At 40.3% G+C, this 144179-nt stretch overlaps 7 protein-coding genes across 10 annotated transcripts in view; 3 read left to right on the top strand and 4 right to left on the bottom strand.

Annotated features, from left to right (window-relative positions):
* The window catches only part of lrrc24 (leucine rich repeat containing 24), a 17912-nt gene extending 4333 nt beyond the window's left edge, over window positions 1-13579 (top strand). Inside the window, exons 2-5 of the mRNA XM_078263818.1 lie at window positions 8890-9084; window positions 9983-10261; window positions 10546-10714; window positions 11509-13579. Coding sequence (XP_078119944.1) covers window positions 8923-9084; window positions 9983-10261; window positions 10546-10714; window positions 11509-12752 — 1854 coding nt within the window. The 5' untranslated portion in view covers window positions 8890-8922 and the 3' untranslated portion in view covers window positions 12753-13579. The remainder of the gene's footprint in view (window positions 1-8889; window positions 9085-9982; window positions 10262-10545; window positions 10715-11508) is intronic.
* An 11166-nt stretch (window positions 13580-24745) lies between these two features.
* On the bottom strand, window positions 24746-31234 carry pigr (polymeric immunoglobulin receptor). 2 transcript variants are annotated; one of them, XM_078264741.1, is made up of 8 exons: window positions 31098-31234; window positions 30109-30453; window positions 29924-30005; window positions 29486-29712; window positions 28342-28438; window positions 28089-28177; window positions 27884-27933; window positions 24746-27768 (listed from the first exon to the last, which is right to left on the bottom strand). In XM_078264741.1, exons 1-8 carry the CDS (start codon window positions 31144-31146, stop codon window positions 27694-27696), a joined length of 1014 nt encoding a protein of 337 aa, XP_078120867.1. In that variant the 5' UTR covers window positions 31147-31234; the 3' UTR covers window positions 24746-27693. The 2 variants fall into 2 exon arrangements, with proteins under 2 accessions (XP_078120867.1, XP_078120868.1); XM_078264742.1 differs by having other exon boundaries at window positions 28342-28435.
* Window positions 31235-36589: 5355 nt separating this feature from the next.
* On the bottom strand, window positions 36590-41355 carry dad1 (defender against cell death 1). The gene is made up of 3 exons (XM_078264743.1): window positions 41040-41355; window positions 38290-38465; window positions 36590-36813 (listed from the first exon to the last, which is right to left on the bottom strand). The coding sequence occupies exons 1-2, from the start codon at window positions 41248-41250 to the stop codon at window positions 38335-38337; spliced, it is 342 nt and encodes a 113-aa protein (XP_078120869.1). The 5' UTR covers window positions 41251-41355; the 3' UTR covers window positions 36590-36813; window positions 38290-38334.
* Window positions 41356-41911: 556 nt separating this feature from the next.
* On the top strand, window positions 41912-47640 carry abhd4 (abhydrolase domain containing 4, N-acyl phospholipase B). 3 transcript variants are annotated; one of them, XM_078264739.1, is made up of 9 exons: window positions 41912-42098; window positions 42652-42707; window positions 43023-43117; window positions 43797-43901; window positions 44011-44299; window positions 46063-46250; window positions 46333-46444; window positions 46563-46749; window positions 46949-47640. In XM_078264739.1, exons 3-9 carry the CDS (start codon window positions 43078-43080, stop codon window positions 47036-47038), a joined length of 1011 nt encoding a protein of 336 aa, XP_078120865.1. In that variant the 5' UTR covers window positions 41912-42098; window positions 42652-42707; window positions 43023-43077; the 3' UTR covers window positions 47039-47640. The 3 variants fall into 3 exon arrangements, with proteins under 3 accessions (XP_078120865.1, XP_078120863.1, XP_078120864.1); XM_078264737.1 differs by having other exon boundaries at window positions 42581-42707; XM_078264738.1 differs by lacking the exon at window positions 42652-42707.
* A 2326-nt stretch (window positions 47641-49966) lies between these two features.
* On the bottom strand, window positions 49967-70631 carry tgm1l1 (transglutaminase 1 like 1). The gene is given in 15 exon segments (XM_078264736.1): window positions 49967-51233; window positions 51347-51483; window positions 51617-51777; window positions 53276-53560; window positions 53849-54002; window positions 54445-54637; window positions 55238-55376; window positions 56047-56224; window positions 56674-56781; window positions 58261-58379; window positions 60748-60999; window positions 63568-63759; window positions 63927-63973; window positions 63975-64202; window positions 70454-70631. Coding segments are annotated over 14 exon segments (2337 nt in total). The 5' UTR covers window position 64202; window positions 70454-70631; the 3' UTR covers window positions 49967-51088.
* A 6441-nt stretch (window positions 70632-77072) lies between these two features.
* Window positions 77073-85732, top strand: nop9 (NOP9 nucleolar protein). Its single transcript, XM_078264733.1, has 12 exons — window positions 77073-77129; window positions 77930-78238; window positions 79867-80103; window positions 80228-80422; window positions 80862-80969; window positions 82218-82359; window positions 82452-82644; window positions 82745-82885; window positions 83075-83194; window positions 83352-83564; window positions 85280-85385; window positions 85504-85732. Exons 2-12 carry the CDS (start codon window positions 78013-78015, stop codon window positions 85656-85658), a joined length of 1836 nt encoding a protein of 611 aa, XP_078120859.1. The 5' UTR covers window positions 77073-77129; window positions 77930-78012; the 3' UTR covers window positions 85659-85732.
* A 19720-nt stretch (window positions 85733-105452) lies between these two features.
* Window positions 105453-136893, bottom strand: rem2 (RAS (RAD and GEM)-like GTP binding 2). The gene is made up of 5 exons (XM_078264732.1): window positions 136441-136893; window positions 133449-133785; window positions 130553-130626; window positions 118397-118574; window positions 105453-107101 (listed from the first exon to the last, which is right to left on the bottom strand). Exons 1-5 carry the CDS (start codon window positions 136456-136458, stop codon window positions 106779-106781), a joined length of 930 nt encoding a protein of 309 aa, XP_078120858.1. The 5' UTR covers window positions 136459-136893; the 3' UTR covers window positions 105453-106778.
* Window positions 136894-144179: the final 7286 nt, after the last annotated feature.

The raw sequence follows: 144179 nt of genomic DNA, 5'->3' as shown, positions 1-144179 counted from the left end.
CATTGCGTAATCAAGCTTAGTGAACACAGTAGCACCCTGCAAGGAGTTGAAAGCAGAGTTCATCAAGGGCAGGGGATACTTGTTCTTGACAGCGATATCATTCAAACCCCGATAATCAATACAAGGTCGAAGAGAGCCATCCTTTTTACTCACGAAAAAGAATCCAGCTCCCAGGGGTGATGACGAGGGACGAATGAGACCGGCAGCTAGAGACTCCGTTATGTAGGTCTCCATGGCTTCGCGTTCAGGTCGAGAGATACTGTATAAATGTCCCTTGGGATAGGCAGCTCCAGGGATCAGATTTATAGCACAGTCATATGGTCGGTGGGGAGGAAGTGACAGAGCCCTCTGCTTGCTGAACACTTCACCCAATTCGTGATAGGTTTCAGGAACTAGGGACAAGTCTCGGGGAAGCAGAATCAATGACATGACTGGGAACAGAATGAGAACAGGCAGTTTTAAGGCAGTTAGCATGACATTCAATACTCCAACTAGTTACCTTGCCAGTCACCCAATCGAACGTGGGATTGTGTTCCCTCAGCCAGGGGTAACCAAGAACCAGGGGGGCTCGGGGAAATGGCAGAATGAAGAAGGAGATGAGCTCTGAATGATTACCTGACAGTAGCATTTTAACAGGTTCAGTCCTCATCGTGATACATGCCAGAAGTCTGCCGTTAAGAGTGGTAGCTTCAATGGCTTCCGGTAATTGCTCCTTGGAAAGCCCCAGCTGTTCCACCAAGTCGGCATCCATAAAACAGTCATCAGCACCTGAATCGATTAAAGCGTTAATGTCCAAAATCTGATTATTGTTCATGAGGGTTGCAGGGTCTGACAGGGTTATTGGGAGACTGAAACTGGCTCGCTAAAAGCCAGGCAGTTTAACAGGCGCTGGGGACAAGCAGAGATGTAATGCCCCGGGTTACCACAGTAGAGGCAGCGGTTGGTCTCACGTTTACGTTGGCGCTCCTCCTTAGTTAACCCGTGCCGCCCCACTTGCATGGGTTCAGGACCAGAAGGCAGAAACTCTTCTCATGTGGTGAAGAATGATCAGCTCGTTCTGGTCTATTCCCCGACTTGGATGGTAACAGAGTAGATGATAGGTTGGAAGAACCCCATCGCTTCTCCCTCCTTCTCTCTCGGATTCTGTTACCCACCCGAATAGATAACGCTGTCAAACTGTCCAGGTCACTAGGCTCAGGATCAGAAATCAGTTCATCTTTAAGTTGCTCCGACAACCCCTGATAAAAAGGCGCTTGTAGTGATGCCTCATTCCACCCACTCTCCACAACCAATGTTCTGAATTCAATTACAAACTCTGCTACACTGCGAGCTCCTTGGAGAAGAGAAAACAGACGATTAGCTGCGTCCTTACCTCGGACTGGATGGTCAAACAGCTTCCTCATCTCTGCCGTGAACTCCTGGTAAGAGGACATACAGGTGTCCTGTCGTTCCCATAAGGCTGAAGCCCAATCCAGAGCTCTTCCACGCAGCAGTTCAATTACAAAGGCTATCCTGGCCTTGTCTGTGGCGTAAGAGTTGGGCTGCAGGTCAAAAACTAATCCACACTGCATGAGAAATGAACGACATCTTCCCAAATCCCCCTCGTACTTATCTGGTGTCGGAACCTTGGGCTCACGGAAGGAAACAGCTGAGTAGCGGTAGCTGCCAGAAGCATTAAGAGACTTAAATGTGGAAGCAGGAGAATCAAGGTGACGGAGCAGGCAGTGGAGGTGAGTAGGTGGGAGGGAATGAGCAGATCCAATGTTGTTTCTGAAGCAACAGATGACCAGGCAGAGGTGGAGTGAATATCCCGGGAGAGTAACTGCAGACAGAGGAAACGAAGGTAAGTTCACAACGAGCAAAAATAACAGAACAGCAAAACTAACTATTAGTAAACTGAGGCTGATACGCAGGCACAATATATTGTTCATGGCTAACGATCCGGCAGGGAATGGATGTCAGGTCAGAGCTTAAGAAGTGGAGAGGTGATGATCAGGACCAGGTGTGCAGGTAGCTGATGAGATGCAGGTGTGGGTAGTTGAGAGATCTCCCGCCTTGCTTCGTCGCCAGGCAACCGAACAGGGTGCGTTCAGGAAACTCAGGAAAACAGACTACAGGACAGAATACAGGCAACTCAGGCAGAAAACAGACTCAGACAGCGGGATTCATGACAGTACCCCCCGTCCGACGAACGCCACCGGGCGGACTACCTGGAGCACCAGGATGGAGGCGGTAGAAGTCACGAAGGAGGTCATCAAGGATTTGACGCCGAGGAATCCAACTCCTCTCCTCAGGACCATAACCCTCCCAATCCACGAGATACTGGAAACACCGACCCCGCCGTCTGGAATCCATGATGCGGCGCACCGTGTAGACAGGACCACCTCCGATCATCCGAGGAGGAAGAGGCAACAGAGGACTGAGGAGAACAGGCTTGAAGCAGGATACATGAAAGGCGGGATGTACTCTGAGCATCTTGGGCAATTTGAGTCGAACCACAGCAGGATTAATGACCTTCTCCACCACAAACAGACCAATGAACTTAGGTGCCAGTTTTCTTGACTCTGTCCGCAGAGGAAGATCCCATGTAGCCAACCAGACCTTATCTCCGACGGCATAAGCGGGAGCTGGGATGTGGTCAGTCCAGACAATAAACGGTTGCTCCGCCCCCTCAAACCAGTGTCGCCACTCCTCCAAGGCGAGTTTAACAGCGAGAAGCTCCCAGTTTCCCACATCTTGTCAATGAATGGATTGTGGTCCTGATCTTCTGCAGCCCGTTTCCAAAGGATAAACAAAAATAAATGCAGTCCAATCAGTCAAAAGGGATTTTTCATAGTTGTATCTGTATAAATACATTCCTGTGTAAATCGATATGATTTTTGTGCATAAGACTTAATAGTTGTTTTGAAGTCATACATTTTTTACACAACTTTTGCAACATTGCCTCCGTTTAGTCATGCAGATAAAGAACTAGAGGATTTTAGAGGAAAAAAAGCCCAGAATAACAAAAAAGAAGGTCATGTGGCTAAAAGAGGGTTACAGTCTCTCTTTAGGCTTTGAGCAATGATGATGTGACGTTACAATCACCCTTCTAGTGAAAGCATAAAAGTAAATCTTGTGTGGAAAATGGATATTGATTATGCAGTCATACAGTTGCCATTGTGCTTTTACTTCTCAATTATCAGTCACAAATCAGACTGCAAGAATTCCAACACAAAAAAAGTGTTGAACCTTAAAAGACAATATATGTTCATTATTAATCATTCTACTCATGGTTGGAGTAACCCTGCTGCCTGTCACTGTGTATGAAGTAGAAAGTGTGACTGGTAGCTATAGCCTGTAAAGCATCATATTGCCCCAGACAAAATCAAGTTTCTGGGTTGCTTTGAACCTTTGTGCAGTTTATATCAATAGCCTTTGAGCTTTTCAGCTGGCCAGCTTACATTACCAACAAGTCTCTGTATCGCAGACTGACCTGTCACGGCAGTTTATCATGTGAACTCTTAAAAATCAACAATTTTTCATGTTTGTCTAAGTACAGAGAGATGGAGTGAGGTTTTTAGACCAAATGCTCCACTGTGAGAGTGCTGCTGCTTCTCAAGAAGGTGATTCTTCTTGAGGTAGCCTGACAGTGAGCCATACACACGCACACACGCACACACAAGCGCACACACACACACACACACACACACACACACACACACACACGAAACATGTAATAATTAACTTTTTTTCTCTTCAATACAGACATTCACAAATGCAATCCCAAATCCCACCCCACAACATCTGTTTTCATAGTGAAAATCAATGGCTGCGGAGACCAGCTGGACAGAGCAGTAGTGGCAAAATAAAGAAATCAATGCAGGCTTATTAACAGAGCAGAGCTTCCTTTAGCGCTGACACAAAAATGTGTGTGTGTGTGTGTGTGTGTGTGTGTGTGTGTGTGTGTGTGTGTGTGTGTGTGTGTGTGTGCATGTGTGTGTGTGTGCATGCATATATGGCTGCCAGTTTGTATCTGACTATGTGTAAATTGATGACAGTGGCTGCTGGTTGTAGGCAGGATGTGCAAGTGCATAAGCATGTGTGTGTCTACCAGTCAGAATGTCCCTGAATGTTGGTGGCTAGTGTACAAGTGCTACTTTGTAGGCGTGCTCTGCATGTTTATGAGCGTGTGTATGTGTGTGTGTGTGTGTGTGTGTGTGTGTGTGTGTGTGTGTGTGTGTGTTTGTGTGCAGGGTTGAGACTATCGCTCAAAGTCAGTGTGTTACTCTTGGGTTAGTGCCACAGTGTTCTCCCCGTGCCTTGGCCTCAGTCTATTTGTAGACAAAAGGATGCTCTGAGACAAATGATTTAGCACCTGTCAGTCAGCGCAGAAGGACGAGAGATGAGAAAAGAAAGAGGTCAGAGATGGGGGAAAGGGAAATGATGGAGGCTTTCAGAGAAACCAAGAAGGAAGGAGAGATTAAAAGAGGGGAAAGGAGAAAGGAGAGGAAAAAGTTCAAACAGGAGAAAGAGAGTTGGATGAAAGGAGAATTTACGATTTAGCTCGGGGTCATCACATAGCTCAAGGTCCTGTGAGCAATTTTCCCTTTCCGGGAAATGACAGCTTCTATTTCTGTGGAGTTGTTTGCCTAACACCAGCTCACAGGAACTGTGTCTGGCCTTCGGGCCCGCGAGCAGACCTCATCACAAGAGTAACCATAACAACGGATGAGGCCGACCTGTACCATTGGCAGCACAGGGATGTGAACTTTACTTCTGCCTCTAGCTCTCTGACTGTCTGCTGCACCTCCGAAAATAAGAGAAGATCATAACAGCGCTATGCAGTGAGTCTTCTGTGCTGTTAATGTTTGGCCAGCCAGACTATGATTGTAATTTGTTTGAGATGTGAAAACAAAGCGCAATGTGAAGAAGAACACAATTGTAATTTCAGAAATGCCCAAACAAACAAACTGCTAGTTGCACTGGAGTCCAGTCCAAAATAATGTTTGCGGAGCACAGTGTGTGGATGCATGTTCGGAGGTTGATGCTGATACCGAATGCTGAACAGGCTTGTGTGGCCTGGCAGGGCTTTCCAGCTGCTCTCATTTAACACTCAGATATATGTACACAACATTACGTTCAAATCATCCTATGTACACATCTATGTACACAACAACAGTCAACAGAGATATATTGCTGACCTCGTTTTTTTACGCCAAACAAAGCAGCCCCCTTCATGAAAACGTTGACAGTGCTGAGAGCAGCTTAGCTAACAAGGATCTGATTGTGCAGATTACGCATGGTCCACACAGGATTACTGAGACTGAAATGAACAAATTGACCTCTTACCACTGAAATCCCACATCAGCATGACAAAAGATGAGAGTGAGGGCAAACTCAATCTGAATTGGAGGACTGATGGTGCAGATCCATTTTAGCGACACGAGTGTGGTGTCGAGACGTAATACATCCATGGTTGATGCTCCACACCCCTGACCAGGGACGGACTGGGGCTAAAAAACAGCCCTGGACTTTCTCCCAAATAGGCCCATCGTCCGGCCATTCGCCCCTAGCCGTGCGCGACAGACACTAGCCAGGATGTCCTTATACTATGCCACAATACTGTAGCCTATCAGACAAGTTAACACAGCAAGTAACATCTCAAAACCAATGATGATATTTGAGGTTGTGTTTATTAATGAAGCCTCAGCCTTCAAATAAACACAAAAAATGTACAATGCCATTACATCTGCATTGAAAATAAAATACAAATAATGAAATGTCACTGGCGATAGAAACCCCAAATTACACAAACTTATAATTATAAAACAGTACAGAGTATTACTAACAACACTTTCAGAGATAAAGTAGGCAACTTGCTTTACCTGAACAAAAACAAACTGCACTCTGATGGGAGACAGACAGAAAGTGCAAGCTAGGATTTTTTGGTTAAACTTTTGGTTAAATTTGGTGAATTATTTAGCCCCCTTCCCTGTCTGTTAGCACGTTTAGAGTGGTACCAATACATGCCTGAGGTTTTCACGTTTAATTCAATACCATAGTCTTCATCCTAGCAGCAAAAGTGAGCTCACTACAACCTCTCATATACAACGAAGTGAAATTTCTAACGCATTTAATGGTTAAAATTAACCTAACAGAAATTATTAAACACATTAAGTTTGACAGCACTAAATGGCACGATAATTTTCATAATCATGATGCACACCCATGTTGATAACTGACTATGCAATTCGCTAAGCTAGGGATAAAGGCAGCTTATTATAATGTTTCCTGCTCCTGGCACTTACCAGTACCTCTTGCTGATGTGAAATTAACTCTGCTGTCTGTCCCTCATCATGACCAGGCTGTGGATGCTCAGGCTCAGCTTCCACTTGGTCCTCTACACTCTGGCTAAGTGATGCAGTGCTGCTTTGGTCGTCAAGGACTAGGCCTACAACATTACTGCTGCTGCTCGCAGTTGCACTGGAACCAAAAAGCTCTGTGAGCTTTTTGCATTTTGCCGCATCAGTCGGGAGAGGCTTAGCCCTCTTTTCTTTGAATTTTTCCCATTCACCTTTCTCCTTACGTTTTCTACTAGCTATGGTCTTGTGATAGCCAGACTAGTAGGCCTACTCTTCTTCCTCAGTTTTTTTTTTTTGTTTTTACACGTAGCATATAAGTGGTCGTATTAGCGCCCCCTGCTGTTGGCTGTTAATATCGCTTTATTAGACTTTTTAGTGCCGACGGCCGTCGGTTGGACGCATCGCGTTCAACGGATTCATTTGCATAAAGATGGGCATCGGCCAGCTTTTTTTTCAGCATTTTTTCAAATGCAGCGCCGCCTTCCCGGGATGCTTTGCGTTAAAGTCGCTTGACGTCACCCATAGGAATAAAGTGGAGCGCGGCGCAACAGAAGCATCGCACAACCAGGTGGAGCTGCACTGTTATACTGTAAGACAAGTTGCAGTCAGCAGCATTATTTAAAGAAACCTCTCCCCGAATGTTTTGTATTTGTTGTCGCCTTCTTTCTGATTGCAGACCCTGATAACTCCGTAGGTGAGCCTTGTCTCTACATTTCATCAGCCTTGTCCTAACACCTAATGCGTGGCATGATTGCCGCTCAGTAACACTGCAGTGAGCAGAGAAATACATAAGCTATTTTTTCTACCTGGCAGGGTGCCATTTGGATTGATGTTGGGCTCATATTGTAACAACAAATATACGGCTGTGCATCCTGTTCTGTGTGTATTCTTAGCCGAGGGCAGGCGAGTGTCTTCCTCTTCTGTTACTTTTCAAGCAAGTCAAAGCTTTTTTTTAAAGTCATCTCACTGTGAGAAATAACAAAACCTCAATGACAGACCAAGGCCTTGTTCAAAATTAAATTTTTGTGCTCTCTCTCCCCAACAATAGAAGTGTATAATTTCTCTCCATGCTTGTTTGGAGAGCTCTGGAGAGGAAATGGCATGCTTTTGTTAATAAGTGTCTCTCTGTTTTTGCTGAAAGAAGACAACTGAACAGCTTATGTGGGTCACATTGTATTAAGCTTGCTGGCTATCCGCGTAAATGCGCTCTAAATCAAACATGCAATATTAAAATCCAGTTCATTCATTTGCTTAATAATGCAGCGTGGCTGCACTGAGAATGACTTCTCATTCACTGAAACAGTGATCCTAGTGCTTTTGCACTTAGGCAGTAAATTACTAGTCTGGATTATATCTGACAGAACATTTCAAACACCCTGCAAACTGAATATTTAACAGTCACAGTGGATTTCAGGCACAGGACCCTTTCATCACTTATCTGTAATGAGAGCTGTGTGCACTCTAATTCTAACAATTAATAAACTAAATGATCTGCGAATCATTCCGAGCGAAATGTAAATGCTATCAATTATCTGTCTGGGTGATTCTGCAATCTTAAGTAAACTAGACATTTCAAAGTCAGACAGGCTTAATGGGATACGGAAAGACGGCCGGAGTGCACATGAATGTTTAATAACAATGTGAGACTTTTGATTGGATCAATGAGATGTCTGCTCCTCTACTGGATGAAGATTCTCTAGAACGAGGCAGGCGCCTCAGCTAGCACAATAAATCTACCTACTGTCAGCCTACTGGAGCAGAATGGCACAGTGTGACATTTCAACATGTATTTTATCTCCAAGCCTGCAGTATCTTCATGCGAACTGCTGCAGATGTGCTATTATGAACACTGCTGGGCTACATTATATTGGATGTCCAACGAGAAACTGTGGAGCGGAACAATAAATCCCTTCTGGGCTGTATAGAAATTAAAAAAAAAAAGTGTACAGATCAGTTGCTCAGTGATGGGTTTATATCAAAGGAAGATATTGCTGCAAGGTGCAGCAAGCAGCCAGGGCTGATTTTTTGATCAGATGATTAGAGCTCGTTGCCACTTTCAGTTTGCTCTGAGAAAGTAAATGTGGTTTCTGAGATTATAGGGGTCAAAATGGAGCCTCTGTCTCTTTAATACACATTTGCGTGTTTGTGTTTGTTTTTAAGACAGAGAGAGAGAGAGAGAGAGAGAAATAGTGTGAGTGTGTTTGTGCATGCATTAAAAAGACAAGAGAGAGGTTCTTGAGGCAACCTGCAAATCTTATCACATCTTTAATTAATTGAAGCCCATAATAGAAGCTGCTGCAATTCCACTGAATAGACACAGTTGAAAGGAAAACAGGAGGGGATAAGGAGGTACTTTAATGTTCCCATGCTTTTTTCTTTAATCAATCCTCCCTTGCCATCTCACAACCATCTGCATATACAACATTATCTGCAGCTACTGTCAATCTTTGCTTTGTGGATGAAATACATTACCGTGAAGAATTTTTTTGTTGTAACTGAGTTTAGTGATGTATTCTCGTCTCTTCCTCCGCCCTTCTCTCTCCAGGTTTTGTCTCTGAAGGTCTAACGTAAAACCGCCATGGTCCTCTTGCGGTTCTCCAGACTCGTCCTAATCATTGTGGCCCTCATCCCTCGACCGTCTGTGGGATGCCCCTCCGGCTGTCGCTGCTACAGCCTCACAGTGGAGTGCGGATCTCTTGGGACCAAAGAAATCCCACAGGATGTCCCCTCTGTCACCGAGGTCAGTTGGGAAATCGACAATAAGTTAGGGCATTAGCTGCCAGTGCATTGCAGCTGTCCCCCCTCTCCTGCATCAGTGGTTTTGCATCAGTTGACTCCCTCTCTGATCCATTCTTATTACCCCGAAATGATTGTGCTTAATCAATTTGCTGTGACCCTCTTTGATGTAAGCCTGAGGGAGGGGCTGCGCTGTTGGCTGTGTAATTATTCATTCTTGCTCGGAAAGTGACTCTTGCACACCCTCTGATCATCTGTTGAGAAGATGTTTAACATTACACCGTCTTTTCCTCTTGGGTTCAGGCCCCCTAACATTATTACAGCTCATGAATATTAATGAAAAGCATGTCGCACGTAAATTGATTCATTAACCTTAATCAGCAGGTCGATCTCGTCGATCATACTTCACCTCATGGCCCGTGTTTGCTTCTTTGAAAACATCACCAATGAATGCACATTGGAAATCAAGACAGCCATGCATTGTGGGTTAAACACACACTCTTGTGTAGCTCCAATCACTCAAACATTCTTTGTTTGCTGACAAGGTCTATGTTCTGCAGCATTTGGCAAAATAACTGAACCACGAAGAATGCTGCACAACCCACATTATCAGTCATTATTATCACAATCCTGAACTAGCTCATTCCACATTGTTTGTATTGCCTACATTAACATATATCCAAAGCTCTGCACAGCCCCATGCAGATAGATCTAATGGAGGCCCTGCTAATGCAATCTCTCCTCATGGTTAATACATGTTTCTACTCAGTGAGCATAGCAACAGGCAATGCTCACTCTCTTGTACATAACAGAACACAAATTCAAACATCACATCCCCTCCTCTGTGTCTCTAATGTAATCAATTTATGATCACTCTACTAATTTCATTTACCCTGTATCAGACCATATTCCTGCAGGACAACGCTATAGTGCAGATTCGTCTTCAGGACCTGACTCGCCTTGGCAGCCTCCATTACCTCTACCTTCAGAATAATAGCATCTCAGCTCTGGAGCCCGGGGCGTTTCTCAACCAGGGGCAGCTGCTGGAGCTGGCCCTCAATGGCAACCTCATCCACCTGGTCACCCCAGACATGTTTCGGGGTCTGGAGCACCTCCGGATCCTGTACCTCGCCGGGAACCAGATCACTAGAGTACAGGACTACACTTTCAGGGGACTGCAGGTTGGAGAGCTGAGATAAATAGATGGATGGATGAATGGATGGATGGATGGAAGGACGGTCAGCAATGTTCAATGCTCATTTTGTTTTAAGCGTTCCAAAAACATTAACCCTAATCCTTTTTGGTAAAAGGTCTGCAACTGTAAATCCAATTCATGACAACATGTCTGACTAATTCCTGCCATTACAGTAATACCGTACAGACTGAGTCAGGTCGAATTTCTTTTCATTTCTTTTCCTCCTCCTTTAACATTTTCCTTCCTCTGATGTCTTTTTGCTGTCTGCAGCGTCTGCAGGAACTCCACCTGCAGGAAAACAGCATAGAGCTGCTAGCGGAGCAAGCTCTGTCTGGCTTGTCATCTCTGGCCCTGCTAGACCTCAGCAGAAATCACCTCCGCACCCTGGGAGTCTCGTCCCTCAAACCGCTCGTGAGCCTGCAGGTGCTCCGTGTCACAGGTAGGCAGAGCGGATACAAAATACCACATTGCGTCTCACTGTTACATTATATAATCCTTAAAAAAGATTAAATTTGTCTTCAAAATGTCTTGACAAATGCTTTCATACCACAATATTGAAGAAGTGACACTGCTCGAGAATGGACCGCTATAGCCACGACCTGCAGGCTTATGTCAATGAACATTAAGTGCACTTCAACATGTTTTGCATATCAAAGGGTTTCATCCAACTGTAAAACTAAATCTACATGAGAAAAAAACCCTCAAAGACACAATTTTAAATAATAAATCAAAGGAACACTATCTACAAAAGGGCCCTCCTATCCAGGGCAATTAGTCCTGCAATGTGCACCAGAGGAGCTCAAACTAACTTCAAATTATTACAAGCAAAATAAATGTATTTACCAAACAATATCACCTCAAGGTCAATTTAGCAGCTCTTCTGGAGCTTTCAACCTATCACATGATCTTCAGCAGTTGGAGTTTGCTCAGTTGTCATGGAATTGTAGATCGTCAAATTTCCATTTCTTCTGAGCACTCAAGAATATCTCATCCATGTTGGCTAAAACATTGGGGTTCAAAGTTAATACTTGACCTTATGAACCAATCGCAATCAGCCGATGGAGTTTGCTCAGTTTTCATGGAATTGTAGATTTGTTCTGAACACTTTAAGGGATTCTCTGCCATATTGGCTTAAAAGTTGGGCTTTTAAAGTTCGTTCTTGTTCTTGGAAACAGCAGTTGACAAAACCATACACTTTGGTTTACCTTGTGTTCTTCCATTCCTAACCTCCAGAGAACCCATGGCGCTGTGATTGTGCTCTGGGCTGGCTGAGAACCTGGATCAGTGAAGACGGACAGCGTCTGTTGAGCTCTGCCGAACAGCGTCGGCTGATGTGCTCTGAACCGCCTCGCCTCTCCCACCTCAGCCTGATGGAGGTGGCTCCCAACAGCCTGGTCTGCATCCCCCCTGTGGTTCAGCTCGAGTCCAGCCAACTGACTGTGCGACTAGGGGAGAGCCTCAGAGTCTCCTGCCAGGCTTCGGGATACCCTCAGCCTCAGGTGACCTGGAAGAAAGCCTTGCATGGCAAGGCCCAGTTATCACCTCGAGGCTTGGTTCAAGAGCTGGGACCCAATGGTGAGCTCTTCAGGCCTGGAGTTGGAGGAATGGTGACAGCCCTGCCCAGCAGTGGAGGGATCAAGGTTGGGGGTGTTGGAAGAATCCAGGGACTTGTGCGTGGGACTGAGGAGGGCGGCGAGAGGGACAGCTTTGATCCAGACATGGGCAGTGGCATGCTGTTCCTCAGCAATGTGACTGTAGCGCATGCTGGGCGCTACGAGTGTGAAGCCTGGAACCCTGGTGGTGTTGCCAGAGTTACCTTTCATCTGGCTGTCAACGTGTCTTCTTCATATTCATCCCAGTTCTGGCCTCGTTTGAACATGCACTCCTTTGTTTCCTCTTCATCTAACTCCTTCTATCAACCAGAGGTTCTGGATGTTAACCAGGAGCTGCTCTATGAACAGGACAGCATGGACTTCTATGCTCTTGGCCCTGCTACACAGACCGCCATTGCTGTTGGCATCTCCTTGCTGGCACTCACTGCCATTCTCCTCTTGATTATGATCTACACTCGTCACCAGCAGTACCGCAAAGAAGAAGGCGGCTCCTACTGTACCAGCAAGGAAGAGAGCATCCTCTATGTGAACGACTACTCAGACGGACCCACCACATTTGCGCAGCTGGAGGAGTACCGCGACGACCACGGCCGCGAGATGTATGTACTGAACAGAACCCAGCCTGTCCTGGGCTCCACTTCATCCAGGTGTCCCATGATGAGTGGGTTTGTCCAGCAGAAGGGTATGAAGGAGGCTCTCCTGGACCATGAAATGGTGCAGACACTGACCAGATCAGGGGGAATGGGGCTTCGCAGAAACCCAGCAGATGGAGGCGAGGGACCCTTAACAACAGACCCAGAGGAGCTCTTCCTCAGTCAGAGTCTCCTCTTTGGAACGCAGGTTGCCTACGAGATTCACTGCTAAGGGGTTTGAATTGTGTGCTAATACAAACACAATATGTTGATGGACTTAATTAAAGACATGGAAAGGAAATCACCTTGGTGCAATGATTTTTATTTTGTGGGACTCTAAAATAGGGGAGAGTTAGTTATGGCTGGGGGAAACCTAGATCACAATTGGCCTCTCAGAGATCCTCATCTAATTGATTGCATGACATTAAGCTGGATCAGAGGGATGAACATTAATAAATAGGGAAAGTAACAACTGAACCATACCTGTCTTCTCCAAATCAACCCTTTAAAGATAATTAGTGGCTAACTTTATCTGAAATTGTTTGTTTGAAAGTTCATCTCAATCCTCACAAAAGAGGTTTAGACTGTGCAGCACATAGTGGCAACTAACAAATATGGATTTAACCAGTGAGTCATATTTTGTACTATTCTTTAGGTTTTGTTTTGTGTGTTTTGTCAGTGTTTTGTGTAAATATAATGAAGTTAATTTTCACTGTGAAGTGCAGATGTTTTGTGGACCTGGTTGCAGATCCCATTAGAAGTAGATCTAAACCGTTCCTCTTACTGAAACTACATTGTCATTACCCATATGTGTGTGGGCGTGGGTGGGTGGTTTTGTTTAAAGAGGTCAATTTCGAATGCAACAAAGTCTGTTTGTTTTTTTACATTTCTACCATAGCATTGTATTTCTGATGTTAACGTGTTTTTTCTACTTGTTTGTTGCAAAACTAGAACAAGGAATTAACATTTCTATTGTCTGAAATGGAATCTTTGGTGGAATTAATTCTATTAACATCAGTCTGTAACAACCACTCCAATGTGAATATTGTACATTTTGTCTTCTACATAATAAAATGTATTTAAAAAAATTCAATGCTTCTTTTCTTAAAAAAAAAAAACCTTCAACCCATGACGTGGTCGGTGAAAGATGTTTTTATAGAGACTGTGGCTTACAGTAACTGTGTAGAGGTCAGTCGGTGAGAGATCCATGGTTCCCGTGGACTAAAGTAGGAGAAAGTTATTGGAAATGTGTTTTTAACGCCAGATCTGTGCTTCATACCAAGAGCCTTATTGATTCTCATTCAGAAAAATGTCAATATTCTTTAAAAATTATTGCTATTTCAGTTGATATGGTTGTATTCTAACAACTGTATTAAATGCCACAGTTATTTCACAAGAAACCCAAGAAGAAACACAACTGAAGACAATCAGAGATAAGTGATCCTTCTCCTCTCCACTTTACAAAACGTCTCTCTCGCTCTCTCTCTCGCTCTCTCTCTCGCTCTCTCTCTCGCTCTCTTTCAGCAAATGTTTGTGTGTGTGTGTGTGCCTAATCAAAGTCAAGACAGCTAAAATCACCGTGCACCTGGGTGTTTTTAAATACATTTGGTTTATTTTGTAAAGTATCTAGCTGCACTGTGGGCTTCCTGACCACTCAAGGTCAAATGCCTAACCCCAATCGAGCTGCATCGTAGGGCGACTCTTGGCATGGCCATATTGGGATTCATAATTTTGCGGCCGGCGCGGCCACTCTGCACCTGATCACAGCGTGGCAGGACGGATTGAAAGTATTTTTGAGATCCAAGCTAGCTGTGTCCCCCTGCTTTCAGTCTTTATGCTAAGCTAAGCCTTCTGGCTTCAGCTTTTTACTTAACACGCAGACATGATCAGCCAGCATCAGTCTTCTCTTCTATCTATCTATCTATCTCTTGGAAAGAAAGTGAAAAAGCGTGTTACCCAAATGGTTGAACTATTGCTTTGAATATCGGTAGGTATTAGCAACAGTTGCACATCAGAATAGAATATAATACTTGTCAACAAAGGTAGAAAATTGTATTGTACCATCTACATTCAAACATACACACACAACCCATGACAGCAACACTGACAGTACAAATACTCCATGTAATTGTCTGTGAAATAAATGACTTCTTGCATATGTTTTTTAGCCAGAGGCATCCTGTAGCGCCTACCAGAGTTTAGCTTGATGGGCCGATCACAGAGTGATGTTTTTTAATGACATTTCTTTAAAAACTCGGCAGTGAACTTCAGATGACACTGAATATATATATATATATATGTATGTATGTACAGATATATATTCACTATGTACAGATTCAACAAGAGCAGCCTCACAGCAGACAGCTGAGTTAATATCAGGGACAAAAGTAGAACATTTTTCAAACGCTGAAAAAACACACACAAAAACCAGACCTGACCAAAGCATATCATAACAGCTCTTTATCACAGCTGAAGATGTATTATGCAGCCTATCTCAAACGATGAAATGTAAAATGTTTTAGTTGTCATAGGAAGCAAATGAATTTCCTTTGTGCCTATGTGTGTAAAGTCTCAGGCTGTGTCATTTCATGTCCAACAAAGCCTTGCTTACAATGGTTGTCATGGACACAATGGCAAATGCTCAAAATATCCAATGTGATTGGCATTTTGAGGTGTGTCTGTTGTTTTGTACAACCCCCTCTATCACTGAATACACGCTGAGTGTGCTTAACTGTTGTTTAATTTTTATACAGCGTGCATCTCCTCTAATCATTGCACTTTATTTTCAAAGATCTCCCCCAGTGTACCTGCAGGGTGTGCTGTTGATTAGAGACCTCCATAATTGATTTAACAACCAGACAATTATGCAAAAATAATAGTGTGGAAAATAGTAGTGTGGAAATCAAGGTTTTAATGCACTGCTACTGCTAAGAACACCCCACTAATAGGTCTTTCATTTTCCAAAATGCACATATGTGGGATAGGTAAGGGGATTATTTCAACATGTCAGGTGAAAGAGGTCTATGGCTAAATATTTAATATTCCAGATTCTGGAAAGCTCATTTTAGAGCTGTCTCCGAATCTGAACATTTTTTTTATATGCTTTTGGGGGAGTTTACAGTTTTGGTTTTTGGTATTCAATTCATACAGCTGTCCAATGTTACAATACTTCTTTGTTTATCAAAAAAGAGATAGCACATTCTCTAACAGTTCAGTACAATCATAATACACATTCACACAGCATAGAAAATGGATGCATGCCAATCGTTATTGCTGGGATTCTGTACCAATCCCATTTTGCTTTCCCTTTTCATAGCAAAGGTTGCCTGTGATCCCATCAATCAACACTTTGAGTGAGGATGGTTTTCACACTAATCCAACTTCTTTCATGTATCTGTTTTCATCTCTCTTGGAACTTGGTTCAACATAAGGGAATGGATTTTTCAAATGAGGTCAAATATGAGATATGTGCGGCTGAAGTATTGATGTATTTCTACCTTGCCTTGACAATGGCTATTCCCAGAAGGGTTTGTATACATTTCTGTCACCAGGATGTTGTCTTGCATTTTTGTTTTGGATTAATGCAGCTTTGATGCTATGTTAAATGATGTCAAAATGATGTTAGGCACTGTGAGGTCTGCACAGTATATATATATATATATATATATATTTAACAGTTTCATTAATAGATAGATAGATAGAAATATATATCATCAAAAAGATTTAATATCTGTGTGCACATGCAAAGAACATGCACTAGCAAAAGAAGACTCAAACAGCAAGAAACCTTCTTGTGCGTTGATTTAATTTGTTAATAATATGTATACTGTTTAATTATAATTTCCAATAGTATATTTTTGCCTGGATGGTAATCTTCATTCAGGGCATGAGTGAAAAGCATGTGATTTCTCACTAAGGAATACATGATTCAGAGCCGAAAAAAATCAATTCAGGTCAAAACTATATTGTTTAAACTAAAAACAGACCTGTCAAACAGACAACATATATGAAAATCTAACAGAAAGCTGGCAGAGTCCTGTGGAGAGAAAAAACATCAATGAATCAAGCTGCACTTGAGTGTCTTGCTTGACATCTGCAGAGCAGTTTCTTCAGTTGTGCTTTCTCTTTTCAAATGGACCCTGCACCAACATCATAGTAAGTGGATACCTGTGCAGAACAGTGTTTGCATTAAAATGTATAGTATATTATGTCATAAAAACTGAAAGTATAGTATGCCATAAAAAATCTTAAAAAGTCATAGTATTGTATGTAATAAAAAGGTAATAGTACAGTATGTCATAAAAAGTCATAGTATAGTATGTTTTAAGTAGTATACATTTCATTGAAATGTTGGAATGGCAGTAGCTCACTCTGTAGGGAGTCAGGTTAGGAACCAGAGTCTGGAGTGTGGACTGGTAGCTGGAGAGGTGCCAATTCACCTTCTGGGCAAGTCATAATGTAGCATGTCAAAAGTCATATAGGTATTTTGCAAAAAGTCATAAAAAGGCCATGGTATACTATGTCGATAAAAAGCCATTAAAAAGTCATAGTATAGCATGTTGAAAAAAGTCATAGTATAGTATGTCGAAAAAAGTGATAAAAAAGTCATGAAAAAATTCATAGTATAGTTTGTTATAAGATATCATAGTATTGTATGTCATAAAATATCATAATATACTATAAAATGTATTTCCTGTAGAAAATGCTTGTGAATGCTGAAAAGCTAAATTGATAAAAAAAAATATCATCTAAAAGTCAAAGTGTAGCATGTCGAAAAGTCATAGTATAGGTATGTTGATAAAAGTCATAGTATAGCATGTTGAAAAAAGGAAAAAGTCACAGTATAGCATGTTGAAAAAAGTCATTAAAAAGTCAAAGTATAGGTATGTCAATAAAAGGCATAGAAAAGTACATAGAAAAAAGTAATAAAAAAGCCATAGTATAGTATGTCGAAAAAAGTCATAGTATAGTTTGTCCAAAAAAGTCATAGTATAGTTTGTCGAAAAAAAGTAATGAAATAGTCATAGTATAGTATGTCTAAATAAGTAATAAATAAGTCATAGTTTAATGTTGAAAATAAGTAATAAAAAAAGTCAAAGTATAGGTATGTCGATAAGTCATAGAATAGTATTTTGAAAAGAGTCACAAAAGTCATTGTATAGTATGTCGGAAAAAAGTCCTGAAAAAGTCATAGTATAGTATTTAAAAAAAATAAAATAAAAAAAAAGTCATCCTGAAAAAGTCATAGTATAGTATTTAAAAAAAAAAATTAAAAAAAAATCATCCTGAAAAAGTATGATGGAGTATGATGAAAAAAAGTTATAGTACAGTATGTCGAAAAAAGTGATAAAAAAGTGATAGTATAGGGCGCCTGGGCAGCACACTTGGTAGAGCAGGCGCCCATGTATAGAGGGTTTACTCCTCGACGCAGCAGCTGCAGGTTCGACTCCAACCTGCAGCCCTTTGCTGCATGTCATTCCCCCTTTCTCTCCCCTTTCATGTCTTCAGCTGTCCTATATAAATAAAGGCCTAAAATGCCCAAAAAATAATCTTAAAAAAAAAAAAAGTAGTATATAAAGTAATTATGAAAGTATGTCATAAAAAGTAATAAAAAGTCAAAGTAGTGGCCGGGTTAGCTCAGTTGGTAGAGCAGATGCAGATATATAGAGGTGATTTCCTGCATGTCTTCCCCCTCACTCTTCCCCTTTCATATCTAGCTACCCTATCCATTAAAGGCGGAAATGCCCAAAAAAACATTCTTTAAAAAAATGTCGTAGTATAGTATTTCGACAAAAGTAATAAAAAAGTAGTAGTATAGCATGTTGAATAAAGTAAAAAAAAGTCATAGTATAGCATGTTGAAAAAAGTCATTGTGTAGGTATGTCGATAAAAGTCGTAGTATAGTACTTAGAACAAAGTAATAAAAAAGCCACCGTATAGTATGTTGAAAAGTGTCATAAAAACGCATAGTGTAGCATGTTGAAAAAAGTGATAATATAGTTTGATGAAAAAAGTGATAAAAAAGTCATAGTATAGTATGTCAACTCATAGTATAGTATGTTGAAAAAAAGTAATAAAATAGTCATAGTATAGTATATTGAAAAAAGTCAAAAACGTCATAGTATAGCATTTTGAAAAAAGTAATAAAATAGTCATAGTATAGTATGTCGAAAAAAGTCATTAAAAAGTCATAATATAGTGTCAGAAAAATGTCAGAAAAAGTCACAGTAAAATTTGTCATAAAATGTCATAAAAAAGTCATAGTATAGAATGTTATAAAAAGTCATTGTATATTATGTCATAATACAGTCATTAAAAAGTAATAGTATAGTATGTCATAAAATGTCATAACAAATTCATAGTATAGTATGTCGTAAAAGTCATAGTATAGGTTGTCATAAATAGTATACCTGTATGTTATATTATAAAACTGGTCAGATAGTACCTTAAACGTATGCACAAGCTGACCAGCAATAACAGAATTCAATGTACACAACACTCGCAATGGTGCAGGGTAAGTTAAAATGGCGTCCGATCATCCTTCTAGTTGCTGAAAAGCATGAGGTCAATTTAGACTCACATAACTAATAGTGTTAAATGACATCAAATTCTAAACAACATATTTGGAACATGATGGGTGGTGTTGATAAAAAAAATACTTGTGTTCATCTGACAAGGCTATGTAGGTAAGTCAGACTTGGGAATCACTGTAGTATCGCACTTGGTGGTATAGAGTAAAACTGGATGCAATTCAAATATTTAGTAAATAAAGTGTAGGTAAAACCTTTAGTTGTCTTTGTGACACTGATGTAACTGATATTCCAGCACCAGGGTGTGTCCTTCATCCCTCCCCGTCACGGTGTCTGCTTCCTTCCCATCATCCCTCAGCAGGCGACTGTCACATTGTGAAATGTGAACGGCCGTGCGGGATTGCAGACCTTGAAAGCACTTCTGATAGCTGCTAAGTATCGAGCCACTAAACACTGAACACTGATCTGCCCCACTCATAACCATAATCCATATATATTAAGGGAGGTTAACAAGAAAGTCAATTGCTTTGTCATGTCAAAGCGGGTACATTTAGTCATGTACCAAGTATACTGTACTGCTATTGTTAGATAGAAAATCTGAAAAAAATGTTAGGAAATAGAACAGCCTTTTTGTTGTATCTTACACATTTTAAAATGTATCTAATTCTAATGGGTGAATAATTTGAAAAGGTTTGATAAGAGAATTGTCTCATTCTGCACAGCACCATGTAATCCTTCAATCGAGGCATTAGCATTAAAATAAACAGCGTGTCGACAGAACAAGAACAACAAATCCCTTGAATATAAATGGCAAATGTCATCATTCGTCTATATATTTAACCCTTTAACACCCACTTAACACTGATTGTTAGACCCTTGCAATGAATTTGGACATACCGATTTCAAGGATGTATTACATTGTTGGACTGCTAGACTGCTTTAAAGGTAGGAAGACTCTAATTTTAAAGCTGCACTATATCTGCATATTTTATATTAACAATGGATGAAATGACTTTGTGTAATGTTAAAGGGGTTGCTGATGGTGACAACCCCACAAGAAATTATCCTTTCAGTTTAGTCCGTTGTTCTCCAGCCACAGAAAGAAGCTGATTTCATCAAATAAGTACTGAAAACACACTTTACAATACCTGCCCAGCACCTCGTGGTAGTGGACAGAGCATTTAGCTGCTAAAGAGCCTGGTATTTCCCTCAGGAGGTGGTGGAGACAAAAACCAAGGTAAAAAGAGATTAGTGGATTCTGAACTTACACGTTAGGTGTCCAGTAAAATGATTCCAAATTAATTCTACTATTGGTCCATGTCTGCTGGATGTGTAAATAGGAAACAATGTTTCATAATTAATTGATATATAATCATACAAAATGTTTCTAAGTGTGCTATACCGTAGCTCTGTAATGAGAAAGTGAAACAAGAGCAAATAGCAAATAGATATTAACAGTACCTGAATTGTGCTTCTGATGTTTTTATGTCTCTAAATATTGCATATATTATGACTGTTGCGTACCAGTGTTTTTCACTTTTGAAAGTAATTCAGCAGTTGTCTTCCTCCACTGCAAGACGCGGCAGCTGATTAGAAAAGTTGAGCAGTTCCATTTTATGCATTGTTAAAATGAAAAATAGGCCCAAACATTTCAGAAACTATTATTTGATGTTCAGATTTGCTGATAAGCGGCAAATTATAGGATATAGATTGTGAATGTTTCAGTCTTTTTCTTCTTTTCCGGTGAAAGTAGAGCTAGTCAATGTCAAATGCAGGACAGGCTTCTGCCTACGCTCGATGCCCTTTGTTATCGCTATGCATTTTCTGCAGAGGATGAGAATACAATGCTTCTTGACCTACTTGGACCACGTTGCCGGAATGCTGCTTCACGCTGGCAATGACATTTACAATCACAATCCTCATTGTTGAAGGAGCTGCTGAACCCTTATGCAGCCCCATCAGCAAATGGTCAAAACAGTCTGTTTCCTCTCGCATTTTCCATGACTGTTTCAATAGGAAGCAGCTATTCTGCTTACATTAAATCCAGCTTAACCTCAATTAAATGTCAGGAAAATATACTCACATTTAATTCATTTTAATTTAAACCATCAATAAAGCTATACACAATCACCCCAGGATCCATGGCGTTTCCCCTGAAAAAACAACCATTTAGGAATACAGACAATTGGTGCAAAGCAGAAGAAAACACTTACTTTAGAAAATGAATCTATCTAAATAATCATGTAGGGATGAAACTAGACATTATGTAATAAGACATGTAAAACCTACAGCAACTCCAGCCATCCGCTGATGAGGTTGCACTCCACCATTTCAATCAGGAGAGACTTTGTTGCAAATGTGCAAAGTGTATTTGTACATATACATTATATGAAATGTAAATGTCCTTGGAGATTAGACTCCGTCGTTATAAAAAACATTTTTTTAAAGGGGTAGAAAAGCCGAGACATATCCCCCCGATGGAGTCTGGACACTGGTGGTGGTGGTGAAGGAGCCCGAAGACCGGACCGAAAGAGTCGATGGGAGCGGTATGCCGGAGGAAGACCCAGGGTGCCGTGGGTGATGATGACGTGAGGTGGAAGGGGAGGAGGAGGGTTGCACTCTTTGCCTGAAATGATAACTGACAGCAGCAGAGAGAATACTTTAGATTTAAAGCAGGGATGTCATGCTGTGATCGGCTCGTGAAATTCATGGCCGATTCTGGTTGGTTTAACTGAAAGGTGAACGCCTCTAAAAAGCTGTTCAGTTTAAGGAAGAGAGAGAGGTGGATAAAGTTTAGAAGTCTTCCTGAAAGAATTTACGCTGAGCTTCATTTGTTTTATTCTGTAGCATATTCAAGATATAACATTTTCTTTTTCTTAATATTTAGCTTATAGTGTTTTCAGTGTACATGTACAGTATATGGTGTTTTTGTCCTTTATAAAGCAGCTCATCTCTGTCTAAGTGGTGAAACAGAATGAAAGGCTTTACATTGGGTCCCGTTGAAGTCAAGACAAATCGGGTAAACAACTATAATACATATTTGTCCTCACTAAAACCATCCACATAAACAAAAGGGAATTTCAAAATGCATTTATTTTTTCATTCATTTTGTTAGCTGTTGTTTACAGTCCTACTGAGGTAACTTTTCTAATGTTCAAAGTGAAAATAAATAAAATGATAATTGTTTAGGAGCACAGGAAATATTTCTACACTGGGTTTATGTGAGGTCTGGTTTTGGAGATGTACCTTTAATAGTAATGTACACAGAGTACACAGATACAGGGGACCAGCCTGTGCTCTTCATTGTCAGTCTTGTCATGCTCTTTTAGTCGGTAAGAGGCACTCTGGTAAGTCTGGTAAATTTTGTTTTTAATTTACCGTTGATATAGAAACACTAAAGAAAATTATGCCTCTTTTGATATGCAGCGGTGGACCTGTGATAGCCAAGACACAGTATAAAATGTTGAAATCATGCTTAACAACCGGCTAAAAATGAATGTGAATTAAAAAAAATATAACACCTGTGAACAATACCTACAAAGGTTTTACATTGGTTTTATGGACAGCCAGCATCGCCCCTTGAAACAGTTGTATACCCTCTACCCGTAGACTAAAAGGTAGCTTATAGTCTACGTATATGAAGTTATTTTTGTCCTAGTTGAATATGAATTTTATTTTATTTGATAGGGACACTGCAATTTAACATAGTTCCAATACAGAGCAACCGTGGTGCTGCTCAGAGAGTTTATAACTATTGCTAATTTTCAACCTGTCCCTAGTTGGGCCTTTACATGTACAGAGTCTAATTTAAATACAGCTTTCAGTATCATAAAACCACAATACAATCCTTCCGTCTACTTGGGTCTGGGTGATCAATAATAGTGCAGTATTTAATGAAGACTATGCATGCTTGTGCAAAGCTTTCCCTTCATATCAATTGTCACAGAGCATAGAAGAGCCATTTACTATGCTTCATGCTGGCCCTCCATGTTTCCCACTGATGCCTTATTATGTGCAGCAGCCATGCGCAAGTGCAAATGTATTGATTGATTGATTGATTGATTGATTGATTGATTGTTGATGCCCCTCAAATGGCAAGAGTCAAGGGAACTGTTAGAAATGTAATACCTAATGCTAAGATGTTTAAATCCTGTATTTTACTGTGTAGAGCTCTGTAGTGACAAACAACAACCTTTGGCTTTTCGTCACTTTTGTCCTACAGAATGTCTGTGGTGTTTGGTCAGGAAAAAGAACCATTTTATGTGCTTGAATAGACACTCTCTCTCTCTCCCTCTCGCTCTCTCACACACACGCACACATGCACGCACACACACACACACATGCACGCACAGCAGCAATATATATAACGAAAAGAACATATTTCATACAGGGTGGACCTCCATCTAGTGGCAGAAGTGATTACACTTGAAACACATTAAGATTAATGACTGAATCCCTGTAACATTGACACAGTGGTGAAACTTGACTGGACTAAAGTGGGCTAAAGAGAGTAGATAGAATAGAACACAATAAATAAAATAGAACCGAAAAGGATAGAGTAGAATAAAATTTAAAAAAATATTTAGAACATAATATAATAGAACAGAAGAAGATAGAACAGAGCAAAATAGAATACAATAGAACATAATAAAATAGAGTAGTAGTAGTAGTAGTAGTAGTAGTAGTAGTAATAATAATAATAATAATAATAATAATAATTAATTAATTTTATTTAAAGTGCCTTTCATGACACCCAGGTCACTTCAAACAGAAAAGGACATTAAAATTATAGTCATCTCATAAAAATTAAATTAAAAATAAAAATAAAAATCAGTCAGTCAGTCAGTCCATAAGCCATCTCGGAGAGATATGTCTTAAGTCTGTTTTTAACGTCAGTAATTGAGTCACAGTGTCTGGTGGAGTCTGGCAGTGAATTCCACAGCTTGGGGGCGATGTAGCTGAAAGCCCTCTCTGACCAGGATGCTGAGGTTCACACTAGGGACATGCAGTAGGCCTGTTGAGGTTTATGTTGAGGTTTATACCCCTGCCAGCTGTTGAGCTGGCAGGGGTATAAACTTCCAGTTCTCGCAATAGAGCACTGCGAGACCACCTCCCCTCCCAGTTGAGCGGGGTTTACAGATTTAAACACACACGAGTAGAGTAGTAGAGTAGTATATATTAGCAGAATAGAATAGAATAAAATATAACCATAAGAAAAGAACATGAAACACAGAATGGAATACACTACAACATAATTGAATAGAATAGAATAGAATAGAATATAACATAATAGAGCAGAGCAGAATAGAATAGAATAAAACAGAACTGAATAGAATCCAACATAATTGAACAAAGCAGAATAGAAGAAAATACAATGGAACATAATTACTTAACATAATGATTTACTTATTATTATGCCAATCCACAATGTAGGCATTTGCCAGGTATGGTAGTTGAAATGCTTCTTACGCAAACCCCTCTTTATACACACAACCATGGTACGGCACCCCCGGAGCAGTTTGGGGTTCGGTACCTTGCCAGAGGGCTACTCAGCAGTGCCCAAGGCAAACTGGCAGCTCTCCAGCTGTCAGTCCATACTCCACACTCCACACTCCACATTCCACACTCCAATTAAAAAAATCTCCACAATGGTGCACCCTCACTCAAACTGGTAATTTATAGAGACTTTTTAAAGAACCTTTTTCAATTTCCCCTTTATTTAGCATTCTACATAATAAAACGGATTAAAAACATTACCACAACTATTTAAATTCAATAAAAAATGACAAATCTCCCAGTGAATGACTGGGAGATTATGCAATTTAATTAGGACGGGTAAAAGCCATGACATTTCAAATGCAATCATTTCCAAGTGGACAATGTAAATAGCAATTACAGCCATAACAGTTATTACATACAAAGAAATGTTTCATTATAATGGGATGATATGAAAGAAAAATCCTTATTTACATATCATGACTAATGATGTAGTTGTATCTTGTTGCTTTAATTTTAAGTTAAGTCCCATTGAAGTTTGAAAGGGAGACTGCAAGATGGCAGCATTAGGTTGTAGACAAAACCAACCAAAGTCAGGTAACAGATACTATACTATACAATACTAAAGACATGTAAAGGTATTAAAATAAAGCTAAAGTGAGCAATGAACAGAGGTAATATACAAAGGAGTAATTTAACATGGCATTTAAAAAGTAACTGAATGCAGAATTTACATATAAATTTTAAATAAAAGCTGGTGAAATTCACATTTCCTGCAGCAGCACTGACCATAAGCGATGAAAGGTCTTGAAAAGCGAGAAATGAGTCCACGAGGTGGACATGGTTGCAAGCATTCTAAGCATACATGACACCACAAAGGAATACTAAATGTCATTTTTACTTTTCCATTTTTTCTGTATCACAGACAACAAAATGGCTTTTTCTCATATGAAGGGAAGGCAAACTTATTACTAAGAGTTCCAAACTCTAGTTGGTTCCACAGCGGTTTTGCCATCTCATTAGCTTGTTCAATTTACAATTCTAACTCGTCGTTTGAGGTTCAGTATGAGAACAGACAGTTCAAGCATAAAATGTAGAGCTGTTCTCTTGCAGAGTTAATTTGTGAACTCCCTATAATGGTTTCTGTCTTCATTTGCTCACTTCTTTCTTAAAATAAGTAAGTCTCATAACAATGTAAATAGTGTCTGAATTTGCTTCTGTCAAACATACCATGTATAAATGTGTTAATTAGCCATTTCATTCTCATGTTATGCATCAACACAGCAGTCTAGTTAAAAAAAAATAGTAACCAAAACTGAAAATGTACTGTCAGTCCCATTGGGTTTCTGTGCTAAGATTTACCATCTTAGCACTTATTACTCATTAACATTGGACTTTATTTCTGTGCAAAAGCAAAAAAAACAGCAGTTTGGAACAGAGAAGATCTTGGTGCAGCATGTATGGACACAGACATACCAAAAATGGAACCAAAGGAACATTATTTTCGCTCAGCGTTATTGAGTAGGCCTTACGTCACACAGAATCAGTTATATATTCACGTCACCAGGGAGAAGGCAAAACAATGTACTATTCATTATGGGAGTCAGGAACATTTACAAGGTCCGCATCTTATCTTTACCCTCCCCACACACACACACCCAGAGCCTCTTCACATATAGTATGCCAAGTGTGAAGGATTCTGAGGCCTTTCAAAATACCAAACAATGACAATGCACAAACAAGTCCTTAAGTACGTTTCTACCACTATACTGTAGACATGTCGACTTCTGAACAGGGCTGTAGCTAGGATTTTAGATATACCGAGGTCATGAGTTCAAAAAGACCAAAAATAAGTCTCTAAAATGTCTTAAAATGTTGTACAGCTTAAGCTTTTTTATTGAATTAGCTGTTAATTTATATATTCTGCAAGTTTTATAAAATGGAGCAGTTGTTTTAAGGAAATTCCTTGTCATGTAACGTGATTAAGACCTAGAAAAAACATTAAGGGTGGGCCAGAGGGGAAGTGGATGAATCAAACAACTTTCACCCAGTAGACTGGTGTTCGTGTCCTGTTTGAAAAGAAACGTAAATGGCGAGTCATTTTAAATTTACTTAACAAACTGAACTATGTCACGTTTTACGTAACCAGAAGTCAAGTAACTTAACAAATGTAGTGATTTTAACGCAAACCACAATCTTTTTCTAAACTTAACTAAGTAGTTTAGCTGTCTAAACCTAACCAAACTGTGACCGTTTCACTACGTTAATGACCTGTTTAAAACCACGTTACGCTTAAGTATGAGGAAGGAATCATTATCGTTATCATCCATTCACATAGCAACAGTTGCCGCTGGCTTGGTCAGAACCCTATTGGCATCACTTTTTAATGCTCTGTGAATTCAAACAACACTAACGTTACTTGGTTAGGTTTAGGCAACAAAACTACGTTATATAAAAAAAGTTAACTTACATTATGCTTATTGTAAGTTATAGGCTTATTTTAAAAAAAGTCAAAGTTGACTTTTGGTTTAAAACGGGACATGAACACCAGTCTCCGGGGTAAAAATGTTGTGTTTGTGTGATCCATAAACCCCCCAAAAAACTTCCTCCTATTCGCTATTTATACTACTCCCTACCATTGTCGCTCATCATACTATGTCATCGTACAGCGCTGCGGTCGAGCAGTTGCTCTGAGCATCTAATATTGATGCGGATGGGTGATCCAGCTTACTAATAGATGATGGCGCCCTACTGAGCCAACTAGGAGGTAGTGGAAAAATAATAAATCAAATATGTAGTTATTGATTTTTTGTATTTATGAAAATAAAAATCTAATACAAACATACTGGATTCAGCAAAAAGTACATGTTTAACTGCAGAATGTAAACTCCACCAATTTCCTAAAATCCCCAAATTTCAACAAAAATACAATACACTACGATGATTACATAATATCACATATAACATAGGATCTCCAGCCTATAGGAGATGCATTATGTAAAGCAGCAAGCAGAAAACATGTGTTGTGCTGGTATGTTATATACAAAAGACACTGGAAATAATGTAAAACATGTGCTGTGTGCAGTGAACAGACACAAAATGAAATTCAGTTACAAAGAGTAAAAATAAACCTTGCACTGCTAAAGCTCAGTACATATGTACATCCTGGGAGTCCCTGTTAAGGAAAACAACAGAAGAGTTTTGCAGGTCACCCGAGTACTCCTGTCGGAGACAGAAAGAAAAATGAGTACAATAATCGCTAAAGCATACCCTTGATAATGGTGTTTATCTTTAAACAGAGTGTAATATTATGACAGATATTGTAATGAGGGCTTACATTGTGCCTTGCTTGTATCTCCTTAACTTGTCTCAGCACAGGATCCTGCTCTAGAAATGGATATTGAGGATATTTAAGCCATAAATGATAATGCAAATATCTCAGATGTATTTAATGCATATGCAATATTCCATAGACCTATAGAGGAGGTTAGTGGCAGGCTTTTGCCAGATTTAATATTCAAAGAAATAAGAAGTTGCCTTACTGTGCTGTTTCCACAATTTTCTTGCCAATATGGCCATGCCCACAAGGAGCATTATAGAAGCACACACCAGCAACGACTCCAAGATGTGGCTAAAACACAGACACAAGCACACAGAGCAGATAGTCCAGCTTCAAGAGCAGCTCAGGCATATACTCCATCTGTTCTTACATAGTCACATGATGGCCATGATGATGACAGATTTGTCATAAATAGCAGTTAAAAGCCCAAGCATAAAGTATTGCTTTACGCTTACCTGTTACTGTTCCAGGACTCCTTAGTGATGGGTTTGGGTGGAGGCAGGTCTGTAACAGACTGACTTGTCATAGGTGTGGATGTCACAGATACTGCTGCTGAAGATAAAGACATTATAGCTGAAAAATGATTTTCTATTATAAGCAGAAGAGTGTTTGTAGCAGCACCCGCAGAGTTCATGACATCAATATTCTTGATAGGTGACCCGTGATAATCGATACCTTGTACAGCTGGAGACCTAGGAGCCCCTGCCATCTGTCACAAACACATATTGATCTTCAAAGCTGCTCTTGGCTACTTCTCATTTCAGCAGCTGCAGAGTTACGTGTGGGAAAAGGGCACGCAGCCGCAGAATTGTTCCTCTTTTCATACCTACAATGCCTGTTTTAAATAGTTCTCAATAACATTCAGGAGTTTCAATTGGCAAGTCAGATCACTATCTAAACAACTCCCCATAGTACACTGATTTGCTAAACTCAACAGAGTTTTAATAGATGTTTCCCAGACTGAAATCTCATAGTGAAAACTGAGTTTGTGAAATTTAGGCTGGCTTTGCAGGACTCATGGTTTAGGATGATTGAAAGAATAGTATTTTTAAAGCTGGACTAATTAATATTTTTATATAAACGGTGAGTCAAATGAGTATGCCTACTGTGAAAGTGTTTTTTAATTACATTATTTTAGGGTCTTTCAGCTCATTGTTTTGGTTTCAAAGCCACACAACTTTCCTGTTTTGATTCACTCTTGTGGCTCTCATGAACCTCGTTTCCAGCCAAAGCTGTTTTCAGATAATGAGCTGGATGTTTTTCTCTGTTTTCTCAGAGTTGTTTGAAACCAAAATAAAGCTAAAAGGAGAGTGAATATTGGACTTCACCAAGGGGCGAGAAACACAATTTTAAATGTAATGCTAATTGCGCCGTGGAACTAAAACTAAAAATGTTGGCATTTCAACTTCATAAGATCATAATATGTAACTGTTGTGCTTGCTTGTTCTGCTTCCCTCAAGTGCCAAAAAACAACAAAGAATAGCTTAGTGCAGGAATGGATCACTGACTTGTCTAGATTCCAATTGAATGCAAGGTTTTGATATGAAAGGATTATTTGTTGTATACAATTTTCTTTTTATGATTTTTTTGTAAACCTACCGGTCGTGGGTCGGGGTGTGACCAGCACATGCACAGCTATCTGCTGCTGTCCTGCAGAACACCAGTACCAGCCGGTATCTCTCATCTGCAGCTTCTTTAAGGTTATAGTGAGAGTCCTAGTTCTGTCATCGCTGATGGCCACGGAAGTGTCTTCGTAGCTCCCGTCAGAACCTGTCAGCAGACAGGAGCTCCAGTCTCCGCTCCGACACCACTTCTTCTCGCTTTCTCTGTTGGCAAGCAGTCACAGGGGAGTCAGTAAAGGCTGACTGTCCATCAAAGTTTGGCTTGAATTGAAGATTTGGAAAAGAAATAACCATGTGTCTCAGTTTCGCTGATGCTTTAGAAATGTTGTTATAAAAGTGAGGACTCTACATGGTCTCATGGTAAATAAAACTGACACAATCGTAACATAATGAATGGGACAATAAAATAGGCTACCTGTATCTCTCACTGTAGTGGCATTCAACTGTGATACTACTCCCTTCTTCCCCAGTCAGGCGGCTGTTCACCACTGACATGCCTGCAGGAAAGGAATCAACTCATAAATACAGCCTTACATTTGTAATCTAAGCATTTGAAACGCATGAAAATCTATCATAGGTCAAAATCACTCAATTACTCACCATGAATGACCTTAATGTTAGTGTAAGCAACATCATCAGCACTCCACGCACCGCCTATCTCCACGCCACACATGTACCACCCAGAGTCCCCCTCCTTCAGGTTGCTCATGGTCACAGTGAACACCAGCTGGACCGGGTCGTCAAAGATGCTTAAATTCTCCTCAGCTGGATTGGTCGAACGGGGCTCATCTGTTCGAGCTAAACTGGTGCAGAACTCCCTCATCTTCCCCCGACACCAGTATTTTACATAGCCAGCATACTGAGGCCCATAATGACACGGGACTGTGAGAGGTTGACCCTCCATGACTGCATGCTCCCCCTCGGTGGTTACCCTGCAGAGGAAGGCTGGTGGAAGAGATGATTCAGTGTTGAACACTAGCTTGGATTTAAACTTTACGTAATGCTGCAGGCAAATCTGACTCACAGTGGACATTTCTAATCTAGGATTGATGAACGGAGAAAGTGGCCTTGAGCAATACTTGTATCACATTTATGGTTTCGGTTTCCTTTGTTACAAAACGCTATTCCCACTTAAACTTCCTTCTTAATAAGCCTGTTTCCAAAATTGGATTATCCCTCTATAGTAGAGTTACACTATGTGGGGACAAATATAACAGGCTTTTGGAGACTTGACAAAATAAACATCAAACAAAATCTTGCAAAGGGGCAAACACTACAGAAGCTTGGAGGATTAAAAAAACAAAACACATACAAAAGCCTTCTCTGGGTCCCGCTGAAAAAAAATATTAAAAACCATTCTAGTCTATCTTCAAGAAATAATATAACACAGAAAAGTAATACAATACTAAAGAGAAGTGAAGCATAACAACCATTTTACATAGTAACACCAACATTTGCCAAAAGCACACTGTTAAGTGAGGGGGCTGCATCATAGACATCAGTTATCTGCAGACTAAAAAGAAATAACAAAGGCATATTGTCCAGCTTTTGTACAAGCATATGACCTCAATAATTTCAGTAATTATTACCTGGGAACCATGGTAACAGGCTGAGGGCGATTATAAAGGGTTGCAGCATGTTTTGCCGTCAGTTTGAGGTTTACCAAGTGAACTTTCTCCCTTGTGTAAACATGGACTCCAGGTTCCGCAATGTCAATTTCCCCTTAGTCATGTGACCATAAGTTGGATCCAGATGTTCCTGATGTTAACCATGTAGGTGCCAGTTAGATTTGAATAGTAATTATATTAGAAAACGACTAACGAGCTGTGCTCACTGTGGCATTGATGTAAAATACCACACATTTTCTATGACCTTCTCAGCTTTTATCCATGATCTAAAGAGTACAGCTCATAAAACATTGTGAAGGGGTGGGGCAAAATGTGTGAAAAAATTGCACACACAAAAATGCAATACAAATTGTTGTATTTCTGTAAATTGACCCATTTGCTATGATCTAATGTAATAATAATAATAATAATAATAATAATAATAATAATGTATACTTTATTAATCCCGCAAGGGGAAATTACAATGTTTTCACTCTGTTGTTATTACACACATTACACACAGGGCTGAATTACACACACGTGCTCAGTACCTATACATGCACTAATGGAGAGATGTCAATGGAAAGGTGCACCGAGCAGTTGGGGGTTTGGTGCCTGGCACCTCTCCAGCTACCAGTCCACCACCATACTTTGGTCCGTATAGGGACTTGAACCAGCATGCGACATCCAAGAGGATTTAAAGGTCCAATGTGTAGGAATTTTTCCCATCTAGCGTTGAGATCATATATCGCAATCAACTCTCTCGCACCACGCAGTTTAAAGTACATATTACAGCTACGGTAGCCTTCACACTTTTTTCTGATGACGCCGGTCTCTTGCTCTTTTCAATATCCTTTTTCTTTTTCTGGGAGAAGAAGAATACTCCGGGGCCGGGAAGCTACGATACCCATTAGCAGCCTTAGCAGCACCTGTGAGTTTATCATGTGAAAGCGAAAACGCAAAAGGCGGAGCAGTATGTCCTGTATGTCCCTTACCGGCTAACGTGTTTCAAGATGGTGCATGAATATAGAGCGTCTACACCAGCTCATGCAAACGCAAATGTAAAATTTCAAGCCAGGAATACTTGGAATTGATGGTGGAGGTAAATATTCATGAAAAAGGACAAGTTTGTGAACGGGCAACACAGATTTTGAGAATGAACAACTAAAAACGTTACACACTGGACCTTTAAAGTATTTACCTTCTCAGACAGTCCCTGTCTGGACAAAACCTCCCAAATTCCACAATATTAAAGAAATTAAGACTTAAGGGGCATAGTTCTACATTTTAGGAAATAGGCTAAGTTGGATGAAAACATTGGTATGGTAAATTAAAGAAGAGTGGTATCAATCTTCTCATCTAACTCTGAACAAGAAAGCAACAATGCTTATTTCTGAAAATGTTGAACTATTCTTTTAACTACGGTTTTGGCCTGTAAGTTTAAACATGTCATCTTTCTTCTCATTTCCCCTGTTAATTTCAATGTTACCCATCTTTTAATAACCTATTCTTCCAAGCAACCAAATGCGGAGTGCTTTCCCTCCATGGTTGCAGAGGATTCATTTGGCAGGCTACAACGAAATGATTTGATTTTGGTGCCTGAAAACTTTGGATTTAGTCCAGTCTTCATTTGTCGGATTAGGCTTCAACCCACAGCCCCCTCAGCCACTGAATTAACAAACAATCTTAATTATTCAAAGCTTCTCAATATGCTCTGTGAAGGGTGTCAAATATAGCCCTAAAGTCTCTTGCTTTTTTCTCTTTGGCTGCAAAGCCTTATACGGTCAGCCATTTCCTAAAAAAATGTAGGGAGAATTGAAACTGATATCAGATTTGAGAATAGAAACTTTCACGAAACTAATTATTTGTATCCAGGCGTCATGCCATATCAGGGCAACCGTACATATCCCAATATCCTGATATTCCTTTCAGCTTTGTGAAAATATATACATTTAAATATATATATATATAATTTTGGTGAATTGCTTCATCAAACTAAGCAAGATTAACTACAGTAGATAGAACTGTCCCCTTGCCTCACAGAGCATGTAAATTAAAATGTCAGAGGGAAAAGGTCTTCTATTAGTCTCTCTGCCATCATTTTTTTTAGGAAAGCTGAAATGTCTTTGTCTTCACCGATAAATGGTGCCACATTATGCCTCCTTGGGTGGTAATATACATTACCTAGTGGTTTGAATGTACTCAACTTCAACACATTTTACGGTATTTTATACTTCCACTCCACTACACATCAGAGGAAAATATTTTTCTTTTTACTTCTTTACATTTACTTGAGAACTTTAGTTACTTTGCAAATTAAGATTTTAAAAACCTATAATGACAATATGATACATTTCATATACCAAACAGTCAATGGAATTGCTAGAATCAGCTCTACCTCAACCAATCATGACACTAAAATATGGCTTACATGTAAATGTAAAGTAATATTATGCAATATTATACAACATAACTTTGACTGTAACCATTTTACCTGAATAGTGGGTACTTTTAAGTATGGACTTTATTAACTTTAAGTAAATTGTTGATAATATTTAGGTACGTTTACTTAAAGGTACAGTAGGTAAGACTTATAAAACTAACTTTCTGTCATATTTGCTGAAACTGACCCTATGTTTGTGTAGAACTATATGAAGCAGGTAAAAAAAAAAATCCAGCTCCTCTGGCACCACCTACAGCCTGTAGTGTGATTTGCAAAAATCCACAGCTCCCTATTCAGATGCACCTATCAGGGCCAGGGGGGGGTGTCTAACTGCGTGCCAATCACTGCTCAGGGGGGAGGGACTGAGAAGTTGCCGATTTTTTGGCTAAGTCCTGGATCTTCACAATCCTACCTAAAGCGCCTTTAAATGTTCCATATTATGCTCATATTCAGCTTTATACCGGTATTTTGGGTTTCTACTAGAACATATTTACATTCTTTTATTTTCAAAAAACACATTATTTTTCTGTCTGAAAATACCTGTAATCACCCTCGGTCTGAAACGCTTCTTTGAATCAAATACTCCAATAATGTTATCCATTCGATATGTAGAGGTAGGTAGATAATCTACCTCTCTGTCTGCTTTTAAATCAGCATAGGAAGGGATGTAGATCTGGCCTTTACAGGAGAAACCTGGGATGCCAGCTTGACCAAGTCTGTTTTTCATCTCTTTATGCAAGACAGTTCCACATCCAGTTCAAACTGGCCCACACAGCTAAAATGTACCCTCAGGTTAGTACATTATTTGAGAACTATAAGTGGATCTGCACAGTCACAAGCAACTGAGTTGAAATGAGTTCACGTCAGTTATTCCAGAGCAAGTATTTGAAGCAAACCCTCTCATTGCTCTGGGGTGGAATGTTGTTGCTTTCCCCTTTTACATGATTGGCAGTAGACCTGCTGCTAGTCTTGCACTGCCAGACCTTCCTCCACAGCGCTGCGAAGGAGGGTCTGGCTAGTCTACACAACAATCCGGGATGGGAAAAACATGTGCTCTGGTTGATTGGCATTTCCTTAAACCAATCACAGTCGTCTTGGGCAGCGCCAAGCGCCGAACGGAGGTTCGGGAAAGAACTTGTTTTGGTGGGACGTGAACGCAGGGAAGCAAGCTCTGGAATTAAAATGACTGTCGAGTGGGTGATGAGAATTTTAAAAAAAAAAAAAAAAGATAAATATAATTTGTCTATTCTAGCTTGGAGGATATTTCCCGAATCGACCGGATGCCAACACAGAGAAAGCGGAAGGTGAGGGACATCCGGCCAAAAATGAGGGACATGCAGCAGAACATCTGGCAGCACTAGCCTCGTGAGACCGTCCTGATCTCGCGAGCTCCAGTTTTCCACTCGCAGATCAGTCTGGCATCTTGAGATAGAGAAAATTTGGAGCCGTTCGCCAAACAACCGACCAATCAGCGTTGGTTTTGAGGCGGGTTTAGGTGTGACGCAACGAGAAGCGACTGTTCAGTCTAAACAACATGGCGGCTTCCACGGATGAGATGAGCGTTGCTATCGCGCAAGTTTTATCCGAATTAGAAAGTATTCCTTCATTGAAAGAAGAGCAAAAAACGGCACCGGAGGCTTTTCTCTGAGGAAAAGATGTTTTTGCTCTTCTCCCGACTGGTTTCGGCAAGAGTTGCTATATCCATGTCCATCCTCACATCCTCCATCACCATCTGGTACGCTGCTAGCACTGCCAAGGACAAGGGCAGACTGCAGCGTGTCATTCGGTCAGCAGAGAAGGTGATTGGCTGCAATCTGCCGCCGCTCCAGGACCTGTACGCCACCAGGACTCTGAAGCGTGCTGGAAAGATTATGGCCGACCCCTCCCACCCCGGACACACCCGAACTCTTTGAGACACTCTCCTCTGGCAGGAGGCTGAGATCCATCAGGACCAAAACCTCACGTCACATGAACAGCTTTTTCCCCTCCACCACTAGCCTTATTAACAAGGCCCGGAAACCACCCTGACTCTCCACCTTCATGCCACTGTTCTCTCTCTGCTGTAATGCTCTTTGATCTTTATTTTTTATTTATATCTTTATTTTTAACTTAATACATACTGTGTAAATATACTTATATTGTTTAATATTCAATCTAAAGAATGTGTGACGTGCACCAACAACACCAAAACAAATTCCTTTTATGTGTTAAAAAACGTACTTGGCAATAAAACCCTTTCTGATTCTGATCAACTGGCTCCGCTAGTCGTGAAGAAAATTAGCCTCGTGAGACCGTCCTGATCTCGCGAGCTATCTGGCGGAGTCAGGTTAGTGATAGACAGATGGTTTATCCAATCAGCTAACCAGTATTTTCGCACCTTCCCAAAAGTTCTCCAACGGAAAGTTCCCAGATGGATATGCCGAGCAAATGCGAAGCAATCCATCTGGCGGAGTCAGGTTATGGCAGCACCGGAACAATCCCGGAAAATAAAACGTCGTCGATATAGACTAACCTGCTGCACGCGCTCACTCTTATTCTCATGAGTTCATCAACTTAAAAAAAAAAAAAGATGCAACATGTGGGGTTAAAAAAAAAAAAAAACATTCTACAAGGGATGGAGCCCTTTCCTAGCAATGTTCGCTAAGTTTTTTTTTTTTTTTATATTTGTTTCTCTGTAGCCAACTCCAAATGTAGCATGCAGCTTCTCCAAACTCTGATGTAAAAAGTCATATATTTTAAGCTGTAATAAGATTATATTGATATCTCCCTAATAACGTGGGGTTAGCAGGGTACATTGTTTCCTGTACTCTAATTCTTTAATAGAAACAATTTTGTATGTTCAAATATAAGAAGTGGGACCGTATGGCCCCGTTAACTTTTTTCATGACTTAATACATTTGTACATTACCTGTCCATACTCATTTAGAGAATATCATGCATTCAAAAGATGCATATATTTAGATTATTTAAAACAAGTCTTTTGTCAAAACTAAATGTGTTTCATTCAAGAACGGCTTCATTATTCTCCAGGTCACCATTTCAGTTGTTTTTATTTTTTCTTCTCGGTGCAGAGGGGAATGCTTTACAAATTTTTAATGTATATAAAAAAAAAAAATTTAAAAAAAAATGCAAGAAATCAATCATTATCTGTAAGAAAATCATGCAACTAATTCAGTGTTGATGGTGGGATGTGACTCAGTGGCACAAAAGTAGATGTAGCATCATGTCTTGAAGCGGATCTTCTCTTGTCCTTATCTATGAAAAAGAAAAAAGGTGGTTGGGTTAGTGACATTGAGGTTATGGGAGTAGTTATTAATTTAAAAATAAGAGAAGCAAGAGCTGTATGCCCTTACCAAGTCTAAACATCCAATAACATGGTTTTCTAGCAAAACAAAAGCAATACTATGTAATCCTATGTGCTATCATGGATCTCTCCATAGAGCACCCAAAGGATAATGATATATTTCTTGTTTTCCAAGCATAAACCAATAATAATAAAGCAGACATCTGTGTAAAAGCTCACATAAACATCATTGGAGTTAATAAAATCTAGTATTTATTGCCTGTTGAGAGACTCTACACTATGGACACTAATGTGTATCTCACACACATCAGCTTCCAGAGAGATTTTTTCAAAACGATACCAACGGTATAAAACACATAAAAAACACATTCTTTTAACTATGTGGCATTTATGACCTTGGCCAGTCCTGTTTTAAAGCATTTCAATAAACAGAATATTGCAAACAAACTCAAGGTCTAGCACCGAAACGGCTTAAGTACATTTATTTTTCCAAGTTAGCAGTGTGCGGGAGGTTATTTTCTACTCTTCCTGTGCACTCGTCTCATACAATCGAGATTTAGAGAGCAAATCATTCTTCCCTTTCCCTAAGTGGCTATGCCACTGTCAGACCGCCATTGTAAATAAGAACCGGTTCTTAATGACTTGCCTGTAAAAAATAAAAAAGGTGACATTTTTTCTTTTGGGAATAAACAGGATATACCTTTGTCCAGAATGTTCTCCAGCAGGTTCAGGCCTAATTAATTGACTAGTGGCTCCAAAACGTACTAGTTGCTACTTGATATGGGAGAACTCACTCAAACAGGGAGGTAGTCGTAATCAACAGCTGCAGAATGGTCTTACTTTGAGCAGCTTTAGGCGTTCAGCTGGAAGGAAAACTAACTACAGAATATAATAGGATGACTGATGTGGCATGTGTTGTGTCAAATATCAACAAATAAATAAAAAAACAAACGTGAATATCTCCATTTTGGTTTGAACTAGACTGTGACAAAGCAAAAATTGCATTTTGGAATCTAACTATAAAAACTCCTAATAGGGCTGTGCAATAAATCAACGATTTTGGCTGCTAATGATCACAAAAACAGAGTAATTGAGAAAAAAAAACGATTTTGCACGTTACATTTTGCATGTACACTCTTATCTAAGAGTGTACATGCAAAATGTAACGTGCAAAATAATCTTCTGAATGAAAAACAAAGTTCAAAGTTCAAGGTGTTTTCACTGTTGTTTTTTGAAATTCAGTAATTGCAACAATCTTTCCAAAAAGTCATGCGTAATCGTGTTAAATAACCGTCAAAAAGTCATGAGTAATCGTGTTAAATAACCGTGATTTCAATATTGACCAAAATAATCGTCATTATGACTTTTTTTTCATAATCGATCAGCCCTAACTCTTGAAATAAGAAATGCATGTGTGAAATATGCACCTTCTGAGAGAGGGGGGGACACTGTGAGTCAGATTCACATCTGTTTCAACCAATGAAGTTCATCACAACCAGATGGAGGACGGTGTGAGCGAATAGGAAGTCAGCGAAGGCTCTCTCTGGGGAGATGGACAGGAAGTCTCCTTTGTTCTGTGGGTTGATCTGGATACGAAGACACACTGAGAAAAAAAGCAAAAGACAGAGGATTCAGTTGGTTTTGTTTACACACTTTAGACCCATAAATAACATTATGAACAAATATTTTCATTATTGGTAAAAAAGAAAAAGGTTTTCATTTATTAATTGTTCAACTTAGAAATCTATCAACTTCAGCGCTTATATAGAAAAGTTAGATTTTTGAACTGAAAATAAAGCTCTGCCATTGTTCCTATGGTTACATTACATTACAGAGGTGGATCTGAATTCAAGATTCATGGTGTATCTGTAAGTCTGAACATGAAAAAAAACCCTGAAACAACGGAATTTGAAGGGCGCTCGGAGAGCGCAGACCTCCGTCAATACATTTTATTTAAATGGGTTCTTTCTTGGCCCATGCTACACCCTTCCACTAAGTTTCATGAAGTCGGGCCAGTAGTTTTTCCGCCACTGACAGAATCCTGCTGACACACAGACAAACAGAGCCTTGGCGGAGGTAATGGGACTTGTAATGTTGTCAGTAATGGAGTTTGATTCATTCTCCCTAGAGCTATGTAGGCGGTCAATATTAAAACTTCTTCCTCATTGGAGCCACAATTTGATTGTATAACAACATTGTGCACGTTGTGATGTTTTTTTCAAACTGATAACCACATTTTAAATACTCAAACAATTCTGAAACATTAAAAGGTGCCCTGCCACACCATTTTTACTTGTATTTTTTGAAATGTGTTAGGTCCATGTGTGTTTGTGTTATGTTGTGAATGTGAAAATGAACTGCTACCTCCTCTGTCAGCTCTAGCCACTGAAGAGAAATAAGCGGAGAAATCAGGCCAATTACAAAAGCTGGTCAGTCTGACGTGGCGTTGCCTGAGCTCATTACTATTCATGAGCTCGCCCAGTTGCGCTGGGTAAAGGATGCTGATAGCCAGGCTCTCATTGGCTGTATGTTAGCCAATCAGAGTCAAGCAACTTAGCTCGTTGAATATTAATGAGAACAGGCACAAATCGAGCTGAGTCTTCCTATACCACGCTAGAATGGCTTGAAACAAGGTAACCAAGGCATTTTTTTCCACAGAAATGGTAGAACTTCAGACATTACCACAAAGTAATGAAATACGTGTGGCAGGGCACCTTTAAGAAATATTACTAGAAAATGTAAAATTGACATAAATTGATATTACGGTGCAGTAGGGTTTAGACAACCAATCGATTTGTCAACAGACAGAAAAAGAAATCTATGAATTAATGATAATAGTTTGTTATTTATCACTAACGTATGCTAAACAATCGCTGGTTCTCTATTTTCCATCACTGTAAAGTAAACTGAATATCTTTGGGTTGTGATAGGCTATTTTTCATTATCTCTGAGATTTTAGAGACAAATGATCAATTTAAATAGATGAATCATGCAGGTCATGATCATCATATCAACCCAACTGCTCAATCTCACCCATTTTATTGTTTACTCATGTAGTTATGTCAATATGAGCTCTGAGTAACAGGGTTTTCTCTGTCCTCCACTATGGGAATACAATGGATTCTGAAAGTGCTAAGGTACACCCAGTAGCTAGGGCTGCACGATATGAGGAAAATATGCGATATTCGGTAACGTTGTTGAATATCGTGATAATGATATTTGCGATAAACGGATATTAAAGTTATCAGTTCTGCTGCTTGTTGAATTTAGAACAAATGAAAAGGAAATCCTTTCCAACATTTTATTGGACAAATTGAACACTGAATTGACTATAAAACTAAAAAAAGAATGAGGGTTACATTTTAAAGGGCAGTTTTCTACTGATATTTTTCTTTCAAATAAACAAAAAAATGCAACAGGAAAAAAAAGCGTGTCTTTGGCGATATGTTACAGCCTTTTGCCATATTGCGCCAGTTGATATCGCTATGATGATTTATAAAAAATAAAAAAAAACGATATATTGTGCCCTACCAGTAGCCAGTTTATTCTGCACACCTAGCTAAGACGGATGCGTTTTAATGCAACAAAGGGTTATAATGTGCTTCTTAAAACTGCTGTGGAGAGGTGTTCAATCAGCTGTATGGTCATTTTGGAGGCTGTATGGTTTGTGATGAGTTTGTTTTATTGCATTATGATCCATTTTATGACACTAAGATGTTTGTTATTATTTAGTCTGATGAGACTGGGTGGATAAAACACCTCTAATTATAACGTCACACAATTCAGTAAAACCACAAACTAAAACCACGAAGTTGAATCAACACCTTCCTACAAACGTTTTAACAAAACTTAATAGTATAACCTTCATGAATTGGCTTATTGCAGGGCTTTTGTAACGTTATTAGACCAGATAACTTGTAGCTAGGTGTGCCTAATATGTCAACTGAGTGTACTTTTTTTATTCTAATTGAGTAGGTGAAGATGTCCATACTTATTGTGCATGCTGTATAATTTACAACTCCAGCCATGGGATGTTAGCATGGTTAGCTAACTTGTGTCTGCACACACAGGTTCACTAATGGGCCAGAAGTCCAGTGACTGACTGAAACCCTCGAAACTGAAGCATTGTATAATTCATTGGCAAGGCATAACAACATTTAACTGAATTAGTATTTACCTCCGAGAATGAAAGCGCCCACACATGAGATGAAGCCCGACAGAAAGCTATTGAAGGGGAAGGTGCCAACGAGCAGACAGTAGAGGAACTGCAGCGCTCCTGTCAACAAGATGTACAGCAAATAGGCATCCACCACTTTCAGCTTGTTGGGCGTCGTGGTGGTGTACTCCTCTAGAAACCGAGAAATAACCGATATGACTGAATTCGACATGATTTTGCCGTCTTATCTGTACAAATGAGGTCAATGAGCGACTTTTGCAAAGGTCCACTTCCTCAAGCGAATGAGTGACGTGTCCTCGTCAACCGGAAGCGGCCTTGGTGTTACAAAGAATATATTCCGATTCCGTCGTTCGGAAAGAGAAGCAAAGGGCCCGTGTCAGTAGGAAATAATCCTTAGCGCCGCCCACCGTACGACAAAGAGGTGTAAAATTTGGAAAGATGATTTACTCTGCCAGTATTTCGAGGTGCGGCTGTGTTAACTACCTACTCGAGTCTCACCAATTTTCTTGGATCCGAATGGCCCCAGTGCCTAATGTTTGAATCACAGTCACCCGCAAGTTAAGCTTTTGCAGTTTTGAATTTCACCAATTATCAATTCACAAAAAGAACACACACACACAACAGCAATAACATTACACTACAATAATACGTGTACTTGCCCGTCCAATTGGCTAATAGTTCTCCCATTGCCAAATTCACGCAGTGCGAATATTCGTTTGTATTTGTTTTTTTACTGTGAACGGCCCGTCAGACTTTGTATTAGATGGAAGATTATTGATTAATGACTGTAAAAAAAAAAAAAAAGGAAAAAAAAGCGAGTTATGCTTATAGCTGACCGTTGACGCATCTTCACAATAGACCATCTTTGTATACGGTCAGCTGATCTATAAACGACTTATAAAACATCAGAAACTAGCCTACAGACACAGAGGTGTAAATTTCAAAGCAGATACAGAGAGCCGTGTTGTCAACCTCTTAACTTGATGTAACTGAATGTAGTTAACCAATGGAGCCTGCTACAACACACACAGCTCCGATACAGACCGATTGCGAAACAGAGTAAGTAACTCAGATAGATTAACAGTCTGGTACAACCTCCTTCAGCACACCGCTGGGCTGATTACATCACATGCTAGCTAAAATTAAACAAATTAAAAACTGAATGTGTTTATTGTGTCCTGTTCCCCTTTAAGGCATGTATTGGGATCTGTGTAGTAGCCTACGATACTTAACTAGAGTGCTATATCATTGTACCAATCTCAATTTGCATATAAAATATACATGTTCTTAAACTTATATGTGTTATATCCATATGACATTACACTTAATTACAATCTTTTCTAAATTACAACATTTTATAAATGTAATCACCTGTTTTAATATAACACAACTGCTGTTACCAGTAGCTTATCTGACATGAATAGTGAGTTAATAAAAATGTAAAATCAGTGATCACAAAGTTGTTGTCTAACACTGGCTCACTTTAACTTCCAGAATCAGTACTGTAGGAATATTATTATTATTATTTATTTTTTTATTAGTAACCAGGACCCCACACAGGAGTGGCTAGTGATTGAATGGGATGTCTTGGTCTGCCACTCATGTCAAACAGGTCTTTTTAAATTTGCATTTACCGGAGAGAAGAGCAGCTGTGAGTGACACTCCAAGGTGAGCCAGTTGACCGGGTGACTCGGCATATTTTAAATGCATGTTGACTCTACGCATGGCACAGTAAACTTCCTGAAATTTAAATTACTCTTAAAAGGTCAGAGGTAATCATGATAAATATTGACCAATACATCACTGCTGCTGTGGGTTTGATTGACAGCATGGTGGCTGTAAAATGTGACACTCCTGGGTGGGTTTGGTCTATACAAACAATGATAACACTGACTTAAACCTGTTAGTATGGTACATTCAGCATGTATCGAGTAATTCCTGTACTACCTACTATCTCTTCGTTCTTTGTTTCCCTCGTGTTAGGCCAAGTTCTGTGACTTCAGTCTGGAGCTGGTGGCCTTCCTGGCGTCCAACCTCCATGTCCCTTTTAAAAACTACAGAGTCCAAGATTCTTGCTTGTAAGAATGTTTTGACATATAGTCGCAGATTTTTAAACCACAATAAAGTAATATAAATGTAGCTAAATACTTTTAATGATGTATAAATGGCTGCTAACTCTTCATGAAATATCTATATGAGCTTCTGCAAATGTAAAATGACACTGTTATGTCACTAGCTATATAGTCTCGCATTGCCAGACCCTCCTCCACAGCGCTGCGGAGAAGGGTCTGGCTAGTCCACACAGCATTTCGGATGGGACAAGAACGTGCTTTGGTTTATTGGCATTTCTTTAAACCAATCACAGTCGTCTTGGGCAGGGCTAAGCGCCGTGCGGAGCCACGGTGCCTCTGCAAAATAGCCTCGGGAAGGAACTTGTTTTGGTGGAACGTGCTCGTTCAAAAGTTGTTTTAGTCGTGCAAAAGAAAACTCAGATTTGGCAGATAGTCTAGCTAGTTGTCTCGATTTACCCTGCAGAGATTTTAGGAGCAGTTAACCATAGTCCTCATAAATCGCTCAGAGTTTATAATGCCAACACAACGAAAGCAGAAGGTAACGGACATCCGGTGGAATTTCTGGCGGCACCGGGAGCAATCCCAGAAGTGGAACATCGTGGCTATAGACTACTAGCTATACAACTAACACAGAACCACAGTGAGGGTTTACTGATCATTTCTCCTCTATGTCTGGTTACAACAGGTATTCAGAATGACCTATGGGCTCGGTTTGTGACCCTGCCAAACCAGGATCGAATATGGACTCTGACCCTCACCAACAAGGCGGTGCGCAAACCTGCAGAACAGGGTACAACCCTCCTCTCAGTCTTAGTTTGTTTATTTGGAGACAACCGCTGTAATTCCAGAGTGCTGTATGCATTATAAGACTCATGTATGTCATGCTCTTTTTCCTCTAGCCCACAAGACTCCCCTTGTGATGGTCCACGGCTTTGGAGGAGGGGTGGGCCTGTGGATCAGGAACATGGACACGCTGAGTCGGTCACGGCCTGTTTACGCCTTTGACCTCCTGGGCTTCGGTAGGAGCTCCAGGCCTCCCTTCCCCTCAGATGCTGCCAAGGCAGAGGAACAGTTTGTTGACTCTATTGAGCAGTGGAGACAGTCTGTAGGCCTGGAGAACATGATTCTGCTGGGACACAGTCTTGGGGGGTACCTGGCTACCTCCTATGCTATCCAGTACCCTTCTAGGTAATAATACTAATGGGACATCATGTAAAGCTTCAGATGAGGGGCAGCTGCAGAACAGAATACACTACAGCTGGCAGTGATTGAGTGTTTTGTTTGAGAATAAAGGACTTCAGTAAGTCATGTATTTTGGAAAGACATTAGTGAAGGCAGAGCTTGTATTTGAATAGTGAACAATGAATATGTCATGTTGAGAATTAACCTGATTCAAATTTAGTAAAACTGAATTTCAGTCAGAAAAATCAGTAATCAAATTCAGTGTCACACTATTGTTCCAGTTGCTACAGTATTTATACCTGACAAAATATTGTTTAATACATGTATTTAAGGAATCCATTGTATTAGGGCTGCACAATAATCGCAATCCTATCGAAATCGCAATATGGACTAGTGCAATATCCAAATCGCACGGGGGAGGAGGGGCGGGGGGGTGATATTTGTTAAAGGCAAATATGTGTCAAACCATTCTAAAATAAAGTATTGTGGTGCTGCAGAGATGTCCCGGCCTACAAATCGTTTCCTACAGACTAAAGAAAAAACATCTTTGTTTGGTACAGATCCTGGCAAAAATCACACTATAATCATTTTTTAATATATATATTTCAATGAAAATGAGAATAAATGATACAAACATGATCATTCCCTCCAATATCGTGAATCATATCGCAATCGCAATATCGGTCAAAATAATCGCAATTAGATGTTTTCCTAATATCGTGCAGCCCTATATTGTATATTCATTTCAGTTGTTTGGAATGAATGTATCAAATTTAAATTCTTGCTATTCAGATATGATCTTTATTGGCACTAATAATTTTCCACAGCCTCCAGGAAAATCCACAGTAATTTATGCTGTGGTTGTTTTGCCAATTGTAGAATATGTATGGTTTAGTTCTTTTAAAGTTTGTTACTTAATACAGGTGCTAGCAACATAATAAAAACGTCATGCTCTTAAGGGAATAGTTTGCCATTTTGGGATATTATTCACCTTTTTGCCGAGAGTTAGATACCACTCTCGTGTTTGCATGGTTACTATGGAACTACCACCAGCGGCCAGTGAGCTTAGTTTAGCACAAAGGCGGGAAACAAGGGGAAACAGCTAGCCTGGATCTGGCCTGCAGGGCTATTTCTAGGCCAGGTGCTGTCACATCTAGGAGTCTCTGCTGGTTGCTTAGCAACGTCACAGTGATGACAAGACTCCAGGAAGTGACTGTGCCAAGAAATAGCCCAGAACATTAACCCTCCATAACTTGTCACTTTTACACTTCGGCTTTTGTACAGATTAAACAAACAAGATGTAAAGTGTCAATTAGTAAGAGTGCGTAGTAGGCAGATTTCATTAGCTTTGGACTGAGCCAGGCTAGCTTTTTCCTCTGTTTCCATTCTTTACGCTAAGCTAAGCTAATTGGCTGCTAGCTGTAGCTTTATTTTTCCATACAGATATACAAGAGAGTGGTATCAATCTTCTTATTTAATTCTCAGCAAGAAAGCTAATTTATTATTAGTATTATCAGGTTTGCACTTTTTCGTGTCATCATATCTCCGTGTTGTCTAGACTGTAGTTAACAGACCAAACAATCAAAAATTGTTACCTACAGCCGATGTGTGTAAAATTAGACAAGTCCTGATGTTGGCGCCTCCTAGTGGTAGTATCCAAAAAGAAAGCAATGCACACCACTGTGTGCTGTGCATAGGACGATGTCAAATAAATGCCAGTTGATACAAAGTTATTATAATATATTATGTATTCTGCTCTCCGCATGCAGAGTGTCACATCTTATCCTGGTGGACCCCTGGGGTTTCCCTGAGCGACCCGAGACACAAACCCAAGAGGGTCAAGGACAGGGGACAGAAGTGGGGAAGAGGCCACCCCTTCCACGCTGGGTAAAAGCTATTGCAGCAGTGGTTTCCCTTTTCAACCCACTGGCTGTCATTAGAGCAGCAGGCCCATGGGGTAAGATATGTTGTTGTTTATTGAATATTATGCTGTGCTACATTATAACTCTTTCCACTCATACAGTATGTCATCGATTCAGGTCCGGGCTTGGTGAACAGGTTCCGTCCTGATTTCAAAAGGAAATTTGAAGATCTGTTTGAGGATGACACTATGACGCAATACATTTACCACTGTAATGCACAAACCCCGAGGTAAGACCAAGGTAACACTTGCATCACTTCATCACATTTTTAATAACGGAGCATAATGCCTTTTAAAAAGCTGACCAGTCTCCTAACGCCTTTTTATTTCCTTTCCTCCTCCTCCCAGTGGTGAGGTGGGTTTCCGAGCCATGTCAGAGTCTCTGGGCTGGGCCAAGAGGCCCATGCTTCAGCGGGTTCACCAGCTGCCCCCCTCTATGCCCCTCACCATGTTGTATGGAGCACAATCCTGGGTGGGCAGCTCATCTGGGGACAAAGTGGCTCAGATTAGGGACCAGGCCCACACCAAAGTGCTGGTGAGTACAGATGCAGAGCAGAGTCATGAGGAAGATATTATCCAATTAGGAGTCTAAACGGTGCAGTTCAGCTTTAAATTAGTATAATTTTAATTCCATTTAAATTAGCTCCAATTAAATTAAATTTCTTCTTCACGTTGTACTGTATGATTGCTGACTGTTTGTGTTATCTTTATTTCCTGATTTTTCCACTGTGCAGCTGATAGATGATGCTTCTCACCATGTGTATGCTGATCAACCAGAGGAGTTCAACAGAGTGGTAGAAAATGTATGTAACTCTGTTAACTGATGTGTGTGTGTGTGTGTGTGTGTGTGCGTGTGTGTGTGTGTACGTGTGTGTGAAAGGGCTGTCAATTCATGGCGCTTTTAGAGCTGTAACCTTTGCCTGTGGATCATGCTGGGTGGTTTTGTGTTGGGGCATATCAAGACATCATGTTGTAGCTCAACATGAGTTTGAATGTTATTTTGTTCTAAATCCTGTTGTCATAGTAACAGGTTATTGATATTATTGTAGTAAAGTTCTCTAGTCATTTGTAAGCTGATGTTTGTTTTTTCAATTTAGGATTGTTAGTAAATGATTTATTTATAACATAATTGTATTTGTCATACAGAGTAATCATTGATCTTCTTAATGCAATGCTAAATTATGTTGCCAATTGTTATAAGTGACTAAGTGAGACACGCACACCACTCTGGATGCATTGGGTTTATGTGTTACCAAGCAGCCACATGGCTACTGATTCACACTGTTTATGTGCCTGACATGGACCATTAAGTACTGTATGAGATATTTCTTCATTGATCCCTGCATTTGTTTAAAATATTTTTCCCTGTATCAAACAGCTGTTTGTATTTTATACCTTGAAAACAATAAAAGCTTATTTGACAAACTGCTACTGTAGAGATCAACTTTGTGGCCCAACCAGTAGAGGTCAGTACCAAGTGGAAATTCTTATTAGTTTTACAGGGGCTTCACACTTCTGTCTGTCAGCAGTGGAAATGGGTAGTGTTAAGGCCTGCATTAAAAATATTGTATATGTAAAAGCACACAAATATTGCTAGTAAAATATACAATAAAAAGTTCTAGTTATGAAGGCTTTTTTATTGTTGCAACTGGTCGAGGTGTAGCTAATTTTACTATTTTACATAATGTTAGTTTATTTAGTACGCAAACTATAGCTATCGATAAACATAGTGGAGTAAGAGATAGGCACCAATATTTCTCTCTGAAAAAATGAGACGTATCATAAAAGAAAATACTCAAATAAAGAACCTTTGATTACATTCCGCCACTGCTGCCTGTGCTTAAAGTGCTCATATTATGCTTTTTGGCTTTTTCCATTTCCTTTATTGTGTTATATATCTTTTTTGTGCACATTATAGGTTTACAAAGTGAAAAAGCCCAAAGTTAACCCCAAAGGGACTTACCATCTCCAACAGAAAACACTGTTCACAAACTGCTCCAAACAGCTCTATTGTAGTCCAGCCTTTACTTCCGTGACGAACGCTCGTCAATTTGTAACACACGTTATAATGCGCATGTGTGACTCCCAACAAAGATGGTACAGAAAGATGCCTCACTGTAGCTAAAACAGAGAGCTCAACACACAGGGTGAAAAGAGGAGCTGCAGCAAGGTGTTTTCTGAAAATGAATCCACATAAACCTATTCTGGTACAACCTCTAAATACAGTTATGAACCTGAAAATGAGCATAATATGAGCACTTTAAACTGCAGGATATCATGTTCCAGTTTATTTTGTTATACTCTATCATCACCCTATCAGTGGTTGAAGAAATATTCAACAGTGGAAACCTCTTATAGTGATCACAGTTACAGTGATCAACTGCTTATATGGATCAAAAAGCTTGGGATACAATCCTTTCTATACAAATGCTGTTTAAATAATTTGCTTCTAGTAAGCAAGTAGTTCACTTACAGTTTGAGTTTTTGGGGAAAACATTTTTAACTATGGTTTATGTTAATTCTATTATATATAATTCTCTCATTTTACTGCGTTTTTATTTGTATCAGAATATTTTATGAATATGTTTTCAAACTCTGCTACCAGTTTGGCATTGATAGTCAGTTTATTTTCAGTCCTATTAAAAATTTCAGAAATACATTGTAATGTTAACATCCCAATACTGTTTTAGGCTATAATTTGAACAACAGTAAGCTATATTTTATAAACAGTACTCTATTATAATGTATTTTAACTATACACAGTACAGTAATTTGATTTGGTCATTTCAACAGCGCATGAAACAGCTGTACTGTCAAAACAGTCAATACAATTCAGTAAATCGGAAGCTGTCCGTTTCATTACTTTATAATAATGTAATACATATGCAAATGTTAGATGGTGCGCTGCATAAGAAATACAGAAAAACTATTTGGTTATAATAATTATCCACTTAAAAGTGATCAATTTGACCCGGACAGACATGATGACTACAAGAGGTTTTTAAGCAAAATTAAAAATACTAGAATAAAAAAATACCAACTACTCCAAGTACATAAATAAGCAAAAAGCAACAGTACAGAAGTGTTTTCAACAAAATTTACTTAAATCATTACAAGTAAATGTACTCATTAGGCAGCAGAATGGCCTTGTCTTATATACATTTTATTATATAACTTTGTTAGACTCCACCGCTGCCCGTCTTCCCAAGCATGTCTAGAGACTGCAGCTAGTCAGTCAAAAGAGAGACTACATCACTGCATTGTGCAACATATCTTGAATGATGAAAGGCAGCAAAGGTGCGTCCCCTGATTCATGTTACAGTTGAAACGAGTCACTATACAGCAAATCATCCCTCATGCAACACACTTTTTTCCCAAATGAAAAATGGTTGATTGCAGAAATGAAACGTTGATGGTTAAAGTGTATCGCCGTGTGTACTTCATCCAGGTCCCAAAACATCCCAGTTAGATAGTAAATGCTGTAGACATGTTCTTTGATAAATCTTTACAATCATTCCCTGAAAGAACCAAGCAGGCCTGCCTTGTTGCACGATCAACATTTTCTTCAAAACTTGCCATTTTCAGCGTGTGGCTTGCTAGCTCGAAGTTTGTTGTTGTTTCCCAAGTTTGAGAATGGCAACACACACAGAAGGTGAGGGACGTCAAGCAGTTATCCTGGAAATGTACTTGTACTTGATCCAGACTGATCCAGTAAAGACTTGTCTAATGATATACGGAGATAGGAGTCAGGCCATTATTTCAGTGTAAGGTTTATTACCATCACAACATACAATTCCACAGGTAGATATGGTAGATAAATATTGGTATGTTAAAAAAACTTTCCTTCACATTGTACTTTGAGTGTTCACATTAAAATGACGGGAACCAGGTAAAGCTAAGGCAAGTTAAGGCAAGTTGCAATATACTGTAAAACTGACTACAGTGTTATTATACACAAACATGATGGATAATCACACACAGAGCAACATCTGGTAGAATTCTTTCTAAGGAAACTTTTAGCTTTGCATTCTGAAAATAAAGAGTTTTATGAATGGTAACTTGTTCGTTTTCAAAATCAAGGAAGCATTATTTGCGTTTTATCTAGTGATTAAAATAACCTTTTAGCAATGTCCTTGTAGATTTTACTTTTTGGAAATCTACATCATTAATTAATTGGTACGGAATAAATTACTTCATCTTTTCAACAATAATTACACATTTTTCAGTCAAATGTGACCAAAACACATGGGGAATTATAATAATTTGCCCTTTGCAAAATATCAAGGCCAATTTCAACATCATTCCCTTTAAAAAACATCGCACAGTACCCTTCCTTCATGTAAGCCATGTGAGGTTCATTTTGTCTGACAACACTTTTCACATACTTTTCATCCTATGACAAGCTATAGGAATAATACACACACAATATTTACATTATCACGCAATAACCATGACCTGACATTCTGTACCTCCACATGCTTTGGTCAGTGTCTTAAAACGCACTAGTGTTAGAACAGTCTGTGTAATCTGACAGTTTTGTAACTTCAATATACATATGCTTGTTAATTACAGCACTGTATTTGCTGTTAATGTATTTAAACCCTGCTGCATATATCACCACAGTTTAGACATCTAAGAGCAAGGCAGAAGTGTGAATTTATATTATTTTAAGTTGAAAAAAAAGTAATACTGATAATGCTACAGTTGCTAATTGTCTATTCATAGTTTTAAAAATATCAAAGCATTTTTGCAGTAGTACAAAATAAACAAGATAGTTTAAGATACAGGAAGGTAACACACTTTTCATATAGTTAAAGGCTCTCAGTTCATACTTTATGAGTAAAAAGTAATAGGATAGGAAGTGATGTTGCCCCTCATTGCTCAAGAACGACAATATCAGCCACTCCGTGCACTTGCGTGAGCTGTTTACAGTCGAGAGATGCCACCAGCTTTCTGGGTCCGGGCTGGGTGGGGATGAAGTGCTCTGTCAGTGTCACTGTAGAGTGGCCGCCTACATCACTGAAAGGGAAAAAGGAGTAGTGGAGTATTAGTATAGAGAAGAAATTGTTGGGGTAATGTGTGGGTGAAAGAGATAAGGAGTCAAAAGAGAAGCAGATATTCAATGTTTTTACCCAACAACCACTTCATGGCCCTTCTGCAGACCCAGGCCCTCCACTCTGAACACCACTCCCTTTAGCATACGTGGCAGGGGGTTGGTGAAGGTAATCTTTGCTGCCATCTCCTTACCAACAAAAGCATCTCCCAAAGGCTGCCAGAGGGTAATTCAAAATGAGTCAGGAGGCGTGAACAAAACATTTGCCTATAATTTTCCTTTGTTCCAGAGTGAATAATGTTCTATACTAGAAGCAATCCTAAAAGTCTACAGAAAATCAAAAACCTACCGTGATTTTGAGGTCAGGTGTGCGGAGCCTGAAGGAGGTCTGGTTGGCTAATACTTGCTGGGTCTCACTGACTCTTCCAGACAGGGTCAGCATCAGAGCTGCCTGATCCACCAGCTGGTTTTGGTACTGTTGGTAGGGCAGCACCCACTCAATGGTCTTTTCTGTGTGGTGAAGAGGTACAGAAAAGGGTCTGGGCTCAGCATTCACCATTTTCACTATGCAAGTTTTACTGTCTTTTGTATTATTAGCTTATTAGCTTCGCATAAAGACTGGAAACGGGGAAACAGCAAGCCTGGCTCTCTCCAAAGGTAACAAAATTCCCCTACTGGCACTTTCAAAGCTCACTAATTAACATAACTTCTTTGTTAAATCCACAGTTGCTTATTAGCAAAGCTCCCCTGGCTGTTCCAGTGCATTCAATTGCATTAAAGCAAGAATACTGTATTCACTTCTGAAACAAGAGACAACACATTCTTCCCCTTACAAATGAAAAGTCATGGGCAATAAAACATAACCAAATTCAATATTGTCAGGGGTTTTGCTGCTGCAGCTGTTTTGGGTCTTGTATGATGTGTTGCTCATGGTGGCTACTGTGAGCAAACTTTAGATAGACACTGATATGTAACACCCAGTTGTGGCCACAGTGGTCGCTGTTCAACAAGATACATAAGCTTGTTTTAACCCTGAATTAACACATTTTTAGGCCACTTGGGGGCAACAGAAACAAGCAGTAAACACCACACTGAGCTACTATCGCCTTTTGCGTTGCTATGACAAAGTTAGCAAACAGTTGCTTAATAGATACGGAATAGCATTAGCATTAATCACTCTCCTTTTAGCTCTGGTTTGGTCTCCACCCACTCCTATGGAATAATAACCAGCTAGTTGTTAACTTTGTCTGTCTGCTGTTTGATTATTGACTGATATTGTACATTATTTTTTTAAAGCTTTTTTTGCTACAAAATATCAACCTGCTGCTGATGAGAGCAGTGAGAGTGAATCAAAACAGTAAAGTTGCAGGCCTTTAAACCAAAACAATGACTTGAAAGACGCTTCTGTAGAGCTGAGGGAACCTGCAAAGTTGAAGTTTGTCACCGGGAGCGACCTCTTTTACATACATGTGGCCATTTAAGTCATTGTAAGTTTATCTTATGAACCCTCTTGGACCCTCAGGTTTTCTGGCAGTGGTCTTTTATGGTCTATTGATTTATGTATTTATATGTAGTTTGTTTTAGTTAGTTAGTTGTTTTTATTCTACTTATTTATGTATCTGTATTTTATGGATTGTTTTTAACAATCTACAGTTTATGTGCCACTGTTTAGAGCTTTAATTTATTTATATATTTAAGTATCTTTTGGTTTTTAAGTGTCATGCCTCTGGTGTTTTCTCAGCTGGGTTCAGCTCGGTTCCTGTTTTTAATGAATTAAATTGTGTGTGTGTGTGTGTGTGTGTGTGTGTGTGTGTGTGTGTGTGTGTGTGTGTGTGTGTGTGTGTGTGTGTGTGTGTGTGTGTGTGTGTGTGTGTGTGTGGGGGAGGTTGTATGAAGCACTTTTATGCTACATTTACATGTACTTTGTATGAAAAGTGCTACATAAATAAAGTCTGATTGGTTTAAAAATATTGATTATAGCAGCTTTAAAGCTTAGTGGAAAGCCTACCTTCATTGGGCAAAAGCTCCACATGCATCTGCTCCTTCTTAATAGTTCCCTTCAGCACACCCGTGTAGTACATGACAGCCACCTGGCTGTGCAGAGTGGTCCTACGAGGCTGTGAGCTCAGGTTCTTCACCAGGATGCTCAGCTGGGCGTCAGCACCCATCCTGGGCCCCTCGCCCTCCATCTTTACCTCCATGCACACATCCTCTGCTATGGCCGAGGAGTAGACATCTGGCTTGCTGCCATAGCGACTGGCAGTCTCCACAGCGATGCGTTCCTCTTCCGAACCTGATACAGATGCAGGAGAATGTAAGTGCACCTCATCCTGTCTGATGTTTTAGGATTTATTGACAGATACAAGAGATATGACACGTATTTTAATATTGTGAAGCGCAGGCGAACAGTTGAGGGGTCAGATGAGGGGAAGCTACAGTGAAATGATCTATGCAGCGAGAAAGTATTGAATCATTACCTTTTAAGATTTCTCCAGGTAGTTTCAAAATAATTCTGTCTGATTCTGGAACATTAATCTGGGGTAGAAATGCAATAAGCAAAGTATAATATGCTTGCCAGTACCTTCTTGGTGTTTGTACAGGTGTGTGATGTCTGCCCGCTCGTCAGAGCCCACTGCTTTAGTACTGATGCAGTGGCCGACAGCTTTCTTCTCACTTTGGATCTGGCGGAAAGTACCGTCCAGGTTCCTCTGCCAGTAGATCTTATCACTGTTGACCTGATAGAAAAATACCAACAAGTACATGAGAAGTTTTCCTTTCATACTGATGATGAAGTTGAACCAAGGTGTGCATCAGTCTTATTTATGTTTAATCTTTGATTCGTACAAGTGGACAGGGTAGATATTCTGCCTTTGTTATTCTGCGTTGAATAACACAAGTGTGTTCTGTTTTTGATCTAGCGAGAGACAGGGATCCAAGAAAGTAGTCCCTATTCGAAAAGAATGCATGCTGCTAGAGAAGCACAAAATGATATATATTAAATCTAAAGGTTTCACAATTCATGCCTGATTATAGTTATTCCAGCTCCAAAGACCACCTTTTTAAACCCTCTATGCCTGCAATTTAGTTTGACAAGCTTGCTCTCACTTCGGTAATGCATCAAAATGAACCTCAAGAGAACTAAAGAACAACGTGCACCTGCCAATTTCTGGCACTTACCTCAGCGAAGACAAATGGCGTGTCGTGTTTGAGGTAGACCTGGCCAGAGCGGATGGCATTGACAGAGGCCGGGCCGCAGCGGAAGGTGCCCTGGCTCGTTTCCTGGGGAGTAGAGTCAACAGCCTGCCAGCCTCCAAGACCAGGGGGCAGGTCTGGTCTCGCCATCCAGCAGTCATTCCACACGTGGAAGTTCCTACATGGGATTATGTTATATTAAGGGCCTATTTAAAGTAATATTAGACATTAAACAGAGTTAGATAGCTTAGCATAAAGGCAGATGGAAATAGGGGGGAAACAGCTACCATGGCTCTGTCCACATTCCTACACACGCTTTTGTACAAGATATAAAGTGAGCTTTAGAGGTGCTGGTGGTCGGATTTTGTTACTTTTGGACAAAGCCAGGCTAGCTAAACTAAGGTAAGCTAACTGTTTCCAGGCTTAGCTTCATATCTAACAGACAAATACAAGAGTGGTATCAATCTTCTCATCTACCTCTCAGCAAGTAAACAATTATGAATATTTCCCAAAACTGAACTGAACTTGAACTATTCCGTAAAGATTACATAGCATATTCTTCATTCAAACTTTTTAGAGGGCATCTTAGTTTCAGATTTGTGTTACTATGTGTTACAATACTATGATATTAAACAGGCATGATGTCTCTGAGGTGTCAAGTTACAGGGGACTGCTTTCGGAGCAGATCTAAATATATGGCGCATTCCTAAGGTATGGATTTAGCAGCAGGCAATTTTCCTTGCATGGTGTCCTGGCCATGTAAAGTTACACATCTTACCACACAGAGTCACTATTGAGGTAGTCGATCAGCTTCATGTTCTCATCGAAATACACATCTGTGGTGAGGGATACATCAGTATCATGAGCTGACTGGAAATTGGTTACACTGCGGGCGGGTATGCCAAGACACCGCAGCACTGGCAACAAAGACAGACAGAGAGATTCATTAAAACTCAATTTACGAGGTCATTTGATAAATTAATTATGTTCCCAGATGCTAAGACTTGAGCATAATGACTTCAGACATTTCTACTACAGTATGATGGCATTTGCATGGTTGCATGGAACTTTATTATCCCGGCTGACTGAAAGCAACACGTGGCTCTATCGGTAACAAAAGTAGGAGGTATGACAGGAATGCCAATGCCAGGTATTTAGGGTGTATATGAGCTACGGCTTGCTATCAGGTGCTAAGGTCAGCTAGCTACCACCCTGCATGCATGCACAATGAATGAAGTATTCTGATATAGAGCAGTAAAGGCTAATGAAAATGGCCTGATAGACTGTAAATCCAATTTACATGAACATTGGGAACTTTGTGGCATTCGCACATGCACATACACACGCACAGCGCGCACATACACACGCACAGCGCGTGCACACACACACACACACACACACACACACACACACACACACACACACACACACACACACACACACACACATATATTCAGAGCAGTCTCTTCACACGCCTCTACCATAAAGTATAGCTTTCCATCCTCTGAGTTCCAACCTGTCTCCACATAAACACATATTCCTCTCACACACACCGTCACATGCTCTCTCTGTTTTAGTGTTGCTCACCTGTTGTAGTGATCCCAGAGAACACCCAACACTGTCCATATGACACAGGCGTTCCGTTGGAGGAGAGGTACTTCCTCAGGATCTCCACGCTGCTGCTCCACGCTGACGGAGAGACTCCATCAGAGTAATCCCCAGACCAGTTCCCCACCAGAACCCCAAAGTCATCCTGAGCGTTTATCTGAAGAGAGGATGGTGACACAGTCAATTACAAATGACTGCTCTCATTCACTAATTAAAATGATAATTTTAACAAGCAGGACATGATTAGAGCCATAGCTACTAATGGAGACACTGGGGTCATGTGCTCTGCATTGTTCCTGAAAACTACAATTTATGTTTTAAACACATGGAGGGTATTTCATAAGCTTTTGGCAGAACGTATATAATTAATATATTTAAATTTGACTACGTGTATGTCCTATACAGTATATTTAACTGCCACAATTTTATTCCTGGCAGTGTGGTGGAGATAGGAACAGCATATCATGTTAATAAACAATATTCACAGAAATAAATTGAAAAGTTAACTGAATAAAATCAAATATAAGCATTGGGGGACTTGGACTCATGTCCTAAGTATTTCTAATATCCAGAGATAGTAGGATGTTAATATAAATCTGAACTTACCATGGCAGATATGACTCTAACCACATTGACAGGATCCCCTCGACCAGATGGCGGCATGTCACTCTTCTCCAGGATAAACAGACATGCTTCCAGGATTCCCTCATGAAACTACAGCCAGAAAAAAAAAAAATGCAGATCCTCAGCAAAGAAAAGTAGTTCATTCAAACGCCAGGGTCCTCACCCACACCAAGACCTGGCAGCACATCACCCCAACCCTCATCCACCTTCACTGGCTCCCATTTAAGTCCTGCATCAAATATAAAATCCTCCTTCTCACCTACAAATCCCTCCATGCCCTGGCCCCACAGTACCTCTCCGACCTCCTCCATCCATATACCCCACCCCGAAACCTGCAGTCCTCAGACCCTGGCCTGCTCTCCATTCCCCACACCAGACTCTGTACCTTTGGACACAGAGCCTTTAGTGTTGCAGCCCCATCCCTCTGGAACACCCTCCGTGCAGATATCCGAAATGCTACATCCCTGGACATTTCAAAAAAAAAAAAAACTCCTGAAACACCACCTGTTTACCACAGCCTACAACCTCCCTTAGCTTAGCCACAGAAATTCTGTAACGTGTCCTTCGGGTTTCATGAAAGGCGCTATATAAATAAAGTAATTATTAGAGCCCGAACACGAAAGTGCTAGGCCCAACGGTGCCTAGCACGAAGTTAAGTTAATCTTTTTTTTGTTATTCAAAAACTGGACTGTGTTCTGGCACAGAACTGGAACATGGTGCGGTTCTTTCAGCACAATGGAAATAAAATTGACAATGGCATCTGGTGGAAGACTGATAAGGCTACTGAAACCTAACTGAAAGCCGCCTTGTGCAACTTTGCATTTGCAAAGCCAAAGAAAAAACTTGACATGAGAATGGACTGGTGCCAATACACATCTTACAACAGGAATGTGATGTTTGCAAAAGATTCATTTTGAGACGCCTGGACCTAACAATATTACTAAAGTAAAATAGAGGTTTTGGGTCGTTATAGTTGGCCGCTGTCTCATTTGTTTTCAGCAAGGTATCCTGTAAGATTCACAATTACAGGATACTAGGTTTATATTCTATGCTTTTCTTATTGTTAACAAATCCTAGGAGAAGCCAACAATGAATTGATCCTGCTGACAAGTATTGCCTGTGTATCTAAGGTCTGATGTACATCGTATTCCCCTGTGTCATAGAAAATCAATCCATGGTGGATTCAGAGCTAAACCTTTGCCTGTGGAGCATGCTGGATGGAAGTCAATTGATGTCCAAAAACTATTAAAAACTCATAAATGTTCAATGTTTCAATCCCAAATTCCAACTTTTATTTATAACCATATACCAAATGTGTGTTATTCTGCAGCTGCAAATAGTCCCCAACAAACAGACACTGTTTACTCCTGTTTGAGAAACATTTAATAAAAACAACAGTGCCCAGCTGATTTAGAAAATGACTTAGTATTTTTTAAGAATAAAACTATATAGTCGTGACACTGTTTTAAAGATTTACATCCTTAATAGGGGACAAATGGGCAGAGTGCCACAGACAGTGATGTAATGATTATTCAAAACCATAAGCGTTCAGCACTATCCAGTCCGTACCTGCCCAAAGTTCCATGTGCGGGCACCTATTTGTTTCTCTGTGCCATAATAAATCCTCCCGATGTCATTCAGAACGTACTCCTTCCTCTCCTCCTCGTCATCCAGGAACACCACGTCCTCTGAAAAGACATGACACCATTATATCACAGTAATCTGGCGTTATATAATACTGACAATATAGCATTGAGGGAACAGTTTTACATTCTGTGTAATCAGTTTTCATTACTTTTACATACAACTACAGTTGATCCTATTAAACTAGCCTTGACAGGAAATACAAGGAAACACTTTCTTTGTAGAAATGTAGGATTTGTTTTAATGATATAGATTATAATCAAGAATTTGGCATCCTCTCTGTTTGTGAATGTTACGAATCCATGCTTTAATCACCTCTTCAGTGACTAAACCCCTTAAGAATGTGAAAGAATCATCAAAGCCAGGAAGTAGTTAGGAAACACAATGACTCCATGGACCTTGCAGTCGGGCCCACATTCATTTGTGGGAGACAGTCTGTTCTGAGTGACATCAGCCCTGCAGACTTGGGTGTGCACCCCTAACATCAACATCACAAATAAGTGTCTTTGTTTTTCCATAGCTCTCACTGTTGCCACCGTAATTATCAGTGGGTGAGGTAAAGGAATGTGACAAAAAGAAAGAAAGAGAGAGAGAGAGAGAGAGAGAGAGAGAGAGAGAGAGAGAGAGAGAGAGAAAGCAGTAAAAGTATCAGAGTATTCAAGATGTACATGAGAAAAAATCTACTGGGAGGAAGAGGTTTCACAATCATGAGGGACGAATGAGAGAAAGAGGGGAAGATATGCTTGGGAGAGAAAGGGGGGAGGGAGTAAGGGAGAGTGGAGCGTAACAGAGTGTCTTGAGATTTTACAGGAGAAAGTCTGAGGCTGAAAGCATCTGGCAGCTGTGATAATTATGGGTTTCACTTCTTCTTACTGAATATTTCTGCAATGTAGGGAAAACAGACAAACAGACACGCGCACACACACACACACACACACACACACACACACACACACACACACACACACACACACACACAGGGTGATATGAAGAAGCAGGAGGACAGAAAACAGAGCAGTGGAGCAATAAGAGTGAGGATCGGGTCAACAGATAAGAAGTTGGAAGCGCAACTGGGTGGGAGAGGCATATAAAGGCAGGAAATACACATGGTGGCAGTAAAAGCGAGGGAGAGGACAGGTTGTCACCAGCTGCAGGATTACTGTGAGCTCGCCCCATGGCGTTTTTATACAGTAATTGTAGGATTTTTAACTTTATGAGCGTGAGGGAGAGATTGGTCTCGGGAAGAAAAGATTGAAAGAGGGAAAAGTAGATTGGGCTTGCTGCCAAAAGCAGGCACGCCATAATGAAAAACAGACATTTGATTTTTTTATCAAACCACAGTTTGTTGCAAATACATTTCTTTTTGTCAAATATCCTGTGCGGATAAATTTGTAGTGCTCAGGAAACTGATCCCAGCAGAATAAACAATGGACCTCATTTCCTAAGGCTTTATTAAGTGAAGAAGAGAATAATAAGTATTCTTAATAAAAATGAAAAAAATAGGACTGCCTTTTTTTTCTTTTTTTTTTATACCAACATAATGGCAAAACAAACCCGGAAAATTTGACCTACTTATAGTAGAACTAGAAACTCTGTGCAACGGATGAATTTAGACATGTATCTGAAGTCTGACTATTAGTTCTAACTAAGCAAAAGTCTATATTTGTGAAACAGGCCCCAGTGCTAAAAGGAAAGTGAATATGACATTCGACAGGTCGCCAGAAACACTTCCCCCAAATGCTAATGTTGCTCTGCTGGGTGTGTAAATAGGCATCAGTTTGCTAATATGTTAGCCATATTAAAGCTGCAGTTAGTAACTTTTATAAAAATAAGTTTTTGTCATATTTGCGGGAAATGTCACTATATCCTGACAGTAGTACATGAGACAGATCATCTGTGAAAAGAATCATGTTCCTCTACCTTCTCCTGGTGCTTAAGTGGTATAACTAAGTGTGTCTTGAATCTTAGCCAGTGGAGTTATATAACTCTCATAGTTACACACAGGGTCACGCTGTAGCTTTTTGATGGACAGGAACACGCTTGTGGATTAAGTTGGCCTTTCTCCACCATGTGTTACATTATATCAGGTCTCCTCTCACATATTAAACATCTACTTTGTGCCAGTACTTGCTATCAGAATACTGATGCTATTCGTAATACAGCAGCTATGTTCTGGGAACACTTTCCCCAGTAATTGGGCCGTATCAGACTAGAAGAATATTGACTTTTTACTTAGAAGTAAGCAAATAATAAGTCATTCTAGAAATGTTATGTAACACTTTCTGTCTTTTCTTCTTACATTTCTCTCCTCTTCTCACCTATGACTCGTCTTCTTTCCTTCCTCTCTTCCACACTCCTACCCTCCTTCTTTGTAAACCCTCTGCCCCCATCCACACCCACTGCCAATCTTACCTTCACACCAAGGGTTGAAGAGCATGACAATGTTCTTGCTGGAGTTGTGAGCAGTTGCCGGCTCATCCTTTGAAGAGCTAGTTGTCACCGTGACCCCATACAGGCCAATCACAGCACTGGCTGGCGAGTTGACGGACAGCTTGATCTTGTTGATGTTCTTCTCTACAATCTTGGCCTCCCAGCGTTCATCCTCCAGGTGATCCACCAGTGGGACGATGATGTGGGTGCCTTTGGACACCATGGGCAGGGGACCTACAGCACACAGGTTATATTTGAGTCATGTTGTAGCAGAATGCTACATTAAAGAATAAATAAAGGAAACAATCCTAATGAACAAAAGCCTGGTGTATTACAATGCATTTATGCTAATGCTTTCAGGTGGTACTGTACAATATGGTCTGTGAATTTATGTGCAAATGTCTACCCATTGAAGGGAATACTTTTTATTTTATTTTCTTATGGATACTTGAATAAGAAGTTTGTTAAATATAAAATTAAAGCCATGACACTGTTGTTTCACTGAGCACAAAGACTGTAAACCGGGGGGAAAACAGCTAGCTAGCTAGCTTATAAATCGCTTACTGGCACCTCTAAAGCTCACTAATTAATGAGTTATATCTCGTTTGTTTAGGCGGTATAAAAGTGGAATTCTAGTGACTTTTCAGACTAGGTGTTTCCCACTGCTATTGTCTTTGTGCTAAGCTAAGCTTAGCTAAACCCAATAAACATATTTCCCAAACTGCCAAGATTAAGGTTAACTGTATGCAACTGATTTGCTGTGAACCACTAGAGCTATTAAAATACCTAGCAAAACATTGTATGTGAAAAATGATGAATGCCTTTCAGGGGGGGGAAACAACACAAATGGATGCTCCAAGGATGACCAAAATGAAAAACACCCAATAGTGTAACAGTTCGTCTGCTACAATATGTTCTAAAGAAAGTGTATGTATATGTGTGTTTATGCACATACATTTGTACATGTTGTGTTTGTGCATTCAACGTATTTTTGAATAACATTTTGCTTTATATGTGCAAGTGAAAATTCAAGTTCTGCAGTTTGACAAAGTGCTTTTCCATTCCTTTGATTTTCAGTTATCCTTGATAATTTTGATTAAAATTCAGATTGCAGAAAAAGGCGGTGGAAGGACTTCATTGCAACATCGGAGTAACCTTGACTATTCACGTCACAGTAATTGGTAGGCTGTTCCCACAGTGGATAACACAAACAAAACAAACTGTTAACCACATATGTCACAGCCCGGCTGTGCATAGCTTGTTTGAGTAAACAAGGTCTGGAGAAGCTCCCACACTGCCCATATGCACACATCTCTGCAGAAAGCCAAAACAATTTGTGATATTTGTTAGCTTGGATGTTCCCTTTTACTTGGCTTGATGTTTTTGCTTAAGGCTAACAAATTCATCCCATCATTAGCCGGATTAAGACTTTTTGGATGCTTTCTTCTAAGCTATTTGCCCTGTGGCAGCCTGCTGGGCTTTAGCTGCATTTGCTGAAGCGATAATAGAGTTCATCTAGAAAGCATTGTTCTCCATCCAACCGCAGCCTGGACTTCCTTTTTTACCTCTGAGGACATGTTCAAAAGGATATCAATGATAAACAAATCTCGGTAACACTTTACTTGAAGGTATCTACATATGAGTGACATGACACTGTCATGAACACATGACACTGCCATGACACAGTCATGACACGTGAACCCTAACCCTAACCCTAACTTGTCATGAAAAAAAACGACACTTACTAAAATAAGCGTCATGTCATAAACGTTTATGACTTGTTTATAATGTTTATGACACATTCATGACAGTGTCATGTCACTCTTATGTAGATACCTTCAAGTAAAGTATAACCCAAATCTCTTTTCTGCTGGATCGGCCTCACCTTTATTGAAAATTACCTTGTAATCTTTTTTCAGCATCCAAGTTGATCAACTAGGTGTCTTAGAAAGCTACAATGATACAAGGCACTGCTTTTAGTGCTGCACTTAGAACCTTTTCCCAGCAAAGGTAATGGGAGCCTGTCAAATGTGGATGGCTCAGATAGTTATGTATGTCAATTCTATTTCTCCTCCACTCTTCCCATGTAATTATGTGAGAGCAAATCACTTCTCTATGGTGATGTAATGGCCATGTATTCCCAAGTGTGTGGTGGTCAGTTGTAGTATGAGGCCTGTAAATACCAGAGTGAGGTATCCTGTGTCCTGCAGCCTGGGAGCTGTAAACACTGTGGGGTGTTGGGTGGAATCCAAAACATGTGGTGTAGTTATGATTAAACTGCTGCTCGATATAAATTTGCATTTTGACCACATTTCCCATGCTTTGCCTCGATTAAGTCGTTCATTCCCCTCAAGTTTCACACAGGCTTGTAGAACGTACTAGTTAAAAGGGGCATTCCACCATTTTTACACATTAAGACCACTTTATTCATCATGGATAGTACTAAACTTGTGAAAGCTGTGTTGTATAACGTCTTCTGTAACTCTAGAGCAGTGGTTCCCAATGCTTTTATTGTATGACGTACAACCACAACCCTGCCAGATGAACTCAAGTACCCCTTCATCAACACCACCTCTTATCTTAATATCTTGGATTGGGCCTTCAAACTTCTAACAGAAAGTCTGTGTTACGAACTTGGGGTTTTAGTTTAAAGAAGTACGCATTTACCAGGCTGGGAGGGTCAAACTAATGCTGTGTTCCAGTTCAATGATCATACTGATGATATTTCTTTATCATCTAAATCATAGATTCTGTTGGAAGGTATGATGACACACGCACAGACACTGTTCATCCATTCCCTACCTGTTCTTAGGTCCAGATGCAGCTTGTCATTGTCAGCATTGAAGGGCCTGTTGAGCTCCAGCTCAATCTGGAAGGTCTGACCTCTGCGGATGATCAGCTCGTCCCCCTGATACAAGTCGGTGTGGTGCTCCTGTCTGTTCTGACCCATCTTGGAGCTCAGCAGGTCCACAGAACACACTGACAACTTTATTTCTGAGAGAGGAATGTTTAACATGAAATTTAAGTACGTGTCTGTGTCACTGCTGCTAGGGATATGTAGGGATCATCATGATGTGCAACATGCAAGAATTGTCAAGTTTAACTAAAGCTAGTCGTTACAATGTAATACCAAAATTGACACCAAAAGTCAGTGAAAATACCTTCTATTTCCTTTGCTTCTCCATTCTCAGGCTTTGGCTTTGCGGGCTGCTGGGGGTTTGACATATTCCACCTTATCTGTAACATCATTTGAGGTGCTGTTCTGGCGCTTACAGCAGCACGGACACATCTTCCTGAACCAACGACGGCAGCCTCCCTCCTCCTGTTTCTTTTCCTCCTCATTGTGAATGGTCAGCTCCACCCTGGTGGGTGGGGCTGCTCCGGGAAAACGCCCCACCTCTGATGTGTCTCTTACTGCTAACCGCTCACCTGGCATTCTAGGAGACATTTCAGAAAAATGCCTTAATGTAGATGTTGGCCCAAACTGGTAAATATAATTTCTCCCCCCAAAGACTTGGGGGCGATTTTTGCCCCCCCCCAGTCACATTTTTTATGGCCATTCCATTTGTGAGATTCCTTGGGGTATTTTTGCCTATTGCCCCTCTTACTTTCTCACACTGATTTCAGGAATAGAATTGCAGATACAAATCATTATATTAATTTGTTACAATCAGATTTACTATGAGTCCCACTTGGGGGTCTCGACCCCAAGGTTGTGAACCACTGCTTTAGCTGTTTCTATCAATGCAAATAGTTTGGGTTTCATTTGACCAGGTTTTGAAATATTCGTCTGGTCCCCAGACCTTGCTGTGAACAGATTTTATTGGAACTACTCTCTACAAAATAAACAGTCATCATAAGTGTCACTGTGTTGTGGTTTATCCAGAGCCATTAGTACATTGTTTCTTGAAAAAGATGCTGCTGTTGAATTTCTAAATGATTGTTTTTAATGATGTGAGTGCCGCAAACAGCAGAAATGTCAGAGAGGGACAAATAAAACCAAATCTTTCTGCAACAACTAGCAGAAGTGAGAAGCCCGACGGTTCAACAATAGTGTGAGTACACTAGACAGACTGTTGAGGTCATGGCAATGTGCTACATTTCTTCCACCATTACATATCTGCACTCTCCTCGGCCGACAGGCTTTCTCAAAGCATTCTGTGGTATTCAGCCTTTCGTCCTTGTCGGCTACACTCCCTGAGCAATCTAACATACCTCCTACTAGCAGCTGGATTCCATCTGCCTCACCCCAGCTGTTGCATAACAATGTAGTTTTTGTGTATGTCTCTGTGTGTGCACATACACTGCACATGTGTCCAGTACTGTAAATCATTCGTGAATAACATTTATCACACTGTCACATTCCCACCCTCATACAGTGCATTAATAATCACAGCGGAATTACACCATTCTGTCACATTAATGATAAGCCGGCCCTTCCTGCCCAGCCGCAGATTTTATAATCGTGTTCACATAGGTTAAACCAAATGTCAACATTAGGAGAGTGAAAGCAAAAAGTGTTTACTAGAATGAAGGAAGAGGGAGGGAGATCATCATCGCCTTCTTCCCCCACTTTTTTTCTTACCATCTGCAACTTCTCTATCCTAACAAAAAAGCCACACAGGGCTGTGGCGCTGCGTGCAAAAATAAATCTTTATCAGCACCATTGGAGTTTTGTTAGCTCTTGTAAAACACCCAGAAACTGTAATGAGCTGCAGTAATGCTCATAGTCAGGAGAAATGCATTGTTTAAGTAAAAACATGCTGTATGAGATGTTCGGTTTATAGGGTGATTATTCTCATTTATACAAATGTCCTTTGCTAAGCCCTGCCCCCCTTAGTTACTGTTGCTACTCACACTTCCCATGCTAGCACAACACCTAGTTCGAGTTTATAATGAGAATAGTGATATTTGGAACGGTAAGCGACCCGGTATAAAAATGGTCAGCTCTTCAATACAAAAAATCAGATGGGGGATGAGCATGCCCTAATTTTAAACTGTATAACTGGGCATTTGTATTGAGAAGTCTCAGCTACTGGGTAAATGAAGATAAATGTTGTCTTAGAAGGATATGGAACAAGAAATAATTGCACCAGTAAGATTAAAGGATTTCCTTCATGACATAATGGTAAAAGACTGAGGCTAACACTAACAAGTTTTGCCAGGGGTTACCCCAAATCTAGTCTATATCCTTGACATTCTACTTCCGGGATTGCTCCGTTGCCGGCGGAAAATCCGCGGGATTTCACTCATTTAGGCCGGATATCCGTTGCCTTGGGCTTCCTTTGTGTTGGCATTTTAAACTCTGGTCGATTTATGAGGACTATGGTTAACCTTTTCTCAGATCTCTGCAGGGTAAATCCAGACAGCTAGCTAGACATCTGTCCAAACTGATGAGTTGCATGACTAAAACAACTTTTAAACGTACACGTTCCACCAAAACAAGTTCCTTCCAAGCCTATTTTGTAGTGGCACCGCAGCTTTTCTCCGATGCTTAGCACCGCCCAAGACGATTGTGATTGGTTTAAAGAAATGCCAATAAACCAGAGCATGTTTTCCTCCCATCCCCGAATGCTATGGAGTAGCCAGACTCTCCTCCAGCGCGCTTTGGAGGAGGGTCTGGCAAAGCGAGGCTACCCCAAATCCAATACAGAGCAGGTGAGAGCCGCTAACATTAGCTAAACTCTTGAAATAGGAGCATATTGGCTCTCACAGTGGACGTTCTATTCAGTTCCAGTCCTGTACAATGATTTTTCTGAAGTAAACTGTAACCCTAAAAAGTAATGTAGTTAGCATATATTATGCTACTTCACTTTGAAGGTAATGCAAGGAAAACTATTGTATAAGCGCTGCTGAAGCTAATGCTTTCTGCTGATGTTGTGCATGTCTTAATGTGTGTCATTATGTTGTCTTTGTTATGCTTTAACATTTTGTTTTGCAAAGTAAAGCTTAAAGTTGAGGCTGAACAGTTGATACTTGGGTGCCACCCGGTGCCATCTGAGGAATGTTACAGTACCTAATTCATCGAGATAAGGAGCAGTGAGTCTTTGATCAAGTGCTGCTACTTTTCAATTGATTTGATGGCTAAATAGTTGCATGGGACAGGCATATCAAACGCAAAGGCTAAGCACACTGGTTTTGGGAAAAAGGCAGTGATAGCGAAGTTATGTGCTGCAGTTCAAAGGGCAAACAGCTGAGGAAGAGGTGGTAGGGAGGGGCGCCTCAGAGGATATCCATGTGTATGTATACAATATGCATGCCTGCGGGTGTGTTTGTGTATGTGTGTGTGTGTGTGTGTGTGTGTATGTGTGCATGCGTATGTGCATGTGCATGTGTGCATGTGATCTATGCTCACTTTTGATTTATGAACCCCTTGACTTCCTGAGTTCATCTGCTGGTCAGATGAGTTTCTCCTCCCTTCAACTGTTTCCTAATCCTCTAAATATTTGACAAAACATTCACAGTCATTGTGACAGACACAATGGATTGAGTCAGCTGTATGTACTTCAATATGATCTCCACCCAAATCTAAAGTCACGGTCACTGACCTATTCTGTGCTGCCTTCCATCTTTAATTTGACTAAAAAAAGTAACCAGTAAATTAAAATGAAAGGAAAAGCATGACAGGATTCAGCACATTTTGGTTTGGTGAGCAATGGATTTAAGTTCATCGTGTAAAATTGAGCTCCCATGCCTTTTGCTCACTCACAGACAATGGGTGACTTAATATTTGTGATAAAAAAAAGCAAGATACAATTATAATTGGTCAAATAATACTGCAAATATGAATTATTTTCAAATGTAACAACCGATCAAAAGCTTTTCTGGCTGTTTTGTTAGTTCTTTGTGTCTTCCCAGGCTTTAATTAAGGACATTTATCTCACTACTGCACCTTAGGTGGCCTAAAATTACCCAATTAGAGCCACTCAACCCCCTAAACCATGAAAAGCTATTCCTATTTTTTGGCAGCCTTGCTCTTCCCTCACACTTTAATGCACAAACACATAAATGGATTAATAATACAGCCACCAGCCAAGCTTGAAAACAAGTGATTTCTTCTTTCTGGCACCTCTGGTATGCCCACTAGCCTCTGAGATAAGCACTTCGACTTCAAGTCACTGTTTCCAAACAACAACAGCTTTAAATGGCCAGGCTTGTTTGTCTGGTGATATTGGTCCCATGATGTACAATTAATTATTGATTAAAGTGCTCATATTATGCTTTTTGGCTTTTTCCCTTTCCTTTATTGTGTTATATATCTATTTCTTGCACGTTATAGGTTAACAAAGTGAAAAAGCCCAAAGTCCACCCCAAAGGCACTTACCATCTCCAACAGAAAAAAACTGTTCACAAACTGCTCCAAGGGTGAAAAGCGGAGCAGTACAACAAAAATATTGTGTTTTTTGAAAATTAAGCCATGTAAACCTATTCTGATATAACCTCTAAATACAATTATGAACCTGAAAATGAGCATAATATGAGCACTTTAAATAAATAAGTAAATAACTAAATAAATGTCACAGCACAGTAAAAGCCTGGAATACCATCACATGCACTGCACATCCTTCAAGGTCTCAGAGAAGGGAACCAGCTGCAGCTGATGGACCACCAACCAACAAGGCTGAGGGCATGAAAATACCTTAATGGACAAGGCTTCTTTTTTTTTAAAGGTGCAATATGTAACACTGACAGCTAGTGTTTAAAATAGTTACTGCAGTACAAATTCAAAATACTGAAGAGAGTTGTCTCCCCCGCCCCCTCCTCCCCAGACTCAAAGTTAACGTTGGTTGCCAGGCTTATACCGGAGCATCCACAACAAGTTGCTAGACGCTTGTCTCACATAGCCAGATATCACTCAGCACAGTAGCTAACGTTAGATGCTGGCTATATTGACCGTCATAAAAGCCTGTGCTCACAGGGAGCTCTGTACCCAACTGACAGACACACTTTTTCGGCTTAGAATTACGGTAGGAACTGCTAAAACACAACAACCTCGCCGTCCTCTCCACCCGCCGGACAGACACACTTCCTAGGCTTAGAATTATGGTAGGAACCGTTAAAAACAACACGTTACCTTGCTGTCCTCTCCACCCGACTGAACACACTTTATTGGCTTAGAATTCCGGCAACAATCTCAGCCCCCCTTTCTTGGCTTAAAATTACTCACCGTTGTCGGCTACGGCCGCTGAACAGGCTACACGTAATCAGCCGTGGCCCGCAGTTAGTTAGCAGTTAGGCGGGTTAGCATGGTGGCGTTAGCCAGGACGAGTCGGGATCACTTTACTTGCTGTCTCAAATGTTTTTGCGAGTAACCAACTCGGGTACTCTATATAATTCAATGTGAGTACACAAATGTTGAAATTACATAAAATGCCCGTCCCTTGTAGCCGTGATAAATTAGCCTGAAGCTAATGCTTAGCTACCTGTTCAGGAGGAAATTAGCCAACTTGGCGTCCTTTTGGGCTCTAAGCTGTCTCCATCTTTCAAATACATCTCCAATATTTACCCGGGGTTTGTTTGTTGCTTCCATGGCTGTACTAACATTACAGCTGTAGCGCGCTGGGTTTATGTTTTTACAGGTATATCTGGCTACCCGGCCTGGCTGTCAAACTGGGCAGTTGATACCAACACACAGGCCAAAACAGAAACAGACATTCCGTCACGGAAGGAAATCTCAAAAGGAGAAAATACTGGCAATTAGCATTGTTGTCAGAATAGATAGTATTTCAATTTAGCATGTTTCCTTAATATCTGATGACGCACTGGGGTCATTTTTGGATTTATTACAGTAAATATATTACATATTGGACCTTTAAAGCAAGTATAACGTAACGAATTACAATTTTTACACGTTACTGTAACTGAGTAGTTTATTTGTGTACTTTTTGAAGTAGTTTTTTAAATCTGTAATTTTACTTTTACTTAAGTATGTTTTGTTTAAAGTATTGTACTCCGTTACATTTTCAATCACATCCGTTACTGAGTAAAAAAAAACAGTACAAGGAAAAACTCTAATAATAATAATGACGCAAAAACATTTTCAAAACTTCTAATTTTAACATAACAGGTCTCTAACTTGTTTTGCGCCATTGCTTTGGCAAAGTATCTGTCAAACAAACTAAAATCGAAAGCAATATGGCTTTGTTCCCTTATCAAATCGCAAAAGACTGCGATTTAACATAACAAGTATCTGTCAAACAAACAGGCCTATAATAAGTATAAATAAGATATTAAATCAATATAAATGTTATTTTTGGAGGTTAAAAAAGTAACTAAGTACATTTTAAATGAGCTACTTTTTACTTTTGTAGATTTTTATACAAGTAATTTTACTTGTACTTGAGTAAAAGTTCAACAAAGTAACAGTACTTTTACTTAAGTAGAATATTTTTGTACTCTTTTCACCTCTGCCAATTTCTTGGAGGCAAGAAAATACCTTATAAATGGAATAAGACCAGCTTTTATAATGCTATATATTTTTGATATGGTAGAAATGTGCTTAAATGTCTCTTTCCGTCTTTATGGGATGCGAGCTCTCTTTGGAGGATCATCCTATAAACCTCTATCGTACAAGAGACGTTCTCGTCTAAAAGAAAAAACCGTTAGGTCATGCGCGTTTACACTTCACTTAACATCTCTCTTATTATTAGAAAAAAATACTTGGAGTAGGAGTGACTGAAAATCTTACTTTATCTGTGTGGATTCGTCTCTGGATCAGCGATGAATCCTCTGCTTCGTCCTGAGTAATTATCTCACAGCGTCAAACTTTTGCAAAGTTTTTTTTCCTTCACTGGCTCCGTTCTTGAATCAGAATACTTATATGCCTGTCCCGGAATGTCCTGCACGGTACTTTAAGCTGACACACACCCCTTTCCTCGCAGTTCAGCCGACCCCGCCCCACCCTGTATGGACAGAAGTTTCCCACACCCACCAGTCGGTCCTGTTGCGTTGAGCGTGATTTGGGCGTGCTGCGTAGTGCGCACGTGTATGCACGCACGTACATACACACGCACACGCACACACGCACAGACACACACACACACACACACACACACACACACACACACACACACACACACACACACACGAGGGCGATGGAGTCTGGAGCCAAACCTGGCAGCTGTCAGTCAGAGGAGGTCAGAAAGATAAGTATTTAATGTTTGAATTTGTATGGTGAGTCCTTATGCGATGATCACCCAATAAAACCAGTGAAAGGAAAAAAGAAGAGTTAGCAGTGTATCTGTAAATTTCTACCTAGACTTGTGGTAGAAATGTGATGAATGTTTTACTCCATGTAATATGACTTATAGATTCCATTCTTCCAAAGTGCCAGCAACCAATGAGAGCAACCAGTGTGGATGACTAAAGGTATACCAGTAATTTGTGGTTTGGCAAGAGATCATAATGAAGTCATATCTGATACGTAATGATGATGCCTAGGGAAAACTGAAGATACAGTACGTATCTAAACCTGCCTTCCTGTGTCCGTCAGTGTTACAGTAAATGCAGGTACGGGGGGATGGCTTCTGAGGCTCCAGCCCCGAATGTTTTCTCGGGTCGGCAGCGGGCTCCTTTCTAAAGCTAGAGGGAATATATTGGTATTGAATCAAAGACATAGTGTAATGGAATCCAGTGGTACCCATGTCATACTAGCTTGTCAGGAAGGGGGCTAAATAAAGCTCCAAATTTAGGCTATGTTTTTGTAAGGGAAAAACTGGCATGACCATTTTTTAAAGGGGTCCCTTGACCTCTTACCCTAAGATATCTGAATTAAAGTCTCCCCTTTACAGACATTCCCACTTTATGCTAATCCTGTGCAGTTTGGGGCCAAAACCATGCCGTTTTTCTCTTGCAGTACAACGATTCGTAGGTTAGAAGCCTACATTTGTGCCATGACTATTTGTATTTTGAAAAATGCAGACCATTTACCAGTCTTATTCATCTTGCTGGCTTGACACCAATGTGATAAATGACACTGACACATTTGTGGCTTCTGCAGAACAGTGGATGTGAGAGGAAACATAAAGGTGATTTGGGTTCGCTGAGTATCTGAGCATAACCGATGGGATTATGGGCCCTGGCTCTCACATTGTCTGTGGGAAACCAAACAGCTAGCAGCGGGCCAAAGGAAACTTCGTGACTGTGGGAGACATTTTATGGACTGGGGAGAAATGTTCCCTTTGTGTTATATACATTTTACTAACAACAAGTGAAAAACATAATAAAGGAATCAATTGCTGTGGTTCATTGTAAGCAGATCAAATATGAGCACCTACATTACAGTAGGATTGGCCCTGTGTCAAAGAGTGTCAGTGAGAATATTTTTGGTATGTGCTGTATTGACATGTCTTTGTTAAATAGTAACGAAGTTCCTCTGACCTTTTCTGAACTTAAGAGGATCAAAAGGATACACAGACCCACAACACACACACACACACTACTAAATGATCTGTTTTACATAAACAATAGCCAGATAATACAGTGGATGAAAACAGCACAAACTGAATGTCCGTATGGTGTTAAAGGAATAGTTTGACATTTTTGACGAAACTATGAATTTATTTTGACTGTAGTTAAAATAAAGCTACAGCCAGCTGTGGATTAGCTTATTTTAGCACAAAGATTGGCAGAAAAGGAAAACTGCTAGCTTGGCTCTGATTTCAGATAAACACATCTGCCTATTGAACAAACAAGATATATGTTAATTATAAAAAGGTGCAGTTAGAATCCCATGGGCCCACCACCTGTGGGAGGAACCGCTGGGGTCGGGTGCACTGTCAAATGGGTGGCGGTGAAGGTCAGGGGCCTCGACGGACCAGACCCGGGCGGCAGAGGCTGGCTCTGGGGACGTGGAATGTCACCTCTCTGTGGGGGAAGGAGCCGGAACTTGTGCGGGAGGTGGAGCGCTACCAGTTGGATCTGGTGGGGCTTACCTCAACGCACAGTCTCGGTTCTGGAACCATACTTGTTCGTTGGAGTTTACCCCGGTGGACGAGAGGGTCGCCTCCCTACTCCTGCGGGTTGTGGGGGGGAAAACTCTGACTGTTGTTTGTGCATATGCACCAAACAAGAGGCAAATATTCTGCCTTCTTGGAGACCTTGAATGGAGTCCTGTATGGGGCTCCAGTGGGGGACTCCATAGTTCTGCTGGGGGACTTCAATGCGCACGTGGGCAATGATGGAGATACATGGAGAGGCGTGATTGGGAGGAACGGCCTCCCTGATCTAAACCAGAGTGGTTGTTTGTTGTTGGACTTCTGTGCTAGTCATGGATTGTCTATAACAAACACCATGTTCGAACCTAGGGATGCTCATAAGTGTACCTGGTACCAGAGCACCCTAGGCCGAAGGTCAATGATCGATTTTATAATCGTTTCATCTGATCTGAGGCCGACTCTGACAGACCTGGTAAGCCCAAACGGGTAGTGCGGGTAAATTGGGAACATCTGGAAGAGGCCCCTGTCCAACAGACTTTCAACTCACACCCCCGGCGGAGCTTTTCGTACATCCCTGTGGAGGCTGGGGGCATTGAACCTGAGTGGACAATGTTCAAAGTTTCCATTGCTGAAGCTGCGGCGGGGAGCTGTGGTCATAGGGTTTTAGGTGCCTCAAGGGGCGGTAACCCTTGAACACCGTGGTGGACACCGGTGGTCAGGGAAGCCGTCCGACTGAAGAAGGAGTCTTTCCGGGATATGTTATCCCAGAGGACTCCGGAGGCAGTTGCAAGGTACTGAAGGGCCCGAAGGGCTGCAGCCTCTGCCGTGAAACAGGCAAAGCAGCGGGTGTGGGAGAAGTTCGGAGAAGACATGGAGAAGGACTTTCGGTCAGCACCAAGGTGCTTCTGGAAAACCGATCGCCACCTCAGAAGGGGGAAGCGTGGAACCATCCAAGCTGTGTACAGTAAGGATGGGACGCTGTTGACCTCAACTGAGGAGGTAATAGGGCGGTGGAAGGAGCACTTTGAGGAACTCCTAAATCCAGCTAATACGCCCTCTATGGTAGAGGCAGAGCTGGAGGATGATGGGGGATTGTTGTCAATTTCCCTGGTGGAAGTCACTGAGGTAGTTAAACAACTCCAATGCTTAAAGCTCTGGGTGTGGAGGGGTTGTCTTGGTTGACACGCCTCTTCAACATTGCGTGGAAGTCTGGAACAGTGCCTAAGGAGTGGCAGACCGGGGTCGTGGTTCCCCTGTTCAAAAAGGTGGATCAGAGGGTGTGCCAATTACAGGGGTATCACACTTCTCAGCCACCCTGGTAAAGTCTACTCCAAGGTGCTGGAAAGGAGGGTTCGGCCGATAGTCGAACCTCGGGTTGAAGAGGAACAATGTGGATTCCGTCCTGGTCGTGGAACAATGGATCAGATCTTTACTCTCGCAAGGATCCTCGAGGGAGCCTGGGAGTATGCCCAACCGGTCTACATGTGCTTTGTGGATCTGGAGAAGGCGTATGACCGGGTCCCCCGGGAGATATTGTGGGAGGTGCTGCTGGAGTACCATCCAATCTCTGTACAACCAAAGCGAGAGCTGTGTCCGGGTTCTCGGCAGTAAGTCGGACTCGTTTCAGGTGAGGGTTGGCCTCTACCAGGGCTGCACTTTGTCACCAATCCTGTTTGTAGTATTTATGGACAGGATATCGAGGCGTAGTCGGGGTGGGGAGGGGTTGCAGTTCGGTGGGCTGGGAATCTCATCACTGCTTTTTGCAGATGATGTGGTCCTGATGGCATCATCGGCCTGTGACCTTCAGCACTCACTGGATCGGTTCGCAGCCGAGTGTGAAGCGGCTGGTATGAGGATCAGCACCTCTAAATCTGAGGCCATGGTTCTCAGCAGGAAACTGATGGAGTGCCTTCTCCAGGTAGGGAATGAGTCCTTACCCCAAGTGAAGGAGTTCAAGTACCTTGGGGTATTGTTCACGAGTGAGGGGACAATGGAGTGGGAGATTGGTCAGAGAATCGGCGCAGCGGGTGCGGTATTACATTCAATTTATCGCACTGTTGTGACGAAAAGAGATTTGAGCCAGAAGGCAAAGCTCTCAATCTACTGGTCAGGAGGGTGGCTGCCGTCTCCCTTAGAGATAGGGTGAGAAGCACAGTCATCCGTGAGGAGCTCGGAGTAGAGCCGCTGCTCCTTCACTTCGAAAGGAGCCAGTTGAGGTGGTTCGGGCATCTGGTAAGGATGCCCCCTGGGCACCTCCTTAAGGGGGTGTTCCAGGCACGTCCAGCTGGGAGGAGGCCTCGGGGAAGATCCAGGACTAAGTGGAGGGATTATATTTCCAACCTGGCCTGGGAACGCCTCGGGATCCCCCAGTCGGAGCTGGTTAATGTGGTTCGAGAAAGGGAAGTTTGGGGTCCCCTGCTGGAGCTGCTACCCCCGCGACCCGATACCGGATAAGCGGACGAAGATGGATGGATGGATGGATGGATGGATGCAGGTAGAAAGATTTTTACCGGTAGACAAAGCCAGGCTAGCTGTCCTCTCCCTTTCCAGTCTTAAAGTTGAGCTAAGCTAATGGTCTCCTGGTTGTAGCTTCGCATTTTATGCACAGATATGAAAGTGGTTCCAATCTTCTCATCTAACTCTCAGCAAAAAAACAACCACAAATAAGCACAGTTCCCTAACTATTGAAATATCAGACGGCAAAGCATTTGCCATATTGTTTCAACTGTTATTACCAATGTAACCTCTCTCCCTGTTTCACAAAAGCCAAACCAGAGACCGAAAAAGAGAGAAGACAATTTTCATGTGTGCTGAAGAATTTCTACCAACTTATTATTTCTATAAGAATTGTTCACGCCTATAATAAGCAGGAGTGTAGTATTTACCAGTAGAATACCACTGCTCTGATTCATAACAAGTTTCATCTTGTGACATCAAAAGTTTTACAATGGGATAACGAAATGTTCCTACGTAAGTCAGTGTGACTCTTTAATGAATTGCAGTGTTCATTCACAGTTTGCTGTGCACGGGCTGATTCATGTGCTGCAGTTGCTTTGGAGATGTACACAAACAGACAGAGCCAAAAAGAGCTCATACTGTTGAACAAATGATTTATGTGTTGCCCTGCCTCTCTGCAACTGAAGCCCCTGCTCTCGCTATTAAAACCTCCTGAGCATGTAAGGTTCACATACTCCTCCAAGGTAAAGCTAGGTGTTTCTGAACACATTTTAGACAGGAAATATGCCCTATGTTCTTTCCTGAAAAGTATTGTATAATTTATTAAGAGCAGACCAGAATATAATCATTGATTATTACTTTCCATATTTATCTTATTCTTATTATTACTATATATATATATATCTTATTTATAATAATGATGATGCAATATATATATATATATATAATTAGGAAATTAAGAAATTAAAACATCTCAACTTGCCTCCCCTCTGATTCATTTAACAACACGCTCAAACATAGACTGTAGGCAGGGGTATGTCACTTTTAAGAGGAAGTAATGCTGTCATTATTGTCAGAAATGGGACAGTAGGACCATTATTTCGCAAGTCAAAAGCAAGTCATAGGTCATAACTTAAGATTTGGAAGATTTGGAATCTTGATCTATAATTTTAGATCATTTTTAATGTGATGATGATTTTTTAATGTGATGAGCAAGATAATTTACTAGTATATCAAATAAAAAAAAATTAAAAGGTTTTTTTAAAGTTTTTTTTCACTAATTGAGATGCTTTGGTTTGTATACTACAAATTGAAAAATGGCTGTCTATTTTCTAAAGACATAGCTATACAGCAGTCACCCTACAAGGTCCTTCCTCTTTGTGCTTGGGGAAGGTATAACGTATTTTGTGTCAAAGGTCTTCATAAAGTTATGAGTCACTGGTGTTAAAGTATTTTTTTTTTTTTATTGAGTTACATTGTGGTCACACCTCTGAACGGTCCCACCTACAGTGAGGCTTGGGGTGAGCGAATACTTCTACCAGGAAAGTAACCATGCTGCCCTCTGGTGGTTACAACCAAAGGTGAGTGTACTTTATCATAGTACAATTATTAACATTTAGAAATCAGCATTTTGTGTTTCAGAGAATCTTGTCATAGAAGTAGCATTGTTCCGGTCAGGCTTTTTCAGGTCAGGCTTTGTCAAACTGAGTTTGGTGCTAGCAAGCTGATACAATATTACACTGGTACTTTATTGTCAAAGGGCATACGGTAATAACTATTTAAACTGTAAACATAGTAAGGAAATATAAAGGTAGTATTTGTTTCTTTCTGAGAAATGGGGGGGGGGGAATTGTGCCAAAAAAAATGATAAGTTGTGGACCCCCCCCCATTAAAACCTTCTTAGTAGGCGCCGCCCCGCCCAATACTACGTCATCACTACGCGTCCACAACACAGGTCTTCACATCTCACACGTGAGTTCAACTACATTTTGTTGGCTTGCATGATTTCTGATTCATATTTTGCAAGAATTAAACTAAATGTCTCATTTAAATGTTCTTGAAGAATTTGGTAAAATATCCACTTGTTTCGAAAAAAATATCGAGCTAGTTTGTGCACATTTCTCATGCAGGGAGTTAGCATGGAAGCCTTCTCAGCTGTGTTCGTCTTTTAGCCAAACTCCTTTTTAAAGAATATGTCCATAGGTGTCACTGCTTATCGGCAACCCTATTGACCTCGTAAACATGACTTATGACACCGTCTGAATCATTTGTAGCCAAATGTACTTAAGTACTTACTGTTACTTAAGTCCCTTGTTTACATATCATTTTCAACTTGGCCTCCCTAACATTGACCTCGATCACTAGTCTTACGTATCCTCTAAAAAACATTGATGACAGAAAAAGTGTTTCCGCTGTAATTTTTCGAAACTACATTGGCGGTCTTAATTAGTGTAACATTAGTTTAATTTCTAATTGATTTCTTATTAAGTTTAGCCACATTTTTATTATCCGATCAGACAAGCCTGTAATAACGAATAATTTAGTATCACTACTAGTATTATAGGTAAACACTACTCAGCGTAGTTATCACATTGGTAATACTATTGCATAAAGCACTTGTAATGCATTAAAGCCCAACACTTTAGTAACATTAGTGTACAGTATAAACCAATGTTAATAAAGCCATGCTGTTTGATGAATCAGGAGAATGTGGACTTAACCATCAAACTCCGATTACTTCATGTTTTCCCCTCATCTGTTCCCTGTTCCAGCCAGAAGATCAAACTGAGCATCCTCTCTAACAAGAAAGACCCAGACTTTCTACTTGTAACCTGCATGCTGTAAGGTCCAAGCTATGCTGACGAAAACGGAGGAAAGGAAGCCACAGAAAGGGGAAGGAAAGAAGAGGAGACATCCTGGTGAAGATGGAGAAGGAGGAGAAAGCAAGAGGAGGGGAGGTGAAGAAGGAAAAGGGGGTCAGGGAGACGGCGGCAGGAAGCGTCTGGACGCCCTGAGTGTGGGCTATTTCCGCCGAGTTGGGGAAAGACTCAGTGAAGGCTTTGAAGATAATGAGGAGAGAGGTGAGACGGATTCTTTTTCTGGACATTTGAGCAAGCAATGACTGGAAGTTGATTAAAGTTGGGTATGTGCAGCAGAAAAGCACATTACACTAAAAAATGGTCAGATCTATAATAGGGCTGCTAATATAAATAAATATCTTTGGGTTATTGGTTGGGAAAAACAAGCAATTTGAAATTGTCACCTTTAAGTCTTTTCTGACATTTTATAATAAAAATGAATAGATAAATTGATTGAAATCATTGACAGATTAATCAAACATGAAAACAATCTTTGGTTGCAGCCCTACTCACATTCAGTCCAAGATATTCTAAGAGAAACCAGACTTTGTAGAGTTATTTCACCAGGACTCATTCATGATGAGAAAAAATCTTACATCAATTCTGAAGTCGTCAAGCAATACATATCAATACATTATCCAGTCCTGCTGTGCAAGAAGTGCATGATGTCGCTTTGCCTTCTTACCCTTCTTACTAGTAGGCCTGCAAGATTAATCGTTATAAAATCGCGATCTCGATTCGGCCCTGTTCACGATGACATTTTTAAATAACTTCAATTTTTTGGGGATTTAAAAAAAATAAATTAATATTTATTTTTTAATTTTTTTCATGACTTTGATTCTCATGTAATTATACGAGCCGACTGCATCACAAACGCTACTACTTTCTTCTGTAAGTTTTAAACATGGACTTTATAAAAAAGGTTTTAAAGCGCTCCCAAGCGCTGCAGTGCTCTCCCTTCTCTTCATTGAAGCCTCTGTGTTTACAGGCTTGTGGTGATGCCCAATGTGCTATAGGTGCCAAAAAAAATCTATGTTTGGTACTGCCGATTTGTTTTGTTTTGTCATGGTTCATGTGTGCAGTAAAAGTTACACTTAGTGAGAAAGAAATCGTGGCAGAAAATCGTGATATCAATTCAAAGCTAAAAAATCATGATTCATATTTTTCCCTGAATCGTGCAGGCCTACTTACTAGGGTATCAAACATTGGCATCAAATGTTTGGTCACATTCATAATCTCTTTACCTAATCTTTACTCAGAGATCCTCAGTCCCCCTGCCAGTTTTAGACCGTATTTTACTTTTTGTACAGCTGCTTGTGTTTGAACTTTTACAGAAACTTGGCCTCTGTTGTTGAAAGAACAAGAACAGGTTAAAATTGAACTAAATTATCAAAAACAATAAAACCTGTAATAGAGTAAAATTTGCCTCTAAAGGCAGGGGGAGAAATCTGAAGAGCTGCATGTATACATAGCTTTCAGTAACCAGATTATTACATTGCATAAATGCTTTTTCCAGTTACCCACGTAACCTGGTTTCAATGACTAACCTGGTTACTTAAGTACATGTAAACACACTGTTAGATAGCAGAGATAGTGATAGAAGAGGGACATCCGGCGCCGTCAGGCTTTAGTCTAGCAATGTACATTCGTTGAGCCAGACTACCTGAAATATAACAAGCAGGTTAAGCTGCCAGTTCCATTATAGTTATATTTTTAGTTGACTCCGCCACCGCCGGAATTTCTTGTCTCTGACGTTTCTAATGACCTAATATTTGTTGTTAAATATCAGATGCGCCATCACTGCCTGTATATAATTTCTCTCAACTCTTGTCTCTTTGTTTCTTCTGTAGAGATGTTTGTGGAAAATGTCCTGACAGAAGTGAAAGGTAAAGCGACGGTGGTGTCGATGGACCAGACGGGAAGCATCACCCTGCAGCGGCTGCTCCCACTGTGCAGTCCTGACCAGGTGGCCGCGGTGCTGGCTGAACTGGGTGGAGAATTAGGGTCAGAGTTTAAAGCGGTTTCTTGTGATCGGTGCGGCGGCCACGTAGTGGAGAGTGCAGTCAGACAGATATCCAGGTGGATAGGTAAGATTACATGTGTCATGACTGAGTGGTAGACTGCTCATCTTCAGTGTATGAAACGCTTTGCAGTAAATAGGTAAATAACAACTCGGCTTTGTTTGTCTCGTTTGTATCCATTCATCTTTAGAGTCGTCTGCTACCACAGAAGAAGAAGAAGAGGAGAGTTGTGGAGCGCTGGAGGCCCAGGTGTTGTCTTTAAGTAAGGCGGTGAAAGACAACAGCGAAGAGTTCATCAAACATGTCCATGGCTCACACGTGGTCCGCACACTTTTACATGTGCTGGCAGGCTGTCTCGGACCAGCCCGCACCGAGTCTCGTCCAGGTACGCACACACACACAAATTCATTGCTTGGCCTAACGCGGGTTTTCAAAGTCTGACTCTGTGGGACCCCTATCAGACAAATTTGACAGACAACAGCATTCACCTGTCCCTTTCACCTCACGCAGTGTCTCCACCTCACGTCTCTCCCTCCACATCTCGTTGTCCGGCAACATTGAGTCTAGAAAGTGCTGTCTAAGTGGCTTTTCACCCTTAGAAAACAAGTGTAAAATGTAAAAGTGTAAAATAATTTCATCCATTAATGTGGTAGTCACCTTAGTCTCTGCTTTTTTTTTTCCAACAAGAAACAAAGGAAGAAAATAAAGCTTTTGATCTGTTGGCTAGTTCTTTGAGAGGCCGGCCCAGTGTGTCAGACCTCTACACAGAGGCTTGTCTCTTTCAGCTTGTGTTCATGTCGCCTTTGTTATTTTTTTTCCCCCAGGTGCAAAAGAACGCAACGTTGCTCCTCAGCTGACAGACTTTGAGATTCCCACTGCATTTTGGTACGAGCTGAAAAGCCTTACAGAGACCTTGATGGACAACGTGAATTGTGAGTCATTGTTTCCTCATCGTAGCCAGAACAAAGACGACTTTGTATCGTGGTTAACTTTATCACAGAGGGGAAAATCACGGTATTGCAAAGCAAAAGGTGCTGTCTGTATCCATTTCTCTTAACTTAAATATGTTTTCACATCTGTTTCTATTTCTATTTTAGTTTCCATTTTTTTCCATATTTATTTCAATAATCATTACTATTCATTTTTAACGTTTAACAACGTTAAGTTGTAGCTATAGTTGGAAAAGAAGAGAAGAATGTGTGCACTTAACTTTTTTGAATAGTGGTTGAAGTATGATTGCCCCACAGTCTTTTAAAAGGGAGAACAGGTATTTCAAATAATCTGGCAGACATCCCCAGTTCAGCAAGCACTGTCAGCAATGCTGCCTCCCTCTTCTACTCTGCTGATGGCTTTTAGCAGAGCTCTCCTGCACAGGAACAAAAGGAAACTCACAACTTTTTAACACACAAAACAGAACACAGTGTCTGGGTAAGTGGAGAGAGAGACCGCATATGTCTGAGATGCAGCTCATCCAATCTGCCTCAGAAGTGATGAAGGCTGGAACTATTAAATATAAGCATCATGAAGTCAATTCTTTTAAAATTAAACGCAAATGTATTGTAAACATGGGAGTACAAAAGTGTTTTCTGCTTTTACTTAGTATTTATCAGAAAGAAAATAGCATTATCTGTTCATCATGTCTAAAAGGATGTTTATTTGATCACAGTTTTGAAATCCTGCAAAAATGTTGATCCAATTGCAACATTTAATTAAACATTGCACATGAACGCACATGCTCGCACACGGCATTCCTGCTGCAGATTTGACACTATTCCACTGATCTACAGTTGGTGTCGGTAACACACAAAGACTTGTAGCAATGTGTCCCCAAAGGCAGTGACAAAGAAGACTGCAAGCTAGCAAACAAAAATCTTGATACGGCTCCCTCCCTAACACCCTTAATAACCCAAAACCTAGTTTGACATTTCTCTCCTGCAATTTCTTGATACTTATCTGTCAACATATACACCCGGCCGTACCCATATATCAACAATAATATCAATAAGCTCTAGAAGGAAATGCATTCACTACATCTATTAGACCTCAAGGATACACACGACCTGTTTTTGGTGAGAAACACTGAATGTAAATATAACTTTTGTTTGCCAGAGGGCACCTTTAAATTAGCAGAAGTGTCTAAGAAGCATTGTCCTCTCCCGTTGTGTCCCTTTCCTTCCTAGTAAGTGTGATCGATGCTGTTGCAAGTGTCGTGTTCCAGACCATGTTGACTGTGTGTCACAGAAAGCGGCCTAAACTCTGCAAACAGCTCCTCAAACGCATCATGGAGTACCTGACAAGTCGCAACGCCGCTCCAGGAGTGAGGTCAGACAGTTCCCCCATTTGTCCAGCAATGCGTCGCTGTGCCATGACATGTCATGTAACTGCTGGCTTTGTTTCTGCGCTCCTTTTTCTAGTCCACTTCTGGTCTTTCTCAAGGACAAGGCCTCCAGCCACCTCATTGAGACGATCATACAGCTATCCCACAAGTCCCTTCTCCGGGACCTCTACAAGAACCACCTCAAGGGTCAGCTGGTTGACTTGGCCCTCCATTCCATCGCCAACTTCCCCATACAGAGGCTAACCGCAGCCTCGGCCAAATACAAACTGGTTGGTCATAATGTCTGCGTCACACGGTGCAGGATTAGAGTCGGGATTTTGTGATTGCAAGGATTACTCCCATTTTCTTCCTCGCTCTCTTTCTCCGTAGTTCCTGAAGTTGTTTGATGAGCTGATCCAAGGCGTGGAGGCCATCTTGGCTGCAGGTCACATGGGTGTGATCGTCCAACTGGCCGAGAGCTGTGCAGAAAGTGAAGAGAAACAGGAGGAGATGATGCAGTGCCTCCTCCGTGTAAGCGCCAAAGGGTGTTTGTAATTGAGATGTAACGGTCCACATGGGTCTTAAATCAATATAACCATACCCTTGTTTTTATTTATTTCTCCCTCTTTTATGACTGAAATCAAAAGTGCATTACACCATAAAACTACTTATTGTTTTATTTGTGGGTGATGAAAACCGTGTCGACATGTTACCTCCCAGGCGTTCCACTGTGCCGAGCCCGGCTCTCGACACGTCAGCTGCCTCCCTCTCTTCATGTCCCTGATCACCTATGAGGTGTATTACCACTCTGACACAGCAGAGGGCAACATACAGACAGAGGTAAACAACTGAGAGAAGTCTAATCGAATCATTTGGGGCATTGGACGTCTTGACATTTCAGATGAATAATTAGTGCAAAGCTGCACGACAAATGAATGCACCGTGCAGCACGTTGATGTTGAGGTGCAGTTCTCTGTGTGTTCTTGATCGTTTCCAGGTCCCCCTGTCGTCCATCTGTTACCACGGCTCCCGGCTGGTCCAGGCACTGGCCAAGTTCAAGGAGCGCTCACTCCTCCTCAGCAGCCTGCGCACTCTGAGCCCCGCTGACCTCCTGACGCTGGCTTCTGACCCGTCAGGCAGCCACGTCCTCCAGGCCCTCATCACCACATCCAGTGACAAGGGCAGAGGCAAGATCCTCAAGAGACTGGAGGTACGGCTACAGGGGCATTCTATAAGAATATTGTAGAATAGGAAGCTGTTACAACATGAGAATTTTTTCTTTTAGCTATTCACAGTTCCTGTTTGCAGTTGTAGAATACTATTACTGACATTTAGCCTGATGAAGCTTGTTCTTGGTTTTTAAATTGGATTTGTTGACAATAACAAAAATATAGAATATCAACAGCCCTATCCATTAAGATGTGATAGGCCATGCTGTTGTTGAATTTCACAATAACCGTTGCTGTCCACTGTCAAGAGACAGATTACAGCTCTATTTCAAATGCTGCTGCTGCTTATTACTGTTTTAAAAATGCCTCCAGTCTCTATGTAGACTCCACCCTCTGGAGGAGACCATGAAATTAAATGTAAGCTCATAGAGAGCCAAAGTCGAAGACGGAACTTCCCGGTTGCTGTTGTCTTAGGCTACATTACCATGTTACCATGGCAACTACCAGCAACGGGCGGAGTATACATGCTGCCTCCTGTTCACCCCGACACACGCATGCCCAGTATACGAGAATGTTGATGAAATACGCGGTTTGGGCGAGTTAGATTAAACGGAGATTAGTTCTTCTACTGGGGCTAAAAACACTTGTGCGCACGGAGCTTTTGGCTCAAAACTCTGCTTAAAAACCAAAACGTAGCAATGTAAATGTATCCTTAGAATGTGGAAAGTAAACCCCAGGGAAATACAATTTTTTTCAGAAAGACTGATGAAAGAAACACTGAATGAGTAATAGCATTGAGTTACAGAAGCTTGTGGAACAGAGGCTAGCCCAGACGTGACATCATGACTTCAGCTCTCTATAATAATTGGATGTCTTTTGTTAAGTAGTCATTGTGGCTACAGTAGCCACTGTTGGAGCACTGTAACGGAATACAACAGGCCTTTACCTCCAAGACATCCTTGTGGTTGTTTCTGTGTTTGTTCTCCCTAACTGTATTCAGACTGACATTCTGACTAAACACATAGCTGCTGTTTAGATAGAACCCAAGACCTTTTGAGTACTATTTTATCCTACAACTAACCATTATTCCCTGGAAAATATTTGGCATTTGTAATTGTGTTAGGAGGATAGTTATACACACATCACATCGTGTAGGTGCAAGGCTATTGAAAATCAGCGTATTGACTCCACACCACAAAGTCAATGGACAACAGCTGTGGTTATCCATCTGTGCCGCCCAGGGTGATTAATATCTCAGAGTGACCGTCAAACAGTACACAATGAACACTCATACATAAATCCCAGTGGAAGTAGAGGGACAACAATGCATCAAATATATCAGGTATATCAAAAAAAATCTCAACTATATGAAAAAGAAATTGTTGTGAGTTGTAAGTCACATGAAAGAAAAACATTGAAATATTGTACACTACTAATAATAAATTTAATTTGTATAGCGCTTTTCAAGGACTCAAAGTCGCTTGAAAAAGTATTAAAAGCATACTGTATTTCACCAGGAAATCTCCACTCATCTAAACATTTTTCCATTAACATACACCAGAATAGATGTTTGGTACCTAAAAAAAACAACTAGAAACTATACCAAAACTACCGGCATATTAATACGTTTTTATTTCATATTCTTATTTCCGAACCTGAAGAAATTAACATTTCTGTTTGAAGTGAAACATTATCGACTACACAGGGACATTATCTAATCTAATCACTCTCCATGTTGACTATTTTGTCCTCCCAGGGCCAGTATGTTCAAATGGCCTGCTCCAGGTTGGGTAGTCGGGTGCTGGAAGCCGTATGGAACAGTGCTACAGTCAGTCACAGGCAAAGCATCGCACAGGAACTAGGTAATACAAACCATTGCCCAAATCCTGACTCTAAGGGGTGGCTTGATAGATTGTTTTAATTTTGGTTTTACATTTTGTCTGTCAATGACTTCCTTTCCCATCTCCCCTTACTTTCCAGTGCTGAGTGAAAGCCAGCTGAGGTCGGATCAGTTTGCTCGCCATGTGTGGGCCAAATTTGCCCTCTCCCACTTCATCCACAGAAGAGCTCACTGGCAGGAAATACAGACGGGCGAGTCCAAGAAGCGGAAGCTGTTCAGTGAAATCCTTGAGTAAAAAAATACATATTTATATAATGTGTTAGTGTATTTTGCTATGAAATTGGATAAAATAAAATAATGAAGAAAATATTCTGTATTTGTGTGCAAATTTTTACCTCCTCAAAAAAAAGCATGGATCCTCATTAGCACTGGTCAGAGTGAAATACAGTGGAAATATCATTTTACCTTTTTAAATAATCTCTGATGAAAATCATTTTAACAGTTTCTGTTCAGGTGCTTGTGGATGCTTTACTTTCTACGTAAGTTTCCTGACGTGAGTGCGTGCCTTGACCTCAGCTAAAAGTTGGAGCTAAAAGAGGAGCTGCTAAACAAAACTGGCCATAGCAATAACATAATTACATCATTCTGTGTAAAATCAGCTGATGAGTTTTTTTTGTTCAAACTATTTACATGCTGTTTGACACCAAAGAAAATCTGTAAAATATTTTTGGTTAATTTTGAGAATTGCATAGTTCTTTGCTCCTGGGAACTTTGTCATTTTCTAGATGCGAGCGGCTCCTAATGGCGTCGTAAAATAGTTCTATACACACATTTCATTTGTACTATTTGATGTAAGGAGCAGCATGGCCACTAGGGGGTCCTAGTGTAATGTTTAAGTGAGTAGAGCAACACAAGCTCTCATGTGAAACACCAAAGACACGCAGACACAAAGACAAAAACAAGGTTTTTTGGCCATTAGTATTGCTGAATAACAAAGCTAATGCAGCAAATATGTAAAAGCGGTCAGACATTTGGAGGAAAAAATGTCGGTATGACGTAGATCTGAAAATGATCAGAAAATCTTTGAAGCTATAATAGACTCTTCTGTTCCCCTGAATGTTGTGCTTCCTCATAATTCCATAATTGAAACAAACAAATTCAGGATGTTAGAAATTGCTCTGTGCCTCCGCAGCGTGGTCCTTTTGTTGCAGGCCTGTGGGACAAAGCATTAGCTTAGTCACAGAGGGAAACATTGATTATGTATTGATTTGAAAAAGGAAGGCCTTTATCTTGGCAGATGCTTCTCAGTAAAGAAGCACATGGCCAGGAAGCCACGCTGCAAGACAGCACATGTCATCAGTGTGGGTACAACAACAAAGGCCACCATACCCCAAATACATTGTAATTAATTAACAGTTTGAGTTGCCCACACAGACAGCATGCAGTGTTCTATACTGGACATACTGTAGCGACTCCCTGTCAGGTGTAGACCACTTTATAGAAAACCCCCTGTGGTCCAGTTCCTTTTTACATTCTTTTTTTTAACACACTTTAAAAAATTCAGTCCGTTTCAATCCCAAGATCTTAAATCAAAATAGAAGCCGTTGTAATTCAATCCAACACAGTAGTCCTGTAATGAATGCTACCTTTTTAAAACTGTTGACACTGTGCTGAATCAACTGCATGGTCATTTTAAGGCTCTAGGTATTGTTGCTCTATTATATTGTATTTTATTGTAGGATGTTTCTAATATTCTTTGCCCTTTCACATTATGTGAATTAAGTGGAAAAATATTAGAAACATCTTTCAATATATTATAGAGCAATACATTAACACCAAAGTACAGTCTCGAAACAGAATGGAATTAAGAATTGGCATCTAAACACATTAAAAGGTTCCATATTGTAAAAAGTGAAACATTTTTTGTATAATGCTGGTCAAGATGCTATATAAATACTGTGAAAGGATCCAATCCAAAGAGAAATGCAGACAGCCCTTATTCAGAAACGGTGCCTTTAAAAAAGCCGTCAGGACTTCCGTACGATTGTGATGTAACAACTATACTCATATATATATGACAGTGCCGTTACTGTCATTCCCCAACTGTGATGACTATACAAAGACACCAAGAGCACAGATGCTGAAGACCAGGATAGGGTCGATTTCAATGTGAATTGCGCACGACCTGGGCTATCAGCCGGGGCGGTTCGAATTATGTGATTGGTTGGAAATGAGAGTGGGACAGTCGTCACAGGTCGCCGAAAAAACAACAACATACATTTTGTCACACTGTGCTTTACACTGGGTTTTCACCATAGACTGTATAAACTAGGATTTTCACAGGCAGCTTCAACAACAGCAGAGCGGAGAAGTTCAATTAATTTCCCAACAGTCCGCTGAAAGTGAGTGCTGTGATGTTCACTAGTCTGCCTTTTGCAGAGCCGTAGCGGAGTTTTACTGGCAAAACTGCCTGTAAAAATGCAGCGTTAATTCAATTCAATTTTATGTATAGTAACAACAGTTATCTCAAGACACTTTACAGATAGAGTAAGTCTAGACCACACACACTATAATTTACAAAATACCCAATAATTATCCCAGGAGCATGCATTTAGTGCAACAGTGGCAAGGAAAAACTACCTATTAGGCAGAAACCTCGGACAGACCCAGGCTCTTGGTGGGCGGTTGTCTGCCGGTGCCGGTTGGGGGTACGATGAACAGTGGCAATTCTGGTCACAATAAAGATAATGATTAGAACTATGATTAGAAATAGTAGTTGTAGTAGTTCATGGCGTAGCAGGGCACTGCAGGGCATAGCAGGGCATAGCAGGACGTAGCAGGGCACTACAGGGCGTAGCAGAGCGCCGAGCAGGATCACGACGACTGCTGCAACCATGATATAGGTGCCACCCTAATCCAAGGTAAACTGCGTTAGAATGTAAATGTATGAAAATAAGTTTTGTTTAATTCTCTCAGCACTGCCGCGCTTACTTGTGCAAAAATGAGGGAATAAGCGCGGCGGTGCTGAGAGAATAAAACAAAACGTATTTTTACTGATCAGGGTTCAACCCTCCTTTTGGAAATTCAAACCAAGCCAGTCAACACAGATCACCTGGGTCAACCCGGGGGCAAATCATAACAATTACCTTAAGTGCTAGAAATGGCCAGGGCTTTACGTCATATTCAGTGAACAGCTAACTTGTCACATACTCACATAGAATTTGTCATTGCAGTAGGAAGAGAGAAATTAAGCTTATTTGGTTTGTTTCGCAGTGATTAAGTTCTAAAGCACAAATAAATAACCACCAAACAGATTTTGTGCATACTGATTTCTTCTCCTCTGCATAGTTATTGCAGCAGCTGGAAAAGGAAGTAGGTTACTCTAGTATCAATTTTTGACTATTTTAAGTCAAGGGGAGAACATTTCTCTTTGTTTGATTTAATCTAAAGTAAAGTTGGGCTTTCCTGTCGGCTTCACTACTCAATTACTCAAAAAGGACAGAGAAAAAAGAGAGAGATTTGCTCTCCCCAGCAGCCGCACTGAACTGCAGTCTGTTTGCTCACGGGTTGACCCAGGTGATCTGTGTTGACTGGCTTGGTTTGAATTTCCATAAGGGGGGTTGAACTGTGATCAGACAACCCTAGCCCAGTAGTTGGTGTGAAAGAGGTATAATAGACTGATCTTTGAAATTGGTCCAGTATTGAGCGAGAACGCAGTAACTGGCCGCAAACTGGGCTGCAATGAAACCCAATAAGGCAATTGTGCACCCTCGATTTTTGTCCACTAAAAGTGAATGTTTTTGCTACTGACAGGCTCGGATTGTTAATAAAGTGTCTGACAACATTATCGATCTCACGAGATGTGGATTTGGTGATTTAATGCATGAATTACTGCAGGATGTATCATGAATTCCTGTTGCTCACTACGAGTTTATGTGATTAATTAACACTTAATGGATCATCAATTAATGAGTGTTATTAACTCATACTTACTCTCTGAAAGCAGAACAGTGACTGTTCTCATTACATTTGACGCTTTAAGTCACAATCAGATTTTTCATTAATATCCAGGTTTTCTTTCTCACTTCATTACAATGTAAATTGTTAATGTGTCATTACACATTTTTCCCCTGATTTGCCAATGGCCCCTGCTAGATGTTGTAAATGGAATATAAATTAAAAGATGTGAATTCACCCAAAACACTCATTACTTGATGATCCATTAGGCTTCAACATTACATTCATTTTAACTTATGCAACTAATGCCATACACACTCATAGTGACTTGATCATTTCTTAACAGTGAGCATCAGGAATGCATGATACATGATACATAGCCTACTAAATGCATTAATTAATGCATTAAATCATCATGAGTGATGCACTAGATATGCATTACTTATATGATTGTTATTAGATATTTCAGTCTTGCAAATTGCAGAGCATATTACACAAAGAGATGAAATTACCACAGTTTGATATAGCAGGCTTTAGTTGCACTATTGCATGCCAAGCTTTGATCAGTTGAGTTTTAATGGCGGCCTCACATCAGGGGATAGCTAGTCTATAACCACGATGTTCCACTTCCAGGATTGGTCCATTGCCGCCGGAAATTCCGCCAGATGTCGCTCTTTACAGCCGGCTGTTACCTTCCGCTTTCTTTGTGTTGGAATTTTAAACTCCGGTCGATTCATGAGGACTATGGTTAACTGCTCCTCAGATCTCTGCCGGGTAAATCCAGACAGCTAGCTAGACTATCTGTCCAATCTGAGTTTTCTGTTGCACGACTAAAACAACCTTTGAACGTACACGTTCCACCAAAACAAGTTCCTTCCAGAGGCTATTTTGGAAAAGGCACTTGGGGCTCCGTCCGGCGCTTAGCACGATTGTGATTGCTTTAAAGAAATGCCAATAAACCAGAGCACGTTTTTTCTCCCCTCCCGGAATGCTGTGTGGACTAGCCAGACTCTCCTCCGCAGCGCTGTGGAGGAAGGTCTGGAAATGCGAGATTAGGGGATAGCAGCACCATCCCATGATATTGCTTGGTAGCAGGACCAACCCCTGACAGTCTGTTCTCAAACCAATCCGGGTCTTACACCGAACTACTTCATTTAAAATGTGTAGTTGTGCAGGCGACAGTAAAAGCTCAAATTTAAATATCTTGATGCTTTCACATCTCAGTAGCCTTCTTTTAGCTTGTAATTAAATCTCTGTTGTTTGGAGTTTTGTTTTACTAATTTTTTTTTCATACTTTTATTTTGATTTTACTAAACCCATGACATTTCCTGTATGCAACATATTCAGGACAAACTTTACATTTTTATCCCCTCTACTAAGACTCTACCAATAGAAAAAACTCAACAGTATGATATTCATTTCCAACAAACATTTTTGCATTGGGTAAAACATCAAACCACTAGAGACCAATGATTGGGTATACTTTTGTCTTATTTATATGTTTGTAAATGCAGGTGTTAGAGATGAAAACATTATTTTTTTAGGACACAAGGAAGGGGTATAATTTGGCAAAAAACAAACTGAATAATAGTTCTGTAACTTAATAAGCTATTAGCGACTAAGGACCCACTACGCAATCTGCATGTGCTACAGTATGTTCCTAGCTAATGTGACTAAAAAACAAAAGAGTTTGAGAAAGCCTGAGAATTTTTTCAGAGGAAGCAGAGATAAAATACAGAAGGTATGTGTGATCATTATTGTGATACTTCTGATTTAAAGAAAAGAGTTAGATGAGAAGATTGATTATTGTGTTGGTATCATAGACTGTATATTAATGGACAGCGCATGTGTGACGTCACCCATTGGTTTGTGGAGATCTGCTATCCGCCGTCGAGTTTGCCGTTATGGGCGCAGCCATCCTGGTTGCGGATGTGACGATTTTTGACGAGAGGGAGGAGTGAGGGAGGAGCTGCTTACTAGGGTTTAATCCCGGGAGACGGGATTCCCGGGAAATCTGATCAAGACTATTTCCCGATTCCCGGGAAAGGTTATGACGGGAAATGGGAAATAAAATGAAAAACACAAAGAGGGCGCGTCTATTGTTGTCATAGGCTAACATTGATGCAGGCGACGGTGCCGTACCGTAGCTACGGTAATACAGGCTCACTAAATTCATTCACCTGCAAGAATTGTTTGAAGCTCTTAGTACTATTCAGGCTACATCCGTGGAGGCGGAGAGAGCGTTTTCTATCTGCAGCCAATTTGTCACGGAAATCCGAAACTGCCTGAGCGCAGAGTCTATCGACGCTCTCTGCTTCTTGAAAGCACACTTCCAGAAGAAAAAGAAAGAAGGGCAGGGTGAGAATGCATTGTAAACTAAAAGAAATATGTAGCCTAAGTTGTCACGAGTTCAATGCAATGCTGATATTGCGGCAGTGTTCAATTCAGTTTTACATAGGCCTATGGCCCTGTCTTTTTGCAGTGCACAGTTGTACATTTCAGTGGGTCGTTTTCTTTAATTTAGATGAACTTGTATGTGTTTAAAAGAGAAATATGCCTGCCCTAATAAAGAAATATTTGGTTAACTTCGAGTGATTATTCCCGTTTGCAGCCGCTTATAAATCTCAACAGCCACAGAATGGATTTCGTTTAACAGAATGGTTTAGGAATCATTCAATGGTTTACTTTAGCAGATTTCGTTAGTTTTTATAATAGAGTTCTGTAAAATATTGGTTTTATAAGGGTTGCCTAGATTTTCAGGAAACAAGTCACTTCTTTTCTGTGAATGGTCCTGCCCCAGTATCAGCCATAACTACAACAGAAAACTTCTAAAATAACATTAAAATACAATTAGGCCTATATAAAGAAATCTCCTGCTTCCTTTTACCTGGCTCAAAAGGCTGGATACGCTAACACAGGCTTTTCCGGTGTTACAAAGAAATCTGTGACCCATCAAAATGTGTTACTGTAGCGCCGTCTACCTGTCTCAAATCATTCTGTGACTTCGCGGGAAAAATCAAACCCGGGCAGTGGCCTTACTAAATCTATATACAAATAACGTTCTTGTCACGGTTAGTCTCGTTTGCTGTTACAGATCATTTAAGACCATTGTATGAAAAATGACAGAGCTTCAGAAACATTAAAAAGTGACATATAGTCACTTTAAGTACATTATGTAATTACATTACATTAAGTAACTTAAGTTTAGGTAAGTAACTGTTGACTTTTGGTTTTGATCGGGACACAAACAGTGGTCTCTTGGGTGAAAGTCCTGTGTTTGTTTGGCCATGCATCCACCCTGACCTCCTCCCTATACAGACTTTGATTAGAAGTATAGTGATACGTCAAAAATGTATGATGTAAGTGTTTGCAACTTAGGTGCAGTCATGTTTCTTTTTCCAGTTGTTCAGACGTTAAGACACTAGTTTTACTTGATGCATTGCACTGTGTCCAACACATTCCACATTACATCCATGTGAGCTAATGTCGAAATCAATACTAATCTTGTGATGGCATCTAGTTATAGTTTTATTTTGCAGAACACATGATTTTCTCTCACCTTTTGGTGCTATTAATCCACATTACTGGAGACCTGAGCATTGCATGAGCCATTCAGCCCATACTGAGGTCGATTTGTGCCTTTGTCTTCAACCTGCTTTTAGAACCACTTGGCCTTATCTTTTACTCTGGGCTTCTTGCTTTGACCAAAACTGTTTTAATTACAGTACATGTGCTGTACTCTGAGCGTTGTATTCAAGTGATACTGGTCTAGCTCATTCTCGCTCCCTTTTATTGTTTGGTTATTATAGGTCTGTGCATGTATAATCAGCTCTGTGCACTCGGGAGACAAAGCAGAGGAACAATGACCTTTGGGGTACAATGAGCCATTGCTTCTTAAAAAAACTAATCACATGGATTCCCCTGGGAATTCAGCAATGCGTCCTTTAATGCCACTCAATGTCTGGCCATCAGTGTAGCCTCCACATGCCCCAGTCTATCCCCAGATGCACTACACAGACCACTTCCAATATTACCTCCTAACTGACATGCCTACACCCACGCCTCAGGAAAATATGCATCTCATTATTTGTGCACAGTGCTCGCTGAAAATAGTCTTTATTCGGTGCAAAGTGAGCAGTAAGTTCGACAGGCTTTCACTGGCACACAGTAGGTGGTTTTTCGTCTTTTAATCTCCCTCTGTCTTCCCTGCTCTCGAGAAGTATTCTTTTGCCCGTGAATGCCCACAGAATGAGTCAGCGTCAGAAGAAAAACAGAGAGAGGGAGGATTTCTGTCACGATTTGAGAGACTGATAGGGTGTCACAAAAATACATTGTATCATATTGTCCTCGTTTCCCTCTGTATTTCCTGCAGGCGTCCGTGCAGCTGTCAAATGTATGCTATTATCTGACAGTTATTTGACCTGTTTAAGGCTGATAAAAGCCATTAAGTGTCATTTTCTGGTCTGCGAGACATATTGTATAAAACCCTGCCTGTCTCTGTTTGAAGAGTTTGCCTTTTTAATTGTGTTTATCACCATCTGTCTCATTCACCTGCTGGGGGAAAAAGTAAAAAATAAAAGAAATAAAAAAAACTGAAAGTCAACATAAATATATAATGTATAATATAGGACATTTGAGATGCCAAAGGACTCTAGGACTCATCATCTCCTTGACAACAGTCTCCAAGCAACCATTACTCCTCAAAAGATTTCTCCAACCCCATCTCTCTCTCTCTCTGACTCTTTCTCCTCAACCCCTCTGTCTCTATGCCAGTTATCCTTCCTCTCAACAGTCGTCCCATTTACCTACTTCAGATTATACTTATTGTACCAGCATCAATTGGCTGCAGGGAACCATGTTCTTGCTTTTAAGTGTGAGGTGCTTCTCCACACCTGCTGACAACTATGGTGGAGCAGAGAGATGTGAGGCTGACAGAGATGTTTTCATAGTTATTTGTGCCATCATTTTTTGGAGACTCCTGCCAGTGTTAAAGGAATAGGCTAATCAAGTATTGGTGCATTTAGCCTACCTGTTTAGTAGTGAGAAATCAAACCCCAAATCCTAGTAGGTCATTAGCTGTGGTACTCAATGCTAACATATATTATTACACACCATGTTAACCTAAGGTGGACAACTATTGATTTTATGGCTGTCGATCTAACTAACTTTGTTTTTGAAACATGTATTTCTCTTCATTACATTTTTTATGAAACGTTTGCACACTAACACTTAAAGCTATAGTGCGTAGTTTCTGTCTCCCCCATGACGAATTCTAAAGTAATGACAACAACACTGTTGGCGTGTCAACATGATACAAGCCTTCCGTGATCGTGCATGCGCGCCCACCCCTCCTCCACGCAGTTGCTAGTAGCCAAGGAGGACACAAAGGATTAAAAAAACATGATGGACTCTTCAGAAGAGGTAATTATCTTCACTAGAGCTTCTGCGTGGGAAAGTCGCCGGACGACACAATCTTCTAAACATAGCCATACTGAGATATCCAGAGAGAGTTGTGTGGGGCTGATAGTCTTAATTAGCTTTGTAGCAACTCATTTTGCAATAGCTTGAATGTAACGGACGTTAATTAATATCAAAAAGTTACGCACTAAAAGCTTTAAAATGTATTTCTGATTTTGTATGTCTACATTTGTGTATGCCCTTTGGTTGTGTTTTTTATGTAAGCTATTACAGTTTTCTACCACACCCTCACATGTTTTTGTATTTCTTCAATGTAATTTGTAGTTTATGTTCTGTGAAACAAATAAACTAACCTATACTATGCCAGGTAACCAGCCACTGCTTAATTATTTGTTAGCTGTAGACAGTCTCCTGTGTCTCCTATTGTAAAGTAACTAAAGCTGTCAGATTAATAGTGGAGTAAAAACAATATTTATCTCTGAAATGTAATGGAGTAAAAGTAGAAAGTGGCATGAAAAAAAAGACTGAAGTAGTTAGTGCTGAAAACTTAATGCTGGCTCTGTCGTGGGCGTTGAACTGGAGTGCATCACTTGAATATCAGATAAAAGGACCCTGAACAAACTGCTCAACATTTTGGCTACAATGACTGTCACTCCACTGCACTTTCACAAAGCAGAAGAGCATGATCAGCTCAAGACTACGCACACTGCCATGCACAACTGACAGACTGAGAAAGTCATTTGTCCCCAGGGTCATACAACGCTACAATGTTTCACAAAAGGGAAGAGGAGAGAGGGACTTCTCTGCATAATCTGTCTGCCTCTCTTCCCTCTCCACCACTTCCACTACCTCCTACAACAACAGTTATGTACTGACTGTCCACTGGCCCACTGTTTACTGCTTACTGTTTATACTGTTACACTGTTTACTGGCTATATTAGCCCATATGCACAACCCCTCCCTCCCTCCTTCCCCCAGCTCGGACTGAGGTCTAACTTAATACTTGAACAATGGCTGTAACCCTATTACTTCAAAACTCTAACATTGACTGTTGACTTGTGTCTATCCTACTGTCTACTTTATTCCCTTATAATGCCAATATTTAAGGCTTAATGCTTATAATGCCCATATTTAATGCTGTCTTTTTTTAAACTTTATCCTTGCACTGCTATAGTTTTTATATTACCATGTTTACAACAACTATCGGCTTATATTTAGCATTAGCATCGCTAGCGTTAGCCTTAGCCAACTCCTTCACCACTAACGGAGCAAGCTGGAAAATCAAACTTTTCCCGAACACCGTGGGGAGGAGGGCCACAACATCATGGCCACCAACACAACTCAGCAAAGATTGTTCTTGCTCGGGCTTTAACTTCTGGATATTCGGCAGCGTTGCCACAACGGACCGAATGGCTTCGCTCGCATCTTTCTAGTGCATGTCCTCAACGTCATTGTTCTCAGCCACTCCCTCTGTTCACTGATTGGACCTACAAATATTTGACCGGAGAAAACCCAAGAATATACCACAAACCCAGACGGAGTACTGAAGGGAAATGAAAATTGAGCGGAAGTAAGTAGGAGGGTGGAGCCAGGCTAAATAAAGTATCTATCTATCTATCTATCTATCTACCTCAAATTTGTACTTAAGTACATGACTTGAGTACATGTACTTATCTATTCCACCTCTGGTTAAAGGAATAGGGTAATCAAGTATCGGTGAATTTAGTCAAATCCCAATTCTTGTAGGTCATTAGGTGCTCAATGCTAACATATTACACACCATGTTAATCTAAAGACTGTTGATTCAGAACTCATCCATGAAACAACAGAAACTATGTCAGGTTACCAGAACACGTTAGCCTGGGAAAACCCTGACGAACTTCTGGCAAATTTGAGATTTGCTCTGCAAGTCACTCTCAGTTACAACTGAGAAGGGTCTGGTGTCAACCAGGCTAAGAACACGTTATTTTTTTTTTTAGGCATGATCCGTCAAAGCCTTCAACCACTCAGAGCCACCGTTCATGGAAAACGTCATCATCAGAACAGCCTTTAATCGGGGCTGGTATTGACAAAGACTGATAGCAAACGGATCTACAATTTAAGCTTAGACAGTAGTGATTATGCTCTAGACAGCTAAATGATAGCGTATTGCTAGTGTCATTCATTCATTCATTCATAGCCCCTTTGTGACTAGTTCTATCTATTGCACCCACTTAAATAAATCAGTTGCTAGTAGGCTTTGACTTTTGATAGAATGCAACTACAAAATACTCAAGATAGTCCGCAGACTTGTGAGTAGAAAAAAAGTGTTTGGTTTTTAAACTAGACTGCAGGGAACTATGGCCATTTTATCAACAAGTATGAGGTAAAACTGCGCAAAAATATCATATAAGACTATACTCGCTTCCATTTAGCTTTAGAAAGTGCTCCAAGTTCTCTTTTGTTTGTTATTTGCTGTATAGTTGCTAGATATATTATGTTATACGGTCAGTTCACCCATATTGCAAATAAACATATTTAGCCATGCAGATATGTTTGCTTATACTTGCCCAAGTTTTGTAGTAAAGTTATCTTTTTTTATTCTTTTTTTTTACAATGGAGGTTAACAAAAGAAGGTTTTTTTTCCATCATTGGTAGGCACAGCATTTGGGGTCGATGCTGTCGTATTCGACAACAAATTACACGTTTCATATTCATAATATTAATAACTTGTAACGTTAGAGACTTACTTTTTTTATTAGAAGAGAAATGCGCCATTTCACCGAGGTCTTCCACGCGATTCCATGCGAGCCTTTTAAAAGTTTCTTCATCCAGCCTGGATTTACAGTGTCGTTGTACAATAAATCCATAATGATGAATCCATAAATCACTTAACATATTCTTTGATATCTCCGCATCACTTCAAGCTAGTGTCATAGACAAGGGGGTAAGCCTCTCTCCACAACACGTACCTCCGATGGCGCCATTTTGATGCTAACAAGCACTCACCCGCCGTTAGGATTCCATTGACTGCCATTCATTTGGACGTCACTTTGACAGCGAATAACTTTACATCTGGAGCGTTTAAAGACTGTATTTGTCCATTGTTTATTTCTAAAGAAACACAACAATGTATAAAAGGCTCCATTACCTTGTATCTCACATTATGGCTCCATAGCAGGCGTTTTTATAAAAATAGGCTAACGATTGTGTCATACCCACGCGACTTTCTGTCGCATAGTAGACAAATTACCGTACAGTACAGGAGAAGCTCACAGGCAGTTTCGACTTACATTACATAGCTGTTTAAGTTTAATTACTAATGTTAACTAGCATTTTAGTTAGCAATAATTAGCCTGTGCCTATGTTATCTCCTTATATATACCTATATATATCTCTCCGTCTCTGCAAGATTGAGAATGATTGAGATTTATCTTGGCACAGCTACCAGAAGACTTACAACTTCAAGCTCAGTTGGAGGCTGTGCAGTTACGCTCAGCCCGAGCAAAATCTAGCCCAAGTTGAGAGGCTCCGCGCGAGATGGCGGCAGCAACAGTCGAGAAATTGCGTTGCTAAACTTTAAAATGTTTTTCTCACCTTCAAAGTGGAATTTATTTGAAGCAAATAGCTTGTGACTCTCATTGACCATTTTCTGAACATCTATGTTTTACATTTGCTGTAAAACCAACAACTGGGTCTAACTAACGGGAGTCTAGCTAGTTAACTCCGACAACTGACAACGAAGACGAACAAGCTAATGGGAATCACACTAGCTAGCTAACTCAGACAACTCACAACAACAAAGACGAATAAGCTAACTGACAACAACAAAGACGAACACTACAAAGACCTCAACGATGGGGGATAAAAGAACAAAAGACCAAGGTCAAAAAAAAACCAAGTTGTTCACATTCTCCTCAAACAAAAACTTGACAGAGGACGTCATGGAAGTTGTGAAAGCGGGAGATATGCACTCATATAATAACACTAACCCAGAAGTAACTCCACTTCCAGACTCAGCACTATGTACACCGGCTACAAAAACAGGAAAACGGAGCCCACTCTCTCTGAGATGCAAGATAATATTGTAAGGCTTGTGGCCGAAAAAATTAAAGAAAATGCCGACTGTCTCGCAATACTGATTAAGAAGAATACTGATACAATTGAGGATTTGAAGAAAACTTAAGAATTTCTTTTCCAAGAAGTATGTGACCTGAAAAAAGACATTACAACAGTCAAACAAGTCAGTGATGACCATCAAAAGAGAATACCAGTAATGGAAGATAAGATGAACGAGATGGAACGTTACCACCGCAGATAGAATCTGCGGCTATACAGCCTACCAGAGCAAGAGGGGGAGGATGTGAAGCAGCGTGTCGTGGACATCTGTAGTACAATCATATCAAACGCTGGAGAAGATCTACGCTTCCACATTGACGTGAGCCACAGAATTGGAAGGAGAGACAGTGGTAAAACTAGGCCAGTGATAACAAGATTTACATCCCGGTCGACGAAAGAAGTGCTGTGGAAATGTGCAAAGGAGTGGGAGTTCCTCAAAATAAAGAAGCTGAAATTTGGAGAAGATTTGACCACAAAAGACAAGGAAGCACGCAACAAACTTTGGCCACGGATTGAAGAGGCACGCAAGCAGGGGAAAAAGCCTTCTTTGTCGGAGCCAGAGCCTTTGTTGATGGTAAAGAAATCAGAGTGTAATAGTTGATGGAAAATAAACTCCACACAACTGGACTGGAAACAAATATAAAAAGTTACATTTATGCTTTGTTGAAAGCTTACTTCTAAAGCTTAGATCTAGTCTAAAAATAAAACTAAAAGAAATAGTGTTCTGAAGTAAATTAAATATTGAGATTCCACTTTTAAGGCACTTTCATCCCAAAAAATATTTTCTCAATGTTAGAAAAGCACAGTCTCAAAGGTCAGATGTATATAATCTTATGCCTGTTGCAATTTATTAATATTCAAAAGGTGAAGAAAAGCATTTTGCACACGGTTCATTTAACACTAGTTTTTCTAGATACCTTTTTGTTTTATTGTTCAACCTGTCTTTGTCACTTTGTTCATTTAATGTAAGGGGTATACGAGAAAAGGTAAAGAGGAAGGCTATTTTTTTATTTTGTAAAAGTTTCAAGGCAGATTTTTATTTTCTTCAAGAAACGCATGCCTAAGTTTCAGATTTCAATTTTTGGAAAAGTCAGTGGGGAGATAACATATGGATGGCTTATGGTAATAATAACTCCGCTGGTGTAGCTATTCTGAAAGGATCCTTTCAGGGAAAAGAACTTAAAACAGTTGCTCATGATTCTGGAAGGTGGATTATTTTAGTTTCTGAATTTATGGATGATATTTTCATTCTGGTTAACATATATGGATATAATAACAGCCTAAGAAACACAATTTTATTTGAGGAATTTGAAAATAAAATTTATATTTTACTAAATACCTTGATAAATGCTAAATTACTGTTAGGAGGGGATTGGAATAGTATTAGCAATCCCTCAAAGATCTTTAAAAGGCACATATGGAAAATGTAATAACCTATGCTTACATCTTAATTGCTGTGACATCTGGATAGTAAATAATCCAGATCAAGTCCAGTTCACTTGGAATAACAAAGATTTATCAATTAGATCCAGGATTGACTTTTGGCTTATATCAAATGAACTCATAGATAAAGTAAAAGAAGTCAAAATACAACCTTCAACCTGATCACAAAATTATATTTTTAACATTGCATACAAAGAACCAGTTAATAAGATGTAATCCAAATTTTTGGAAATTGAACAATACACTTTTATTTGATAAAATGTTTTAATCTTTTATTAATGAAAATTGGAGGAAAGCTCAAGAAGAAAAAATGTATGGTCAACACTGGGAATATGCAAAATTTCAGATTCGGAATATGGTAAAGAGGGGTAAAGAATTAGCAAAAGAGAAAAGATTTGAACAAGACAGAATACTTACCAATATAATTTCTATTTATGAAAAAGACAATATGTCTCAAACAGATATCAATAAGTTAACCGAATTACAATCTGAGTTGGAAAATGTGTATCAATATTTAGCACGGGGGGCTTTTATCAGGTCTAGACGCCGATGGATGGAACATGGTGAAAGAAACAACTGTCAGTCTTAATAATATACATGAATTTAAGATTAAAGAGCAGATATCAGAACATCCCCCTGAAATTTCAAATTTTGTGGAAGACTTTTATAAAAAATTATATTCCGTGCAAAATGTCAGTTTTAACACATCTGATTTTTTTATCTCTATAACAAACGAAGCACGAGGTATTGACCAAACTCAAAAAGATATCTGTGATCAAGCACTGTCACTCTATGAATTAAAAAAGAATATTAGTAAACTGAAAGATAACAAAACCCCTGGTAATGATGGCCTTACTGGTGAATTTACAAGGTATTTCAAGATCATATTTCTGAATTTTTACTTCACGTCTTCAGAGAAGCTATAGACGTTGGCAAACTTCCACCAACTATGTGTCAGGGTATAATTACCTTGAAACCTAAACCTAATAAAGACAAACCTGTGCTTGATAACTGGAGACCCATAACCCTAATTAATAATGATACAAAATGATTCGCTCACATTTTTGCACTAAGACTCAAGGCATGTCTAGACACAATTATAGATGACTGCCAGTCTGGATTTATGCAAGGAAGGCACATCAGTAACAATATTCGTATGATTTTAGATTTGATTGACTATAAGGATTACATAACGGACAACAGCTACATTTTATTCATAGACATATATAAAGCCTTTGATACTGTAAAGCATAGTATTTTATTTGATGTGTTAGATTTTTTGGGGTTTGGTCAATACTTCAAAAGAGCAATACAAACTTTGTATAGTGACTGCAATAGTTCAGTTAAACTTCCGTGGGGAACAACTCATAGATTCAACATATCCCGTGGTATAAAACAAGGAGATCCTGCGGCCCCATTTTTGTTTCTCTTAGTAATGCAAGTGATGGCCCTACATCTGTATAATGACAACTTTCAAGGCATTAACGTTGTAGGGAAAGAAATAAAATATTGCCAGCTAGCTGATGATACAGCCATTTTCTTAAAAGATGAATTTCAGGTTAAAAAAGTTATTGTCTTAATGTGTTCTCTAAAATTTCAGGATTAGCGTTAAATATTAAAAAAATTTACCCTTTTTCCACTCAAAGAAAGCAATATACATACAACAGAATTTGAGGGTATTCCTGTTAAAGAGGAAGTAACATACTTAGGAATTAATATATGTAAAAATGAGACAGACAGGATGAATTCCAATTTTCAACCTCTCATTCCAAAAGTCAGAAATAAATTTGATAGATGGCTCATGAGAGATTTATCACTCAAAGGTCAGGTACTTTTATCCAAAACTGAAGAATTATCCAAAATAGTTTATCCGGCCAAACTCTTAGATGTTCCAAAACCTTTTATTAAGAAAACAGATTCTACATTATCCAATTTCATATGGAAAAATAAGCCTCACTATTTAAATAAAAATACTTTATGTAATCCATACACTCAAGGAGGTTTGAATGTTCTTGATTTCCATACATCTAATATAATTTTCCAGGTGAACTGGATTAAACATTATATAATAAATAAAGATAAAATGTGGTATTTTATTCCAAACTTTATTTTTCAAAAAGTTGGTGGTATTGAATTTTTACTAAAGTGCAATTTTGATATTGATAAAATCCCTATTCAGCTATCTAACTTTCATAGGCAAGCTCTTTTATGTTGGCTTCTTATTTATGAACACAATTTTTCACCCCACAAACATGTGATATGGAATAATAAAGATGTAAAGTATAAGAACAAGTCAAAATTTTATGCCAATTGGGTACAAAACAACATTTTATTGATTTCCCAGCTGATTAATGACAATGGTCACTTACTTACATAATCAGAATTCTTAATGAAGTTTAATATTCCAATAATTGCACGAGAATATAGCATAGTGTTTGATGCTATACCCACGGGTTATATAAGACTGCTGCAGAGTAGTAATGTGTCAAATGATTAGTCAACATTTAGAACGGATGGCTTATTAAATGGCATTGACATAAAGGATAAAAAGTGCAATAATAGATATTTTAGACATTTGACACATTGCCCCACAATTGCTCGATGCAAAAATGATTGGAATAACCACTTTGGGAATATCAATTGGAAATTGATTTGGACCTATTATAATACATATGTTGTTAGTAATAAAGTTAAGGAAGTATTTTTCAAAATTGTCCATTGCATCTACCCAACAAATCAAATTTTAAAGAAATATAAACCTGAACTTTCTGAATCCTGCACATTTTGTGGGGTTTTCACAGAGACGATTGCACATTTGTTTTGTGAATGTTTTTATGTCAGATTGTTCTGGATTGATGTGGAGGATGTATTTTATGTATTGTGTGGCTCTAAGATAAAATTACAAAGTAGAGACATTATGTTTTACTATGAAGGACATGATTTGGATAAATGCCATATTTTCATTTTGAATCTTTTAATTTTATTTGGGACATTTTTTATCCATAAATGCAAATGGTCTGAAAGAAAACCAATTATTCACCAATTTAAAAATGACATGAAATTATATTTTGAAACTTTAAAATGCCTTTCAACCTCTTTGATGTAAATTTCATGCGCCCCTTTTCCATGTTTGTTTGTATGTATACATTTAATGTTTTCAATGTTTGTATGTTTCTGTACTGGAATAATAAAGTTTTTTGAAAGCAAAAAAAAAAAAAAGTAATGCTCAGCCCTCACCGGAAAAGTGCTTTTAATAGCCTTCACTGGTCTCCGTCCAGAGCAATGGGATCTGTTGGTCCATTTTTCCTTTTACTGTCTATGGTCGTAGGTCGTAGCCCTATGTCGTAGCCGCATGACCGTAGCCCCGTCCATCTTGATTTCCTGATTCAGTAGGCAGCTGACCATGTCGACCAATCAGAGGCTGTTTTTCTGACTGTTCTTCTTTGGCGTTTTACGGCAACCACAATGTTTGTAGCTAGATGCTGCCACTTTCCCACAGGAGGGATATGTATATATTTCAAACATGAAACAAATGAGCCGAAATAATGATATAACAGCGTAAATGTAATAATTTATGCGTGGATTGTCATTTGCGCATTTGGGTAGTAGTAAGGAGTTTTTTTTAAAAAACATATTTTAGGCCTATGTGACTTTTTTTTCTTTCTTTATTGACATGAAGTGATGTCAGGAGAAAGGCAGCTCGATCAGCCAATAGATAACCCTAACCTTGTATGGGCCTTGTATGACGTGTGTGTGTGTGTGTGTGTGTGTGTGTGTTCTTGTTTAACTATATTCGTGGGGTCTAACAACCGGGAATACAATATACTTGTGGGGTCCCGACAGCTTTGTGGGGCCAAAATGCTGGACCCCACAAGTTTAAAGGACTGTTTGAGGGTTAAGACTTGGTTTTAGGATTAGGGATATAATTAGGTTATGGTTAGTGTGAGGGTAAGGGTTAAGGTTAGGCATTTAGTTGTGATGGTTAAGGTTAGGGTAAGGGGCTAGGGAATGCATTGCATGTCAATGACGGGTCCCCACAAAGATAGTGCCACGCAATATGTGTGTGTGTGTGTGTGTGTGTGTGTGTGTGTGTGTGTGTGTGTGTGTGTGTGTGTGTGTGTGTGGCTTATGGACTATGGAAAAGGACTACGGATTTTTCTGGAGAAAACAATCTAAATAGTTTTTATTTGTGTTAATTACAGTGTTTATTTCTGTTTCCCCTGATTGCCAAGACTTGGGAGAACATCTCTGCAGCATATGATTGCCCAGGTAGTCCTAGTTGTCTATAACTTGTGCATCACAGGGTTGAGGTTATACAAGCATTATTACACAAGGAAAACAGGTGACACAAACATTGGAAAAATGGCTTAGACCTAAGAAGGTTAAAAATTACATAAAAATAATTCCAGGGCAACATCACTTTTCCATCCAGTCCATGTCCTTGTTACTGACAATCCACAGACATGAGCGGTTCTACACCATTTGATTAAAAAAAACATCTACATATTAGAACACTGTGTTGAGATTGAGTGTTAAAACTAGTTATCAAGTGAGTTGAGACAGGTAGTTAAAAGTAATAACAGTTAAAATAGTTACCTTGATATAACTTAGTTAGCTAATGGATAAATGGTTGAAGTAGACTAGTTAGCTAATGTAATGGATAAATCTGATCCATCTGATGAATATAAGTCCAGATTTCACTCTCTTTTAGTTCTGTTGGTCTCTACCAACAGAACTAAAAGCTGGGTTTGCCTGACAGAAAAGGTAGGGAACCACTGCCATAGTTAAGAATCTGCTGCTGGAGACACCTTTTGGTTTTTACATTCTCATCTTTAAGCTGGGAACTTGACAGATCATCCAAAACGCACGTTTTCTGTTCTGTATCTTGAAATCAGCACAGTTTATATATCGCTTTGTCTTGGTTCTCCCAAGATACAATTTATTTTCAACCTGTGATTTTTTTTACAGCCACAAAATGCTGGCATTGCATCTTTTTGCTGCGCTGTCCTAAATGGAACAACTGTCCTGAGAGACCATGTCACAGTTCCTAGAGAACCTGTGAGTCATCTGATGACCTGTCACGCCATCCCTCAACCTAGTCACGGCTTTAATGAGACATTCATTTCATAACGTTGTTATGAACAAGACACTAAGAACAAGAACAAGACACTCGTTCAGGATGTCAAACAAAAAATGAATTTATTCTCAGTGGAAAGACGAGAGCGCTTAGTAGACCGTGACAAACAAGTGAGAATGTGTCAGTGATGCTGCCACGCTTGACAAGATATCCAAACGTTTCCAGAATGTTCTCTTTTGGGTCACCTTTGTGGTCAGCCCCCCACAGTATTCAGTCTCAACATACATAATAATGCCAGTGGGTAAAAAGAGAAAAAATTAAAAACATCAAACAGCCACAGGTAGATTAGGTTTTCTCGTGTTTGTCCTCCTGTGCTTCAAGAACATCTCTGTGTTCTGTGACTCAGCGTCTATTGAAGAAAAGTTCAGTCTGCACGTCTTATTCCTAATAGCCACTTTGACCTTTTTACTTTCACTCCACATCCTTCGGTAAAGGGATCTTTGTGCTGATCGCTTATGAGGCATTCAGCGGAAATATGGCTTGGGCGCTGATTTTTTTAGCCTTGTATAAAAATCACAGATGAACGTATGCCATTGGTGGTATCATCAAACACTTCAAAATCAGTACGGGACACAAAGGTGGATGCACTGTGAAGAGTGTGGCTAAAAAATGCACACACAAGGAGCATTTTTCTTCATATAAATAAAGGGTCTTGCCTTTGAGATGGCATTGCTAGAGACACTAGCTGGATTGTGCATCAGCTATTGGCTACTGAGGTACCGTCAATTCAGTGTCATGGAACTGTAAATCCTACAGGGTCATGTCTTAGATCGTCTACTCTGCATGCTATAAAACAGGGTTCACAATAGATATACATTTGATTGCTATCAGTCTCTACATAATTAGTGCGTGCTACTTGGGTGTGTGTTTATTTGTGACCCCCCTCCTGTTTCGCTACAGTTGGTATCCAATCAGCATCTTGATGTGACTCTCTCCACTGTTACTAATTGTCTCTCTCTTCGTCTCATCAGGTAATAAGTGCTCGCTGATTCACCCAAGCTGGAGCAGCAAATCAAGCACACCTCATTATCTGTTTCTCTGTTGTTCTCTCCAACCTGGCTTCTTTCTCTTTCAAAGTTGATTTCACTGATAGGCAGAAGATAAAGGTTTAGTGCTGCGACCCAGGCTGATTTCGGCTCTATCTAGGCTATCCAACTTTTTCTTTCTTTCTCTCCCTTCTGTCCTTTTCTGACCTTAATCTGCCAATGCTCATCTGCTCCTCCCTACTATCATCCATTTTACCCTCTTCTTCTCCTCCACATCATTTAATCTGGTGTGTGTGTGTGTGTGTGTGTGTGTGTGTGTGTGTGTGTGTGTGTGTGTGTGTGTACATATGTGGGAGTGTGTATGCATGTGTGTGTATCACAGTGCACTGAGGTCGTGGCAGGAGCGAGACTTCTGGCGGAGGATCTTGCTGCCCCGGTGGCGGCTCATCTCCCTGTAGCGCCCCCGATCGCGGTCCCGCTCTCGACCATACGATACCAGCCCTGACAGGAAGCGCTTTGCCCGGCTGGTCAGGCTCTCCCTGCGGCCCGCCCCGGGCTCGCCGTCGGTCCACCCGGGGCCCACGCAGTCGCCCCTTGCAGTCCGAACTGCGGCCTCCAACAGCTCGTTGGTACCGTGGTCCAGGGAGGCTGAGAGCTCCATGTAGAGACAGTCGAACATCATGGCACTGGATTGGGCCTCTGGTGAGAGAGGGGAAGATGTTTGTGTGGCACACATTTTATATAATTGAGGCTTCACACACTGGCAGCTGCAAATGGCAATTAGAGGCAGCAGTTTGAAATTTAAGATACACATTGGATCATGAATCCAAACCATCCACAATCTGTTAACGACCCAGCTGCTGTGTGATGTGTATCAGCATCACAATACCTTAACAGCTCACTCACAGATCTTTGGGAGACTCTATTAGAGTCTTTAGTGTTACATCTGTTGCCCCAAATTGTGACAAATTGAGACAATCTACAGCATCTCACTGTGTGGGGAAGGGCCACTCCTCTCTGTTTAGAATGCTTTTGAAATCTTGACTAATAGCCATCACAGTGAAAGAGTGAAAAATAGTCATAAAGGGGGAAATGTTTTATTGGGATTGTGATTTCTTACAATGGATACTACTGCCAAAGGAGTCTGGTGGCTTTGAAGAGAGCATAGATAACGGCTTCAGCTCCCCGTCAGAAAGGGCTGTATGACGGCAAGGTAAAGCAGTCAAAATATTCCAAATGTAGCGTACACTTAAACTGATATATTTCTAGGTGGGCCTTTTTGTAGGTGGCTAAAATACATTTAGGCTAGCTGGTGCCCCTGTCCACAGCAGGATAAGGACAGGTGACTAAACATGTTGTTGATAAGCCTCGGTATCTCAGCTCAAAGCTCCTGTTTGTCCCTGGTCAAACAAGCTTGGATGATAAGAAAAGCTAACAGATAAAGAACAAACAGGCTTCACTGTCTGCTCAAATAGCATTTTTTTCAATTATACTTCAGCTTTTGTTGATTGCCTCTGCTCTGCTCTCTCAGAGCCAGTCTCTGAGCTCTTGAGCAGATGTGTACAGAAACAGCTTTTAAGGATTATTATTGGTATTCATAATAATTGCATGAAACCTACACTGCAACACAAAATGACCACAAAGTGTTGGTGGCTGGAAAATGTCGCTGCTATAGACGACTTTTGTGTTGTGTAGTCAAAAGATTTTCACTGAAAAATCTGCAGGAAAAAAAATATAACAATAGCTATAGATATAGATATAACAATCTTAACTCAAGGTCCTCTTGTAAACTTTTTTCCGACGTTCTTTATCAGTCGATGGAGTTTGCTCAGCTATCATGGAGATAGATCTGGTGACAAAGGACAGAGCAAACGAGCTACAGAAAAATGTAAGCTGTACCTGAAGATGACACTACTAAATACTCATGCCTCATTAAATCTAAACCCTTGTTAATATTCCTAACTATGGTCATTGCAATGTGACATGCTATTCTGGTTTTTTCTATGGCTGCATTTACACGGCATGAATATAAATCATATAACCAAGTTTTACAATAAACAGAATTTTGATCTGGTCAGAATAATCCAGCCACAGCTGTCGACCCATAGCAGTGTCACCTAATAGTGGGTGAGGTAAGAGAGAGAGAAAAAAAGACAAATCCCAAACCAGGTCAACTGGACTTGTCCTAATGAAGCTCAAGCTTTCATTCATGTCTCTCTCTTTCCTAAACCGATCAGCTGATTCGGGGCGTTCACTCTTCAGTTAAACCAACCAGAATTGGCCATTAATTCCATGAGCCAATCACATCATAGCATCCCTGCTTTAAATCTGTTCTCTCTGCTGCCGTCAGTTGTCATTTCAGGCAAACTGTGCAACCCTCCTCCTCCCCTTTCACTTCTGCTCATCGTCATCCCCGGCACCCTATAGGTCCCCCTCCGGAAGACCGCTCCTGTACTTCCATCCTGTCTTCAGGCTCTTTCACCACCACCAGTGTTTAGACTCCATCAGGGGATATGCCTACTCTTGGCTTCTCTACCCCTTATACAATTATTTACATAGCAATGGAGTCTAATCGCCAAAGACTATGTACATTTCAATATCGTGTGATGTGATGAATTTATATATTTTTTTGCACCTTTCAACGAAGTCTCTCCTGATTGAAATAGCTACGACAGCTGATTGAATTAAACCACATCTTTATAACCTGAAACTAAGGGAAGAGAGGAAAGGAAAGGAGAGGAAAATTAGGAGAGGAACGGTAAGTATTAAGCATGAGAGGAGAGGAGAAGTGTGCAGTCAAGGAGACAAGGAGAGGACAGGAAATGAGGAAATAAGGGGAAAGGAGAGGAGAGAAAACAATGAGGGGACAAAAGGAAAGGACAGTAGAGAAGAGGAAACAATGAAAGGATAAGAAACGAGATGAGAAAAAGAGAGGAAAGGAAATGGGTAAACAACAGGAGCAGAGGAGAGGAAATTAGGAGAGGATCGAAAAGTAGGAAGCATGCAAGGAGAGGAGTTAAGGAGACGAGGAGAGGACAGAAAATGAGGAAATTTGGTGAGAGGAAATGAGAAGAGGAAACAATGAAAGGAGAAAAAACAGGAGGAGAGGAAAGGACATGAGTAAACACAGGAGTAAGTGGAGGAAAGGAAACGAGAAGAAGAAAGGAAACAAATAAGGAGAAGAGAAGAAAGGAAATGAGGAGAGGAAAGAAGAGTGAAACAATTAAGGAGCGGGGAGGAAATAGAGTAGAAGACAAGAAGAGGAGAGGAAATGTGGAAATAACAAAAAAGAGCAGAGGAGATTAAACAAGGAGAGGAGAAGAAAGGAAACAAGGAACAAGGAGGGGAGCGAAGGAAACGAGAGAAGAGGAGAGGAGTTGAAACAAGATGACAAGATAGGAAATGAGAGAAGAACAGAACAGAACAAGAAAATAAGGAGGGGAGGGGAGGAAACAAGAAAGGAGAGCAAAAGAGACGAGATGAAAGGAGAGAGACAAGATGAAAAAAGTCATGTCTGAAAAGAAAGTGTGACAAGTAAAAGGAGGAGAGGATGCAGACGGCCACCCAAAGGTCCCTACCTGTGTGCTGACAAAGAGAGAGAAAACAACAAGTTATGGAGGAAGAGACAGACAGCGTAAAGTGAGAGAGGCATTCAGACAAATAAGAAGAAAGATGTGAGACACAAAGACAGACGAAGGAGACGCTGAAAGGAGAGGACAGGCAAGATGGCAGATCAAATGAACAAGCAGGAGGAGAGGAAGGAGACAGAAAAAATGCCGACTAAGCGAACTGAGCCAGAGTGCATATTCATCAAAGCCCTGAGGAGCAGGGCCACACCACAGCTATATTGAGCAAATGACAGTGTATCACTGTGTGTGTTACAGCTGGATAGAGATATGTAGGGGGGGAGGTGAGAGATAGCAGAATAAAAGTGTCACTGAACATGCCATAAATAGACTTTATGACTTCAGCACTCTGCGCCAGGGCCCAGCAGATCTTTAAGGAGGATGTTAGCCGGGCAGGCCAGTCAGCTTCCTCCATCAGGCTCGTATAGCAGAATGCCTACATGTGGTCCGTCCAGAGAGAAAATAAGAACATCGTCAGGCGCCCCAGGAACAGAGGCGGAGCATTTCCATATTGCTGACCACGTCGCTGTTCCTGTTTTATGAAGATAGTATATGCAGAGTATAGGCATCTCTCATAATTCATTCCTCACCTCCCTACCTCCTCTTTCCACTCATGTCATTAAATATACACCAACGCAATGACCGAACTTGAGTTGACAGCGATGTGCAGTCACCGATGCACACAGATTTTACACTTGCTGCCTCTGTTTAAATTACACAACAAAGCCAATCAAACAGGATTTGACCCCAGACTGTGGTTTCCACACGCCCAGCGAATAAACACACACTCACACACACTTTTCTATTTTTATTGTCCTTGTGAGAACCTTCGACTGACTGTATTCTTTCTCAACTGTCACCATTACAAGACTGAAGTTAATCTAAACGCATGGCCCAACTTGTCCTATACAACTAGCTTGAACCTTAAATCATACCGTTAATGAAACCTTAATCTTGTTAGAACTCATAATCTTAAACCCGACTCCTTGTAGGATTACACCAAAAAAATCAAAGTGTTAAAACAATAAAGACTATACAAATTATGACTGTACATTTGTTTTTTTAATTACAAACATTTTTCTAAATATACAGTATTTAAAATCTTAAAATTTGAAAAAGAATATTCCTTTATGTTGAAACCACTAAATAGAAAAATATTGCAAACACATATGACTGCCTTTGTAACATATTATTTTGGAGACCCTGTCACTGCCTATTTTGATCACGTTACGTGGCCTCATGAAGCATCCGTCACCTGGTATTGTTGATTTGACACCATACTAAATATGGCCCTTCCTTTTAGCTCTGCTTCAGCCTTCACCAACTCCTGAGGAAAATATCAGGGACTTCCCAGCTCTCTTTGTCAGCTACTCATTTACTTTGACTCTCTTCTGTTTTGTGATGCTGGTACACTTGGCTAGCTGAGCTTGTTGGCAGTGATTTTATATGGGGATTTACTGAGCAGGGTCTCACTCACAGCCTATGTCTATCTACTATTGGAAAATGAAAAGAAAGAGCTTAAAGTAAAAGAGCTGCAGAGATGAGGGTGGTTTCTCAGTGGGTTGACTAGCAATCTGCAGGGAGTCATTTGACTGGTCTGGATGAAATCTTGTGAGGAATCATTTCAATTTATTTTTTATCGGAAATTTGAATTCACCTTTGGTCAATTTCTGCAATTGCAGGTGAGAACATTTACCTTTAAAGCCTTTCAGGACCAGCAGCAGTGGTTTAGAGGGGTAATTTAGCAATTTCTGAATAGCCACTATGAAGGGCAGAATTTGACAAAACGGGCAGGCCAGGATCATCTTCTATAGAGTGCTACTGTACAAAATAACCTCTTTCATACTGGCAGGTCAAGATATTACAAAAAGGGGTTAAAGGACAAATCCGGCGCAAAATGAACCTAGGGGTTAATAACACGTGTACCGAGTCAAACGTTCTCTGGGATATGTTTTCATGCTAATCGAACGACGAACGCCGTGCAACCAGTAACCAGTAACATAGCTCAAGCACGGCGTTCGTCGTTCGACTGGTCATGACTGTTTTCCCAAGATGGCGCCAGCCTGTACACGTGAACGGTACTGTCTTTCTAAACTATCTTTTTAATTAACTGTCTGTACACTTACAAAGTTCTCAATGCTTCAGCTTACCTGTAGTGACCGTCATTATGCTACCGTGGAAGTGTGGTGCTATTTTGAGCCTTGTTAGGGGTATAGAAATAGCTATTTCTTTTTACTTTACCCTTGCCCTGACGACTAGCTTGATAAGCTAATTAGCGGTTTGCGATAAAACTGGTCACATTCGATTAGCATGAAAACATATCCCAGAGAACGGTTGACTCGGTACACGTGTTATTAACCCATAGGTTCATTTTGCGCCAGATTTGTCCTTTAACATCACCTCAATGATGTGTGGAAAAACCAATACATTGATGTCACACTAGCTATACAGCCTCCCTTTGTAAAAAATATCCTGTCTGAAGGTCTAAAAACTCACAGTGGTTCTTTCAAGGACAGCAAAACAAGCCCCACTCTCCGCCAACACACACATAATGCGTTCCACACATCTCTTTGAACCGAGACTCCCGTTCATACACACATACCATTCTCACACATTCCATTCCCTTCGTCACTCCTCTTCTCGTCCCTCTTATCGCAGTCCTCACTACAAAACAGCCGCGCAGACATCAGGGAGCGAGAAGATGGAGAGACATGGAGCTGTGCGTCTGCATGTTCGCTGCATTCAAGTACATGCAGGCAGTTGTGCATGTATGGCAAGTACAAAGATACATAAAGATAGTAAGAGCAGCGGCGTCCTGTAAGAGGGAGATAATCCCAACAGAGATGTGCCATCTGGAAAATAACAAAACCAAGCACCCAAGGGACACTGAGACACTGACTGACAAATCGAGCCCCTCCAGAGGATTAGATAGGGAGGGATAGGGTAATGTTTGCAACAGCAGCAAAAGATGTGTGTTTATGTTTGATAATGTGACAGTAGATACATTTACAAACCAAATGTATACTGCAAGTACACACAAATTGCAAAGATGACTGTAAAGTTTAAATGTATATACCATATAAACTTTGGATGCAGGTCAAGGTTAAACTGTGCTGTCAGTCTGTGCTCCTTCTCAATACAGTCACTTTCTATTTGAAACAATAACGGAATCCAGACAGTGGGATGGTCTGCTAGAGCTACATAAAAGAAAAAAAAAAGTCCAGCAAAAGTATAACCTGCTTTTGGTCCAATCTTGATCTGATTTTTAAGTATCACTAAATTGATTCAGTACAGCATTGTGTGTTTCTTCTTCAGTGATTTTTCTGTTTGCCAAGATCTTGCTTCAGTGTATACACATGCCTATAAAATATTCATGCCCATGGATTTTTTCATATTTTCTGTTATGACATTAAATCTCAATGGATGGAATTAGAATTTCTTGACAATGATTAACACATGATTATACACCTCTCACACACAGACTCGTACCTAAATTGAATACAAATATAAAACACACACAAATAATCGACTGCATTAATTAATAGGGGCAACTTGGCAGCAGTTACAGCCTTTAGTCTATTGAATGCACACATTTAGTGAATGTTTTCACTGATTAGTTAGCATGCTAACATTTGCTTATTCGCACAAAGCACCGCTGAGGCTGATGGGATTGGGATTATTTGGTCATGGACAATTGAACATTTTGATCTGATGATGGCTTTAGATGAAAAGTCAGGGGATCACCATAGTGATTACAATTCGTCCTGTTGGGGACATATCTGGACCAAATATGGCAATCCATCTAACCATTGTTGAGACATTTAATTCAAAGCCACGTCAACCTGCTGTTGCAGCTGTAAAAGTCAGAGATCATCAAAGGATTACCTTATGAGGTAACACTTTATAATAACCATCATTAATAGATGGTAAATTGACAGTTAATTAATCTTTAGTTAATTGTCATTTTACTGTTAACAAACAATTAAATTATAATTAATAATGTTTACTAATTATTAGTAGTGCTGTAAATTAACAGTTTATTGGTACACACATTATATCCCTCATATACTATATTAGGTATCGGGTAATGATTAAAAAATGTTTGTAAACCTTTAAGAAACCATTTTTAAAACATCTATAAACATTACATCGATAGATGGACCAGATATTCCTAACACTTTGTTGAGGGTTACGAGTTGTTTTGTAAACCATCTATAAACAGTGTCTGGATGGTTATTATAAAGTTGCAACATATAAAATAATTATATATATATATATAAACTTAGCACAAAAGTAAGGAAATTTGTGTTTGGTAGATTATTTGAACAATGCCTTTTGGCAATAAATCTTATACTGTTGGAAAGCCTGTTTAGTTCCTTACAAATGGGGCACCATTTGTAAGGAACTAAACAGACATGTGTTTGTGGGATTAGCAGCAGAGCTGAGTATGTGGGTTGCGCCCATGAAAAATTTGCCAAATCGTCTCTGTCAATGCCAAACAGCTTTTCTTTGCTGTTGCTATTGACTCTTGTTTTGAGCTTCTGGTACCCCCAGGTGCTGACAATCAGGTGCCTGATTCTGCAACCAGTGGCTATACCATATCTCCACAGTCTCGGACCGAACTCTATCCTCCAAGATGACAACGCTCGCACCCACAGGGCGGGGTTTATCAGAGACTACCTCCAGAATGTGGGAGTGGAGAGGATGGAATGGCCTGCCAGCAGTCCTGATCTCAACCCCATTCAACACTTGTGGGATCAGCTTGGGCGTGCTGTTCGTGCCAGAGTGACCAACACAACCACGTTGGCTGACTTGCGACAAATGCTGGTTGAAGAATGGGATGCCATCCCACAGCAGTATGTGACCAGGCTGGTGACCAGCATGAGGAGGAGGTGCCAGGCTGTTGTTGTGGCTGTGTATGGTTCTTCCACACACTACTGAGGCTCCTGTTTGTGAAATGAATCAATTGCCAATATGTCTTGTTTCTTCAAACTTCAATCATCCAATCCACCAAACACCAAACGAGTCAATGGCAGAATAAGCTGTTTGGTATTGGCAGAGAAGATTTGGCAATTTGTTCATGGGCGCAACCCACATACTCAGCACTGCTGCTCATCCTACAAATGCATCTTCCTTACAAATGGGGCACCATTTGAAAGGGAACTAAACAGGCTTTCCAATGGTATAAGATTCATTGCCAAAAAGCATTGTTACCACAGAGAAATAATCTACCAAACACAAATGTCCTTACTTTTTGTGCTAAGTATATATATATATATATAATTATTTTATATGTTGCAACTTTATAATAACCATCCAGCCACTGTTTACAGACAAACTAGTAACCACTGACAAAGTATTACCTATCTATCTAAATAATGTTTATAGATGGTTTACAAAGTATTTATTAACTATTTAACAAAGTATTATAGTCATCTGTTGCAACTTTATAATAACCATCCAGAAACTATTTATAGACAGTTTACAAACCAACTAGTAACCCTCAACAACGTGTTAGGAATATCTGGTCCATCTATCGATGTAATGTTTTTAGATGATTTAAAAATTGTTTCTTAAAGGTTTACAAACATTTTTTAATCATTAACCGATACCTAATATAGTAAATGAGGGATATAATGTGTGTTACAATAAACTGTTAATTTACGGCACTACTAATAATTAGTAAACATTATTAATTATAATTTAATTGTTTGTTAACAGTAAAATGACAATTAACTAAAGATTAATTAACTATCAATTTACCATCTATTAATGATGGTTATTATAAAGTGTTACCGACGACTATTAAAAATTCTGATACGCTGACTGATTGTTGGTCCCCCCTGTGCCACCCCAGTTTAAAAATCCTGGAATCGCCCCTGCCAATGAGGAATTCTAAGTAATGACAACAACACTGTCGGCGCGTCCACATCATACAAGCCTTCTGTGATCACGCATCACCCCCACCCCTCCTCCACGCAGTAGTAGCCAAGGAGGACACGGAGGATTAAAAAAATATGATGGACTCTTCTGAAGAGGTAATTATCTTCACTTGAGTTTCTATGTGCGAAAGTCGCCGGACGACACAATCTTCTGGACAAAGCCATACTGAGAAATACAGAGAGACTGTGGTGTAGAGCTGATAGTCTTAATTAGCTTTGTAGAAACTCATTTGGCAATGGCTTGAATGTAACGGACATTCAATAATTTCAAAAAGTTACGCACTAAAGCTTTAAATAGGAGTCAATGCAGTGTTTGGCCCGTAAATGTCTGAACAAAGAGTTAAAACAAGACTAATCAAATACTTTGTGTTTTATATTTGTTCCCAACTTTGGTCACTTCGTAGATTTGTTTTACTGTTTACCATTCTCAAAAAGCGTAATTACACCCCTTATGTTTCAATGCGGTAAATCAATAAAATATAAAAAAAGCCATGGGGGTAAATATATTTTAAAGATATTCTTTATTTCCATCACTTTACAATAATAATAGATAATATCATTTTCTCCCCACAAGGAGTTTACCAACAAAGCATATCCCTGGATATTGTAAACAGTGAGGAAACTGATTTTGCTGATCAAATATAGATGCCAAGAGTCTTTGTAATGGAGAGACTGATGTCGGCTTGGAGGAAGATAAATGGTAAAATACCAGGGCAGAGAGACGAATGAGCCAAGACAGAGAAAGACAGAAAAGAGGGTAAAAAGAAGTGATAGATGAGATATTGCACAAAGCACACTACCATTGTTCTCCATGGGAAAATGTGTATGTGTGCCTAACTACACAGATATCAACATATCCATTATAACCAGCAGAAAAAGCATCAAGATTTACCATACAGATCACTGTAATTACAAGACATTTTCCATTTTTAGATTTTCCATTTGGAGAGCTGCTTGAAAGGCAGAAGCGAACAAGCTGCAGAGTGCATTTCAAATTGTGTGTTTCCTCTTTTGCATCATTCACCCAGCAGTCTGGCGTTTGTTCATCATTGCTTGTGTCTAGTGCAGATGCAAACTAAGCGTTTCCTAAGCTCCCAGTCCTCCTTGGTTACTTTTGCTATGCCTGTCAAGCCTTCAGTTATTGCACCGATGTTATGCAGTTTATAATGATAACGTTTGCAGCTTTACCAGTAAAAATGTTTAGTCATTTTTGAAACAACAGATCCTTTATATTAGACAGAGGTAGTAAAAAATTTGATTCTCATTTTGTAGCCGCCGACTTGCCGATTTTGTCCGCTGAAATGACAACTGTTATTGGCAGATTTTATTAGCTGTAGCTAGCTACCTAATTAAGCTAACATTAGCTCCATGACTTGGTTGAAATGTTTTCAGCTGAATCATTTTAAAATAAGAAACAATTTGGTGAACAACATGCTGTCACAGACAATGATTTTGGCTAGGGTTGCTAAAGTGTAAACTTCCAAATCCAATAAAGAACAGGACAGGGCTGCTAACATAGCATCCAGGACCACCTTTCACACAGTAGGGAAAAACTACACAGTGAATTGTGAACGGGGCTTTCTGTCTTTCTATATATAGCCTGTAGCCCCACAAAATATAGGTTTGGCTGTGAAAGTAATGTTGGGTTAGGTTTCGATTGTATATAGTAAGCAACTTAGCTGGACAAGCTAACATTTGCAGCCTGAGCAGATAAACACATTGTTTAATCCATTCCTTGCATTTATGCCTGTGTTTTGGTTTTGGAAAGGCGAAAAGAATAAGAATAAGGTCCGGAATGAGTTTTAGTACAGTGGGATCATGAGAGTTGTTGCCGATGAAAATGTATCTGACACGATTCAGGCAGAAAATAATGTTCACGGAGGAGTTAATGTATTAGAGTTTAATTCACGTTAACATTAAGCGACATTTATTCATGTTATTGTATGTCATTTCATTCTAATGAAAGAGCCTGAGTAATGTTAGCTAATGTAACATTTACTCGCTAGCTTACTATTAAATGAGTCGACTACCCATACTGTAGCTAATGTTCGGTGGTGAATTCAATCGTGGGGTAGCCCAGCGCTGTTATTCGTAATTATACTAAAAATAACTTAATGGGTGTGAAACGTTGGTTATAACATAATAACATAACATTTTGTCTAGTACCCAAACGTTGCCAGCTATTACATTTATTTTTGCAAGTTAGACAGTGTGCGGGAGTTTCTTTGCAAGGTTGTCACAACATGTCACAATAGCACATCATAGTAAGATATTGACAGTTACAAAGCAAAAAAAAAGAAGCAAGTACTTCCCATCCCTACTAGATATGGTTGCTATGATTGGACAATCGCTGGTTTGGGGAGAGGTTCGGAATGGGCCAGTTGCATTCATGTATGACAGGTTTACATTACAGACACTCTACTTACCCTCTGAGCTGATTTCACGGGAGCGGACAAGGTCACTCTTGTTGCCCACCAGGATGATTGGTGTGTGTGGCTGGGACTCCCTGAGGAGGAGGCGGAGCTGGGCGGTGCGGTGGAAACTTCGCCTGTCAGTCACTGAGAAGACCAGGATACACACATCACACTGTAGAGTGGACAGGTCCTGGGGATACAAACACACACGTGCACATTAATAAAACAACACCTCAGTGTAGCAGATACTGCATAAAAGAGAGGTCCGATGACAGCTGACTGGGTGTTGGATGTCAGGTAGCTACACATTATGCAAGCTCATTTACATGCTACATCAACAAATTAACAATTTGTCCTTGAACAACATATTTAAAGTCAGATTCATCCTTCCAAATCCTTGTTTTGTTGTGCTGGAGCTTATAGCTACGGAAAGGACATCAATGTCAATGCCAGGCAGGCAGCACTCAAGTTTGTATCACTGTCTCATGAGAGAACACAGATAAGGCTTTGCTCAACTAGACTGTACACATGACACGCTTCACATTGAATCTCCTGACCGTTTTAACAGTGACCACAAAACATCTCATCTGGGTTTCCTCTACCAGAGGCTCAATTAGCCCAAGTGGTTCTTGCAGAAACAGCAGCCTTAAGCTGCCTATGACCATCTTTGTACTCTCCTACTTTCTCTCGCTGATTCTGTGAGCCAAATTGACACATTGGACTCAAGGTGGTTCACAGGTGTAATATAGGTCATGGCAAAGTTCTCAACTAAAGTCATCATATCCAGAAAGCATTAATGGCCAAATCCCTCCCAGCTCATCATTTGTTGACCTAATTATTTATCAGTCACCTAATTTGGTAAGTGATATTAGATGCAGAGAGGGACATTGCCATATGGCTCAGGTTGAAGTTAAATTAATTCCCTGTGGTTGTGAACTACAAAGTCAAATGCAATCCAATTTTGGATTTGAGTCTTAAGTCTGTGGTCATGAGGATTATGTATGCACCATTTGTGTCGCAGCATTATAGCTTTTTATATGATTCACTGTCTTTGTTCATAATATGGCAAAGAAACATCAACCTTTTATTATGTGGTTCCTCATATTCCCCTTAAAACTGCACTAATACATATTCGGGCAGAAACCCTGTATCTCCATATTTCATCATTGTTTTTTGTTTTTTCATAAATCAGTGCTAATGCTCACCATTTATGTCTGTCTGTGGGTTTTACAAATATTAAATAAATAAATATTAATAGGGTATGTAACATTGGTTGGGCTGAAAATTGCCTAAATGCTATTTTATTAGGCCCTTAACTACCCTGTGAATATGGCTCTATTTGGAAAGAGAGCCATATTAGAGCTTTTCTTCCAAATATGGTATGCTCATGAATATTTAGATGAGCTGCGCGCTGATTGGTTTGAGCGAACCACATAGAAACACATTGGAGACGAGACAGCAGGTCTCATATTTCCGACACTGCAAAGGTATACATTGTTTATCGGGCTATTTCGTTATTAAATTCACTTCTGAGACTTTTTTAAGCGTGAAATCAACTATATAAAGCTCAAATATGGGCCGTTTTATGAAAATGATGGCTAATTGTAAATTTGGTAAGACGTGTCGGACTTTAGCTAGGAGGTCCACACAGTCTGACGAGAAAGCGGAAACCTCCATACCCAGTGAAAGTCACCTGGGTACTAGACTACTGGAATACTCGGGGCTCTGTGGAGCTCCGCGGAGCTGGCTGGCTGCCAGCTGCCGGCATAACTAGAGTAGCTATATTTACAGTTTGAATTTCGTCACGCCACTTATATAACATCTACCCCAAGGTCTTATAAAACTGTAAACAATTGTGTCCGATTTCAATTTAATGAATTTTTGTGAACATTAGGGGTTTCGTTAGCTGCGACTTTCAATCCTATGTGTACAGATCGCGGCTAGTTAGCTTCATTTGTCATAGTTGAATGTAAAACAACTGTAAACAATTGTGTCCGATTTCAATTTAATGCATTTTTGTGAATTTCAGAGGAATTCTAAGAGGAGGCTAGCTAGCTTTCATTGATAGCGCTTCATCCAGCCGCAGGCTCTATCAATGAGACTCGCGGACAAGAGGTGTTTATTTCCCCGATCGTTTGTTTAAATAACTCAACACATTATAATTACACACATTATAAGATTAACTGGAACCTGTGGTAAGAGATTGCTGGCGTAACAAGCTCGCTGACCGCACTCTCACTCACACACAAAATTTGCAATTAGCCATCAATTTTTGTAAAACGGCCCATATTTGACCTCTACATAGTTGATTTCTCGCATAAAAAAGTCTCAGAAGTGAATTTAGTGGTAAAATAGCAGATGAACAATGTATACAATTTCTGAGATCTGCGCGACCTATTCAGAAGACTAAGCTGACCTCAGATCAGTGGTGTAGCCTATGTAAATGTTTGGGCGTGACAAAAATAGAGACTAGAGCCAAATGAGGAGGAGCCGCCGAGTTGACGTCAACTAGTCGGCTCGTTGAGATTTGCCCGTTTTCAAAGGCAGTTTCAAATTGTGAGATTTGCAGAGGAAAGAGGTGTCAATGGGATTTTGAGGTTCTATGTATGTCCTAGTTACCCACTAAACTGTCATTATTCAACTATGACAAGGTAAAATCGGTTTTGCATTCTATCACCCCTTTAAAGAGTGTGGTACATTTACATATAAATGAACGTCCGTCACATTTAAGCCCTTGCCAAACGAGTCCACACAATGCTGATTAAGCCTTTTGCCGCCAAGGAAAGCTCTCTGTATTTCTCAGTATACCGGAGTTGTTATGTCCGGTGTCTATGGCGACATTATGTTGCTGGCACACCCAAAGCAAGGTGTTTTACGTCAACCAGCAGGAGAGACCATAGTGACAGAGTATGGCAGAAGCTATGAAGAAAAATCCTAAGAAGCGTCCAAGAAATGTTTCTGGAATGGATGCTCCAGATAAAAAAGAAACTTGGTGGAAGGATCATAGTAAAAAAAAAAAAGCACTCCTGGGGGTGGGGAAGATGCAGCAGGCTTACCTGCAGGCCTACATCATATGCGTACAGTGACAGTGTTTGTGTATTTACTCTCACCACCAGAGGGGGGAGACAAAAGTTCCGTACTTCAGCTTTCAATAAACTCCAAAGTTAGAAAAACAAACACATTTGTACAGAACTTTTTTTTTTATGTCTGGAACCTCACATCAAATGGAAAATATTAGAAGTAGTTAGTTTTGCACAAACATTTTAATTGACCTAATTCAGGACAATTTTGACTTTTTCACAGGCTTGGCGTCTTCTCCATACTATGTTTTCAGGTTCTGTGGCTTTAGCAATACTACGCCAGGTCAGTGGGGTTGAAGAGGTTAAAAGAAAAGACATTTGATCTTAAGTTGGACAAGCACAATCGATCAAACTATTTTTCACCCAAAGACAGAAACCTGAGACCAGACTCCACAGTATTATGCCAGTCAAAGTCCCGTTCTCCTTCGATTGAGTAGAGACCCATTATAGAATTAGAAGACATACAGGAACAATTATTTTGTATCCATATGGGTTTCCTGTAGTGAGAAACAGACTGTGACTTTAGTCTTCAAATGCAATTTGGATCCAACTGTTTCAATAAAGTATTTCTATTTACTGTTTATGGGGCAATACCAGAAAATAAAGCTTATATTACTGTCAGATGCTTTTTACTTGACCTAACTGTGTACATGCTCAGAGGGAATTGGTGAAATTATTTTTGTGGCTTTAATCTATAACTTTCCATTGTGTTATTTCTAAACACTGCAAAACTCTGACCTGTAGAACTGCAAACACAATCAAGCTGCATTTCAACTGGAAATAGGCCTCTAAAGCCATAAACTCTGGTGAAATCAATATGAAAACACATTATTCCCACCAGATAACCCAATCTGCGCGCTAGCTTTGGACTGCATTGTCTGTGTGTATGTTTAAGAATGTGGATGCCTTTGCCCTACATGGACAGCCTCGAAGGTAAATTCCTGCCCTCCAGAGAGTTTCAGATGCCTGAAAAATTCACATTGTCTCAACAGCCATGTAGTATTGGAACAGACCCTGGAGCAGGAAATTCATAGGGAGCTCCTTGGCACTCTATCAGTTTGACGGAGCACAGGAAAAGACAGGGAGCGGAGAAAGGAGGAGGGCAGGGAGCCATTGGCGTGGAAGGCTGCTCCACCACCTGTCACTGTCTGATTCAGGGATGAGAATGAAGAATGGAAACTACAAAACAGAGGGAAAGAGAGAGAGAAAAAAACGGAAAGAGGCAAATCTTTGTAAGCAAAGGAATACAAACAGAGACTGGACATAGATTAGGAGTGTGATGGAGCACTTCAGAAGAAAAACTGTGACCAAGTCAATACACCTCTCTATCAAACGGAAGCAGAGCAACTAAGGACAGTGCCAACTCCCTCCCTCCCTCCCTCTCCTTCTTTCTCTCGATTAAGCAGCTCCTCTGTTCACAGAGAGCAGGCCATCTGTCGAATACCTACTACCCCCATACACACAAACATTCACAGACTAACACACAGAAATAAAAGCCAAGCCCACATAGAGTAATATTCAAATCATATGCAAATACACAGGAAACATACACATACAGGAAAATACCAATTAAATTATCTTAACAACATAGACCACATCCAGCTGATCAGGCCATTTTTCCTGTAATATGGATGCTTTGGGAGGTTTCACTTGATTTGCATCATCCTGTACACTCCTCACCTTTCTAAACTATATGGCGAAACGTATGTGGACACATTCGGTCTACAGACTTTGTGTGTACTTTTTGTCAGTGGCATAGACTGTATATATAAAGATGAACAGCTTGACAGCTCCCCAAAAGTGAAGCCAAAACATTTGAATCGCCCCTGGTAACTGGCTGCAGTATAGCTCATAAATCCCGCCCTTCCATTTTGAAATGGGCGAGACTCGATTGGAAAAAGGTGACGTCACATACTTCCATACACCAATCAGGATTTAGCAAGATTTGAATCAAAGTGTGATGACAGTTAAAGCCTTGTTTGCTTGTTTGTTACCAGCCCAGTCAATCAAATCAATCAAACCACACCCACACAGTCCTGATGAAGCAGAGTTTTTGAGTGTTAAAGCTTTAGTGCGTAACTTTTTAATAGTTTTTAAACCCGCGATTAAGGAAGGCTTGTATCATGTGGATGCATGCGGATGTCTTGTTTTCATTATTTAGAATTCCTCATGGGGGAGACAGAAACTACGCACTATAGCTTTAAACTAATCATACATAGCATAATACTTAACATAGTTTTCCCCCCCAAACTTTGAATTTCATTGTTACACAATAAGCAGGGAATTTTCGATGTCATGGAAAATACTGAAGATTTAAAACGTTAAAAATGTTTTCAGGGGCTTTTTGCAACAGAATACAATGCTATTTCAAACAACAGTGTGCTTCCAGATTTGTGACAGCAGTTTGGAGAAGGCCCCTTCCTGTTTCAACATAAAGAAATTATTTTATATATATTATTTGTTTTGTGGAAGAACTTGGTCTGCCCAGAACCCTGACTTCAATCCAAACACCTTTTTGATCCATTGGAATGCCAAGTGTGAATTCCATCCAACAACCAACATGAACATGGCTGAAGGGAAGCAAATCTCAACAGCCAGGTTTCAAAATGGTGGAAAGTCTTCCCAGAAGAGTGGAGGCTGTTATAGCGGCAGATTAATGCTCAATGTTATGAATATGTTCAACAATCACATATGGTTGTAATGTTCATGTGTCCCCATTCGGTTTCATATCTAGTGCTCTAATACTTCAGTATGTATAAACTCAGATTTAGATTTCCACCTCATACTTAGATAATTACACAGCTATAAGTGCACAACTGTTTTGTATTCAAAGCTACGCGTAATATGCTGGCTCTATATTGAAATTATCAATAAATAATGGTGGGTGACTGTTGCTTTGGGCTATATCCTGCAGTGTCTCTGCCAAATGCCTTGCATCGTTGCCCATCATTTATGACTGTATTACTATCCATCTCACTGATAGCTTTAGTTCCATGAAACTTGTTGAGGCCATAACATAACACAAAACCCATAATGTAAACAAGAATTTTTAATAAGGATCCCTTAAAAGGGGCGGTGGTAGCTCAGTCTGTGGGAACTTGGCTTGAGAACCGAGGGGGTCGCCGGTTCAAGTCCCCTTATGGGCACTGCCGGAGTGCCCTTGAGCACTGAACCCCCAACCGCTCGGGGTGCCATCCAGTGAGGCATCCCTCTCGCTCTGACATGTGTATAGGTCCTGTTTGTGCATGTGTGTATTTGGGCCTGTGTGTGTGAATATATATATATATATATATATATATATATATATATATATATATATATATATATATATATATATCAACAGTGAAAGAAAACTGAATTTCCCCTTGTGTGATTAATAAGTATACATAAATTACCATTTATAATATGAATCACTTCTGTACTGCAATGTCTGTTTGTCTGTCTTATTGTCTGAAATATACAGCCATATGGATATATTTGCAATAAGCTATAATCAGCTGATTATATACCATGCAGATATATACTGGTGGAGCACTTCTTACCACTGTTGCAGCTTCTCCCTCTGTTTAAACACAGTCCACTAGGGCAATCAATCAGGCCTTCAAACACCATGATAAATAAATAGAAAGGCTTTATGAATTACTTACTTTACTTTTTTTTTTAAAGATTGTTTTTGCCATTACCATACCACTAAACTGGCATTTTTATGTTTCCCAAGCTATATATACGCACAGAAACTAAAGACATTATACCCAAGTACATTAACATGTACTCAAAAACATGCTCACAAAAACGTGCTAGAGTCAGGCACTACATCAGTAACCATTAACAGTGAGGACAATGAATCACTTATCAGGCACCATTTGCATAAAAGCTGCATAAGCTGTGGCTCTGCAAGCTCTCTATTCTAATCTATTATTTCTTCCAGTGGTAAAAACAAGGCAGAAAACACAATATCTGGCCATATTTTGAGAGAGTACATGAGCATGTGGGGTGTGTGTGTGTGTGTGTGTGTGTGTGTGTGTGTGTGCGTGCGTGCATCCCTGATTATACAACATGCTCCCCACTGCCTGGGTCACAGAACCTGAACTATTCCAGTCTATTGGCTCCCAAGAATGTTGTTTTGCAAAACAAGATACATGAGCAAAGCAGCTTACTGCTTTTACATGGAAACAAAACACATCCCCACCTGCTTGCACAAACATCCACAGAGTGCGCACAGATAAATACATAGACGCTAATGCCATCATTTAGCTTTTTAAAAGCAAACACGTGATTTGTGCACATCTGCTTCTTTGGTTTGTGTTCCATCTGTCTGCCTGACTGTCAGGGCAAAATGAAAGATCAGGTGGATCAATAAAGATGCAGGGGTGGTGATGAGTGAAGGGAGTGAAAGAAAGAATTTAAGAAAGAGGAGGGAGGAGCAGAAGCAAGATGAGAAGATGGAAGAACACCTTGCTCTGGTAGGTAAGTCAAAATCTGATAATAGGATGTGCAACCTTAGTGCAGAAGGAATTTGTGTTTGTGTTTTTTTCTCTCACTTACTTTCTGCTGCACAGAGACAACGCTTCCCTAAGGAAATATATTACAGAGGCCATCTGGCCTGGACTGGCTAGGTCACACACACACACACACACACACACACACACACACACATGCATAAGCACTGCATAAGCCAAGCACCAATGACCACGAATGACCACATCATTACTGAACGCAGCAGACATCACAGCACAGACATGGTGCAACATGCAGACTTTTGCATACCGTGACCACCATGACCACCAACCAGCTCTCTCTCTCTCTCTCTCTCTCTCACACACACACACACACACACACACACACACACACACACACACACGAGAGTGGTGTAGTGAGTGTCCCAGCATGACCCAGATTCAGGCTTTATTTAATATGACGACATGTGGAGCCTCCAACCTGCTGAAGTGTTCATTAGCAAATCCCTGAATCCCTACTGGTTACAGGGATGCTGTTCTGTAGTTGACCTCTGCCCCCCCTATGGAGGGAGGATAAACAAGGATTTACCTCCAGGATTGTACAGCACATGCTAACATTTATTGGCAAGTTAACTATGTTAGTTGTCATGACACTGACGCAGTTAAAGATGTTAAGTTGAGAGACATGTTTTATCTTGGTTGAACTTGATGAAAATGTACAGCTGGTTATGCAGGGCAACAGGGATAGGACCCAAATGCAGGCTGAGGAGGCAGCAGAATGAATTCAGAGAACGAAAAAGGACCGGTTAAAATCTAGAGGACTGATGAGGAAACTGGGAACAGGTGAGCAGGTGGGCGGGGAAAGCCAGGCTGATGAGAGAAGTGGGAACAGGTGTGAAGATGTGTGGGGCAGTCAGCTGGTGGGGAAAGGAGGGAGGGCATCTGGTAGACTGATGGAAAATGGCAATGAAGGGGCTTGGGGAGTAGGTTACGTGGCTGCAGAGGAGGGGCAGAGAGACAAACTGTGACAGAAAAGCTTTAGCATTAGCTACCATGCTTCTAGCATCACCATCTAGCAATTAGGCTAGCTAACTAGTTTGTTGATTTTCTGTACTGCCGTGCATGTGAAAGCCTTGTGTGCTTTACTGTCGAAACATAAAACATGTAGCTGAATTGCTGTATGTGCCCAACTTATCCTAAATAATCTGCCAATCGTCTATTCAGACAACATAGACTAAAGAAAATTTCTGTGAGTTCTCAGCTATGCAATCCACCTGATCTAGAAAACCCTTAACCCTGCTTTTCCGTTTCTTGATTTTATTTCACACAGAGTATTCTGCACAAATAAATTGAGCAGTGACTACCAGCAGTGACTAATGCAAGCAGAACTGTTAAAGTATAATAGCTTATTTGGATTTGGGCAAAAAAATGAGAAACTGTAAGTAGTCCAGAATGACTCTCATAAGGCTGTAAAACAGCAAAACAGGAAAGAGAAAATGTCCAGGGAAGTGACCCCCTGAGACAATGTCAAAATCTGTCCCTGTTCCAAGAACTGGATAGTGGAACAATGTTTTTCTTCCCTCCTAATCGAGCAAAAGAATGTGGTCAAGCAGCAATTATCTTCTTCCAAATTACATCCTGGACTTTTTCTCTAATTTAGTTTAACAGAATAAATGATCCTGTCCTCCCAGGGCAGCAGCAAATTCTCCTCACTGCACGCTGATAAATACACACACATTCATCACTGGCCTACATTTTTACAGGCCTCAGGCTGCACAAGTTGGTTGTCTTTGATAAATAACTTCATTTCAAGCTATCAAATAATAATGGAAACTCCTAAATTGGCTCGAGCTCAGAATAAAGTGCTTATCTATCTCAGACAATAAGACAGATAAACACACATTACAGAGAAAGGGTGACAGGGCCCCTCTGGTCCTCAGCGACCTCAATCTCCCACTTGGTTCTCTACATACAGAACCCAGGCTTGTCTAAGAGATACATTACACAACCAATGTCAGTTTAAAGGCAGCATGGGCCGGCTAGGTCAAGGCCAAGTGTGCCAGTGTTCTATTTTGGGCCCATGGATGACTTATTTAAACCATCCAACCCCCGTGACGTCAACAACACTCACAACATCCCAGCGTCTGGCTCAGTCTTCTGTGCATGTGTATGCTGGTATTTTACACATTTGACCATGCCTTTGCAGCATGTGCACGTACACACAAACGCATGTCAGCAGAGTCAATGTACTGTGTGTGTGTGTGTGTGTGTGTGTGTGTGTGTGTGTGTGTTTGTACACTCACAGTAATCTCTACCTGCCATTTGCTGTGCGCCGCTCCCTGCACTGCAGTTGGGAAAAATTACAGCTTCAGCTAGACCTTCATGTGTCAATCAGCTGTGAGCCAAGCAAAGAAAGCACTTGAAGGAACAATCACTGAGTGTGAGTGTAACACTTTTTCATCTTTGTATTGCAAGGAAATGATGAGGCGCTGATCGGCAACATAAGAAGCCCCACAGCCAACAGTGTCAGATGCTAACTGTTCAAACATTATCTTATGCGTGAGTGAGTGATTAAGTCAGCTCTGTACGTGCATACGTGAGAGTGTATAGAGAGGCGAAGTCCCTCCCCTTCTGGTGGACCGCCATTTGACCTTAACTCGGAAAAAATATGAACGGTAGTGAATGGGGAAAGACAAATTATTTTTTGATCCCGTTTGAATTGAGCCATGAATTACACATATGATGTTCATCAGTTTAATAGATAATTTTGCAAGTCAAGAAAGTCTCAGTTTATTGTTAAACTGTTGAAGTATAAGACTGTGAAAATATGTAATTAGAAAGACTACACACTTCAAAGTCGCATGGATGACGTCTCGCTGTAATGTTACTCAAATGAGCAGCGGATTTTGCCTGTTCTTTTGCTTATCTGCTGAAAACACTTCCCTGGATAAAACACATCAGGTAAGATAACGTTACATGTGTTGTGGAACAGAGCTAAGCTAGCTAGCTAGCGAGCAAGTTGAGCATCAAGCTAGGTGACGTAAATTGTGTCAGACGAGAGATGTAGTTCACTGAGCGGTTTCACACAAAACTAAGTGGTCATATGACAAACTTACGGCTAACTGAGACTTTCTTCGGTTGAAAAATTGTCTTTTAAATTGACGAACATCATATTTGTAATCCATGGCTCAATTCAAACCGGACGAAAAAATAATTATAATCTCTCCATTGACTCCCGTTCATATTTTTTTGAAAGATAGGTCCCATGGACCGGAAGTAGAGGGGCGTGACTTCGGCTCTCTATGTGTGTGTCTTTGCACGTTGCTATAGTAACTTGGTAGGCTGTGGTGCACCATGGAGAACCTGCCTCTTGGGACTGGCCTCTTGGGATTGGCGGTTAATCCCGGACCAGTGCGAGGCCAAAACACACGTTAGGCAGCTGGACAACATCTGTCGATAGGCCTGACTCTGTATATGCAGGTTTGTATCTGTGTGTGTCTTTTATCTATGGGCATTACCACAAAAAAGAACAAAATCATGAGCATATATTGGCAGATGATTTGGGACGCTGTCCAGTCCTCTCTGCCTGCCCCCATTTCTGACAGCCCTGGAGTTATTCCAAGTTTCCTGCTGGCCTGGGTCTGTTGCTTCAGCCTTAATGCCCTGCCTCGTATTAACACGCACAGAATAACAAATGTAATTAACTTTCAGCTAGATTTAACCACAGCAGAAAAGGGCCAGTGGAGAGAGGCGAGCGAGCGCCACAACAAAAGCAATAAAACAAACAAGTGGACAGTGAGATTTGGAGATGATGACAGCTGCAGGAAGCAAGGGCAACACAATTGGGGGTGAGTAAGGGAAGAGAGAGCAAAGTGACGAAATGATCTAGCTTCCAGCGAAATTCCCGGCAGACAAATGTAGCTGCGTGTGAATAATTTAACCTAACGGGGAGAGCCCCTGAACGCTGAGTGGACATCTGGCTTAGGGACGATCTACACTCCACACAAATTAGCATGCTTGACCGTTCCATCACATTATTAATAGACATTAATGACTGCATGCTTTTTGATTCCCCTCAATGTCCTCAGTGTGATGAGGAGCTTTCAGACAATCTGTTATTGTTCTCCACAGCTGCCTGCTGCAGCTCAAGTTTCTCTTGCTCAAAACCCATCGCCACAGGGTCGTATTAACTCACTCACACAGTTCCGCTCAAAAGGTTGATGATGCACAGCGGCAGCAAATTTAGCCCTCGCCAAAAAAAACTTAACAGTAGATTTGAATTGAAACAAGTAAGGTTAACAAGAGAGTGATTTACACTTTTCCGAATGAGAGAATTTCAAAAAGTACAGTACAGTGAACACAGCTGCTGCTGCAGGATTCCCTTTACAGTGTAGCACACACTTGTACACATAAAAGCTAATGTATGTACACATTCTCTTTACGCTTGAATACACACAAATAATTTGCCCATCGCAGTTGTTGAACAAATGTTTGTTTTTTTCCATTCCATGTGAACAAGCAATAAATGTAAAACCAGAAGAAGTGAATGGAGGAGGCAATCGGTCTAAACCATACGAGATAAAGAAGACAGGGGGACTGAGGTGGGAAGCGGACAATCAGTAGTAACGTACCTGTTTCCAGTTGTCGAAAACTATGACTTTGCTGTCCTCGTCGTCGACTGTCACTGAGCTCTCGTAGCCCTCACCTGCAAGCAAATACAAATTTCACATACATCAGCACACAGAGTGTAATGATAAACACCACAGTGCCATAAAATAAAAGCAGCACTATATATTGAAATACAAAAAATATGACAGGATGCATTGTGGAGTCTAAACAAATTATACTAATATTAACTAAAGTGAAATGTCAGTGGACTAAATTGCTGCTACTGAAAAAGTTGACAAACGAATCTAGGTCTTAACAAATGTCCTTGACCTACTCAAGACACCTTAAATCAGTTTCATGAAGATGTTTAAATTGGGTTATGTGGCCACCTGACATGTTTGGAAAGTGTTACTGCATCCCATTTCTGCTCCTTCTCTTTATGACATTCTTATATTGACATTTCTGTAGTCCAATTTAAAGAATATAACTGGTGGTGATGTTCATTTTTCTCATTGTTAACACATTCCATGGAAAAGAAAACCAAAACCAACACTTCAACACTTTTCCCTACCTTATCTGTGACACTCACCTCAAAGCTTGTTTGTTCCTATTTATTATTATTACTGAACATATAAATCTTTGAAAAAGAGGGGCAATTATTTTTATCATTCAAAAAGACGCATTCATTTTCTAAAAAAGCTGGGCACTGTAGTTTGTTGCAAAGGTTACTCAAAAAGGAGTAAATAGTAAATTGTTGGGGACTATTTTCAGCGGCGGATTAATATACATTCAGGCAGTAGGAGAGTGTACGTTTTTCAGGCAGCAGGAAACTGTACATGGGATCAACTCAAAAAAGATTTCAGTACCCATGCTCGTCTTAATGAAGGGAAATGTTGCCCAGTGCAACGGTGTAGCTCAGTGACATGCTTTATGATGTACCAGGCTTTTTACTACACAGACAATACTTGTTAATAGGATAAATTTGTTGTTTGTTGTGGCGATTTGGGATTTGTTGACAATAATAAAAAATATAAATAGACTTAGAAAATGCTTCTATTAGCTGCATTTTACTGGCTAATTACAAAGAAAATCTATAATTACAAAGTAAAAAAGGTCAAACGTATAAATGGGTGTTGACCGTATCGATACACACCTAGAAAATACACTACCTATAATTGCATGGCAGCTTTTAAAATACACATTAACCCAAAAAAGCTTGAAATAGATTGGAAAATCCACTATGATGAATGACATGTCTTTCTTAAGGTACAAGCACACCGTAGTTCCTGGTGTTAATAAGGTCTTGCTGTCTTTTACTAGTAATTACTTGGTGAAGACAGGAATTGATTGGTGAGGTGGTAACCCACTCACAGAGCTCATGGTGTGAGAGCATCTGGTAAAAAAAAAGCTATTAAAAATGTGTCAATTAAATAGGTGTTGATTCGTGAGTTTTTTACATTTGAAGTTTTGACATGTAGCTCATAGAATAATTTTACATAGAAACGTGTACAGGCTCCTTGGATGGAAGTGCTTTTTCTGTCCATTTATGATGCATGAATCTAAATGTACTACATGGGCAGTAATAAATACTGTATGGCGTGAGTCAGGGGCAAGTCAGCGTTATGCATTAGGGAGCCTAAGGCTATGTTCACACTGCCTTAGTGCTCAACTCGGATTTATTGCTCGGATCCGATAATATTTTTTAAATGTGGCCAATATCAGATTCCAGTGTGAACTGGTCACAGTCCTGACTCGCATGTGCAAAAGAACAATAACAAAGACACACACAGCAGGCTGTCGTACAGAAGTAAATGGAGGCCACTGAAGTCAGCCTTTAAAGTTTCATTTATACAGTAATTTTTTTGGCAGTGGAAGCCAGAATTTATGAGCAGATGATAACAAGGACGACGAGAAAGAGAGACACATTTTTAATTATGGCTTTTTGTGGAGCAATGGCTACTACTTCTGTACGGAGATGTGTGTGGATGCGGGGAATGATGGTGTGAGTGACTCCCGCCAGTGCAGAATTGTGACGAATGTCGATCTAGGGTAACGTAAAAGTCGCATGAATTCCGATATGACTGTTCAGACTGAGGTTGCATAGCAAAATATCAGACCTGCATCTGATTTAGGACCACATGTGGAGGTGTCCCAAATCAGAATTAAAAAGATCCGATTCCAAGTGATTTGTGCTGTTCACACTAACAGATCTGAGTCACATATGAGCAAAAAAAAAATCCGATATGGACTCATCGATTGGCTGGTTGAGAACCAGGGCTGACTATTCTCTGTGTTGCAGTGAGCTGTATGACAGACAGACCTAGTGACTGACAAAGGGCCAAAGCAAGGCTGTTTCTAGCAGCTTTAAAGGCAGGGTCGGTAACTATTTTCAATACACACTTTTTTTTATATGTTGTTTGAAATGGCCTTTACACCCCGACAGCAATATATAACTTATGGGCTCTGAAAAAGGAGAGAAAAAGATCTGTCATCTGTAGCTGCTGTAATCCTGTAAAAACACACACCAATCACTGCCTCGCAGTCCGCTTGGAAAGAACCAATGAAATGCCTCTTTGCCCTCCATAAACATCTGTCTTCTGTTGAACATGTTCATGAGTTAACTTTAGAGGTGCTTGTAGGCAGATTGTGTTTGCCGTTTTCCCTGTTTCCAGTCTTTATTCTTAGCTAAGCTCACCAACTACTAGATCCAGCTTCATGTTTAGCGTACATGAGAGTGGTATCAATCTTCTCATCTAACTCTCAGCAAGGAATTGTGGATGATTTAACTCCACAATAAGTGTATAAATTAAGCTTTTCTAAAGTTAACCCTTAAGACTGATTTTAAAAGGTTTGTCAGTCCAAACACAGGTGCACATACACACAAAAGCACACTCCACCAATCCCTATCCAAGTTTTTACCACATGCTTGTGTCTCAGAGTCTATAGAGAGGGATCTGTCCGACTGCCCGGTCAGAGATAAAGCAAGCGACGTCTTGCCCACGCCATTCTGTCCCAGTAGCACTATCCTCACTGCCCCACCGTGGCTGTGGTAAGCAAACTGGGGGGCTGTTGATTGGCTGAAGGACTCATCCTGAGGCACCGCTGTGTCACTGATAGGCAACGTGGCAGGCTCTGCCATGTCCGGGATCCAATCAGATTCCTCAGACACTGCCTCTTCCCTCCGCAGCTGGTGTTTGAGAGGCAGGGGTGTGCTTCCACGCCGGAGGGGGGGCGCCGTGGTGAGAAACATTTTGTACTAGAATGAAATTGAGAGATAACAAAAAGATGTGTAAATATAGAAAGGAGCACAGCAGTTAAAAAATAGTCCAAGATATCCAAACAGGCTGCAGATTTACCTATAACACTGTCTATTCTGGTAAATCACTGAAGAATGGGGAAAGGGTGTTTCCACTGGGTTTGCCTATGTGTGTAAGGAGGAGGAGGTGATAACAATGGAGGTGAGTCAGATAAGTGGAAGTGTGAGAGAGAGATCCTGAAGGAAGATGCAGAGCTTGTCAAAGGGAAACCTATAAGAGGAGGAGGGAGCAGGTGGGGGGCGGGGGAGGGGGTGCTGAGAAGAGGGAGACAGAAGACAGGGGGGGAGCTGCCGCTAGAAAGAGTAAAGATAAAAAGATGCTAAAAGACAGCAGGTTGACGAGGACACACAGAGAGAAGAGAAAGAGAATGAATCACAAGGGAGAAACAGAGGAAAAGTGGCTGCAGCTGTGTGCAGTGAGGGTATATGTGCTCTATAAGGGGGCTTTATACTGTACATTGTGTACTTGTACTTGTGACCTTCGCATGAATTCACACGAAAAATGGGTCAAAAACGTAAAGTCTTTATCTACATCTTTACCTATTTAAAAAAAGGAAAACTTTCAGCAGTTTAATCCGGAACATTAGTTTTGCTGAGAATAGTGTGTGTTGGGATAAGTTTGTGTGTGCATGTGCATAATAGAGTGTGTGTTTTGCAGCCAAGGGTCAACCATAGACGACCCTTATCAATATTAATACAGCAATTAATCTCGCTCAAGCAGCACCCCTGGGCTTCTGTGGCCAAGCGTCTGCCTGTGGCAGAGCTAAGTACAGTATTGGCGCTTAAAAAAAGGGTATTGACACAACAACAACATATTAGAATAAAATGCAATGCAATTCAGCACCGCCGCAGAGGAAAATCTCACAAAGTACTATGAGCTCAGTGAACACTTCGCTGACACTGGTGTCAACAAAAACTAGAGATTATTGGGTTTACACAGTGAAGTTCACACATTTTATCTCAGAGCTGTATTGGATTGCATTAGATTGTTGGATTGTACAGGTGTACCTAATAAACGGTTAACTTTGTCTCCCATAGCATATTCATTTTGTACTTTTGCTTTGTTTTCATAACATCCTTTAAATACTGTATAAGGAAAGAAAATCATTTCCAACATTCTTTTATTGAACAAAATGAACATTGAATTGAATCTAAAAGGCACCACTAAAAAAGAATAAAAAAAAAGTGCAGTTTTCTACTGCTATTTTCTTTCAACTAACAGAAACAATCTCAGTGTCTTTCGCCATATGTTGCAGCCTTTCCCGCTGTGTTTATTGCACCAGTTGATATCATGATGACAATAAAAAACGATATATTGTGCAGCTCTAGTAGAATAGTGTAACTTAGTATGTATAGTAAAGCATTGTGTAATGTAGTATTGTATAGAACAGTACAATATGGTATAGTCTAATGTAGTGTAGTGTACTGTATAGTGTGGTTAAGTACTGTTGTGTCACGTAATGTACTGTAATAATGTATATGGCTGTATAGTTTAATGTAGTGTAATGACATATAGTACAGTATGTACTATAGTATAGTATAGACAATAGTGTTATATCTGTGGTGTACTGCAATATAGCATGGTGTAGTGCTGTGTAATGTATTGTTGTATACTATAGTACAGTATATGTTTAGTTATAGTATAACACAGTATTATACTTATTTTTCATTCATACAGTTGGGGTGTGGCTGCTTGTTAACACAGACGATTGCTTTCTCTCTTACACACACACGCACGCGCGCGCACACACACACACACACACACACGCAAACACGCGCGCGCGCACGCACACACACGCGCACACTCGGGTAGCTCAATTAGGTTTATTGAACGAGCTAATCAATTAAGCATGGCCTTTATGTCAGCGGCTCTCAGGGGAGCTGTACACGCAGAAACTGTAAACTCTGAGAACAGGCTGAGGCAGTGTGTCAAGGGTTAATCTTCTCTCGCCAGGCTGTCAAGAAACTAGGGCAAACAACAGTGCACAATACAAAATTAATACTACAGTCAATGTTTTTATCCTTCCATCGTTACTGCCCAATTACACTGTCTGCTGCTTCCTTACCAGCAACCTAGTTATGTCTGGTGTACATTCATTCTTCCAAACCATGTTAACTGTAATCTACGGCTCATTAAAATACAATTTGGAGCATCTATGAGGGAATCTATGGAATGAAATGGTCCACCAAGAGAGACAGGCTACAGAATATAGAGCGTAAAAGACACGTTACCCTTACCCCTGCCTTAAGTCACTATTGTCTAGGACAGATCTGCTGGCAGCCTCTGTAATAATATTCAAAAAGTGAGTAAAGATTAAAAAATGCTCAACATTCCAAACTGAATTCCCACACAGAGATAGTGTGATAGGAAGGAAGTGTGATGCATAAAAAAGTATTAGATCTCGTGCTATTCTCTAAGGTGCACATTAGAGAGAGAGAGAGAGTGTGTGTGTGTGTGTGTGTGTGTGTGTGTGTGTGTGTGTGTGTGTGTGTGTGTGCGTGCTTACGTACCCTACCTGGTGAGTGTAGTAGTCTAGGCTATTGTGCAGTGCACGAGGTGGGTTTAGAGAAGGTGGAAAGTATGTGTCGCCTCACCTGGTCAGCCATGGTCATCGATAAGTATTCTCTTTATGGAACAAGTGCTGTAATTGCAACCGCCTCTGCCGCCCGGTTCAGGTCATCTGTGCTGGGCGAAGACCCGGCATCACATTCACAGCGGCGGTAACAAACGGTTCACAAAAGAGACGCGCCACATCTCATTTGACATGATGTTATTCTTTCCACACCGGCGCGTAAAATCCTCCTCTGGTGAGTTGAAGAGGGAGGTGCGGCGCATAGAACCCTGGGATAGGTAGTAGGAGGCTGGACAGGGGGATAAAGAGGCTACACCTGCGTTTCCGTTTGGAATAAGAAGCGAGTTCTTATGGGAAGAAGAAAGAAAGCCATCAGCAATAACACATCCCGCTTGTCCTTATGGCGTCCCAACGACCGGCAGAGACAGTTAACCTGCATATATATCTCTCTCTCCCTCTCTCTCCCTCTCTCTCTCTCTCTCTCTCCCCCCCCCCCCCCCTCTCTCTCTCTCTCTCTCTCTCTCTCTCTCTCTCTCGCTCGCTCGCTCGCTCGCAAAGTGTACTGGGGGCCGCGTCTTGACCGAGTGTAACACTACGGTTTCTGCTTCTCCCGGTGTATTTCTTTCAGGTTTAACGGTAGAGAATCCGTTGTTGTCGCTGTGAGCTGAAGCGGCCGCCAGAAGGAGGCAGAGGTCTTGGTCTTGGAGAAGGTGTCCGTGAATGTTTGTACAGAACGAGGTTTGTATTGTGCTCCCACTAGGCAAGGCAAGGCAGCTTTAGTTGTATGGCACATTTTAGCAACAGGGCAATTGAAAGTGCTTTACATAAAGATCAGTTAAAAACGATTAAACAATTAAATACAGATACAATACGAGAATAAAATGTACAGTGCAGTATATAATATAATAATAATCTAACATCAAAATGTTTTGGCCCTGAACCATTTAGTGATTTATCGACTCGAGCAGCAGCGTTCTGAATCAGCTGCAGCTGCCTGATTGATTGATTTTTTTAGGGAGACCTGTAAAGACACCGTTACAGTAGTCTATTTCAAGGACTTAACCTCAAAGGACCAGAATACGTTTTCATTATGGATTTAAAAAGGCAGTCCATCGAGTTTATACATGAAGGGCAGTTCACTTGTCATGACTGGGCTACTAATCGCTTGTAAAAACAGTTGTGGGATTTAAGGAGCTTGAGTTTTAAACGGACAGTTCACCCTAAAATCAAAAATAAATATTTTCCTCTTACCTGTAGTGATATTTATCAATCTAGATTGTTTCAGTGCGAGTTGACAGTGTTGAAGATATCATCTGTAGAGATGTCTGCCTTCTCTCCATTGTAATTGAACTAGACGGCACTCGGCTCGTGGTGCATTAAGCACCAATAAATACATTTGAAAAACTCAACAGCAATGTCTCTTTCCAGAAATTATGACCCGGTTACTCAAGATAATCCACAGACCTGGTTGTGAGCAGTTTCAGGTAGGAACTATTTTCTTTCTAATGAACAATACCCGCCAACCGTATCACCGTGCAGAAGGAAGCATGCTCATGTACGAGAGGCTTATGGTCCGACATTGCTAGCTTGTGGAGATTAGTTTATAGCAACCTGATACTGCTAGCTCACCTGAGATAGCTAACCTTACAACTCAGGTGGGCAGGAAGCCAATTAATGTTTAAATCTCACGCTGTCACAAGCATGAGCTGTTATCTTCAACACATGGCACCTCACACCGATCCAGATTGTTAAATAGCACTTACAGGTAAGAGGAAAAATATGTATTTTTGATTTTGGGGTGAACTGCCCTTTTAAGATTTTTGGCTGGACCGCAGGGCCAGACCTATAAGCGTGAAAGTCTGATGCTGAGTTACACTTAAGCAACTAAGCAGCATGGGTATAGTACATGCAGATGATCGGCACTCGTTATCGGAAACGTGTTAACTAGAAGGGCACTCAGAGTGCAGACCTCCGCCCAAGACCATGCCATATTTCGCAATGTTACAGAAAGTGAAAATGTGTTTATCCTCATTCAGATCCGCTCCAAATTGAATGGGTTCTGCCGTGTCCCATGCTACACCCTCCTACCAAGTTTCATTAAACTGAGCCAGAAGTTTTTTCGTAATCCTGCTGACAAACAAACCAAACTGAACCTCCTTGGTGGAGGTAAAAAAAAAACACGTTTGAGTTGCATTATGGGAATGGTAAATGGACTGCATTTACAGTATATAGCGCTTTTCTAGTCTTAGTGACCATGCCTCATCCATCTATCTCTCCCCATTATTTCGACTATATCTACACTGTAAGGTAAAATGCCCCCAAACCCCCCCCCAACCCCACCCCAACAGTATCATGAAAGAAGTTTGCAGGAAAGGATGTTTCAGAGTGACCACTCGGCTATCCAGTCCATACCCAATGTCAACATAACACCCCTCTGTGGCTGTGTGTCCTAGCTAGCTGGCACTCTCAGTGGAAAATTCATTGGTTGAATTTATTAACAAAACCCCCTCTTTAACCGACAACATCTCAGCCCAGATCATATCTGTCAAATATGTGAGAAATAAAATCAGCTTCCCATAACACATCAATTCCCACTCTGGCCCAGAGTCTAAACCTTATTTGGTCACATCTCACTCCAGTTTACTGCTAGCAGAGTCTGTCACTCTAGGTTTTCAAGATTTATGTTGTATATCGTAAACTGACTGGCACAGAAGAATAAAAACAAAAGCTTCCCTATGACACAATTTTGTTGCTTTTAGTGATGCCCTTGTTGTTGTTGGTGGTGGTACATTTTTAATCTCTAAGCCATGCCTGCACTATTAAACATCACAATTTTTTAATGCTTTCTGTTGCTTTCTGCAAATCATTATACTACTCATGCAATCTCCCTTTTTCATTGTATGTCATTCCTCCAAACAAATCCCTATTAAGAGGGCTTGCCATGCATGTTGCAAAACCAATTATTACTCATCAACTTACTGTGCTAAAGATACGGGTACATCATAGACATTGGTGTCCAACCCCAGTACCACCTGGAAGTTGGCCTGACTGGTGTTTGTAAGAAGAATGCTCACGTTTAATACAAAATGAATCCAGCCTGAATAAGAGTGCTCTACTTATTTAATAAGTAGAGCACGGCCAGGGGAATGCTACTTCCCAGTGATGTTAGGAAGCCTATTTCTCTAACTCAGACTTATTTATCATGATGAAAAAGTTGCAGTGTGAATCTTTAATATCTTTGTAGGGCAATGTTTTGATACCAGTATCGTTAATGAATCAGTCAATCAATCAATCAATTAATTAAATCAGCAATCAATCGATTGATTCAGAACTACCTTTTGGTAGACAATAATTGCTCAATAATAGGAACTCACTATGCTGAGACACAAGGTGTCCTATATGGTCACATGAGTAATGACGATAACTCTCAGTATGCTTAAAAACATTGGCATAGTTTAACACATGAAGACCAAAGAGCCTTTAGCGGTAATTAGCCAGTTAGAATATAAACATTCCAGACAAGTGAAAGAAAAAAACAAACTACTTTTGTTTTTCTTCTGTTTTTCAACCCACAACAGAATTTCTCTATCAGCCTCTGCCGTACTACTAGCAGCTAGCTGGTGGAGACCGAAACAGAGGTGGAAGTGCTAAATATTGGACTTAAATTAATTTCTTAGACAGACACATAACTCCAAATAAATGCTAACGTTGCTCCCTATCTTCTGGAAGTGTAAATAGGCAACTGCTTGCTAACACATTCGCCATAACAACTTTATAAGGTGATAAAAGTCATATGCTTATTGTGCTGCCCCCAAGTGGCCAACAAACCGGAGGGATTTTTGCAGTTCTTAGAACTAAACGTTCCTAGAACACTTTTTTCGTCGTGTTCCGAAAGGAAAAATTTGGGGATTTCTAAGTTCCTCTGGCCTCAGTAGCGTAGTTTTTTAGCTCCTACTTCAGAGCAGGGTCTTTTCCCTTTTCCTAGGTGTACTTGATTGGTCGAACTTATAAGTCACGCCCACTGCCAACTCGGAAACTTGCAGACAGAGCAACAACGGGACATTTTTAACAATTTTCACCATCTTATTCATCATTAAATTCACTTCTGACAACGTTTTAGGCGAGAAATTAACCGTTTAGATTTCGAATATAGGCAGTCTTGCGAAAATTGATGCCGAATTGACAATTTGCTTCAAAGTTTTCGGAGTTCAGAAGCGCCATCAAGTGAGGCGACAGCCAGCAAGCGCCTGCCCCGGCTTCTAGCTCGTCGCTCGGCCAGTCGTGCTCAGACACCTCGCTGTGAGCTGGAGGTCTCTCAGACCGCTCTCGTAAATAAGAGGCTTTTTTTATTTCGCCGTTGACGGTTCGTTTGTTTAAATATCACAACACATGTCCATCATAAGATTAACAGGAACCTGTGGTTAACTGTCTTTTTGGAGTTAAACTCCACAAGCGTGTCCTGCGGCTCGCCGGCCATCACACACACACACACACACACACACACACACACACACAACAGAGAGGCGGGGTCTGTTCCGAGTATAATAAAGCCCTGTCTGTGTTGAGCAAAACATTACGTGAATTACTACGAGAATGGACGTGAATATAGGAAAAGTGCACAAGTATTACCATCATTTGTTTTTGTTGTATGTGGCGCTAAGGTCTAGTGACGATGCTATAAAGACCGTTGCCGTGCTTGCGTCACTCCCTTACCCCTCCTACCAGTCCCTATGGCCACTTGGCCAGTGGGAATGCAAACGGAAAAAAAGATTTTGGGGGAGAGTAGTTCTTAGAACTGCTTAGAAGTGTACTAGAAGTACTATCCGGTCGGAAAGCACCTATAGAGGCCAACAAGCCTGTAGAAGTAATTAGCCACTTAGCATGTTTAAGGTTTTAGACGCGACTAAAAAAAAAGTATTTAAAAATGTTTTTAAACATACAATTTTAAACTCCTTAAATCTAAGGACTTTGCAACAAACCCACTTTAAGATGAGCTTCTTTCAAGACTGCACATAAACGTTCCAAAATTCACAATTAAGACATTCAATGGTTTATTTTGTCTCAAAAAAGGAAACATGAAATTATCTTAAGACGGGTGTTTTAACTAATTTGAACCAAAGCCACATTCAACCATGATCAAAAACTATTTAAAAAAAAAAAATAATATATATATATATATATATATATATATATATATATATATATATATATATATATATATATATATACATTTTTCTTTGAAGTACAGCAAATTAGCTTTCTTGAAAAAGAAAAAAAGAATTGAGTCAGATAATGGATTTCATCACAAAGATTAATAATAAACATGCATTCTGAAAACTTCAGAAAGGTAGCATATGAAAAAAAAACACTGTGTTCCTCCTGTCTATTTCCAATTTGACACATACAGTAGTAGGTGTATTGCTGAGAGGAACAGAGCGTCAACCATGCTGTGTGAACATGCTGGCCTGGCTAAAATTATTTCTGTGGATCACTACTCATCTATAGCTCTTTGTATTACACAGATCCTCACTGTGGGGATATAAATAGTGTATAATGAAGTTGAATGACCTGACATCTTCTTCAGGCTATTAAGTGTTTGTTCTTGCTGTCACACTCAGAGAATCAATACCTCTCCAAAATGCCCATGTAGACGATGAGAAGTCCCCTCAGTTAGCATATGAATTCCTTTCATATTCATCTATCTCACTTTGCAGTCTTTTCTTCTCACCGCCATTCTTAGCTGGCTGGCTCAATGGGCCTACTCAACATGACTTAAGCTTTTACTAATCTGCAGACTTAATTAAGTCTCATCAGGACATCAGAGCTCGCTAGTGCCTTGCACTGTGTGACAGGATCACAGCGCAGACAGATGACAGAGATAAGTGCTCTCATTAGCCACCAAGACGGTATCCCCGGAAAGCTGCCTGCTCCTTCCCAAAGGAAACACTGGGGTCTGTCATTAGAATGTGCAGCAGTGCAGTCTGGGAGATGTCAGGAGGTCAAGGGGTAACTAAGGTTCAATTTATGGCTGTCAATAAGATGACGACCGCAAGGTCAGAGATGACTTCATGTATTTATCCTGGTCACATGCCTGTTATCCACAGATCATTATAATGGCACCACTGGAAGTGAATTACTTTTTGCCATCCAGTGAAATGAAACTGTTGTTTAAATTAAGGGTGACTTCAATGAGCATGTGGAAATTGATTATATGCATGGTTGTTTTGGACAGCTATTACTTGTCTTTGGCTATAGACAAATTTCTCAACAGAAAGCTCCAGGAAATCACTGCACCCCGTCAAAAAATAGTCTGGCACAGACTAAGCCCACCGTAAAAAAACCCACAATCTGTCATTTTTACGCATCTTTTTTAAATTGTATTTATTTATTCATGAATTAAATAAAACAAGATACAACATGTTAATTAGTGAACCAAAAGGGCTGCTGTAGGCAGATTTTGTTACCTTAGGACAGAGCCAGGCTATAGCTGTTTCCCCGTTTTCAGTTTTTATGCTAAGCTAAGCTAATTGCCTGTCTGCTGGCTGTACCTTCATATTTAGCATACAGACATGAGAGGAAAAGTGAAAAAACTTATTCAAGATATTGAACTATTGCCTGTGTGTGATTCAATTTTAAATTGGAGCAATTTCCATTTTAGTTGCAAAACAAACCCATTATATTATATTTCAGGGTGGCTCAAATTATTCCAACCTCCTAATACGTTTAAATCACTGCTTCACATCTGTCAATACGAATAGCATGACAAAAAAAAATCCAATTACTCGTCCTCAGCCAATTTGTCAAACAAAGCAAAAACACGACATACCCTTTACATTGTGATATTAAATCACTCCAGATGCAGATGAGCTCCACTTGAAGTCATTTTGCCATGCAGTCACCATCTGATGTGATCCTTTGTGTCAAATATATGCACCTCTCCGCCTTCAAGCTCAGAGAAAAACCCGGCAGCTTCTATTATTGCTTCCTGTAAGTCACAGAGTCTTTTCACAAGGTTATTAAGATGACACTGAATTTAGACAATGTTGGAGCCAGTAGCTTTACAGGAAGGCGAGCAAGGCCCCGCTGTAATATCCCCAGTGTTTTTGTTCTCTGAGACGGCTTAGTAATAGGGTTACAAGATTGTATTGCTTGTCGTAATCTATGAGATGCAATATAACAACATCCTATCGAGGCTCCTCGAAACAGCCAAAGCTCTTGTCATACAGTGCAAATGCTATATGTCATACTTACGGTATCAGATGCTTTTTTTTATTGCAGTTCAGAATGGTTGATTAAAAGCTCCATAGGGAATTTGATTTATGTTTGCTTGGATGGTTTATGTCAGTCAATGTGGGCTCAGCAGATGTCTTTCAGACCTTGAAAAAGATTGCAGGTTCAGATCCCATGTGGGGGCTCTAAAACATCTCTTTAAGTTCAGTGACCTGGTTTTGTAATGGTGATATATAAACATAACTCCTTTGTCAAATTATCTCTTTAGTGATTTGCCTGGACAGTGAGTTGCTTAGTGACTCTGTCATTGTGATGAGGAATATCAACCTTGTGTTTTTATGGCATATAATGTATTTTGTTTGTGATACACTGTCATTTATCTGAGAGGATTACACACTGTTGCCTATAGCCTTTTTTTTACATTTACTGCAATGTTGCACAAGCAAAGAGGATGTGGCTATGACTGCATACCCACCTAGCCCTCTTCCTACCGACTGGGGTACCCGCACACCCTAGAGGTATATATTTTTG

Source organism: Sander vitreus, chromosome 12 (genome assembly GCF_031162955.1).
Source record: "Sander vitreus isolate 19-12246 chromosome 12, sanVit1, whole genome shotgun sequence".
Classification (NCBI taxonomy): Eukaryota; Metazoa; Chordata; class Actinopteri; order Perciformes; family Percidae; genus Sander; species Sander vitreus.
This window is presented reverse-complemented; position numbering and strand designations above follow the sequence as displayed.

Coding starts and splice junctions, on each gene's coding strand:
- abhd4 (XM_078264737.1), top strand. CDS start 42,622: ATGTCTTGGTCTGCCACTCATGTCAAACAGGTCTTTTTAAATTTGCAT. Junction 46,251..46,332: donor TAGAGCAGCAGGCCCATGGG/GTAAGATATGTT, acceptor TCATCGATTCAG/GTCCGGGCTTGGTGAACAGG. Junction 46,750..46,948: donor AGGCCCACACCAAAGTGCTG/GTGAGTACAGAT, acceptor TCCACTGTGCAG/CTGATAGATGATGCTTCTCA.
- pigr (XM_078264741.1), bottom strand. CDS start 31,146: ATGCTGCAACCCTTTATAATCGCCCTCAGCCTGTTACCATGGTTCCCA. Junction 30,454..31,097: donor CCTGTTACCATGGTTCCCAG/GTAATAATTACT, acceptor CTCTTCCACCAG/CCTTCCTCTGCAGGGTAACC. Junction 28,178..28,341: donor GAGTCCTGGAACAGTAACAG/GTAAGCGTAAAG, acceptor TCTGTGTTTTAG/CCACATCTTGGAGTCGTTGC.
- nop9 (XM_078264733.1), top strand. CDS start 78,013: ATGCTGACGAAAACGGAGGAAAGGAAGCCACAGAAAGGGGAAGGAAAG. Junction 80,104..80,227: donor ACAGATATCCAGGTGGATAG/GTAAGATTACAT, acceptor ATTCATCTTTAG/AGTCGTCTGCTACCACAGAA. Junction 82,645..82,744: donor CCTCGGCCAAATACAAACTG/GTTGGTCATAAT, acceptor CTTTCTCCGTAG/TTCCTGAAGTTGTTTGATGA.
- dad1 (XM_078264743.1), bottom strand. CDS start 41,250: ATGTCGAATTCAGTCATATCGGTTATTTCTCGGTTTCTAGAGGAGTAC. Junction 38,466..41,039: donor GGGCGCTTTCATTCTCGGAG/GTAAATACTAAT, acceptor TTTTTTTCTCAG/TGTGTCTTCGTATCCAGATC.
- rem2 (XM_078264732.1), bottom strand. Junction 118,575..130,552: donor TTTTCGACAACTGGAAACAG/GTACGTTACTAC, acceptor TTGTATCCCCAG/GACCTGTCCACTCTACAGTG. Junction 107,102..118,396: donor CCGTGAAATCAGCTCAGAGG/GTAAGTAGAGTG, acceptor CTCTCTCACCAG/AGGCCCAATCCAGTGCCATG.